The 120,930-nt window shown below is 38.2% G+C and overlaps 1 protein-coding gene and 1 long non-coding RNA gene across 2 annotated transcripts; one reads left to right on the top strand and one right to left on the bottom strand.

Annotated features, from left to right (window-relative positions):
* The first annotated feature begins 79,067 nt into the window (after positions 1-79,067).
* On the top strand, positions 79,068-104,498 carry CD200R1L (CD200 receptor 1 like). Its single transcript, XM_054680893.2, has 6 exons — positions 79,068-80,677; positions 89,223-89,288; positions 90,918-91,235; positions 91,361-91,609; positions 100,313-100,436; positions 104,234-104,498. The coding sequence occupies exons 2-6, from the start codon at positions 89,240-89,242 to the stop codon at positions 104,244-104,246; spliced, it is 753 nt and encodes a 250-aa protein (XP_054536868.1). The 5' UTR covers positions 79,068-80,677; positions 89,223-89,239; the 3' UTR covers positions 104,247-104,498.
* On the bottom strand, positions 99,955-117,752 carry LOC129143523 (uncharacterized). Its single transcript, XR_008547063.2, has 3 exons — positions 117,583-117,752; positions 105,481-105,545; positions 99,955-100,450 (listed from the first exon to the last, which is right to left on the bottom strand). It is a non-coding gene; the product is annotated as an uncharacterized LOC129143523 (long non-coding RNA).
* Positions 117,753-120,930: the final 3,178 nt, after the last annotated feature.

Raw genomic sequence — 120,930 nt, 5'->3', positions numbered from 1 at the left:
GGCCATTTTCATGCTATTGATTCTTCCTATCCATGAGCGTGGAATCTTTTTCCATATGTTTGTGTCCTCTCTTATTTCCTTGAGCAGTCGTTTATAGTTCTCCTTGAAGAGGTCCTTCACATCCCTTGTAAGTTGTATTCCTAGGTATTTTATTCTCTTTGTAGCAATTGTGAATAGGAGTTCACTCATGATTTGGCTCTGTGTTTGTCTATTATTGATGTATAGGAATGCTTGTGATTTTTGCACATTGATTTTGTATCCTAAGACTTTGCTGAAGTTGCTTATCAGCTTAAGGAGATTTTCGGCTGGGACGATGGGAGTTTTCTAAATAGACAATCATGTCATCTGCAAATGGAGACAATTAGACTTCCTCTCTTCCTATTTGAATACGGTTTATTTCTTTCTCTTGCCTGATTGTCCTGGCCCGAACTTCCAATACTATGTTGAATAGGAGTGATGAGAGAGGGCATCCTTGTCTTGTGCTGGTTTTCAAAGGGAATGCTCCCAGCTTTTTCCCATTCAGTATGATATTGGCTGTGGGTTTGTCATAAATAGCTTTTATTATTTTGAGATACGTTCCATTAATACCTAGTTTATTGAGAGTTTTTAGCATGAAGGGGTATTGAATTTTATCAAAGGCCTTTTCTGCATCTATTGAGATAATCATGTGGTTTTTGTCATTGGTTCTGTTTATGTGATGGATTACGTTTATTGATTTGCTTATGTTGAACCAACCTTGCATCCCAGGGATGAAGCTAACTTGATCGTGGTGGATAAGCTTTTTGATGTGCTGCTGCTGGATTCAGTTTGCCAGTATTTTATTGAGGATATTTAGCACCGATGTTAATCAGGGATATTGGCCTGGAATTTTCATTTTTGTTGTGTCTCTGCCAGGTTTCGGTGTCAGGATGATGCTGGCCTCATAAAATGAGTTAGGGAGGAGTTGCTCTTTTTTTTATTATTTGGAATAGTTTCAGAAGGAATGGTTCCAGCTCCTCTTTGTGCCTTTGGTAGAATTTGGCTGTGAATCTGGCTGGTCCTGGGCATGTTTTGGTTGGTAGGATATTAATTACTGCCTCAATTTCAGAACTTGTTATTGGTTTATTCAGGGATTTGACTTCTTTCTGGTTTAGTCTTGGGAGGGTCTATGTGTCCAGGAATTTATCTATTTCTTCTAGATATTCTAGTTTATTTGTGTGGAGGTGTTTATAGTATTCTCTGACGGTAGTTTGTATTTCTGTGGAATCAATGGTGATATCCCCTTTATCATTTTTTTTTTTGTGTGTATGTATTTGAGTCTTCTCTCTTTTATTCTTTATTTTGTTAATCTTTTCAAAAAACCAGCTCCTGGATTCTTTTTTCTTTTTTTTTTTTTTGACAGTCTCACTCTCTCGCCAGGCTGGAATGCAGTGGCATGATATTGGCTCACTGCAACCTCCACCTCCTGGGTTACAGTGATTCTCCTGTCTCAGCCTCCTGAGTAGCTGGGACTACAGGCACACACCACCATGCCCAGTTAATTTTTGTATTTTTAGTAGAGACAGGGTTTCACCATATTGGCCAGGATGGTCTCGATCTCTTGACCTCATGATCTACCTACCTTGGCCTCCCAAAGTGCTGAGATTACAGGGATGAGCCAGTGTGCCTGGCCTGGATTCATTGATTTTCTGAAGGGTTTTTTGTGTCTCTATGTCCTTCAGTTCTGCTCTGATCTTAGTTATTTCTTGTCTTCTGCTAGCTCTTGAATTTGTTTGCTCTTGCTTCTCTAGTTATTTAATTGTGGTGTTAGGGAGTTGATTTTAGACCTTTCCTGCTTTCCTCCTGTGGACATTTAGTGCTATTAATTTCCCTCTTAACATTGCTTTAGCTGTGTCCCAGAGATACTAATATGTTGTGTCTTTACAATTTGGTATGTTTTTGCAGTGGCTGGTCCCAGTTTTTTCTTTCCATATTTAGTGCTTCCTTCAGGAACTCTTGTAAGGCAGGCCTGGTGGTGATAAAATCTCTCAGCATTTGCTTGTCTGTAAAGGATTTTATTTCTCCTTCACTTATGAAGCATAGTTTGACTGGACATGAAATTCTGAGTTGAAAATTCTTTTCTTTAAGAATGTTAAATATTGACCCTGAATCTCGTCTGGCTTTTAGGATTTCTGCCAAAAGAGCCACTGTTAGTCTGATGGGCTTCCATTTGTGGGTAACCTGACCTTTCTCTCTGGTTGCCCTTAACATTTTTTCCTTCATTTCAACCTTGGTGAATCTGATGATTATGTGTCTTGAGGCTTGAGGTTGCTCTTCTTGAGAAGTATCTTTGTGGTATTCTCTGTATTTCCTGAATTTGAATGTTGGCCTGTCTTGCTAGGTTGGAGAAGTTGTCTTGTGTTTATGTCTGTCTCCAAATTCCCTCTTTATATAAGGATTCCAGTCATACTGGACTACGGCCCACCCTAGTGACTTCATTTTAACTTGATTTTCCCTGAAGTGACCCTGTCTGAAGTATTAGGGGCTAAGACTTCAACATGTAAATTTTAGGGGAACACAATTCAATCCATAACAAATGTATTGCCTTTCCATTTCTTTTAATTCGTTATAGCAGCTAACACTTTTCTCCCAGATATAAATTTACCATCACAGATCCCGTTTTATGTAAAGAGTTTATCACTATGACTATTGGTTTGGAGCAAATATTACTAAAAGTCACAATTCATGCATTTGAGGGTGGAGGAGGTATGCTGATTTTGTATCCTGCAACTTTATTGTATTCATTTATTAGCTCTAACAGGTTTTTTTTTTTGGTACGTGTGTAATCTCTAGAGTTTTTTTAAATATATAAAATCATGTCATCTGCAAACAGGTACAATTTTACTTCTTCCTTTCTGATTCATATGTCTTTTATTTCTTTTTCTTGCCTAATTACTCAGGCTAGGACTTCTAGTATTACACTGTATAGAAGCAATGAGTGTGGACATTCTCGTCTTGTTCCTGATCTTAGTGGAAAAGACTTCAGTTAATCACTGTTAAGTATGATGTTAGCTCAGGACTTTTCTTTATGATCTTTATTATGTTGAGGTACATTCCTTCTATACCTAATTTGTTGAGAGATTTTTAAAATTTTTTTATTTTTTATTTTATTATTATTATACTTTAAGTTTTAGGGTGCATGTTCACAATGTGCAGGTTTGTTACATATGTATATATGTGCCATATTGGTGTGCTGCACCCATTAGCTCATCATTTAGCATTAGGTATATCTCCTAATGCTATCCCTCCGCCCTCCCGCCACCCCACAACAGTCCCCGGTGTGTGATGTTCCCCTTCCTGTGTCCATGTGTTCTCATTGTTCAATTCCCACCTATGAGTGAGAACATGCAGTGCTTGGTTTTTTTGTCCTTGCAATAGTTTGCTGAGAATGATGGTTTCCAGCTTCATCCATGCCCCTACAAAGGACATGAACTCATCATTTTTTATGGCTGCATAGTATTCCATGGTGTATATGTGCCACATTTTCTTAATCCAGTCTATCCTTGTTGGACATTTGAGTTGGTTCCAAGTCTTTGCTATTGTGAATAGTGCCACAATAAACATACATGTGCATGTGTCTTTATAGCAGCATGATTTATAATCCTTTGGGTATATACCCAGTAACGGGATGGCTGGGTCAAATGGTATTTCTAGTTCTAGATCCCTGAGGAATCGCCACACCAATTTCCACAATGGCAGAACTAGTTTACAGTCCCACCAACATTGTAAAAGTATTCCTATTTCTCCACATCCTCTCCAGCACCTGTTGTTTCCTGACTTTTTAATGATCGCCATTCTAACTGGTGTGAGATGGTACCTCATTGTGGTTTTGATTTGCATTTCTTTTATGATCAGTGATGATGAGCATTTTTTCATGTGTTTTTTGGCTGCATAAATGTCTTCTTTTGAGAAGTGTCTGTTCATATCCTTCATCCACTTTTTGATGGGGTTGTTTGTTTTTTTCTTGTAAATTTGTTTGAGTTCATTGTAGATTCTGGATATTAGCCCTTTGTCAGTTGAGTAGGTTGCAAAGATTTTCTCCCATTCTGTAGGTTGCCTGTTCACTCTGATTGTAGTTTCTTTTGCTGTGCAGAAGCTCTTTAGTTGAATTAGATCCCATTTGTCATTTTTGGCTTTTGTTGCCATTGCTGTTGGTGTTTTAGACATGAAGTCCTTGCCCATGCCTATGTCCTGAATGGTATTGCCTAGGTTTTCTTCTAGGGTTTTTATGGTTTTAGGTCTAACATTGAAGTCTTTAATCCATCTTGAATTAATTTTTGTATAAGGTGTAAGGAAGGGATCCAGTTTCAGCTTTCTACATATGGCTAGCCAGTTTTCCCAGCACCATTTATTAAATAGGGAATCCTTTTCCCATTGCTTGTTTTTGTCAGGTTTGTCAAGGATCAGATAGTTGTAGATATGCGGCATTATTTCTGCAGGCTCTGTTCTGTTCCATTGGTCTATATCTCTGTTTTGGTACCAGTACCATGCTGTTTTGGTTACTGTAGCCTTGTAGTATAGTTTGAAGTCAGGTAGTGTGATGCCTCCAGCTTTGTTCTTTTGGCTTAGGATTGACTTGGCAATGTGGGCTCTTTTTTGGTTCCATATGAACTTTAAAGTAGTTTTTTCCAATTCTGTGAAGAAAGTCATTGGTAGCTTGATGGGGATGGCATTGAATTTCTAAATTACCTTGCGCAGTATGGCCATTTTCACAATATTGATTCTTCCTATCCAAGAGCATGGAATGTTCTTCCATTTGTTTGTATCCTCTTTTATTTCATTGAGCAGAGGTTTGTAGTTCTCCTTGAAGAGGTCCTTCACATCCCTTGTAGTTGGATTCCTAGGTATTTTATTCTCTTTGAAGCAATTGTGAATGGGAGTTCACTCATGATTTGGCTCTCTGTTTGTCTGTTATTGGTGTATAAGAATGCTTGTGATTTTTGCACATTGATTTTGTATCCTGAGACTTTGCTGAAGTTGCTTATCAGCTTAAGGAGATTTTGAGCTGAGACGATGGGGTTTTCTAGATATATAATCATGTCATCTACAAACAGGGACAATTTGACTTCCTCTTTTCCTAATTGAATGCCCTTTATTTCCTTCTCCTGCCTGATTGCCCTGGCCAGGACTTCCAACACTATGTTGAATAGGAGTGGTGAGAGAGGGCATCCCTATCTTGTGCCAGTTTTCAAAGGGAATGCTTCCAGTTTTTGCCCATTCAGTATGATATTGGCTGTGGGTTTGTCATAGATAGCTCTTATTATTTTGAGATATGTCCCATCAATACCTAATTTATTGAGAGTTTTTAGCATAAAGCGTTGTTGAATTTTGTGAAAGGCCTTTTCTGCATCTATTGAGATAATCATGTGATTTTTGTTTTTGGTTCTGTTTATATGCTGGATTATGTTTATTGATTTTTGTATGTTGAACCAGCCTTGCATCCCATGGATGAAGCCCACTTGATCATGGTGGATAAGCTTTTTCATGTGCTGCTGGATTCAGTTTGCCAGTATTTTATTGAGGATTTTTGCATCAATGTTCATCAAGGATATTGGTCTAAAATTCTCTTTTTTGGTTGTGTCTCTGCCCGGCTTTGGTATCAGGATGATGCTGGCCTCATAAAAAGAGGATTCCCTCTTTTTCTATTGATTGGAATAGTTTCAGAAGGAATGGTACCAGTTCCTCCTTGTACCTCTGGTAGAATTCGGCTGTGAATCCATCTGGTCCTGGACTCTTTTTGGTTGGTAAGCTATTGATTATTGCCTCAATTTCAGCGCCTGCTATTGGTCTATTCAGAGATTCAAATTCTTCCTGGTTTAGTCTTGGGAGGGTGTATGTGTTGAGGAATTTATCCATTTCTTCTAGATTTTCTAGTTTATTTCCTTAGAGGTGTTTACAGTATTCTCTGAGGGTAGTTTGTATTTCTGTGGGATCGGTGGTGATATCCCCTTTATCATTTTTTATTGCATCTATTTGATTCTTCTCTCTTTTCTTCTTTATTATTCTTGCTAGCAGTCTATCAATTTTGTTGATCTTTTCAAAAAACCAGCTCCTGGATTCATTGATTTTTTGAAGGGTTTTTTGTGTCTCTATTTCCTTCAGTTCTGCTCTGATCTTAGTTATTTCTTGCCTTCTGCTAGCTTTTGAATGTGTTTGCTCTCACTTCTCTAGTTCTTTTAATTGTGATGTGAGGGTGTCAATTTTAGATCTTTCCTGCTTTCTCTTGTGGGCATTTAGTGCTATAAATTTCCCTCTACACACTGCTTTGAGTGTGTCCCAGAGATTCTGGTATGTTGTGTCTTTCTTCTCGTTGGTTTCAAAGAACATCTTTATTTCTGCCTTCATTTCGTTACGTACCCAGTAGTCATTCAAGAGCAGGTTGTTCAGTTTCCGTGTAGTTGAGCGGTTTTGAGTGAGTTTCTTAATCCTGAGTTCTAGTTTGATTGCACTGTGGTCTGAGAGACAGTTTGTTATAATTTCTGTTCTTTTACATTTGCTGAGGAGAGCTTTACTTCCAACTATGTGGTCAATTTTGGAATAGGTGTGGTGTGGTGCTGAGAAGAATGTATATTCTGTTGATTTGGGGTGGAGAGTTCTGTAGATGTCTATTCGGTCTGCTTGGTGCAGAGCTGAGTTCAATTCCTGGATATCCTTGTTAACTTTCTGTCTTGTTGATCTGTCTAATGTTGACGGTGGGGTGTTAATTTCTCCCATTATTATTGTCTGGGAGTCTAAGTCTCTTTGTAGGTCACTCAGGACTTGCTTTATGAATCTGGGTGCTGCTGTATTGGGTGCACATATATTTAGGATAGTTAGTTCTTCTTGTTGAATTGATCCCTTTACCATTATGTAATGGCCCTCTTTGTCTCTTTTGATCTTTGTTGGTTTAACGTCTGTTTTATCCGAGACTAGGATTGCAACCCCTGCCTTTTTTTTGTTTTCCATTTGCTTGGTAGATCTTCCTCCATCCCTTTATTTTGAGCCTATGTGTGTCTCTGCACGTGAGATGTGTTTCCTGAATACAGCACACTGATGGGTCTTGACTCTTTATCCAATTTGCCAGTCTGTGCCTTTTAATTGGAGCATTTAGCCCATTTACATTTAAGGTTAGTATTGTTATGTGTGAATTTGGTCCTGTCATTATGATGTTAGCTGGTTATTTTGCTTGTTAGTTGATGCAGTTTCTTCCTAGCCTTGATGGTCTTTACAATTTGGCCTGTTTTTACAGTGGCTGGTACTGGTTGTTCTTTCCATGTTTAGTGCTTCCTTCAGGAGCTCTTTTAAGGCAGGCCTGGTGGTGACAAAATCTTGAGAGCTTTTTATTGTGAAAGAGCATGGAATTTCATCAAATAATTTTGTTTGCCTCCATTGAGATAATCATGAGATTTTTTTTTTACCCTTCATACTGTTAATTTGGTATATTACATTGGTTTTTGTATGTTGAACCATCCTTGCACCACAGGGTTAAATCCCAAATGGTTATGGTATATGATTCTTTTAATGTGCTGTTGAATCCAGTTTGTTAGTATTTTATTGAAGATTTTTGCATCTATCTTTATCAAGGATATTGGCTTATAGTTTTGTTTTCTTGTGGTGTCTTGTTCTGGTTTTGATATCAAGGTAATGCTTGCCTCATAAAATGAGTTTGAAAGTGTTCCTTCCTATTGAGTATTTTGAAAGAATTTGAGAGCAATTGGTACAAATTATTTATTAGATGTTAGGTAAATCTTTCTAGTGAAGGCATCAGGTCCTGGGCCTTTCTTTGTTGGGAGTTTTCTGATTCTGGTTTCAATCTTATTGTTAGTTATGTCTTTCTATTTCTTCATGACTGAGTCTTGGTAGGTGATATGTTTCTAAGAATGTATCCATTTCTTATAAGTTATCTAACTTGTTGGCATAAAATTGTTCACAGTAGTCTCCTGTAACCTTTTTATTTCTGTGGCAACAGTTGGAATGTTTCCCCTTTAATTTCTGATTTTATTTATTTATTTGTCTTTTCTCCTTTTTTTCTTAGTCTAGCTAAAGGTTTGTCAATTTTATCTTTCAAAAAGCCAACCTGAGTTTCATTGATGTTTTTCTATTGTTATTCTATTCTCTATCTTGTTTCCTTCTGCTGTAATCTGTATTATTTCCTTCTTCTGATAACTGTGGGTTTAATTTGTTTTTATTATTCTAGTTCCTTGTGGTATAGAGTTAGGTTTTTTATTTGTGGTTTTTCTTCTTTTTAATGTAGGCATTCATTGCTATAAACTTCCCTTTTACCACTATTTTTGCTGTATCTCAGGAGTTTTGGTATGCTGTACTTTCATTGTTGTTTGTGTCAGGTGTTTTTTATATCCCCTTTTGATTTTTTTTTGACCCACTTGTTCGAAAATGTATTATTTAATTTCCACATATTTATGAATTTTCATCAACATACAAAAATCAGTTGCATTTCTATATACTAATAAACTATCTGTAAAGGAAATGAGGAAAACAATCCTATTTACATTAGCATCAAAAAATACTTGTGAATAAGCTTAACTAAGCAAGTGAAATACTGTTCACTGAAAATTACAAAACATTGATGAAAGAAATTAATGAAGACACAAACAAATGGAAAGACATTCTGTGTTCATGGATTGGAAGACTTAATATTGTTACAATGTTTATACTACCTGTTATGGTTTTCATGTTTGTGTTCCCTCCAAAATTCTTGTTGAAACTTAATGCTCAATGCAACAGCATTAAGAGGGGGGCCCCTCGGAAGTGATTAAGCTATAAAGGCTTCACCCTCATGAATGAACTACTGACTTAATAAAGAGGCAGACAGGGACCCCCTTTGTCCCTTCTGTCATGTGAAGATACAACATACTTACTCTGCAGAGGATTTAGCAAGAAGGCATCGTCTTTGAAGCAAATAGCACTCATAAGACACTGAGTCTACTGGTGCCTTGATCTTGAAGTTCTCAGCCTTCAGAGCTGTGAGAAATAAATTTCTTTTGTTTGCAAATTACTCAGTGTGTGGTATTTTGTCATAGCAGCAAAATAGGCTAAGACACTACAAAGATCTACAGATTCAATTCAATTCTTATCAAAATTCCATGACATTTTTACAGAAATAGAAAATCAATTATAAAATTCATATGAAACCATAAAAGACCTTAAACAGCCAAGAATAAACTTGGAGGCATTACACTTCCTTATATCAAAATATACTACCAGGCTACAGTAATTAAAACAGTATGCTACTGGCATAAAGACATCTATAGACCAGCATAACAGAATAGAGATCCCAGAAATAAATTCATGCATATATAGTCAACTGATCTTCAACTAGGATTCCAAAAATACACAATGGGGACAGAACAGTCTCTTTGACAATTGATATTGGGGAAACTGAATAACCCTAGGCAAAAGAATAAAATTGGGCCCTATCTTATAGCCTACACAAAAATCAACTCAAAATAGAGGGTGGGCAAGAAATAGAGGATAGAATTTCTTTGTTATTTCACTAAAAATCCCAAATTCACCTTCAAATGTGTTGAGGAATTATCTATCTGGAGACAAGAATCTGATCCTGGTGATAACTCTGTAGTATAGAAAGTTAACAAATGTGCACAATTATATCCATCTTTTTCATACAAAGTTATCACTAACCATTCTTTTTGTCTAGCCAAACTGAAACCAGTATGAACCACTGGAAGTGGGTGGGGAGAACGCACAGGAAAATCCAAGGGCAGGATTATTGTGTGGTCAGGAAGATGTAAGGAGAATTTATGGGCAGAAACTTCAGCCTACTGGTCAGCACTCTTTATCTTTACCTTTGCAACCCATGTAGCAACCCTGAGTTTGCAGAAGGAAAGAGCATATCCTAAATTGCTTTAGCCAAAAAACAAACTGAACAGAGATGAAAAGAGATATTAAGTAAATATTATGAAGTAGAAGAGGCTAATACAATAATTTAGGTGAAGAATTATTTGTATTATGATCTTTTTGAGCATGTTACTTTTAAATACTTTCTGCCTCAGTGATTTCTATGTTAAAGTGCATATCCCTGGAAGGAGAGATTGTGTGTAACTCCTCTCATAAGCCACACAACAAAATACCAAAAAATATACACAGACACACATACAAAATGCAGTAGAAGATAAGGAAAATTACTTATGAAAAGGTCTTTCTTTCTATACTGGTTATTCTTCTACTGTATTATTAATTGACTTAGGATAAGTTTCTTAACCTTTTCGAATCTCTACTTCCTTATCTATAAAAATAAATATAACTATACATGCCTCATAAGAATCATTCTGACAGTATCTGGGACATAGCTCAATCAATTACAATTGGATCTGAATCATGGGTCAAATATACATGCTTCTCTTGAAATAAGTAAATGTATAAAAGCACAAACCAGAAAATTCAGTCATTATCACCTCAACTGTGCAAACAGGAAATGCTTCTATTTAAGTTGCTCATGAGCCAAAAATACAACCATCTAAGAGAGCAGGGGATTTCTCACCAGTGCTAATGGAGCAGAGCAAGAGAAGTAAAATACCATAACTAGGCCTATTATACAGTGGAAGAAAACATAGAGGCAAAGATAAGAAAAAAAAAAAATAGAAATAACTCCCTTTGGAAGATGGCTTCAGCTTTTGGGATACTGTTCACATTTTTTTTCATAGCTGGTGAGTCTGTTGGCCAAGTTGCGGGGATGCTGAGGGGTGTTGGGCGAAGTAGAGAGGAAACCATAATTAGAAAAATACATTAGAATATTTTTCCACTAGAGCTTTTCCACTAGTCCTTTAAAGTGCTCAGTTTAAAATAGCTCAAAGAGTGAAAATGCTACTCTTATTTTAATCACTATGTTTTAAAAAAGAAAGATAATGTCTTAATTACTTATATTTCTGCCAAAATTATCTTTGAAAAAACATTTCTTAATAAAAAAATAAATAAATGCCACAGGATTTTAAATAAAAATGGAGATTTCTAGTTTGACATGGTGAATTGAATAGATGTATCATGTCTATTGTCTCCTGAATGCCTATTAATATGACAATAATAATATTTAAAACATATAGGCCTAAAAGAATCAAAATGTCAGGAGAGAAGACACAGGGGGTTAGGAAACATTAACGTATTTTGGAGGATGGAAAGCTTGATCACCCAGGAGAATAGAGGAAGCTGAACGTGTTTCTTCAGGAGGAAACAGAACCAAGCTGCAAAGGCTCAAGAATTGGGTTTTGCAGAAAGTGAGTGCAAAGCCCAGGTCTGGAATTAAGAGAATTGTTTGAAATTCCGTGTAAGAGGTGGTTAGACCCTGAAAAGTCTCAACATTCCCTTCCAAATTCTCAGATTTTAGATTTATTCCCTATAGAACATGAATCACAAAGAATTTAGTCTTACAGACAATGGGAACAGAAAGATTCAAGAGGAGATATGGGCTGAAAATAGGTGGATTAAGTGGAATCTATATATTTACCAGAGAAATACACCCCCAATCCCTGCCAGCCCTCATTCCCTGTCCAGGTCCCCAAATACCCCAGATAGGCACACATACCTCTTGGGACAAGATTTTGAGCAACTTTCAAGGCAGAAACTGAATGACCCTTGAGAATATGCTACAGATTCAAAGAAAATTTCAGGCATGTAAACTCTCAAATAGGGAGAAAACCAGTAAAGAAGCTAGGATTCTGGAAACATGGGCTTCAATAGAGAAGACAGCTGAGGAGATTTCCCAGGTAAATATCAAAAGAAAGTGCCAGAATAAGAAATCATAAAATGGAAATAGGAAGCAACCAGTCAGGATTGGAGCAGGAGAGTAAAGATTTCTGGAAATAAATTTAAAGTGGAACTCAGACCAACTTAGTTGGTCACAGATGACTTTTTATTATTCCCCTGAATATCATTTTCTTCCACTATGCCTCTTCATAATCAGCTTGTTATATCAGTTCAAATGCAACATTGCTATGCCTCTGTTAGTATCATCTCTTCATAAATCCTTCAATTTCTCCAAGATTACATTTCTCAGGAAATTCACTTTAGTTGTCATAAATTCTGTACATAGTTCCATTTGTGGAGAACGCAGTGACTGTAGCAAAGCTGTCAGAGTAAAAACAAGACCATGATTAGCTTACTAATTCTTGTACCTGTAACTCCCAGAATTTTATAGTGAATTTCTTTTAAAATCCTCCACTTGAATACCTGCCTTCATCTCTGAAGTTGTCTGCATCTAGTACAGGAAGCAAAGAAAGGAGAAAGGATAGATAACATTGTGTTAATTAAGATGTATCATATTGGGCTGGGTACATTGGCTCACATCTGTAATCTCAACATTTTGGAAGGCCAGGACCAATGGATTGCTTGAGGCCAGGTGTTTGAGACCAGCCTGGGCAACATAACAAGACCCCATCTTTATAAAAAATAAAAATAAAAGAATTAAAATAAAAAAATAAAAATAAAAGAATTAGCTGAGCATAATGGCTACCATACCTGTAGCCTAGTTACTTGGGAGGCTGAGGTGAGAGGAATGCTTGAAACCAGGAGTTGAAGGTTACATGAGCTATGATTGTGCCACTCCACTAAAGCCTAGATGACATAGTGAGACCTTGTTTCTTAAAAAAGGTACCATGTTGATATAAAAATAAGGTAATGATAAATAGTTGATGTATAATAGAAATAATTAATATTTAAAAAATTAAACACAGAAACAAGTAACCAAAAGAATTTCCCACACACCAACAGCTAGTATAGTGGTACTTTGGCAATATTTCTATTATTTTAGAGAGATAGATTGTCTCTATATACTATTTACATAGACAAAATTTCAGGTTTTAGATACCAAACAATTGTTGCTATTTCGTTTTTTCACTGAATCAACTCTTGGTGATATATAAACATCATTAAATTTGCTCCACTTTTCATACTTTTTTAGTTTAGTTTCATGCATAGTGGGCTTAAATTAGCTGTGTATATATGCTCATTCCTATAAAGCAATTGATACTGAAAAATTAAAATTTTACTCAATCATTGATTGACTTATAACCGTTCTTTTATTATGTACCTTATGGCAAAGCTGTCCTTGAACAAAGTGGCTGCTCAATATATATTTAATTGATTTTTAAAAATTTGTTTAGGGATGTTAGTACATAGAAAATGGTAAACTACAGGGAAAATTATACAAGCTAGTTGTACATATAACATGTAAGAATAATTTTTCAAAGAATGACTTCTTTTTTCTGGGTAGATACACAGTAGTGAGATTCCTGGATCAAATCATAGTTCTACTTTTAGTTCTTTAAGGAATCTTCACACTGCAATTGCAAAAATATGGAACCAGTCTAAACGCACATCAATCAATGATTGGATAAGGAAACTGTGATATATATATACACACACACCATGGAATACTACTCAGCCATAAAAAGGAATGAATTAATGGCATTTGCAGTAATCTGGATGAAACTGGAGACTATTATCCTAAATGAAGTAACTCAGGATTGGAAAACAAACATCGTATATTCTCACTCATAAGTGGGAGCTAATTTATCAGGATGCAAAGGCATAAGAATGATACAATGGACTTTGGGGACTTGGGAGAAAGTGTGGGAAGGGGGGTGAGGAATAAAAGACTACAAATTGGGTTCAGTGTATACTGTTCAGGTGATGGGTGCACTGAAATCCCACAAGTCACCACCAAAGAAAGAACTTACTCATGTAACCAAATACCACCTGTTTTTTCAGAAACCTATGAAAATAAAAAATTTTAAAAAGAAAAAATAAAATGCTCAATTTTATCCTTCTCTTTCTTGTTTTCGTGGCTAAGAAGTTTAGAATAGTCATTGGGTGGGGGCCTAGTGTTCTGCATTTCTAACAAGCTTCCACGTGATGCTGTTGCTGCTACTGATGATCTGCCAAGCACACTTGAAATAGCAAGACTTTAAGGAAGTCTTGTTATTTGAAAAGAGAGTCTTGTGACTTTGTGATAATTCTTAGAGCGAATTAAGAATTCGCTCCACTGAATTCGCTCCACTGCACCACTGAAAAAAGAACGTTGGCTTCATTCCCAGGATGCGAGGCTGGTTCAACATATGCAAATCAATAAATGTAATTCATCACCTAAACAGAACTAAAGACAAAAACCACATGATTATCTCAAAAGATGCAGAAAAGACCTTCAATAAAATTCAACATCTCTTTATGTCAAAAACTCTCAATAAACTAGGTATTGAAGGAACATACCTCAAAATAAAAAGAGCCATTTATGACAAACCCATAGCCAATATCATACTGAATGGGCAAAAGGTGGAAGCGTTCCCCTTAACTGGCACAAGACAAGGGTGCCCTCTCTCACCACTCTTATTCAACATAATATTGGAAGTTCTGGCCAGAGCAATCAGGCAAGAGAGAAAAATAAAGCGTATTCAAATAGTAAGAGAGGAAGTCAAATTATCTTTGTTTGCAGATGACATGATCCTATATCTAGAAAACCCCACTGACTCAGCCCAAAAGCTTCTTAAACTTATAAGGAACTTCAGCAAAATTTCAGTATACAAAATCAATGTGCAGGAGTCATAAACATTCCTACATACCAACAACAGACAAGCAGAGAGCCAAATTATGAATGAACTCTCATTCACAATTGCCACAAAAATAATAAAATACCTAGGAATATAGCTAACAAGGAAGTGAAGGGCCTCTTCAAGGAGAACTACTCAAGGAAATCAGAGAGGGCACAAGTAGATGGAAAAACAGTCCATGCTCATGGATAGAAAGAATCAACATTGTGAAAATGGCCATACTGCCCCAAAGCAATTTATACATTCAATGCCATTCCCATTAAACTACCATTGACATTCTTCAAGAATTAGAAAAGACTATTTTAAAATTCATATGGAACCTAAAAAAAGCTCATATAGCCAGGACAATCCTAAACAAAAAGAATAAAGCTGGTGGCATCACGCTACCCAACTTGAAACTATACTACAAAGCTACAGTAACCAAAACAACATGGTACTGGTACAAAAACAGGCACGGAGACCAATGGAACAAAATAGAGAACTCAGAGATAAAACCACACATCTACAACCATCTGATCTTCAACAAACCTGACAAAAACAAGCAATGGGGAAAGGATTCTGTATTTAACAAATGGGGCTGGAACTACTGGCTAACCATATACAAAAATTAACTCAAGATAGATTAAAGACTTAAATGTAACCCCAAAAACTATAAGAACCCTAGAAGAAAATCTAGGCAATACCATTCAGGACATAGGCATGGGCAAACTTTTGTGATGAAATTGCACAAAGCAGTTGCAACAAGAGCCAAAATTGACAAATGGGATATAATTATACTAAAGAGCTTCTGCACAGCAAAAGAAACTATCATCAGAGCAATCAGAAAACCTACAGAATGAGAGAAAAGTTTTGCGATCTATCCATTTGACAAAGTTCTAATATCCAGAATCTACAAAGAACTTGAGAAAACTTACAAGAAAAAGCAAACAATCCCATTAAAAAGTGGGCAAAGGAAATGAACAGATGCTTCTCAAAAAAGGCATACATGTAGCCAACAAACATACGAAAAAAAGCTCAACATCACTGATCATTAAAAAAATGCTTATCAAAATTGCAATGAGATACCATCTCATGCCAGTCAGAATGGTGATTATTAAAAAGTCCAGAAACAAAAGATGCTGATGAGGTTGCAGAGAAATAGGAACACTTTTACACTGTTGGTGGGAGTGTAAATTAGTTCAGCCATTGTGGAAGACAGTGTGGCTATTCCTCAAAGATTTAGAACTGAAATACCATCTGACCCAGCAATCCCCTTACTGGGTATATACTCAAAGGAATATAAATCATTCTATTATGAAGATACATACACACATATGTTCATTGCAGCGCTATTCACAATAGCAAAGACATGGAATCAACCCCAATGTCCATCAATGATAGACCACATAAAGAAAATGTGGTACATATATGCCATGGAATACCATGCAGCCATAAAAAGGAACGAGATTGGTGTAGATGCTGCTGATCTGGAACAATTCTGAGAACCACTGATTTAGTCCATCCCTTCAGGTAGAGTTTTCTAGATAAGAAAATAAAGGGAAGATGGCCGACTAGAAACAGCGATGATCTGAGCCTCCCATCAAAAAAAACAGTAATAAGCATGTGAATCCTTCACTGGCAACCAAGATATCCAGGTTCTCTCAGCAGAACTGACTAGGAGGCTGGCGTGATCTACAGCAGGAAAGAAGAGCAGTGTGGTTTGTCGGCCCACTCGAGAGCCATATGGGGGAGGGAAGCCCTCACCCCCCAGCCAAGGGAGGCAGTGAGTGAGCATGCTACCCAGCTGGGGAAACCGTGCTTTTTCCATGGAACTGTGCAACCCACAGATCAGAAGATTCCACTCGCGAACCCACGCCACTGGGTCCTACTTCCTTTTATGGTGGATGAGGATTCTACATTATCTTCTTTCCTTCCCTCATCCTTCTTTCCTTCCCTCATCCTTCATGTGCTATGATACAGCAATTTTTCATTACACAAGATAGCCTGTCTCCCCATTATTTTGAATAAATAAATATTTGAAATACCTTTTACTTGATACTTATAAGTATTATTAAGTACTGAATCAATAAATAAATTCATACTTTCTTTTTTGAATAACCTCTTACTTTTTTGATTTTATAATTGCTTCATTTCTTTTTTCCTTAAAAACGAATGTACCTATTGTGAATTATCACTAAGCTCATTGACAAAACTAGAGAACCCCTTACTATTTTTTTCTTCAACTTTTAAGTTCTGGGGTACTTAAAAGTACCACATGTGCAGGATGTGCAGGTTTGTTACATAAGTAAACATGTGCCATGGTGGTTTGCTGCACAGATCAACACATCACCTAGGAATTAAACCCAGTATCCATTAGCTATTCTTCCTGATGCTCTCCCTATCCCACTACCACCCCCGACAGGCCCCAGTGCACTTTGTTCCCCACAATGTGTCCATGTGTTTTCATCATTTACATACAAGCTCCCACTTACAAGTAAAAATATGTGGTGCTTGGTTTTCTGTACCTGGATTAGTTTGCTGAGGATAATGATTTCCAGCTCCATCCATGTCCCTGCAAATGACATGTTCTTGTTCCTTTTTATGGCTGCATAGTATCCCATGGTGTGTATGTACCACATTTTCTTTATCCAGTCTATCACTGATGGGCATTTGGGTTGATTCCATGTCTTTGCTGTTGTGAATAGTGCTGCAATGAACATACGCATGTATGTATCTTTATAATAGAATAATTTATATTTCTCTGGGTATATACCCAGTAATGGGATTGCTGCTTTGAATCGTAATTCTGTTTTTAGCTTTTTGATGAATCACCACACTGCTTTCTGTAATGATTGAACTAATTTACAATCTCATCAACAGTGTATAAGCATTCCCTTTTCTCTGCAACCTCACCAGATTCTGTTACTTTTTTATTTTTTGATAATAGCTATTCTGACTGGCATGAGATGGTATCTCATTGTGGTTTTGATTTGCTTTTCTCTAATGATCAGTGATGTTGAGCTTTTTTTTTTTCATGTATTTGTTGGCTGCATGTATATCTTTTGAGACATGTCTGTTCATGTCTCTTACCCACTTTTGAATGGAGAACCCCTTAGTATTATTTTTCACATGGTCAGATTTGTTATATAATCTATGAGTTCCATTTTTTTAAGACATCACTTCTTGCACTTTTTCATGCTTTTGTCTAATCTGTCCTGGTTGGTCACTATACTTGCTACATAGTATTGTCATGGACCTTCTCTTTGCCTTGATCCTTTGCTTGATTCTGTGCTTGTTTAATCTGACTTTCATCTGCTTTCCAGACATTTGTTTATTTTAGTCTCTTTCTTGGATATGTAAGAGTTTTATTAATTCTTTGATAATTCCTGGGTATGAATTTATTTTATTTTATTTTATTTTATTTTATATTTTACCATGAAACTGCCTTAAACCACATACTGTGAAAATGCTTTAAGATGCAACAGCATGTGATGTGAAGACACGAAGAACAGAAAGTGCACACACAGTGAGAAATAGCTATCACAGAAAACACTGTGAGTGAATAAAGAGTTCAGATCCCTTCCGCCCTTTACCCAGTAACAGAAGGCATATTAACACTCCTGCTGTTCTATGGATTCATTTTAAAGTGAGCACTAGTGAACTTATTAGAAGCTCTACTTGCTGAAGATGGAGGTTTTCAACTAGTTAGCTTCAATATAGTGAAAAGGAGCTAAATGATTTTTTATAATTGGGAATTTGTCATGTATCTAAAGGCCTGTTCCCTGGGAATGTTTAGGGTCTGCAGCAAATAACTCACCAGTCTCTTGCCTTGGAGAGATAAGCCTGATCACCAGTGTTCTGGGAAGGGAAAGAGGAGTGTGTGTATGTGTGTAAGTGTGCCACTGTTGAGAACTGAGAGTTTCCTTTAGTACCTCTCTTCAGTGTAGCACTTTATTCCCACCCTGCATGATGTCTGGATCCTTGACTCTAGCATCTCTCCAGAAATCTTTCCTAGACCAATCTGCCAATAATTTTTTTCTGCTGGCTGGGGAAGCTGTGCTGCACAGGGTGGAGGGGGAGACTTGGCAAACTATCTGTTTTCAAGACAGACTTTCAAGGAAGCTCCCAACTTTTACCCCTACACTTCAGCCCTCCACATACTCCTTTTTCTATAGATACTTCCCACTCTAGAGTCTTCCTGGAGTTTTGTGGGCACTAAGATTTTTAGTTATTCTAGTTTATAAATCATTTGCCATTCTACAGTTCATTTTTCACCCCAAAGAAGTTTAAAAGTCTTTCATCTGTTCTCGTCTTCATCTCTATTCTCTTTATCTTTGCAGGCTTATACTTTAAAACATTTCTTTACTAACATTTTAGTAAGTTTTAAGAAAGAAGAGAAAATCTCATATTTTGAAACCACCGTTTCCAACAGATTTTTCAATATCCATTCTTAAAGTGATATTGTTTTTTGAAAACAAGAGTTAAGCAGTATTTACTAAAAATAATAATTGTGCTTGATTATGTATGAAATCTCACCATCTGGTATTACAATATGTCTTATTTACAGCATCTAGAACTGAGGGGATCTTCTCATCCAAATTCCCATTAGTGCAGGGATCTCCTCTGTGTCTTCCTTGCACAGTGAACCTTCAGCCTCTGCCAGTACAGGTCCAGTGCAAGAGAGCTCATTGGTTTGACAGGGAGAGTTTTGAAAAAACTTTTTTTAAAGAAAAAACACAAATTTTTATTTTTCAAGCAAACATATGGAGAAATCCAATATTTAAAAACATCAACTGTGGGAGGATAGTGTAAGGACCAGACGCTAGTCTGCTCAGTCTCTATAGTACCTCCTTCTGCTTCCCCTGAGCCATATGTATGCAAGACCAGGAGCACATTTGTAAACTGTTGCCCCTTACAGCTGGAAATTACTTTGCTGATTTGCACAGTTATCAGATAGAGCTTTATATTGCTCCAGCAGCTAATAAATAAGGATGCTGCTATGCATTCATTTTAGTTTCAGTGCCTTGGAAGAAAGGTTATTTTGGAATTAGGATTACTTTTCCAACAACCTTCCTTATAATTACTCATATACTTGTGAGTGTTGGAGGTCAGAAACACTCTGCTGTAATAGAGAGATCTAAGTTTCACATCTCTTGTATAGGAATTCACCGCTCATGAATGCTTAAAGCAATGAAATCTTGACGTAACGTAATGTCTTGCTGAAAACTCTCAAGTCTGGATAAAGCTTTAGAGTTTCTGGATAAAGCAATTTTATTTTAAGAATTCTCAAACTATTAATGGGTCAGAATTGTTTAAAGTAAAATTATAGAAATGAATTTTATATATATACATATATATATAACTTTTAATTTTTAATAGATTTTATGTTTTAAAGCAGTTTTAGGTTCATGGCAAAATTAAGTGCAAAGCACAGAAAGTTTCCACATAAACCCTGCCTGTGCCCAAGTACAACCTCTCCCACTTGCGTATCCTGCAACACAGTGTTAAATTAGTTAATACTGATGAACCTTCATTGACACATCATCATCAGCCAAAGGCCATAATTTACTTTAGGATTCACTCTGGTGTTAGACATTCTATGAGTTTTCACACGTGTATAATGACATGCATGTGCAATGATAGTATCCCACAGAATAGAATCACTGCCCTAAAAATCCTCTATGCTCTATTCATCCTTCCCTCCCTCTTTCTCAGTTGGCAACCACCGATCTTTTTACTGTCTCCCTAGTTTTGCCTTTTTCATAACATCATATAGTTGGCATCACACAGTATGTAGCCTCTTCAGATTGGCTTCTTTCACTTAGTAGTACGCATTTAAGTTTCCTTCATGTCCTTTCACAGCTTGATAGTTCAGACATTTTATTTTAGCACCAAATAATATTTCATTGTTGGAATACACCACATTTGAAACATATATTTTTGTTTATAATTACAGGTACCAAAACATCAGTAAAACTATGTATTCACTCTATTATTTTTATGATTTTTATTTTGATCATTGTGGGATTGCTTTGGGTTTTGAAAATCAGTGGCTGCAGGTATTGACTGATGAATGTTTTTTCTTCTTTAGCTTTATTGCACTAGAAAAGGGCCAGAAATATGGAATTGACTGACAAATTAGAATTCTAACATCAAATCTCTCATAATCACAGAATATCCTGAAGATGTTGGATTTGAACTACCTTGACAGATGTGAGTGATTTTCCTAGGTTGCTTTGGCATGCAAGCATGGCGAATTAGGCCATTTAGGGCAGGATCTTGGGAGGGATAGTGCATGCTGATTTTTTAATTTGGATAGATAATTACAATTCTTTTCTTGTACCAAAGAGGAGGTGTTACATATGTTCAATTGCATCAAGCTCCTATTGCATAATTTCACTTCCTTTTTCAAAATCTAGACTTTTCTTCTACGAGTGTATTAGCTACAAGCAGTATTCTTCACTCATTTCTGGTAGTTTCTTTCTGATTTATTATGGCTTCTATCAAAATGAACCACAATTGTCAATAGTACACTTCTTTCAATTTTCAATCTAAATAATATTACCTCCACTTACTCCAGCTTTTTTTTTTCCTCTCTCTTTTTTGAGGCGGAGTCTCGCTCTGTCACCCAGGCTGGAGTGCAGTGGTGTCATCTCAGGTCACTGCAACCTCCACCTCCTGGGTTCAAGCAATTCGCCTGCCTCAGCCTCCCGAGTGGCTGGGACTACAGGCACATGCTACCATGCCCGGCTAATTTTTTGTAATTTTAGTAAGACTGGGTTTCACCGTGTTGCCCAGGCTGGTCACGAACTCCTGAGCTAAGGCAATCTGCCCGCCTTGGCCTCCCAGAGTGCTGGGATTACAGGCATGAGCCACAGCGCCCAGCAACTCCAGCTTATTTTATTTTTATAGAAAATATAAATTGAATAAAACAGAAGCTACTCTAGTTGTTGAGGAGGTAAGATAAGATTAAAAAGAATATTTACAAACTTTTAAGTCAATAGTGTGAAAATATAGTAACATAATTTGTAATGTGTAGCAATATTAGTGTTTTAGTTGAAAAACAAACAATTCTGATTTACAATGCAAATAGATGCAATTATTTTGTTAATTACCTATCAAGTACTATGTATAGACCACCCAGATCCACATTTTCATTTCATGAACCATGTCCTAATACACATGATGTTTATCTCTTTTGAACTGTAATCTTTGGAGAAACTGAATTGGCATTTCCATTCACAGGAAAGCATCTCTGAACCTTGACTTCTATTTTTCAATACTATCATCGTTTTCCTCTTACCCTAGCTTAAAACATATCCTGCCCTGGAATCTCTTATGCCAGTAGCTTATTATGTCTTTGGCTCTCTCCTTTGGAATACTTCTCATACCACTTCATTCATCTCTATTCCTACTTTCATGCAACCATCATCTCTCACAGAGACTTAAGTAATTAGCAAATATTAGAACAAAGCCTTGCTCTTATATTCACGTGAGCCCAGAAACACAAATATAAGCACTCTTGGTAGATACCAAAAGCTGTGGACACCTATTATAAAAAAACAGGTAGTTTCCATAATGATTTCTGCCCTTTTTGAACTGATTTTGACTTTGATTTTTTTCTTAGCATGAAATGCAACCCTACACCAGCTACACAGAGAAGAACAGTACACTATGATACTAGAAACAAGGTGAAGATGTCTCAGGCGTTATAAAGTGAAGTTGATAGCACAGACCTCCATATTGTATAAGTTATTGTAATCTAACACCAGGAGAAATGAATCAGGATACATTACAATTATTACTTTGATTTTCTTACATTTATAGAATGAAAGACTCATATTGAATTTAGTTTTTTAAAGGTTCTTAGAAGCCAAAAACATCCTAATGGATTTTCATTCAGATTCTTGCATAATTGAAATTTTAGATTCTTAGCCACTACCATCTAGTTCTCTGAAGAACTGATATTATTAAAACAAAGAAAATACATGCTCATGATCAAGTACTTAAATTGTGCAGTATGATATATAATGTAAAGAATTTCCTCAAGAAATAACTCTGCAGAAGGAACAATCAACAGTTTCTTATGTTTCTTTACAGAAAAATTATATTTATATTGACATGTCTATATGCCTATGGTATATGTGTGCATTTATATGTCTATCTATCTATCTGTCTATCTATCTACCTATCTATCCATGATGTATATGCCATGATACCAATGGGAGCATCCTGTAATGCTGTTCAGTCCTTATAAAAAGCTAATAATATAATAGATATTTTCATCTTATGATAAGATATTAAAAATATATATATTTCATACCTAATTTTATACCTAATAACATAATAGATCTTTTTGTATCAACACAGCAGTGCTACATCATTCTTTTTAGTGGCTACTTAAAATTCTATTGTATATTTGTGTCATAATTTAATTAACACAACCCTAGTGATGGACATTTACAGTAAGTTTTGTTTGTGGTATAAAAAATACCACATAGAATGTTTCTTGTGGACATGTCTCTTGTATTTGTTTAAGTATATTTTTAGGATAATTTTCTTGAGAGGAATTGCCAGGTTTGATAATATTATGACATTATCATGATGTCTATGATAATATCACAGATACTATCATATCTATGATAATAAAGGCACAAAAATGCATTTGTGTATTATCTTAGATATGTCAAATTGTGTCAGTTTACATTCCCTCCAGCATTGCTTGAATGTGCCTTTCTCTGTACACTTATTTTAATATTTGTGCAATTCCCACTTCCATAGTTCCAGTTTTTCCTTTTTAATTAACCAGTTAGCTAGTATGACAGAAGATTAAAATAAAAATTATATTATTTGGCAGAAAGATGGCCCAATAGAAGCCTTTACTAATCATCCTCTCTGCAGGAACACCAAATGGAACAAATATTCACACAAAAAAGCATCTTCATAAGAATCAAAAATCAAATGAGTGATCACAGTACCTGGTTTTAACTTCATACCACTCAAAGAGGCACTCAAGAAAAAAGGATCTAGTTTCATTCTTCTACATATAGACATCCAGTTTTCCCAGCACCATTTATTTTGAAGAGACAATCCTTTCCTCATTGCGAGTTCTTGGCAACTTTGTAGCAAATGAGTTCACTGCAGATGTATGGTTTTGTTTCTGGGTCTCTATTTGGTTCCATTGGTTTATGTGTCTGTTTTTATGCTAGTACCACTGCACTATACACCAACAGTGAACAACTGAAAAAGAAATCAACAAACTGAAAAAAGAAATAACAGAAACTGTTATGCCATATACAATCACTATAGATAAAATTTGTAGGAATTAATTTATCCAAAGAAGTGAAAGGTCTCTATGATGAAAATTATAAAACACTGATGAAAGAAATGGAACGAGAATACAAAAAAATGAAAAGCTATTCCATGTTCATAGATTAGAATAATTAATATTATTAAAATGTTCATATTATCTAAAGCAATCTACAGATTCAAAGCAATCCGTATCAAAATACCAATGACAGTCTTCACAGACGTAGAAAAAAAGATCCTGAAATTTATATGGAACCATGAAAGACTCAGAATAGCCAAAGCTAACCTGAGCAAAAAGAACAAAACTGGAAGAATCACATTACCAGACTTCAAATTATACTATTGAGCTTGAGGTGAATGCTGCCAGACCTGGAACTCTCCCTTCAGGAGCGGATGGTTTCCCTTCTGGCCTAGGGCAGGTCTAGAAATGCTGTCCAAGTGCCAAGGCCAGGAAATGGGGACCCCAAGAGTCTGCTTGGTACTCTAACCTACTTCGGCCAAGCTGGTACCTAAACTGCAAAACAAAATCCCCGTCACTCTTCCTCTCCTTTTCTCAAGCAGGAGTCTCTCCTTGTAGCCACCACAGCTGGGAATGTGCTGAGTCACACCTGAAGCCAGCGCTTCTCAGTCTCACCCAAGCCCCACAGCAAGTACTGCCTGGCTACCACCGTGAATTATTCAGGGCCCAAGAGCTGTTTAGTCAGCAGGCGATGAATCTTGCTAGGACTGGGTCCTTTTCTTCAAGACAGCAGTATAATTATCTTGAGATACATTCACACATGAATACTTCATTCGATTTATTGCTAAATAGTATTTAATTGTATAGATAAACCAGTTTGTTTATTCGTTCACCTGTTAATGTACATTTGAGTTGTTTCCAGTTTGCTTTTATTAGGAAGAAAAAGATGCTATACACATTCTTGTGTAAGTGTTTTTTGACATATGCTTCTGTCAATCCTGATGAGCGAATTGGCTGGATCATACGGTAAGTGGATGTTTAACTTTTAAAGAAATTGCCTAACTGTTTTTCTCTGTGGTTGTACAATTTTACATTCTCCCCACCAGTTTATGAGACTTCTAGCTCTTTCATATTATTATCAACCCTTGATATAGTCAGTCTTTTTAATTTTAGACATTTTGATAAACATATGTTACTATCTCATTGTGGTTTTAATGTGTATGTCCCAAAAGACTAATGATGTGGACCATCTTGCCATACAAATTAAAATTTAACTGTCAATTAAAGAATTGTTTAGTTTATTTCTCAATTGACTTTTGAGAATTCTTCATATATTCTGAATACAAGTTCCTTTCATTCAAGATAGAGTGTCTTTTGAAGAAGAGATGTTTTTGATTTTGATAAAGAGCAATTTATCCTTTTGTTTCCCTTTTTTTGGACTGTGCTTTTAGTATAACATCTGAGAAATGTTTCCCTAACCCAAGATCACGAATGTAATCTTATGTTTTTATTATAGAAGTTTTATAGTTTTAGGTTATACACTTTGGTCTACGATCCATTTTGAAGTAATCTTTATACATGGCATGAAATATGGATTTAACGGTTTTTTGCATACAAATATCAATATGGATATCCCAACACCACTAAATTACCTTTTAATCTTTGTTGAAAATCACATGTACCTCTATTTATAGGTCTATTTGTGGACTTTCTGCTTTGTCTTATTGAACAATTTGTTTGTTTTTATGCCAATGTCACACCATTTTGTAGCTTTATATGTCTTAAAATTAGATAGTGTTAACCCTTCAACTTTATACTTTTTCAAAATAGTTTAGGCTATACTGGCTTTGCATTTCCACATGAATCCTAGAATCAGTTTGTCAATGTCTGCAAGAATGTCTACTCGTATTTTGACTGAAGTGTCTTGAAGCATATATCAATTTGAGGGGAATTGATATCTTAGCGATATTGAGTTTTCTAATCCATGAGCATAGTAGATCTCCCATTTACTTAGGTCTTTAATTTCTCTCTGTAATATTATTTTATACCTTTTTATGTACAGCTCTTGCACATCTTTTGTCAGATTTATCCCTAAATATTATATTTCATATTCTTTGATGTTATTGTACATTGTATCATTTTGTTTGTTTTTTGAGACAGAGTCTCACTCTATCACTGAGGCTGGAGTGCAGCAGCACGATATTGGCTCACTGCAACCTCTGCCTCCCGGGTTCAAGTGATTCTCATGCCTCAGCCTCCCAAATAGCTGGGATTGCAGGCTCCCACCACCATGCCTGGCAAATTTTTGTATTTTTTGTAGAGATGGGGTTTCACCATGTTGGCCTGGCTGGCCTCAAACCCTTGACCACAAGTGATCCTCCTACCTCAGCCTCTCAAAGTGCTAGGATTACAGGCGTGAGCCACTGTGTCTGGTCTCATTTCTTAAAATTTCAATTTCTAATTTTTCCTTGATATTATATAAAACTACAATTGCATTTTACATATTGACCTTATATCCTGCAACTTTGTTGAACATATTAACTGATTCTAATCATTTTTTTGAAGACTCTCTCAGATTCTCTACATAGACGATCATAACCTCTGTGAATGAAGACAGTTTTAGTTTTTCCTTTCCAATTTGGATGACTGTTATTTGTTTTACTTACTTATTGCATTGGCTAAAACCTCTAGTATATGGGTGATTAGAACTAGCGAAAATGGACATCCTTGTCTTACTCCTGGTCTTAGGAGGAAAACATTCAGACTTTCACCATTAATATGATGTTAGCTGTTTTTTGTTGGTTTGTTTGTAGGTGCCCTTCACTGGGTTGCTGAGGTCTCTTTTTAGTCTAAATTTTTTAGGGTTTTTAAGAGGAATGGATGTTAGATTTTGTCAAAGCTCATTCTGTATCTACTGAGATAATCTTTTTATTGTTAGTTTTTAAATATGATTACATTTTAATGTTCTCTTTTTTCTGTTTCTTTTTTTGGATAGTTTCTACTTTATCAAGTTCTATATATGTTTTCTTCTGAAATGTATAATCTGATGTTAATTTCATTTAGTGCATTTTTCACCTCATTTTCTGCAGGTTTTCATCTTTAGAAATTTGATTTGGGTCTTATTTTCTGTCTTCCATGTCTTGACTATATTATAATGATTGTTCAAGGTTCTTGCCTGCTAATTCTTGCATTTGTGTCAATTCTAGGTTTGTTTTGATTGATTGGTTTTCCCCTGCATTATGGATTTTATTTTCTGGTTTCTTTGATTGTTTAGTAATTACAAATTTTATTGCATAAATATATGTAACATACAATTGATCATTTTAACAAATTTTGAGCATACAGTTAGTGGCATTAAGTGCATCTTCATTGTTTTGTAACCGTTACCATCTATCTCAAGAAATTTTTATCTTCTTGAACTGAAACTCTGTACCCATTAAACAATAACATCTCTGTTTTATCAGAGAAGTCCTTGTAGCATAATGACTCAGAGTCACCCCAAATTGTCATGAAGTCTGGATTATTTCGTTTAGCATAATATCCCCTACGTTCATCCACATTTTCTCAAATGGCAGGATTTTCTTCTTTTCAAAGCTGAATAATATTTCACACACCACATTCATTTTCTTTATCTCTTTATCCATTCATTCATCAAGAGATATATAGGTTGTTTCTATAGCTTCTCTATTTTGAATAATGCTGCAGTGCACATACGAGTGCAGACATTTCTTTGAGTCACTGATTTCATTTTTTTTGGTTATATAACCAGAAGTGGCATAGCTGAATCATATGGTAATAATTCAGACTCAGAGAGGCAAATACGACATGATCTCATTTATATGTGGAATCTAAAATAGTCAGTCTCATAGAAGCAGAATAGAATGGTGGTTGCCAGGGACTGCAGGGAGAGGGAAGTGGGAAGATCTTGGCTAAATGGTACAAAGTTTCAGTTAGACAGGATGAATACATTTTGGAGATCTAATGTACAATATGGTGACTATAGCTAACAATACTATATTTTATACTTGAAATTTGTTAAGAGAGTAGATTGTAAGGGTTCTCACCAGAAATTAAAAATAAAGGTAACTATATGATGTAATAGATATGTTAATTAGCTTGATTGTGGTTTTCATTTCACAATGTATATCAAAACATCAAGTTGTACAGCTTACATATATACAATTTTTATTTGTCAATTATACTCAATAAAACTGGAAAAAAGTGAAAAAATTCCCATAAAGAAGGTGTCCGGTTTCAAGAGTTTTATTTTTTGCTCTTCGATTATTTTAAATAGCAGTTCCTTTAAGGGCAGACCAGAAGAAGTAAAATGAAATTGGTAATCAATGAATATTGAATCACAAAATTCTAGAGTGGGAAAGGGCATCAAAGGATGTCTAATTCAGCCTCTTACATAATTGTCTCCATCCAAATTCCATGAATATCATCCCTATTTGGGTCACAAGTATATGTGGTGTAATATTTAAAAAATTATCATGAAAACTCATTCAAACCCACAAGTTTTGATCATCTCTTCCAGGTGGGGCTGAGCTTGCTTGAGCTGCCAGTTTTCTCTAAAAACATATGTAAACAGATTATTTCTTAATGATGCCACCCTATGCAAAATTACATTACTATTTACAAAGATCTGATCCAAACATGGAGATATGCTAGTAGATTAATAAGAAAAAAATAGCAGATACAAAATGTTATATATTAAGTAATTAAAAATGAATAAAAACACACAGAAAAAATTAGAATTTGGCAAAATTACAGCACCTTTGTTATACGTGGGGTGGGGTGCAATAATTGGAATTGGGTTGATTTTTGCAGGAGGTCTTCAAAGTTGCTTTTATTTTCATAGTAATACTAAGATGTGATATGCTTTTTGCATTTACATTCTCTCATGAGTGCACAATGGAGTTTTCTAGATGCTACATTGCAGATGTTTATATTATTGCTTTGATGGTTTGTGGAATGAGTACTTGTGTAGTTCTGTGTTTTCTAGATTTTTCTGAAGTACATTCTTTGGAATCATCAATACATTTGAACAGTATAAAAGATCCTTAGACCAAAAAAATCTGAGAATTGCTGTTCTAGCTGATGAGAAACACATGTTAGGGATTGGCATCATCATGGCGGATGGGAGGCAAGACTAGATTGCAGCACCAGACAGAGCAGTATGCAGAGGCTCGCATTGTGAATTTCAGCTCCAGATCAACTGCAAGAACAAACCAGCAATAAATACCGAGAGGACCCATAGACACTCTGAAGGAAGCGGACTGCTTCTGTAGGACTCCGGAGACAAGCCAAATACTGTGAGTGCCCCAACTGTGGAAGTGGGAGAGACCCTCCTCTCCCAAACACACACCCCCACTGGAGAAACTGAAGGTCTGTTTCCGGGAGAAGTTTCCGACTTTACCTGGAGCTGAGTCAATTTAGAGAGCCAAGTGAAACACAGGGGTAGAGAAGCAATGAAAAAGGCCCTGGGAGCTCACTGGGTCCCCCAGCAGCACATTCCTGCCTAGCACCACAGGGATCCACTGGGAGGGCGGCCAGAGGAGCAGGGGGTAAAACTTCACAGGGAGAAGGAAATCTCTAGCTGAACTTTGTAATAATTTGAATGGAGTGAGAAGCTTCCTGGCCAGAACTCGGGGGAGGGCACTAATCTGGTGTGCAGACTCCATAAAAAGGAATGAATTAACAGCATTTGCAGTGACCTGAGTGAGATTGAAGACTATTATTCTAAGTGAAGTAACTCAGGAATGGAAAACCAAACTTCATATGTTCTCACTGATTTGTGGGAGCTAAGCTATGAGGATGCAAAGGCATGAGAATGATACAATGGACTTTGGGAACTTGGGCGGGAAGAGCAGGAGGTGGGCGAGGGATAAAAGACTACAAATATGGCGCAGTGTATACTGTTCGGGTAATGGGTGCACCAAAATCTCAAAAATCACCACTAAGGAACTTACTCATGTAACCAAAAACCACCTGTACCCCACTAACATAATGGAAAAAAAAAGAAAAACATGTTAGGATTACTAAGGATTGAATTCGTTTTCACTTTGGGAAACATTAAACATTTTATAAAGTTGCAATATATTGTTATATGTGAAAAGATTAATAAAAATTTATAAATTGTGTCTTTGGTTTACCCTAATTGGCTATAAAGTTCCTGCCTGTGGGTCTCTGTTTTTAGAGTTATAAAAAGGTTCATGCAAATTCTGGTGGTGAAGCCTCAGCCTCATTCCTTGGCTGCAGAGTATGCTTTCTTTTGTTCTGTTTTTGTCTTATTTTATAAAGTAATGTGGGGACTTAAAAAAAAAAATTAATACAACAAAACGTTTGGTTTTTGTTGGTTATTAACTCACACACCTTCCAACATTCACTATCTGCCTTTTGGACAAACACCATGTACATAATCCACCCAGTCTCTGGTATTTTGTTATGGCAGCTGCAAAAGACTAGTACAAGATGAAGTTTTGTCTAACCTACTTTAAATATGGGTCATAGTTGATGGATATACTTTACTAATTTTGGCTTAAGTAAACAATTGAAACAATTAAATTATTCCACTTATCCCACTCTTGTGCTCTCAATTTTGCATGCTTAGGATTCTTTTAGGATTTGTCAAGACTCTTACTGGTTTCCAAGCTATCTTTCTAAGATGATTATGCCAAATGTTATAAATCAGAATTAACATTTACTGTGAAAATATTTATTAGTGATCCCTTAGACATGTATTTTTCTTCTAAGTTTTTGAAAAAACTATGACAATTTATTTTGATAAAAATGAAACATATTTATTTTAAGAAGTTCAGGCAATACAGGATAACATAAATGGTTAAAATTCCACCACCCAGAAACAACCATTGTTAGGATTAGCTAAAAACTCTTCTATGAATATATATAAAAATAAGTAAAGATAGAAGGCATTTCTGGTGTCTCTACTAAAAATACAAAAAAAAATTAGCCAGGCGTAGTGGCGGGCACCTGTAGTCCCAGCTACTCGGGAGGCTGAGGCAGGAAAATGGTGTGAACTCGGGAGGCGGAGCTTGCAATGAGCTGAGATCGTGCCACTGCACTCCAGCCTGGGTGACAAAGCGAGACTCCGTCTCAAAAAAAAAAAAAAAAAAAAAAAAGATAGAAGACATTTCACAAAAATGCTTTTATATAAACATGTTACTTTAAATAAAAATATTACATTATTGTTACTTGATTTAAATTAGAGAAAGAAACTGAAACAATTACTGAACTTGAGATAAAAATGTCTTCACCATATACAACACCAAGAGTGAAATCAAATGTAAATTATAGACTTTGAATGACAATCATGTGTCAGTGTAGGTTCATTGATTATAGCAAATGTACCATGCTGGTGGAGAACATTGATGGTGGGGGAGGCTGTGCATGTGTGTGGGGAGGGGGTATATGAGAATGCTTTCTACTTTCTACTCTATTTTGCTGTGAAGCTAAAGCTTATCTAAAAAGAAAAGACTGTACAGTTGACACTTGAACAACGCAGGTTTGAATAGTGTCCCTTATATGTGAATTTTCTCCTGTCTCTGCCAGCCTTGAGACAGCGGGACCAATCTTTCCTTTTCTTCCTCCTCCTCAGCCTATTCAATGCAAAGACAACAAGAATGAAGAACTTCATGATGATCCACTTCCACTTAATGAATAGTGAATATATTTTCTTTCCCTTATTATTTTCTCAATAACATTTTCTTTTCTCTAGCTTACTTTAAGAATAAAACATATAATACAAATTCAAAATATATATTAATCAACTATGTTATCAGTAAGGCTTCTGGTTAATAGTGGTAGACTATTAGTAAAGTTTTGGAGGAATAGAAAGTTATACATACATTTTTAGCTGAGCAGGGTTTCAGTGCCCCTAACCACCACATGTTCAAGGGTCAACTGTCTATATTAAAAAATGAGCTCCTGTTCAGCTGCATTTTCTGGCTTTCCATAAAAATGTCAACTTAAAAAAACAAGCCAAAGAGGAAAAGAAAATCTGCATAAGTGTCTATTCCAATGGGTTTGGACTATTGCCCCCTACACATAGGAAAAAAAGATGTCCTTATCAGTTGAGATACTAACCTCTAAAAGAGTCTTCTAAGTAAAAAACCAAAAGATTGTGAGCAATATTAACAGAATAATGTAACTGTACATTTTAGATACAATATTTTCACTGTAACACAGTACATGTTGACTCTATGTCATGAAAGATAAGAGATCGTAATGATTTTATATTTCTCCAAACCTCCTTTCTTATCACTTTCTGATTTTAATTATATATTATTTTCACATCTTGAAAGTTTAAAGCATTTACATTCTGTTCTTTAGTAATAATTCCTTCACATGTTTAGTCTTAACTATATATTTAAATGTCCAATCATAGTTTCTTATTTTATCTCTTGGTTGATGGAATATCACTATCTAGTACTTTGACATTTGTTTTACAACTAGAGAAATATAAGAGGGATGATAAAGTGTTAAAAAAAAAACAAGGGTTTATATCTGTGTTTTAATTATCTCTTGTCTTCTTTGCTACAGATCTACAGGTAAGATGAAATACAACCCATTTTAGCTCACTCTAGTCCAGAATGTCTATTTCTCTCTGTGAATTGAATATGTAGTAGGATTTATCTGACAATATAAATACGAGTTATTTAGCAGGACAGTTTTTCATTCTGAGAGATAAAAAAAAAAAGCCTCAGGAGCAAAGCAAAACAAATTCTAACTTATTATTAAAGTTATTTGGGAGAGGAGCCAAGATGGTTGACTAGATGCAGCCAGGAAGAGCTTCTCTTACTGACAGACAAAACCATCAAGAAGACCAGCACACTTTGAGCAGATCTCTGGAAGGAAGGCTTTGAGAGTGGATGGAGGGAGGATGCAGACCCTGGGCTAAGAAGAGAGGAAGCTGGGAACTCTACACAGGGTTGTTGAGCACTGGGACTCATTCCTGGGCCCAAGTGGTTCGTAAGGAAGGGGTGACTTAAGTAGCTATGGAGTGGCCCACTCTCACCATGGACCTCCAGAATCCTAGATGCAGGACACCCCATGACCCTCATGAACATTTGAGCTGGCAGGAAGAGCTGCTTGGAGAATTGGCAGGGACTAGAACTCCAGTGCCGAGACCAGCTCAGTCGTGGAGACCCTAACCCAGTGGCACTAGAAGAATTAAAGACACACACACACAAATATGGAGTGCAGAGTGGGAATCAAGGGGCTGACAGCCTTCAGAGCTGAGAGCCATGAACAGAGTTTTACCCACATATTTATTGACAGCAAGCCAGTGATAAGCATTGTTTCTATAGATTATAGATTAAAACGGGAAACAAAGGGATGGACTCTGACTAGTTATCCGCAGCAGGAACATGTCCTTAAGGCACAGATCACTCATCTATTGTCTGTGGTTCAGGAACACCTTAAGTGGTTTTCCGCCCTGGGTGGGCCAGGTGTTCCTTACCCTCTTTCCTGTAAACCAACAACCTTCAGCGTGGGCATCATAGCTATCACGAGCATGTCACAGTGCTGCAGAGATTTAGTTTATGGCCAGTTTGGGGGCCTGTTTATGGCCAGATTTGGGGGCCTGTTCCCAACACTGCAGCCTGTGTGAAGCCCAGAGGGTTTGGCATGGGAATGGCTGCAGTGGAACACAGCAAGGGACATCCATCCCTCAAAGCTTACCATGTTCCCTTAGCTGGCTTTGGCTTTTGTTGATTGCTAGATCTAGACAGACCAGAACTATCTTGCCTGTGGGATGGGGCCATTCAGATCTGAGTGCCTCGCTGTCTTCCATCTTCTCCCAGGATCCTTTCCTGCCTGCACCCACAGGCAGTGCATCCTCAGATGCCCAACTAGGGCGTTACCCAGTGGCCACCTCCATAGCTCTTTCACTGGCAGACCCTGCCTAGCCATCAGAGAGTTTTTTGCAGAGGGCCACTGCCAGCACACACCTGCCTGCAACCACCCCCGACCACTTTGCTGGTGCATGCATGCATGGAGCTCATGTTGCCCCCAACCCCACCAGCCTCTGTGTGAGTGCAGACCTTGCTGCCCTGCTGCTGCCAGCATGTGCATGCAAGTGTGGACCCCACCACCCTGATTAAGTACTTTTGCCAGGACACCACATAAGAGTGTTGCTGTCAATGGACTGAGAATACCTCAGTCCCTTTAGTGCACCAGGTGCTTAACCTCAAGGAGCCAGAGAGAAAAGTCATGGGCCTGAAGGGGATCCCCAGGGTTACAGCATGTAGCCCAAGAGTGCTAAGCTTAGGTTTGGCCCCCTGAAATCATCCAGAAACAAAGTCAGTTGACTAAACACAACTTATGCCACAGCGAAACCCTCAAGGGCATCAAAGAATATAAAAGGAAAAAGACCCATCCAAAGAACAGCAACTTCAAAGATGAAAGAAACATCAAGTCACACAGATGAGAAAAAGCCATTGCAAGGACTCCAATAACTCTAAAAGACAGGGTGTCTTCTCACCTACAAATGACTGCACTAGATTCCCAGCAATGGTTCTTAACCAGACTAAAAGAGCTGAAATGACTGACATAGAATTCAGAATCTGGATAGCAATGCAGATCACTGAGATTCAGGAGAAAGTTGAACCCAGTCTAAGGAATCTAAGGAATCCAGTAAAATTATTCAAGAACTGAAAGATGAAATAGCCATTTTAAGAAAGAACCAAAGTGATCTGATAGTGCTGAAAAACTCACTACAAAAACTTCATAATACTATTGGACATATTACTAGCAGGATAGGCCAAGCTTAAGAAAGAATCTCTGAGCTGGAATACCAGTTCTTTGAATCAACTCAATCAGACAAAGTTAATGAAAAAAGAATTTAAAAAAATGAACCAAACTTCTGAGAAATATGGGACTATGTAAAGAGCCAAATCTATGACCCATTGGCATCCCTGAAAGACAGGGAGAGAGAACAAGCTTGAAAAACAAAGTTGAGGATATTGTCCATGAAATTTTTCCCAGCCTTGCTAGAGAGATCAATATTCAAACTTAGGAAATGCAGAGGAACCCTGTGAGATGCTATATGAGATTACCATCCCCAAGAACAAAAAGCCATCAGATTCTCAAAGGTCAATGTGAAAGAAAAAATATTAAAGGCAGCTATAGAGAAGAGGCAGATCACCTACAAATGGAACCATGTCAGGATAACAGCAGACGTTTCAGCATAAACCCTACAAGCCAGAAGAGGTTGAGGGCCTATGTTCAGCATGTTTACATAATAAATTCCAACCAATAATTTCATATCCAGCCAAACTAAGCTTCATGAGCAGAGGAGAAATAAAATCCTTTTCAGACAAGCAAATGTTAAGGGAAGTTATTACCACCTTCCTTAAAAGAGTTCCTTAATGGAGTGCTAAACATGGAAACAAAAGACCACTACTGACCACCACAAAAACACACATAAGTACATAGACCATTGACACCATAAAGCAATTACACAATCAAGTCTACATAACAACCAGCTAACAACACAATGGCAGGATGAAATCCTTAAATATCAATATTAATACTGAATGTAAAATGGGCTAAATGCCCCACTTAAAAGGCACAGAATGGCAAGTTGGATAAAGAAGAAAGACCTAACTCTATGCTGCCTTCAAGAGAGCCATCTCACATGCAATGACAGTTATAGTCTTAAAATAAAGGAATGGAGAAAAATCTATAAAGCATCAGAAAACAAAAAAGAATAGGAGTTGTTGTACTAATTTCAAACAAAAAAGAGTTTAAACCAACAATGATTAAAAAGGACAAAGAAGGGCACTACATAATGATTAAGGGTTCAATTAAACAAGAAGTCTTAACTATTCTAAATATATATGCACCCAACACTGGAGCACCCAGATTCATAAAACAAGTTCTTAGAGACCTACAAAGAGATGTAGATAACCACACAACAATAGTGGGATACTTCAACACCCCACTGACAATATTAGACAGATCATCAAAGCACAAAACTAACAAAGATATTTTGGAACTAAACTCAATGCTTGACCAAATGGACTTGAAAGACATCAACAGAGCACTTTAGCCAACAACAGAATATGCATTTTTCTCATTTTCATATGGCACATACACTAAAATTGACTGCATGCTCAGCCATAAAGCAATTCATAATAAATTTAAAAGCAATAAAATCATATCCACCACACTGTCAAAACATAGTGCAATAAAAATAGAAATCAATACCAAGAAGATCCTTCAAAACCATACAATTACATGGAAATTAAACAATCTGCTTCTGAATGACTTTTGGGTAAACAATGAAATTAAAGCAAAAAACAAGGAAGTATTTGAAACTAATAAAAACACAGATACAACATATCAGAAACTCTGGAACACAGCTAAATCAGTGTTAGGAGGAAAGTTTGTAGCACTAAATACCCACAACAAAGGTTATAATTACAAATTAACAATCTAGGCTGGGTGCAGTGGCTCATACCCGTAATCCCAGCACTTTGGGAGGCCAAGGCGGGTGGATCATCTGAGATCAGGAATTCGAGACCAGTCTGGCCAACATGGTGAAACCTTGTCCTACCAAAAATACAAAAATTAGCTGGGTGTAGTGGTGGGTCCCTGTAGTCCCAGCTACTCAGGAGGCTGAGGCACAAGAACTGCTCGAACCTGGGAGGCAGAGGTTGCAGTGAGCCAAGATTGCACCACTGCACTCCAGCCTGGGTGACAGAGTGAGACTCTGTCTGGAAAAAAAACAATAAACAAAAAAAAACCACAATTTAACATTACAGCTAGAGGAGTTAAAAAAAACAAGAGCAAATCACCCACAAAACCAGCAGTAGAAAAGAAATAACCAAAATCAGATGTGAATAGAATGAAATTAGATGCAAAAATTCGTACAATGGATCAATGAAACCAGAAGTTTGTTTTTGGAAAGAAAAAATAAGATTGACAGACTGCTAGCCAGACTAATAAAGGAAAAGAGAGATGCAAATAAAGACAGTCAGAAATGACAAAGGGGACATTACCGTCAAACTCACGGAAATACCAAAAATCCCTGAGACTATTATGAACACCTCTAGGCACACAAATTAGAATACCTAGAAAAGATGAATAAATTCCTGGAAAAATAAAACCGTCTAGGATTAAACTAGGAAGAAATCGAAACCCTGAACAGACCAATAGCAAGCACTGAAATTGAATCAGTATTAAGAAGCCTACTAACCAGAAAAAGCTCTGGACCAGAAGATTCACAGCTTATTTCTACCAGACATATAAAGAAGAGCTGGTACCAATCCTATTGAAACTATTCCAAAAAATTGAGGAAAAGGGGCTACTCCCTAACTCATTCTATGAGACCAGCATCATTCTGATACAAAAACCTGGCAGAGATAAAATAAGAAAAGAAAAGTTCAGGCCAGTATCCTTGATGAACATAAAAGCAAAATTCCTGGACAAAATACTAGCAAACCAAATTTAGCACATAAAACATCTGACTTACCATAATCAAGTGGGCTTTATTCCTAGGATGCAAGGTTGGTTCAACATACATAAATCGGTAAGTGTGATTTATCACTGAAACAGAACTAAAAACAAAAAGTACATGATCATCCCAATAGATGCAAAAAAGACTTTCAATACAATTCAACACCACTTCATGTTAAAAACCCAAAGGAAACTGGGCATCAAAGGAACATATCTCAAAATAATAAGAGCCATCTATGAAAAACTTAAAACAAACATCGTACTGGATGGGCAAAGGCTTGAAACATTCCCTTTGAGAACTGGAACAACACAAAGATGCTCACTCTCACCACTCCTGTTCAACATATTACTGGAAGTGCTAGGCAGAGCAATCAGGAAAGAGAAACATATAAAAGGTATTCAAATTGGAAGAGAAGTCAAACTATTTTTCTTCACAGATTCAGTTGATTCTATACCTAGAAAACACCATAGTCTCTGCCCAAAGGCTCCTAGAACTGATAAACAGCTTCAGTAAAGTTTCAGGATGCAAAATAATTTTACAAAAATCAGGAGCGTTTCTATACACCAACATGTCCAAGTTGAGAGTCAAACCAAGAATGCAATCCCATTCAGAATACCCACAAAGAGAATAAAATACCTAGGAATACAGCTACTCAGGGAGGTGAAAAATCTCTACAAGGAGAATTACAAAAAAACTGCTGAAAGAAATGAGAGATGACACAAACAAATGGAGAAACATTTATGGATTCAATTTTATTTTTATCAAACTACCAATGCAATTCTTCATAGAATTAGAAAAAAGCTGTTTTAAAATTCATATGGAACAACAACAACAACTAAAGAGCCTGAATAGCCAAATCAATCCTAAGCAAAAAGAGCAAAGCTGGAGGCATCACACTGCACCACTTTAAACTATACTACAAGATTACAGTACACAAAACAGCACTGTGCTGGCACAAAAACAGACACATAAACCAATGGAACAGATTAGAGAACCCAGAAATTAAGCTGAACACCTACAACCACCTGATCTTTCACAAAGTCAACAATTACAGGCAACTGTGAAAGGACCCCCTATTAAATAAGCAGTGCTGGGATCACTGGCTAGCCATATGCAGAAGATTAAAACTAGATCCCTTCCTTACACCATATATAAACATTATCTCAAGGTGAATTAATGACTTATATGTAAGCTCTCAAACTATAAAACTTAGAAAGTGCCATTCTGGACTTAAGAACTGGCATATTTCCTGATGAAGATGCCAAAAGCAATGGCAGCAACATCAAAAATTGACAAGTGAGACCTAATTAAACTAAAGAGCTTCTGCACACACACACACACACACAAACAAAACAAAAAAACAAACAAATAAAACTATCAACAGAGTAAACAGACAACCTACAGATGGGTAGAAAATATTTGCAAGCTATGCATCTGACAAAGGTCTAATATACAAGTCTATAAGGAACTTTAAAAAATCAACAACCACAAAACCAAACAATCCCGTTTAAAAATGGGCAAAGAGCATGAACAATCACTTCTCAAAAGAAAACATACATCTGGCTGCAAGCATATGAAAAAAAATGGTCAATACCACTAATCATTAGGGAAATGCGAATGAAAACCACAATGAGGTACCATTTCATACCAATTAGAATGGCTATTAATAGAAAAAGACAAAAAAGAACACTGGTGAGGCTGTGAAGAAAAGGGAATGCTTATACACCATTGGTGGGAATGTAAGTTAGTTCAGCAACTCTAGAAAGCAGTTTGGAGATTTCTCAAAGAACTTAGAACCACCATTCAACCCAGCAATTCCATTACTGGCTATACGCCCAAAGGAATGAAATCGTTTTACCAAAAATTTACATGTATGTTCGTCACAGCACTATTGACTATAGCAAAGACATGGAATGAGCAGAGGTGCCCATCAACGGTGGACTGGATAAAGAAAATGTGGCACATATACATCATGAAATACTATGCAGCCATAAAACAGAAGGAAATCATTTTCTTTGCAGCAACATGGATGGAGCTTAGGAGGCCATTATCTTAAGTAAATTAATGCAGGCACAGAAAGTCAAATACTTAAATGTTCTCACTTATAAATGCGACCTAAGCATTGCATACATGTGGACACAAAGAAGGGAACAGTAAATACTGAGGCCTACTTGAGGATGAAAAGTGAGAGGAGGGTGAGACTGGATAAACAACCTATTAGTTGTTATGCTGTCTACATGGGTGATGAAATAATTTGCACACTAAACTCCAGCAACATGCAATTTACCAATGTAACAAACTTGTGTATGTACCCTCTGAACCTAAAATAGAAGATGGAAGGAAAAAAATAAATCTATTTGGAGACCAATGATGTAACAATATATTTCTAAAATGTTAGAGCAAGTATAAAAGCTGTAGCATTCAAACCACCTTGCCTGTGGTTAGATGAGACATAAACAAAAGACAGTGTATTCTAAGCTATGATGCTTAAAACAACCGCAATTGACCACATTGTGAGAACCTAATATCGGTTTGTGTGTATTGGCTATATTTGCATTTGTTCAATTAAAGCTATTAAATAAAATATTTGTATTATGGTTGAAATGTCTGTGATAACATCAGTCTGAACAGGTAATTTTTTTTGGGTAGTCATTTCAGTGTTAAATATTCATTTTTGAGAGGTAGATGGAGGAGAAGTGGGAAAATGGCTACCCGGAGCACTTGGGGATGGTGAAGCAAACTAGTTGTAGATGGTGTTCTGTACACCCCAACATGTTCAAGCAGAAGCAGATGAAGCTATATTCAGTGAAAGCCTGTAAGATCTCTAAGAGTGGCCATACAAGTAAACACATTTTGGCATACAGGAACTAGGCTATCTCTAATGAAAATGAAAATGTATAACTTTTGAGAACAAGGTTCCAAGTTTTCAGAAACTGCAAAAAGTAATTATAAACTGTCACATAGAAATGGTCAGACACCATTTAAAAGCAAATATATTTAGTGACACCAATGAAAAATGAGAGAGTAGTGCACTCCAAAGCTCTGTTCTTCCACTAAAGCAAGAACTAATCTGGCATAAAGTGTCAGAATAAACTTTTTTGGAGCTCTGAAATCAAATTTTAAAAATTCATGACACCAAGGGAATGCTTATGAAGAGAAAAACTGCTAAACTTCAGCAGGAGAGTAACACAGCATTTTTAAAAAATATACTTTAAGTTCTGGGGTACATGTGCAGAACGTGCAGGTTTGTTATGTAGGTATACATGTGCCATGGTGGTTTGCTGCACCCATCAACCAGTCATCTACATTAGGTATTTCTCCTAATGCTATCCCTTCCCTAGCCCCCTACCCTCCAACAGGCCCTGGTGGTGCATGATGTTCCCCTCCCTGTGTCCATCTGTTGTCATTGTTCAACTCCCACTTATAAGTGAGAACATGTGATGTTTGGTTTTTCTGTTCTTGTGTTAGTTTGCTGAGAATGATGGTTTCCAGCTTCTTCCATGTCCCTGCAAAGGACATGAACTCATCCTTTTTTATGGCTGCATAGTATTCCATGGTATATATGTGCCACATTTTCTTTATCCAGTCTATCATTGATGGGCATTTGGGTTGGTTCCAAGTCTTTCCTATTGTGAACAGTGCTGCAATAAACATACGAGTGCATGTGTCTTTATAGTAGAATGATTTATAATCCTTTGGGTATATACCCAGTAATGGGACTGCTGGGTCAAATGATATTTCTGGTTCTAGATCCTTGAGGAATCACCACACTGTCTTCCACAATGGTTGAACTAATTTACACTCCCACCAACATTGTAAAAGCGTTCCTATTTCTCCACATCCTCTCCAGCATCTGTTGTTTCCTGACTTTAATGATGGCCATTCTAACTGGCATGAGATGGTATCTCATTGTATTTTGATTTGCATTTCTCTAATGACCAGTGATGATTAGCTTTTTTTCATATGTTTGTTGGCCGCATAAATGTCTTCTTTTGAGAAGTGTCTGTTATATCCTTTGCCCACTTTTTGATGGGGTTGTTTGTTTTTTCTTGTAAATTTGTTTAAGTTCCTTGTAGATTCTCGATATTGGCCCTTTGTCAGATGGATGTGAAGGAGCTCTTCAAGGAGAACTACAAACTACAGCTCAAGGAAATCAGAGAGGACACAAACAAATGGAAAAACATTCCATGTTCATGGATAGGAAGACTCAATATTGTGAAAATGGCCATACTGCCCTAAGTAATTTATAGATTCAATGCTATCCCCATCAAGCTACCATTGACTTTCTCATGGAATTAGGAAAAACTACTTTAAATTTCATATGGAACCAAAAAAGAGCCTGTACAGCCAAGACAATCCTAAGCAAAAAGAACAAAGCTGGAGCCATCGTGCTGCCTGACTTCAAACTATACTACAAGGCTACAGTAACCAAAACAGATGGTACTGGTACCAAAACAGATATGTAGACCAATGGAACAGAACAGAGGCCTCAGAAATAATGCCATCTCAGAAATAATACATCTACAACATCTGATCTTTGACAAATCTGACAAAAGCAACCAATGGGGAAAGGATTCCCTATTTAATAAATGGTGTTGGGAAAACTGGCTAGCCATATGCAGAAAACTGAAACTGGACCCCTTCTTTACACGTTATACAAAAATTAACTCAAGATGGATTAAAGACTTAAATGTAACACCTAAAACCACAAAAACCCTAGAAGAAAACCTAGGCAATACCATTCAGGACACAGGCATGGGTAAAGACTTTGTGATTAAAACACCAAAAGCAATGGCAACAAAAGCCACAATTGACAAATGGGATCTAATTCAACTAAAGAGCTTCTGCACAGCAAAAGAAACTATCATCAGAGTGAACAGGCAACCTACAGAATGGGAGAAAAATTTTGCAATCTATTGACCATATGTTAACATACCTGGCTACCAACCCCCACACCCCAGCTCAAAAGCTAAGGAAAACCATGTGGAAAGAACTAAAGAAAACCCAAACACAATCTTACCAAATAAAGAATACCAACAGAGATTAAAATGTAAGAAAGAAACTGAGTGGAAATTATGGAGCTGAGAAATACAAAAACTGAAATAAAACATTTACTACAGGGTTTCAACAGGAGATTTGAACAGTAAGAAGAAGAAAAAAAGCTACCTTGAGATAGATCAATGAGATTATCCAGTCTGAAGACCAGAAAGAAAAAAGAATAAAGTAAAATGAATAGAGAGGCTTATGAAACACTATCAAGTATACTACTATGTATAATGAGAGTCCAAGGAGGAGAGGAGAGGGAGAAAGCAGAAAGAATATTTGAAGAAATAATGGTTGAAAAATCCCTAAGTTAGGCCAGGCGTAGTGGCTCACACCTGTAATCCCAGCACTTTGGAAGCCCAAGGCAGGTGGATCACGAGGTCAGGAGTTTGAGACCAGCCTGGCCAGCATGGTGAAATCCCATCTCTACTAAAAATACAAAAAATTAGCTGGGCATGGTGGCACGTGCCTGTAATCCCAGCTACTCGGGGGGCTGAGGCAGGAGAATTGCTTGAACCTGGGAGGTGAAGGTTGCAATGAGCCGAGATTGCGCCACTGCACTCCAGCCTGGGTGACACAGCGAGTCCATCTCAAAGACAGCAAAGAAAAAAAAAAAAAAGAAAAATCCCTAAGTTGGACGAAAGGCATTAATCTACACACCCAAGAGTTGAATGAACTTCAAGTAGGATAAACTCAAAGAGATCCACACATTACAATCAAACTGTCAAAAGACAAAGCCAAAGATAATTTTGAGAGCAGCAAGAAGTGACTCATCATATACATGGGCTCCTTAATAAGAGTATTGGCCAATTACTCGTCAGAAGCCTTAGAGCCCAGAAGGTAGTGGGATGACATATTTAGAGTGCTGAAAAAAATTGTAAACAATAATCTCCACTCTGACAAAAGTATCCTTCAAAAAGGAAGAAGAAATCAAGACATTTCCAAATAAACAAAAGCTGAGGGAGTTTATTCTCTGTAGACCTGCCCTATAAGATATGTTGAAGGAAATCCTTTAGACTGAAATAAAAGAACACTAGACAGTAACTCATAGCCATATGAAGAAACAAGGAATGCCAGTAAAGGTAGCTACATAGGTAAATATAAAAGCCAGTATTATTTTATTTTAGTTTGTAGTTTTTCCCTATATGATTTAAAAGACAAATTCATAAGACAACAACTATGAATCTGTGTTAAATAGGTGCACATATTTAAAGATGTAATTTGTGACAATAGCAATTAAAGAGAAAAGCACCAAAGGCTCAAATCGTACAAGGGTAGAGTTTCTTTTTAACTAGGTGGTTATAAATTTATAGATTGAATTATAATCTCTAATATAACCACAAAGAAGATAACCAAAATATATACAAAACAGAAATGAGAGAGAAACCAAATGTTATACTAGAAAAATCAAATAAAAAAGAAGGCACTAATAAGGAACTGAGGAACAGAAAGATGAATGACATAGAGAAAACAAATGGTAAAATGTTTAGTCCTTCTTTATTGTGTTATATGGAAATGGATTAAACTTTCAATTAAAAGGCAAAGATTAGCAGAAAGGGGGAAACACAAACATGATTCATCAATATACTGCCTATGAGAGACTAACTTTAGATCTAAAGACACATAGGTTGAAAGTAAAAGGATGGGAAGTGATATTCATGTAAATAGAAACCAAAAGAGCACAAAGTTGGCTACACCAATATCAGACAAAATAAACTTTAAGTAAAAATTATTATAAAATACAAAAGTGCATTACATATTGATAAAGAGTCAATCTGGAGGATATAACAGATGATATAATGATAATATACACAACTAACTACAGAGCATCAAAATATATGAAGCAAAAATTGCCAGAAATGAAAGTAGAAATCAACAGTTCTACGGTAATAGTTAGAGACTTCAATGTCCCACTTTCTTTTTTTCTTTTTTTTTCTTTTTGAGATGGAATCTCATTCTGTCGCCCAGGCTGGAGTGCAGTAGTGCAATCTTGGCTGACTGTAACCTTCGCCTCCCCAGTTTAAGTGATTCTCCTGCTTCAGCTGCCCGAGTAGCTGGGATTACAGGCATGTGCCACCATACCTGGCTGATTTTTGTATTTTTGGTAGAGTCGGGGTTTTCACTATGGACTCGATCTCCTGACTTCAGGTGATCCGCCCGCCTCGGCCTCTGAAAGTGCTGGGATTACAGGCATGAGCCAGCACACCTGGCCTAATGTCCCACTTCCAATAATGAGGTGGAACAACTAGACAGATAATCTATCTATCTATATACAAAAGACTCGAATAACATTATAAACCAACTAGACCTAACAGATGCATGCAGAACCCTTCACCCCAAAACAGCAGGATACACATTATTCTTAAGTGCACATGGTACATTCTCCAGAATAGACTAAACAAGTCCCTATATGTTTAAAAAGATTAAAATTGTAAGAAACATCTTCTGTAATCATAATGGAATAAAACTAAAAATCAGCAACAGAAGGAAAGTTGAGAAGTTCACAAATACATGGACATTAAATAACTAATGGGTCAAAGAAAAAATCACAAGGAAATTAGAAAATACATTGAGATAAATGAAAATGAAAACAAACATACCAAAACTTATGGGATATAGTAAAAGCAGTGCTCAGAAGGACATTTATAGCAGCTAGTGCCTACATTAAAAAGATCAAAGTCTCAAATTAATAACCTAAGTTAAGGAACTAAAAAAGAAGAGGAAATGAAACCCGAGAGAGCTTGAATTACTAAACTAAAATCAGAAATGAAAGTGGGGACATTACTGACCTTATAGAAATAAAAAGCATTATAAAAGAACACTATGAGCATTTGTACACTAATAAACTAGATAACCTAGATAAAATGGAAAAGTTCCTAAAACACACAAAGTACCAAAACTGACCCAAGAAGAAACAGAAAATCTGAAGAGGTGTATAACTAGTAAAGAGTTTGAATCTGTAATAAAAAAATCTAACAAAAAAGAGCCCAGGACCAGATGACTTTATTGGTGAATACAATGTATTAAACATTTAAACAAGGGTTAACACTGATTCTTCTCAAGTTTCTTCAATAAATAGAAGAAAAAGGAACACTTCCTAACTCATTCTATGAGACCAGCATTATCCTGATGCCAAACCCAGACAAAGAAATCACAAGAAAAGAAAACTACAGACCAATATTCCTTTTGAATATAGATGCAAAAATCCTCAACAAAATACCAGCAAACTAAATCCAGTAGCATATTAAAAGGATTAGACATCATGTAAAAGTGGGATTTATCCTAAGAATGCAAAATTGGTTCCACATATGAAAATCAATCTATGTAATAAACCACATTAATAGAATGAAGAAAAAAGTCACATGATCTCAATTGATGGAGAAAAAGCATTTGACAAAAATCTTACATTCTGTCATGATAAAAATTCTCAAAAAAACTAGGAACGGAAGGGAACTTCCTCAACACAAGAAAGGGAATTTATTAAAAAACTCAAAGCTGAGAGCATGCTAATTTTTGGAAGACTGGAAGCTCCCCTCTATTAGCACAACAAGGCAAGAATGCCCACTTTCACCACTTCTATTCACCATTATACTGGAAGTTTTACCCAGGATAATTAGTCAAGGAAAATAAAAATAAATAAAAAATATCCGAACTGGAAAGAAAGAAGTAAAATGATCTCTATTCACATATGATGTACATCCTAAACATACCACAACAAGATCCCAAACTCCTTAGGGCTAATAAACAAATTCAGCAAAGTTACAGGATACAAAAACATGCAAAAATGAGTTGTATTTCTATACATCAGCAATGAACAATCTTAAAAGGAAATTGAGGAAACAATTACATTTATAATAGCATCAAAAATAATAAAATACTTAGGAATAAATTCAAGTAAGGAGCAAGACCTCTACACTGAAAACTACAAAATGGTACTAAAAGAAATTGAAGAAAGTATAAATAAATGGAAAGACATTCTCTGTGCATGGAATAGAGACTTAATATTCTCAAGATGGTAATACTCCTCAAAGAGATCTACATATTCAATGCAATCCTTATTAAAATCCCAATGGCCTTTTCTGCAGAAATGGGAAATCCTCAATTGCATGTGGAATTGCAAGAGACTTCAAATAGTTAAAACAATATTGAAAAAGAAGGACAGGAGATGATCTTCAATGGCTAGGTAGAGGCACCTGACACTTTTCCTCCACTAAGAAGAACCAAAGCAGCAAGTAGATAATCACACTTCAAGTAGAGAATCTAAGAGAGATCACTGAAACTTAGGAGGGAAGTAATAGAAATAAGGCATGAAAAAAGAGAGAAATGAAGCAGCCAGCCTGGCTGGGATAGTCAGGGATCCCAGAAAGACTCCTTGTGCAGAAAAAGGTAACAGAGAGATCCCCAGTAGTATCCCCAGCTACTTGGGTCTCACCAGAGAGGCTGCCTCCAGGACAAAGGGAATGGAAGGGCATACGCTCCAGAGCCTGAAAGCTGCCTGCCTGGGATAGCGGCCACTAAACAGAAACTCTCCTTAACAGCAGGGCCTCAGCACACTCACATGCTCCTGAGAACAGGCTCTCCCCAACCAATGCTGACACTGCTGCTGCCACTTGAGCATGCCAAAGGGGTCATGGGGATTCCTCTGATCCACCCACTACAGCCTGCATCTGTGCAGGCCTAAGGACAGGCAGGTTCTGCCTGGTGCTGTCCCTCCTAGTGCTTGAGCGCATTGCCTGGGGGCCTGGGGATTGTGCTGTGTTGTCTGCTGCACATCATCCACTACTTCTGGCATCCATGCAGTTCTGGGGGCCTGAGGATGAGCCTTCCCAGCCTGTCACCATCACCACCATTGGCATTCACCTGCATGTTCCACCTGGGTATCTGGGGATGGGCCTCCCCAGCCCCTTGTTACCGCCACTAACACCAGAAGGAGTTTCCTGGGAGCCAGAGGGTTTTCCTACGATGAATACTATCGTTGCCCATGTCACACATGTTGACGAAGGGCCTGCCTACCTACCCATCCCATGTTGCCACTGCTAGATGCTGGAGCAAGCCACTTGGAGCCCTGTGAATTGGCCTGCCTGGACCCACTAACATTGGTGTCCATGTAATACTGGCTGCCTGGGGGCCCAAGGACAAGCACACTCAGCCAGCTGCTGCCACCAGTGAGGCCTGAGAACTGGCCCACCTGGCATCTTTATGCCAAGCACAGCCTCCATAACAAACATAGCCTAAGCCACTGAGGAAATCACAGACACCACTGAGACCATTTACAACCAGAGAAATCATATGAAGACTACATTACTGCACACACTCAGAATAAAAGCTTACATGCCAACAGACACCATAGATACAATTACAGGAAAAAGTCTTCCCCTACAAAAGCCAATCCAAAATATTGGAAGAAGGAACTAGTATATCAGAGGCATAGATATCAATGCAAGGACACAAGAAACATAAAAAAGGAAAGAAATGTGACACCTCCAAAGGAAAAAATAATTCTCTAGCAATAGATTCCAGTGAAGAAAAAATTATAAAATGCTTGAAAAAAATTAAAAATAATAGTAAAGAAGCTCAGTGAGTGATACAATTGGATATGTACCCCCTCTAAATCTCATGTTTAATTGAAATCCCCAGTGTTGGAGATCGGGCCACATGGGTGGTGATTAAATCACAGGGACAGATTTCTCGTGGATGATTTAGCATCATCGCCTTGGTGCTGTCCTTGTGACAATGAGTGAGTTCTTGTGAGATCTGGTTGTTACAAAGTGTGTGGCACTTCATAACTGCTCTCCTTTCACCTTCCATCACGAGTAAAAGCTCCCTGAGGCTTCCCCAGAAGCTGAGCAGATGTCAGCACCATGCTTTCTGTACAGCCTGAAGAACCAGGAGCCAATTAAGTTTCTTTTTTATAAATTATCCAGCCTCAGGTATTTCTTTATAGCAACGCATGAACAACCTAATACCGTGAGATACAAGAAAGCACAAATAAGCAACCCAAAGAAATCAGAAAAACAATTCAGGATATGAATGAGAAGTTCAGCAAACTGATAGATACAAAAACAGAAATCTTGGAACTGAAGAATTCAATGAATGAAATAAACAATCAAGAGCTTCAACAATAGATTATATCAAGCAGAAGAAAGAATTTCAGAACTTGAAAACAGGTCTTTTGGAATAACTCAGTCAGACAAAAAAAAAAAAAAAAGAAAAAAAAATGAAGGAAGCCTTTGTGGTATATGGGACACCATAAAAACAATTTGAATTGTGGATGTTCCAGAAGAAGAGAAAGGCAAAGTTATAGAAAACCCACTTAACAAAATAATAGGAGAAAACTTCCCAAGTCTTGCAAGATTTAGACATCCAGATACAGTAGGCTCTTAGATTCCCAAATAAATACAACCCAAAAAGTTTTCCTCCAAGGCACCTTATACTCAAACTATCAAAAGTCAAAGAGAAAGAGAATTGTAAAAACAGCAAGAAAAAGGTGTCAAGTCACATATAATGTAATCCACATTAGACCAATGGTGAATTTCTCAGTAGAACCTTACAGGCCAGGTGAGACTGGACTGATATATTCAAAGGGCTTAAAGAAAAAAAACCTGCCAATTAAGAACATTATACCCAGCAGTTATCCTTTAGAAATGAAGAAATAATAAAGTTTTTCCCAGACACACAAAAAACTGAGAAAATGTATTACCACTAGATCAGCTCTACAATAAATGTTTAAGGCAGTTTTACACCTGGAAGCAAAATAATGATTTTTACCAACATGAAGACATGTGAAAGTAGAAAACTCACTGGTAGAGCACACACATAAATAAGAAAGAGAACTCCAATGTTACCACTATAGAAGACCACCAAACCACAATAATAAACAACACAAGAGAAAGATAGGGACAAAGGATATACAAAAGAACCAGAAAACAATTAAGAAAATGACAGGAATAAGTCCTCATATATGAATAGTAATCTTGAATGTAAATGGATTAAATACTTAAAATATATAGACTGACTGAATTAAAAAAAAAAACAAATCTATGCTGCTTATAAAAAAATCACTTCACCTGAAAAGATACAGAATGAATGAATAGAGCATGATGTTCCAGGCAAATGGAAACCAAAAGTGAGTGGGAATAACTATTCTTATATCAGATAAAGCAGACTTCAAGCCAAAAATAATAAAAAGAGACAAAGATGTCATTATATAATTATAGATAAAGGAGTCAATTCAGCAAGAGCATATAACAATTCTAAATATATATGCACCCAAAACTAGAGCACCCAGATATATAAGGCAAATATTATTAGACCTAAAGAGAGAGATAAACTACAATACAAAAAGATTTGGGACTTCAAACCCCACTCTCAGACTTAGACAGATTATTTACACAAAAAATCAACAAATAAACATTGGATCTAAACTATATCACAGACCAAATGGACTTAAAAGACATTTACAGAACATTTTATCCAACAACTTCAGAATGCACATTTTTCTTATCAGCACATGGAGTCTTCTCCAGAATAGATCATGTGTTAGGTCACAAAACAAGTCTGAACAAATTTTAAAAATCAAAATCATATTAACTAACTTCTGAAACCACAATGGTATAAAACTAGAAATCAATAATGAGGAAATTTGCAAAGGTTCGAATACATGAAAATGAAACAACACATTCCTGCGTGGCCATTCCATCAATGAAGGCATTAAGAAGGAAATAAAAAATTTCTTTAAACAAATGAAAATGAAAACCTGACCTACCAAAACTTCTGAGAAACATCAAAAGCTGTGCTAAGAGAGAAGTTTATAGCAATAAAGACTACATTAACAAAGTAAAAAGACTTCAAATGAACAACCTAACAATGAACCTCAAGGAACAAAAAAAAAAGCAAGAACAAACCAAATCCAAAATTTGTAGAAGAAAAGAATAAAGATGAGAGCATAACTAAATAAAATAGTGACTAAAAATATACAAAAGATTAATGAAATGAAAACTTGGTGTTTGAAAGATAAAATTAGCAAGTCTTTAGCTAGGCTAAATAAGAGAGAACAAATAGAAAACTTCAACAAGCCAATAATGAGTAATGAGATCAAAACTGTAACAAAAACCCTTTTATCAAAGGAAAGCCCAGGCCTTGATGGCTTCGATGCTGAATTCTATCAAACTTATGAAGAAGAATGAACTCCAATTCTAATCAAACTATTCCAAAAACTTGAAGGCGAGGAAATCCTTCCTAACCCATTTTATGAGGCCAGCATTACCCTGATACCAAACCACGTAAAGATGTAACACAAAAAAGAAAACTATTGGCTAACATCACTGACGAGCACAGATGCAAAAATCCTCAACAAAATATTACTGGATTCAGCACCACATTAAAAAGATCAGTCACCGTGATCAAGTAAGATTCATCCTAGGGAAGCAGGGATGGTTCAACGTACACAAATCAATAAATGTGATACATCGCCTTAACAGAACCAAGGAAAAAAAATAGGACTATTTCAATAGATGTTGAGAAGGCACTTGATAAAATTCAACATCCCTTTATGATAAATACCCCCATCAAAATAGGTACAGAAGAAACATACCTCAAAGTAATAAAAGCTATATATGACAAAACCACAGCTAACATTGTACCGAATGGGGAAAAAAATGAAGGCTTTTTCTCTCGAGTGGACCAAGACAAGGATGCCCATTTTCAACATTTTTATTTGCCGTAACACTAGAAGTCCTGTAGAAAGCAATTAGGAAAGAAAAAGAAATAACATAGAGATAGGAAAGGAAGTAGTCAAATTAGCTTTGTTTGCAGACAACATGATCTTATAACTAGAAAAAACTAAAGACTCTACCAAGAAACTGTTGGAACTGACAAATAAATCGAGTAAAGTTGCAGGATACAAAATCAACACAGAAAAATCAGTAGCATTTGCCAACAGTGAACAACAGTGAACAATCTGAAAAAGAAATGAAGAGAGCAATTCCATTTATAAGAGCTACAAAAAATCTAAAATATGCTGCTATCAATGTAATCAAAGAAGTGAAAATTCTATGTAAGGAAAACTAGAAAACCCTGATAAAAGAAATTGAGAGGACACACACAGAAATACAAAAAGATTTTATGTTCGTGGATTGGAAGAATCAAAATGTCCATACCACCAAAAGCAATTAAAAGATTCAATATGATCCCTATCAAAATCCAATGACACTCTTCACATAAATAGAAAAATATTCTAAAATTTATATAAAACCTCAAAAGACCCTGAATAGCCAAAGCAATACTGAACAAAAGGAACAAAGCTGGAGGCATCACACAATCTGACTTCAAAATTTACTACAGAGCTATAGTAACCAAAACAGCATGGTACTGGCATAAAAGCAGACACATAGACCAATGGAACAGAACAGAGAATGCGGAAAGAAATCTAAACATATACAGTGAACTCATTTTCCACAAAGGTGCCAAAAACATACACCGAAGAAAAGACAGCCTCTTCACTAAATGGTGCTGGAAACCTGGATATCCATATATAGAAGAATGAAACTAGATCCCTATCTCTCACCACATACAAAAATCAAATCAAAATGGATTAAATACTTTAAGACCTTAAAATATAAAACTACTAAAACACTGGAGAAACTCTCCAGGACATTGGATTGGGCAATGATTTCTTGAGTAATACCTCATAAGCACAGGCAACCAAAGCAAAAATGGACAAATGGTATCATATCTAGTTAAAAACCTTCTGCACAGCAAAAGAAACAGTGAAAAATGTGAAAAGACACCTAACAGAATGGGAGAAAATATTAACAAACTATTCATCTAACAAAGGATTAATAACTGGAAAACATAAGGAGCTCAAACAATTCTAAAGGAAAAATCTAATATTTCAATTCAAAAATAGGCAAAAGATCTGAATAGATATTTTTCAAAAGAAGGCATACATATGGCAAATAGGTATATGAAAATGTGCTCAACATCATTGATCATCAGACAAATGCAAATAAAAACTACAATGAGGTATCATCTCACCCCAGTCAAAATGGCTTTTATCCAAAAAAAAAGGCAAATGCTGGCAAGGATGTGGAGCAAATAGAATCTTCATACACTGTTGGTGGGAACGTCAATTTGTATATATGGAGAATGGTTCGGAGGATCTTCAAAAAACTAAAAATAGAGCTACCATATGATCAGCCATCCCACTGCTAGGTATATACCCTAAAAAAGGGAAGTCAGTATATCAAGGAGATATCCGCACTCCCATGTTTATTGAAGCACTGTTTACAATAGTCAAGATTTGGAAAGCAACCAAGCATCTGTCAACAGATAATGAATAAAGAAAATGTGGAATGTATAAACAATGGAATACTATTCAGCCACCAAAAATGATATCCTGTCATTTGCAACAACATGAATGGAACTGGAGGTCATTATGTTAAGTGAAATAAGACAGGCACAAAAAGACAAACTTTTCATGTTCTCACTTATTTGTTGGAGCTAAAAATTAAAATAACTGAACTCAAGATGATAGAGAGTAGAATAATGGTTACTACAGGCTGGCAAGGGTAGTGTGGGGGGAGGTGGAAGGGAAGTGGGGATAGTTAATGGGTACAAAAATATAGTTAAAAAGAATGAATAAGATGTAGTAATTGATAGCATAACAGGGTGACCATTGTCACCCGTTGTGCATTTAAAGGTAACTACAAGAGTATAATTAGATTGTTTGTAACACACAGAATAATTCTTGAGATGATGGATACCCCACTTACCCCAATGTGATGGTTACACATTGTATGCCTATATCAAAATATCCCTTATACCCCGTAAACATATACACCTCATATGTGCTCACAAAAATTAAAAATTAAAAACATGGTAAAGATGATAAAATTAATATGTGTATTTTACCTCAATAAAAACCCCGAAATTTAAAAAACAGAAAGATTTCAAATAAGCAACTTAATGATACACCTCAAGGAACTAGAAAAGCAATAATAAGCCACAGCCAAAATTAGTAGAAGAAAGGAAATAATAAAGATCAAAGCAGAGCTGAATGAAATGGAGACTCAAAAAATATAGATGATGAATGAAATGAAAAGTTGTTTCTTAAATAGAGAAATAAAGCTGATAAGCTGCTAGTTATATTAACCACGAAAGAAAAGAGAGAAGACCCAAATAAACAAAATTAAGAACAGAAAATGAGATGTTATAACTGATACCACAGAAATACAAAACATCATCAGAGACTATTATGAACAACTATATGCTAACAAACTTGGTTACCTAGAGGAAATAAATGAATTCTTGAACACACACATCCTACCAAGATTGGATCAGAAAAAAATATAAAACCTGAAGTGACCAATAATGAGTAATGAGATTGAATCAGTAATAAAAAGTTTCATAGGAAAAAAAAAGCCCAGGACTATATGGCTTTATTGCTGAATGTTACCAAACTTATAAGGAATAACGAACACCAGTTCTTACCAAACTATTTCAAAAAATTGAAGGTGAAGGAATTATTCCTAACTGATTTTATGATGCCAGAACTGCCCTAATACCAAAACTACACAAGGACAAACCAAAAAGAGAAAACTACAGGCCAATATCACTGATCAACATAGACACAAAAATTCTCAACAAAATACTAGCAAACTAAATCCAACAATACAAAGATAATACACTATGATCAGGTGGGATTTATCTAGTGGGATTTATCCCAGGAATACATGAATGGTTCAATATATGCAAATCAATAACTGTAATACATACATCAACAGAATGAAGGACTAAAACTTCATGATCATTTCAATAGATGCAGAAAAATCATTTGATAAAATTCAGCATCTCTTCATGATAAACACTCAATAAACTAGGCAAAGAAAGAACATACTGAATGTAATAAATGCCATAGATGACAAACCTCCAGCTAATATCATACTGAATGGGAAAAAGCTGAAAGCCTTTTCTCGAAGAGTTGAAATAAGATAAGAATGCCCATTTTCACCACTCTTATTCAGTCTAGTATTAGAAGTCCTAGCCAGAGCAGTCAGGCAACAGAAAGAAATGAAAGGTACCCAAATTGATAAAGAGGAATTTAAATTGTCCCTCTTTGCAGAGGACGTGAAGTTATATCTAGAAAAACCTGAAGACTCCACCAAAAGCCTCTTAGATCTGATAAATTCAGTAGAGTGGCAAGATACAAAATCAACATACAAAAATTAGTAGCATTTCTATATACCAATAACAAACTAGCTAAAAAGGAAACCAATAAAGCAATCTCATTTAAAATCTGTACATAGAAAAAACCCTAAGAATAAATTTAGCCAAGGAGGTAAAAGACCCTTACGAGAAAAAGTACAAAACACTGATGAAAAAAATTGAAGAGGGAACAAATAAAAAGACATTGTATGCTCGTAGACTGAAATATTTAATGTTGTTAAAATGACCATATTACCCCCCAAAATCCACAGATTCAACACAATCTCTCTCAAAATACCAATGACATTTTTCACAGAAATAGAAACAAACTTAATATTGTATGGACCAAAAGAAGAGCCTGAAGAGTCAAGGCAAACCTGAGTAAAAAGAACACAGCTGAAGGCATCACTCTACCTGACTTGAAAATCTATTACAAGGCTATAATAACAAAAGCAGCATGTTATTGGTATGAAAACAGACATATATACCAATTGGAACAGAATAAGGCACCCAGATATAAATACACATATTTACAGCCAACTGACAAAGGTGTCAAGAACATACACTGGGGAAAAGACATTCTCTTTAATCAGCTAGGAAAACTGGATACAGAGGAGTGAAACTAGGTTCCTAACTCTCATCATTTAAAAATATCAACTCAAAATAGATTGAAATTAAAGTTGTACATAAGACCTGAAACTATAAAATTACTAGAAGAAAACATAGAGGAAGCACTCCAGGGTATTGGTCTAGGCAAAGATTTTATGGCTAAGACATCAAAAGCACAAGTAACAAAAACAAAAGTAGAAAAATGGGACTATATTAAACTAAAAAGCTTCTGCATAGCAAAAGGAAACAATCAACAGAATGAAGACAACCTATGGAATGGGAGAAAATATTTGCAAAATATCCATTTGACAAGGGACTAATATGCAGAATATACAAGGAACTCAGATAAGAGCAAAAAAAGCAAAGAATCCCATTAAATAGTGGGTAAAGCATCTGAATACTTATATCTGAAAACAAGACATACAAATGGCCAATAGGCATATAAAAAATGTTCAACATCACTAATCATTGGGGAAATGCCAGTCAAAATCACAGAGACGTATTATCTTACCCAAGTTAGAATGGCTGTTATCAAAAAGACAAAAAATAACTGATGTTGGTGAAGATGAGGAGAAAGCGAAACTCTTTTTTTTTTTTTTGAGATGGAGTCTCGCTCTGTTGCCCAGGCTGGAGTACAGTGGTATGATCTTGGTTCACTGCAACCTCCGCCTCCTGGGTTCAAGCAATTCTCCTGCCTCAGCCTCCCAAGTAGCTGGGATTACAGGTGCCTGCCACTACACTTGGCTAATTTTTGTATTTTTAGTAGAGATGGGGTGTCACTATGTTGACCAGGCTAGTCTCGAACTCCTGACCTCAAGTGATCCATATGCCTTGGCCTCCCAAAGCACTGGGAGTACAGGCGTGAGCCACCATGCCCAGCCAAAAGTGAAGCTCTTATACACTGCTGGTGGGAATGTAAATTAATACAGCTATTATGGACAACAGTACAGAGATTTCTCAAAAAACTAAAAATAGGACTATATGCTCCAGCAATGCCACTACTAGGTATTTATACACAGGAAATGATATCAGTGTATCAAAGGGATACCTGCACCCCCCCCATGTTTATTGCAGCGCTAGTCACAATAACCTAATCAACCTAAACGTCAATCAGCGAATGAATGGATAAAAATAATATGATATATATGCACAATGGAATACTGTTCAGCCATAAAATAATAAAATACTGTCATTTTCAGCAACATGGATGGAAATGGAGGATATTATGTTAAGTAAAATAAGCCAGGCATAGTAAAACAAAAATAACACATGTTCTCAATCAAATGTGAGAGCTAAAAACAATTGTTCTCATGGAGGTAGAGAGTAGAATGATAATTACCAGAGGCTGGGAAGTGTATGTGTCTGTGTGTGGTGGGGGAATGGCGGGGAGGTGGGGGTGGCGGTGGAGGATAATGGTATAAACATACAGTTAGACAGAAGGAGTAAGTTCTAATTGTTGACAGCACAGTAGGGTGACTATAGTTAACAACAATATATTATATATTTCAAAATAGCTATGAGAGGATTTGAAATATTCCTAACATGTAGGAATGATAAATGTTTGAGATAATAAATATTTTTAATACTCTGACTTGATCATTCATTACACATTCTATGCATGTAACAAAATATCACATATACCCCATAAATATGTACAAGTATTATGGTATCAATTAAGAAAAAAGAACACAGTTGGAAGACTCATTCCTGATTTCAAAATTTCCTACAAAGCTACAGTAATCAAAACAGTTTGATACTGGCAAAATAATAGGCACACGGACAAATGGGATAAAATCGAGAGTTCAGCAATAAGCCTATATACGTATGGCCCATTCATTTCCTAAAAATATGCCAAGACCATTCAATGGGGGAAGAACAGTCTCTTCAACAAGTGGTGCTGGTACAAATGGATCACCATATGTGAAGGAAGGAAGTTAGATTCTTACCTCACACCATATACAAAAATTAATGTAAAATGGACTAAAGACTTAAGTATGAGAACTAAAACTGTAAAACTCTTAGAAGGAAACATCTACTCTTTTCTGGATTTGGCAGTGATTTTTAAATGACACCCAAAGCACATGCATCCAAAGAAAACATAAAGAAATGGGCTTATCAAAATTAAACCACTTGTGCATCAAAGTATTAGGCCATTCTTGCTTTGCTATGCAGAAATACCTGAGACTGGGTAATTTATAAATAAAAAAGGTTTAATTGACTCATGGCTCTGCAGGCTGTAAAGGTGGTGTGGTGCTGGCATCTGCTCAGCTTCTGGGGAGGCCCCAGGGAGATTTTATTATGGCAGAAGGTGAAGCAGGAGCAGACACACTTCACATGGCGAAAGCAGAAGCAAGCAAGAGAGAGTGGAGGGGGAGGTGCCACACACTTTTAAATGACCAGATCTCATGTGAACTCAGAGTGAGAGATCACTTATCATCAAGCAGATGGCCCAAGGCATTCATAAGGGATCTGCTCCTATGATCCAAACACCTCCCACCAGGCCCCACTTCCAACACTGGGGATTACATTTCAACATGAAATGTGAGCAGGGACAAGTATCCAAACTATATCACACCGAAAGAAAACATAAAGAAATAGACTTTATCAAAATTAAAGCATTTGTACATCAAAGTGTGCCCACCAAGAGAGTGTAAGACAACACATTTAATGTGAAAATAGATTTGCAAATTATATATCCAATAATATTCTAGTGTCCAGAATATATGAAGAACTCATACTATTCAAAACCAAACAATCCAGTTAAAATATAGGTAAAAGATTTGAATAGACATTTCTCCAAAGAAGACATAGAAATGGCCAACAAGTATAAGATGGTCATTGTGATTAGTCATTAGGGAAATGCAAAAAAACCACAAAGAAATACAACTTCACACCAACCAGGGTTGCCATAATAATACTTTTTTTTTTTTTGAGACAAAGTTTCACTCTTGTTGCCCAGGCTGGAGTGCAATGGCGCCATCTTGGCTCATTGCAACCTCCGCCTCCTGGGTTCAAGCGATTCTCCTGCCTCAGCCTTCCAAGTAGCTGGGATTACAGGCATGTGCCACCACGCCGAGCTAATTTTGTATTTTTAGTAGATACGGGATTTCTCCATGTTGGTCAGGCTGGTCTCAAACTCCCAACCTTAGGTGATCCACCTGCCTTGGCCTCCCAAAGTGCTGGGATTACAGGCATGAGCCACTGCGCCCATCCAATAATAATAATTTTTAAATTGAAAAATAAAAAGTATTGGCAAGGATGTGGAGAAATTGGAAACCTCATATATTGCTGGTGGGAATGTACAATGATGAAGCCACTGTGAATCACAGTTTCAATAAATTAAATATGGAATTACAACGTGGTATAGCCAGTTCACTATATAGTCAAAATAATTGAAAATATGCACACTAATGTTCATAGCAGCACTATTTACAACAGCCAAAGTCAGAAACAACCCCCAAATCCATCAGGTGATATGTGTATAAACAAAATGTGATATATTCACACAATTGAATATTATTCAAACATGAAGAGGGATGAAATACTGATACTCACTACGACATGGATGAACCTTTAAAACATTATGCCATGTGAAAGAAACCAGACAGAAAAGCTAAGTGGTATATGATTCCACTTGTGTGAAATACCCAGAATAGGAAAATCCACAGTGATAGAAAGCAGATTCCTGTCTACAAAGGCCTGGGTTAGGAGGAATGGGAAGTGACTATCTAATGGGTACAAGTTTTCTTTTCAGGGTGATGAAAATCTTCTAGAACTTGATAGTGGTGATGGTTGTACAGCATTGTGAATGTATGAAATGTCAGTGAATCGTACTATTTAAAATGAGTAAAATAGTAAAGTTTCTGTTACATGTATTTTCTGTAATAAAAAATACACCTTAGTTATTTGTAATATCTAGGGTGGAAAAATAATCTTATTATTTTTTAAGAGACAGGGCCTCGCTCTGTTGCTCAGGCTAGTGTACAGTGGTGTGATGATAGCTCACTGCAGCCTTAAACTTCTGGGCTCAGGGGATCTTCCCACCTTAGTCTCCTGAGTAGCTGGGAATACAGGCATACACCACCATGCCTAGTTAATTTTTTGTTGTTGGAAAAAGAATCTTTATGAACACTTACAAGTGACAGCTAATGGAATTTGTTTTTAACTTTAATTTTTCAAATTAAACTTTTTATTTTGAGATGATTGTAGAGTCACAGGTAATTGTAAGAAGTAATATAGAGTGATTCTATGTATCCTTCACTCAGTTTCCTCCAGTGCTAACATTTTGCAAAACTTTAGAACAATAACACAATCAAGATACTGACATTGATACAGTTAAGATAGAAAACATTTCTGTTAGAGTAGGCAGATAGCAGGAGGGGGAGCCTGTGAGAAAGGGAGATCTAGGAAGCCTCACCCATCCAGGGATCACCACAAATCTGCATACTAATAACATCTCTAATGCTGGAGTGGGTGGGCAATTAGTCAAATGTGAGTAGAAAGGAAGAGAGGTACCTATGCAGAAAGAAACACCCCTTAAGACACCCAGTAATTGCTCATTCTGCTGTTAAACTGTCAGAATATAGCTAGCTCCATGCTAATAAGAAGAAAAAAAGCACAAAGGGGAAATTCCTGAGAGATATGCAGATGCAGTAAGTTCAGATTTAACCACACTACAACCTTCCTGGAGTGGCAGTCATGAGCAATGCACCATTAGGTAGGATTTGTATTGATTATCAGTCCTGCACATATGCATCCACTGACTGTAAGGGGGAATCTCACAAACCTGGGGTAGGATCTCAGCATTGAGGGGTGGGGGGAAGGTGGAGACTTAACACAGAAGTGGAAAACTGGATATAGACAAAAGTGGAGACTTGAGACAGAGGAGGAACTTTAAGCGAGTCCAACATAATAAAAACCACAATGCAGAAGTCTGGGGGCTGATGACTCAATTCTCTTTCAGCAGCCTGCTCTGCCTCATATTTGAGGGTGTACTGCCTCTTTAAATAAACTCTGTTACTGCTTAAACTTTGCTGCTACTGCTGCTGTTTTCCAGCCAGACCAGCCCAATTTTTCCTTGGAGTGTACTTTATTTACCTTCAGTAAACTCTCTGCTCTCTTTGCTAAATTGTCTCTTGGCTGAATTCTTTCTCTGAAGTAAAACAAGAATGGAGCACCCCCACACTTCCTGGTAACATTTCCATCATGTAATCTCCAAGTAGGAACAGTTTTATTTCTTTTTTTCTCACTGGTATGTCTCTTATTTCCTTTTCTTACTTTATTGCACTGGCTAGAATCTTCAATACTTCATTGAATAAGAGTTGTGAGAGCTGACATTCTTGCCCTGTTCACTATTTAAGGGAAAAGCATTCAATTTTTCACCATTAAGTACAATGTCATCTATAGGTTTTTACGGGTGCTCTTTATCAAGTTGGAGATGTTCCCTTTCTATTCCTATTTTTCTGTGGGTTTTCGTTATGAATTGGTGTTATGGACTGAATTGTGTCCTCTTAAAATCCATATGTTAAAGCTTGAATCCCAAACATTACCATTTTGGGAGATAAAGCTTTTAAGGAAGTAATTAAGATTAAATGAGGTTATAAAGGTGAAACTCTAATTCTGTAGGACTGGTTTTCTTATAAGAGAAGGAAGAGGCATTAGAGATCACCTTCTCTATGCATAAGCCAAGAAGGGAAACCTCACCAGAAACCACCCCTGGTGGAACCTTGATATTGATCTTCTGGCCTGTAGAACTGTGAGAATTCAATTTCTGTTGTTTATAAACTACACAGTTTGTGGTATTTTATGGCAGCCTGGGCAGAATAAGAAAATTGGTGTTGAATTTTGTCAAATGATTTTTCTATGCAGTTGATAAATGCATTTTAGTGACTTGTAACATTTAAGAGAGAAAAAAAAGAATAATCATTAGGGAAACTGACAAATCACATAATAAAATTTTCATCTTTTGTTTTCCATGTTGTTATCAAAGTTATGGTGTAGCAGCTTATTTAAACTCTACTGGAAAATTTGAGTAAATAATACAGAAGAATGAGAAACTTGTGTATAGTTTGATGGCTGTGTTGTAAGTTGTATATCATTTAAAATTAAATGATGAAAAATAATTTAGAATAACCTTTGGTAATATTCTCAAGGTCTGAGAAAGGATTAAACTCTTTATCTTTTGAAAAATATATATTATCAGAAAATTTTAGAGCATCATAATGACCATACAAATGAACTATGCTCTATTAATGGAATGGTGGTGACTAACATGTTAGCACTAATCACAAGGGCTGTTGACTGCTTAAAATAAGGATAATCATAACTGCAGTCAGAAATTTGGAGAACTGGGGTGGGAGATGTGGTGACAGTGTGGTAAAACCTGCCCTCTGCAACTAATGGGTATGAAAAATGGCATTGCTAGTTTGGAAGTGTATTAGTTTGCTAGGGCCACTGTAATAAAGAGTACTACCAAACTAAATGGCTTAAGCAACAGAAATGTGTTGTTTCACTGTTCTGGAAGCTAGAAGTCTAAGATCAAGGCATCAGCAGGGCTAGTTCATTCTGAGAACTGTTAATATAGTTGTTATTGCTGTTTTTAATGCTTTCTTGATTCAGTTTAGAGGTCCTGGTTGGCTACATGCCAGAAAGTTCCCCTTCTTGAGCACCCAAATGAGGCCAAACCTCAACCACTTCCTTTATCTGGGCTGTCATATCCATGGCCATTATCTCCCCAGACAGTCTGTTTAATTGACAGACATAATGATTTCCTTAAACAACTTTTTAAAAGTCCTTTCTGGCAAATAAACCCCTAAATGGGTCTGTCTTGCCTCAGTCTTTAATCTTCCTTAATTCAAGTCTCCTTAGCCAATTTATACCTCATACCAATTTTTAAAAAGTTTTCAATCACCCTTTCCTATATTTAATGGGGCTATGTCTCATATCCTAGTATGTGATGACTCATTATATCTGAGACCCTTTAATAATGTCTTCCCCGCCTCTGTCTTTAGGGATTTTTGATCCTGTCCACATCCCATAAGGGCTGGAAGCCAGATGGAAGACATATACTCTCCTGGGGCCTATTAATCATAGATTGCCCCAAGGGTCAGGTACCTATGCATCTGATAGGGGACCCATTTATGCCTGAACTTCCATCACCCAAAAAACCTTCCTTAATATTTGGGTCATAAGAGGTAATTAATCTGGGCTGTTTGTCTCTTTCCCTTCAGGAAACTGATACTAGTTTCCTAGGTCATTCTGACAGTGTGCATTGCCAAGAAGGGAGATAGAAAACTCTAGTTAGTAAATAAAAATCACATCTGGAGATAGTAATAAAATTAACCATATCCTATAATTATAAAACCAGACAACCCCTCCTTCATGATAAAACATGCTGAAAAAGTTAAAATCAGACAACAAAAGACTTTCAAGGGCAGCTGCACACCATTCTGTTGACTGTTGGTCTGTTAATACTGGTTTGGTGCTTTTGGTAATGAAAAGACCTAAACCCTTCAAGTAAGCTATTGTTTCAACCAAACATGACAAATACTGAGGCCTACATGCCACTGAGTTTGGCTAATGCAAACCCTGTAGCCCCAAAACCTCACCGGCTTGCCCATCACCAACCAAACTGAAAACTGAGGCAAAGGGCCCACAGTAACTGGCTAAATGGAAGGGTGTCACTACAGTCTGGAGCTCCAATCTCAGGCACCGATACTTTAATTAGCAAACAACCTGTCCTCTATTAAAAACGTGCACACAAATCAGAGCATATGATTGAAAATCTTTCTTTTTAACTTTTATTTTAGGCTAAAGAGTATGTGTGCAGGTTTGTTATATATGAAAACTCATGCAATGGGGGTGTGTTGTACAGATTATTTCATTATCCAGATACTAAGCTTAATATTTAATAGTTATTTTTACTGCTCTTCTTCCTCCTCCCATCCTTAACTCTCAGGTCAGTCTCAGTGTCTGTTGTTCCCCTGTTTGTGTCCATGTGCTCTCATCATTTAGCTCCCACTTACAGGCGAGAACATGCAGTATTTGCTTTTCCATTTCTGTATTAGTTTGCTAAGGATAATGGCCTCTAGCTCCATTCATGTTCCTGCAAAGGACATAATCTCATTCTTCTTTATGGCTGCATAGTATTCCATGGTGTATATGTACCATATTTTCTTTATCCAGTCTATCATTGATGGCCATTTAGGCTGATTTCATGTCTTTGCTATAGTAAATAGAGCTACAATGAAAATACGTGTGCATGGGTCTTTATGATGAATATGTTATATTTACTTTATGTTCCTTTTGGTATATACCCAGTAATGGGATTGCTGGGTTGAATGGTAATGATGATTTTAGCTTTGTAGTGAGTCACCACACTGCTTTCCATAATGGTTGAACTAATTTATAGTCCCACCAACAGTGCATAAACATTCCCTTTTCTCTGCAACCTCATGAGAATCTGTTATTTTTTGACTTTTTAATAGTCATTCTGACTGGTGTGAGATGGTATCTCATTGTGGTTTTGATTTGCATTTCTCTAATGATCAGTGGTATTAAGCTTTTTTTCAAATGCTTGTTGGCTGCACGTATGCCTTCTCTCTGTTCACGTCCTCTGCCCACGTTTTAATGAGGTTGTTTGTTTTTTGCTTGTTGATTGAAGTACCTTATAGATGCTGGATATTAGACCTTTGTCGAATGCTAGTTTGAAAATATTTTCTTCCATTCTGTGGGTCATCTGTTTACTCTGTTGATAGTTTCTTTTGCTGTGCAGAAGCTCTTAAGTTTAAATAGATCCCATCTGTCAATTTTTGGTTTTGTTGCAATTGCTGTTGGTGTGTTTGTCATGAAATCGTTGCCAGTTCCTATGTCCAGAATGGTATTACCTAGGTTGTCTTCCAAGGTTTTTTATGGTTTCGGTTTTTACATTTAAGTCTTTATTCCATCTTGAGTTGATTTTTGTATATGGTGTAAGGAAGAGGTCCACTTTCAATCTTTTGCTTATGGCTAGTCAGTTATCTCAGCACCGTTTATTGAGTAGAGTCCTTTCCCCATTGCTTGTTTTTGGCAGCTTTGTCAAAGATCAGATGGTTATAGATGAGTGGTCTTATTTCTGGGTTCTCTATTTTGTTCCATTGGTCTATGTGTCTGTTTTTATACCAGTACCATGCTGCTTTCATTACTGTAGTCTTGTGGTATAGTTTGAAGTCAGGTAGCATGATGTCTACCGTATTGTTCTTTTTTCTTAGGATTGCCTTGTGTATTTGTGTTCTGTTTTGGTTCCATATGAATTTCAAAATAGTTTTTTCTAGTACAGTGAAGAATGTCATTGGTAATTTTATAGAAAGATCATTTACTCTATAAATTGCTTTGGCCATATAGTCATTATAATAATACTGATTATTATCCATGCTCTTGTCCATGAGCATGGAATGTTTTTCCATTTGTTTGTGTCATCTCCAGTTTCTTTGAGTGGTATTTTGGAACTCTCATTGCAGAGATCTTTCACCTCCCTGGGTAGCTGCATTCCTAGGTATTTTATTCTTTTGTGGCATTTGTGAATGGGATCACATTTCTGATATGGCTCTTCGATTGGCTGTTGTTACTATATAGAAATACTAGTAATTTTCATATCCTGAAACTTTGCTGTTTATCAGTTGTTTATCAGCTTAAGAGTCTTTTGGGCTGAGACTGGGGGGTTTTCTAAATATAGAATAATGCCATCTACAAATAGGGATAGATTAACTTCCTCTCTTCCTATTTGGATGTCTTTTTTTTTTTTTTGAGATGGAGTCTCGCTCTGTTGCCCAGCCTGGAGTGCAGTGGCATGATCTCGGCTCACTGCAAGCTCCGCCTCCTGGGTTCACGCCCTTCTCCTGCCTCAGCCTCCCAAGTAGCTGGGACTGCAGGCACCTGCCACCATGCCCAGCTAATTTTTTTTGCATTTTTAGTAGAGACGGGGTTTCACCATGTTAGCCAGGATGGTCTCGATCTCCTGACCTCGTGATCTGCCCGCCTCGGCCTCCCAAAGTGCTGGGATTACAAGCGTGAGCCACTGTGCCCAGCCTATTTCTTTCTCTTGCCTGATTGCTTTGGCCAGGACTTCCAGTGTTATGTTGAATAGGAGTGGTAAGAGAGGGCATCCTTATTTTATGCCGGTTTTCAAGGGAAATGCTACCAGCTTTTGCCCATTTGGTATGATGTTGGCTGTGGGTTAGTCATAGATGACTCTTATTATTTTGAGTATGTTCCTTCAATACCTAATTTCTTCAGAGTTTTTTAACATAAAGCAATGTTGAATTTTATCAAAAGCCTTTTCTGTATCTATTGAGATGATCATGTGGCTTTTGTAATTAGTTCTGCTTATGTAATGAATCGTGTTTATTGTTTACTGTATGTTAAACACACCTTGCATCCCAGGGATAAAGCCTACTTGATCATGGTGGATTAGCTTTTTATTGTGCTGCTGTATTTGGTATACTAGTATTTTGTTGGAGATTTTTGCATTTATGTTCATCAAGGATATTGGCCTGAAGTTTTCTTTTTCTGTTTTTCCATTCTATCTGCCAGATTTTGGTATCAGGATGATGCTGGCCTCATAGAATAAGCTAGAGAGGAGTCCCTCCCCCTCAATGTTTTAGAATAATTTCAGTAGGAATGGTACCAGCTCTGTTGTGTTACATGGGGTAGAATTTGGCTTTGAATTCATCTGGTCCAGGGCTTTTCCTGTTTTGTAGGCTACTTATTACTGATTTAATTTCAAAGCTTGTCATTGGTCTGTTTGGGAATTCCTTTTCTTCCTGGTTCAGTCTGGGGTGGGTGTATGTGTCCAGGAATTTATCCATTTCTTCTAGATTTTCTAGTTTGTGTGCGTAGAGGTGTTCATAGTCATCTCTGATGGTTATTTGTATTTCTATGGGGTCAGTGGTAATATTCCTTTTGTCCTTTTTGATTGTAATTTTTTGTGTCTCCAAGGCTATTTTCAGTTCAGCTCTGGTTTTGGTTATTTCTTGTCTTATGCTAGCTTTGGGGTTGGTTTGCTCCTGCTCCTCTAGTTCTTTTAGTTGTAATGTTCATTTTTTAAATTGAGATCTTTCTAACTTTGTGATGTGGGCATTTAGTGCTATAAATTTCCCTCTTAACACTGCCTTAGCTGTGTCCCAGAGATTCTAGTATGTTGTAGTTTTGTTCTCATTAGTTTCAAAGAACATCTTGATTTCCACTGTAATTTCATTATTTACCCTAATATCATTCAGGTGCAAGTTGTTTAATTTCCACGTAATTGTATGGTGGTGATTGATTTTCTTAGTATTGAATTATATTTTTATTGTGCTGTGGTCTGAGAGTGGTTGGTATGATTTTGGTTCTTTTGCATTTGCTGAGGAATGTCTTATATCCAATTGTGTGGTTGATTTTAGAGTATGTGCCAACTGGTGATGGGCAGAATATATATTCTGTTGTTTTTTGGGGAAGCATTCTGTAGATGTCTGTCAGGATCATTTGGTTCAATATTGAGCTCAGGTCCTGAATATCTTTGTTAATTTTCTGCCTTGAGGATCTGTCGATTACTGTTAGTGGGTACTGAAGTCTCCCACTACTATTATTTGGGAGTCTAAGTCTCTTTGAAGGTCTTTAAGAACTTGCTTTATGAATCTGGGTTCTCTTGTGTTGAGTGCATGTATATTTAATATAGTTAGGTTAGTTAAGTCTTCTTGTTGAATTGAACCCTTTACCATTATGTAATGCCCTTCTTTGCCTTTTTAAATCTTTGGTGGTTTAAAGTCTGTTTTGTCTGAAATTAAGATCACAACCCCTGCTTCTTTTCTGTTTTCTGTTTGCTTGGTAGATTTTCCTCCACTCCTTTATTTTGGGCCTATGGATGTCATTGCATGTGAGATGGATCTCTTGAAGACAGCACATCATTGGGTCTTACTTCTTTATCCAGGTTTCCACTCCATACCTTTTAATTAGGACATTTAACCCATTTACATTCAAGGTTAGTATTGATATATGTGGCTTTAATGCTGTCATTGTGTTATTAGGTTGTTATTATGCTGGTTTGTTTGTGTGGTTGCTTTATAGTGTCACTGGTCTGTGTACTTAAGTGTGTTTTTGTAGCGGCTGATAAGCAGTCTTTTCTTTCCATACGTAGTGTTTCTTTTAGGGGCTCTTGTAAGCCAGGTCTTGTGGTACCAGATTCTCTCTGTATTTACTTGTCTAAAAAGGATCTTATTTCTCCTTTGCTTATGAAGGTTAGTTTGGCTGGATATGAAATTATTGGTTGGAATTTCTAAGAATGTTGAATATAGGCCCCCAATATTTTCTGGCTTGTAGATTTTCTGCTGAGAGGTCTGCTGTTATTCTGATGGGCTTCCCTTTGTAGGTGACCAGTCCTTTCTCTCTAGCTGCCTTTAACATTTTTCTCTTTCATTTTGACCTTGGAGATTCTGATGATTTTGTGTCTTGAGGATGATCTTTATGTGAAGTGTTTTGTGGGAGTTCTCTGTATTCCTGAATTTGAATGTTGGTCTCTCTAGCTAGATTTGGTAAATTTTAATAGATGATATCCTGAAAAATGTTTTCCAAGTTGCTTCTATTCTCCCCATCTCTTTCAGGGATGTCAATGAGTTGTAGGTTTGGCCTCTCTACATAATCCCATGTTTCTTGGAGATTTGTTTATTCCTTTTCATTTTCTCTATTTTTATTCTTGTCTGTCTTACTTTAAAAAGCCAGTCTTCAAGCTCTGAGTTTCTTTCCTCAGCTTTTTGTATTCTGCTCTTCATACTTATGAATGCATTATTAAATTATTTTAGTGTGGTTTCAGATCTATTAGGTTGGTTACATTCTTTTCTATACTGGCTATTTTGTCTGTCAGCTCCCGTACCATTTTATTGCGATCCTTAGTTTCCTTAGTTTGAGTTTCAACATTCTCCTGAATCTCAACAATCTTTGTTGTTATCCATATTCTGAATTCTTTTTCTGTCATTTGAGCCATCTCAGCTGAGTTAAGAACTCTTCTTGAAGAACTAGTGTGATCATATGGAGGAAAGAAGATGCTCTGGCTTTCGTAGTTGTCAGAGTTCTTGTGCTGCTTTTTTCTCATCTTTGTGGACCAATGTTCCTTCGATCTTTGAAGCTGCTGTCCTTTGGATGGGCTTTCTTTTTCTTTTATCCTATTTGATGATATTAGGGGTTTGTTTGTGGTATAAGGTAGGTTCAATCAACTGGCTTCATTTCTAGAATGTTTTAGAGGTCCAAGGCTCAGCTCAGGACCCCTGGACTTCATGCTCTAACTCTGGGGTTCTATTATTGGGTCCTGGTTTTGTTCTTTGGCTTCTTGAGGTTAGGAAGGAACCTGCTGCACTGGAGGGGCCATGGTGCTCCAAGCTGGTCACAACACTCTAATGGTTACAACACTCTAATGGGTGGTGCCAGGCAAACCACTCCATAGGGCAGTAGCAGCGGGATCCATCCTGGTTCACATGTACCAGCAACAGTGACAGTGGCAGCATGTCAGGGTGCACACTCATGGACTTTACCAGGGTGCTAGTTGGTGCCAGGCTGCCAGCCTCCATGTGGTTGTTTGCAGCAGTATGGTGGGATCATAGCTCAGGGGTGCAGGGCCCCTGCCAGTGTCTGTGCACTCATTTGTGCCATTCATGGTGTTAGCATGGGGACAGGTTACTGGCAGATGCAGGACTGTGTGTGCCCTCTGCAAGAGTTCACACAGGCAGCCTTGGCTGCTCAGGACAGGGGTGGTTCTGCTTTTCTCCCTCCATAGTTTCTCTCTGGTGGCAGTGTCAGAACAGGGTAGTTGCAGGTGGGGGCAGGTCTAGTGTGCTCTGTGCCTGCCAATGCTCCAGTGACAATGGCTGTTCAGCAAAGGGTAGGGGCGGGGTGCACTCACATTTGCAGCAGTGACAGGGCAGGGTGCATGTGCACACACATGGTAGTGTGTAAGGGAAGGGAAGGTCCCCTGGTGCACATGTGCACCAGCAAAGTAATGTTGGCGGGGGAGGGCTGGCAGCAAAGTGACACAAGTGAGCCTATGGATGGGGGAGGGTGCAGGCGAGCTGGTGTGTGTCTGCAGGGTCTGCTCTGCTGGAGCACTCTGCCAGTCAGGCATGGTCCACCAGTGCCAGTCAGTGCAGAAGTTATGATCTGAGCCGCCAAGAGGTACCTGGTACTTGGAGCTCTGGGAGAGGCCAGTAGACTGAGGGGTGCTCAGGTCAAACCAGCCCCATCTCATGGGCAAGACCACCCTGCAGAGTTAAGGTCCAACAGTTACCCTAGGGCCAAAGTCTCCTGTGGCAGCAAGTTGAGCCTAGGGGTATGGGTAACCCTGGCTGTGCTTCACTACAGATGCTCTAGAACCCAACTCTCTGGGCTTCACACCAGCAGGAGCTCTTCTTCTATCACTTCTCTAAGCAGGTCTTTCTATCAGTTCAAGTGTCCATGGTGGTCCAGGGGTCTTCTCCTGCTGGGATTCCAGAGGCCCATGGTGAAACTGGGTTGCTCCTTGCCTGTTTAACCCATCATCACCTTGCAGGAGTCACTGGGAGCCAGGAATGAGTTCTAGTGTTCCATAGCTCCATGCAGCGTTTCCATCTTCCTCCCCCTTCAGCCCAGCATCTGCTTCTTCCCTCCATCTGCTCTCAGTGCCTTCCCTCTGAAGAAGGGCTAGAAGTGTGCCAGCCTTTCCAATGTCCGGGTGTCTCAGTGGAAGATATTCCTCCTGGCTGTTTCTAGTTGGCCATCTTGGAAGAGAAATCCCTGATTGAAGATCTGTTTGCAGCACAACCTATTTCATAACTCAAAACCTTGGGCTGTTGGGAATTTTAAATTCAGCCACACTTAATTGAGGCTTTAATTATGCCATTCAGTTCTAGTGCTTTATACATAACAGCAGTATCATGGATACTGACCTCACCTTTGCTAACTGTGCACCTCAAAGCTCCTTGACTTAAATGATATTTGCATATCAAGCCCCTAGGCCTAACATTGCCTTCATATTCCACATGTGGTTCAGCCTCGTTATAGTACCACAGAGCCACAAAAATAAGACCCACATCAACTCAAGTTTGTGATCATTTGAAAAGGATGTCCCACATCACAGTTCCAGTTTCAGTTTCACATTATAGATGATATTACTTCAGCCCAAGACTTTGACCTTGAAGATGAATTTGCCCTTTTCCCCAGAAACGACTTCACCCTAGACACTGAGACCACCACCCCAGCAACATCCATAGGCTGGCTTTCCTAAGGAGCTAAAAAATTGGACACAGGACATTTATCATTTTACTTCCTTTGATATAAGACATTCTGTTTCATTTCCTGAGTTCACCATTTGCTTAAACTCTTGTTCTTTGCCTTAATGTACCTCTTTATACTTCCATGCCTAAAGGAAAATCTGGTAGAGTGTATTACTCTTTGAGCCATTCTAATAATTAATGAGATTATTGCTTTCCCCAGGAAGCAACTGCCTCATATGGGTTCATCCCTTAACCCCCTGGAGAGAGGACCTCCCATTGCCCATTACCTCCTCCGACACTTTCCATTCCAGTTTGCCACCACAACATCCTGCCCTGCATCCATGACCCACAGCTGCTACCTCTTCCTCTAGGTTACAAACGTCATTAATCTTTACATATACCTTACTTAACTAACTTCATACTCTCCAAAAATGTAATTGTTGGACCTGCCACCTTGAACCCTGGCATGTACCAAGAGATTACTATCACACACACAAAAATATACCTCATGTTTTAACATACTTTAAGTCAATCAGGATATTGTTAGAGATCTTGGAAATCCCAGATCTGTTTTCTTGGCTAAGGCCATACAATGTGAAACTTGGTTATGAACCAGCCTACAAGGACTCTTTATACTCCTACTTGTTTTCCTCCTTTTTAAGGAGAAAATAATAAAATTTGTGTGTGTGTGTGCTATTTAGGGCAATGTATGCACCACTTACTAAAACTCTGCTCTACAACTTAGGCCACTCAAATAATTCAAGTAATCAAGCTTAACACTAATGTGGCGATCAAGAAGTCAATTTTAATATAGTTTTCATGTTAAAAAAATGCCTTCTAGTCCCAGTTTTGAGCCCCTAACAGTTAGCTCCCCTTCTTGAATATCTGATTTAAGTCCCCCCAACCTCTTCCCTTATCTGGATCTCACACTGTATGTCACTATATACCTGCCCTAATTGCCCAGGGCCAAGTACCAGACAACTACAAACAGCCCCATGGACAGCTATGTCCCAGAGCTTGTGAAGTTATTCAAATTAGCTAAGGCACAGGGTTCTCAGGAAACCTAATTCTACTCCAATTACCATATATAAGGTACTCTCTACAGCTCCAGTGTGTTGTTACCCTGTCCCTGTGTGCAACCACTGTGTGGCCCTACATGGAATTCTTCTCTTGTTTGGAGCTATAAGTAACAAAGAGGTTTGCCTTTCACCTATCCAAGAGTCTTCATGTTGTGTCCTGTCATCAAAAGAATCTTTAATCTTATAAAACAGAAGGGTAGAATCTTTGCTTCGGTCTTAGTTTCCAGTGGTTTCCTGGCAACCTTTGGTTTTCCTTGGCTTGTAGAAGAAACACCACTCATCTTACTTTATCTTCACATGGTGTTCCTGTGTATGCGCCAGTTTTCCTCTTTTTATAAGGACACCATAAGAAGCTAAGAAGTGCAAAAGAAGAAAAAAAGAATAAACCAAAGACGCCAGTCATATTGGATTAGGGACCAATCTATTTCAGCATGGCCACATCTTAACTAATTATATCTCCAATGACCCTATTTCCAAATAAGGTCATCTTCTGAGGTACTGGGGATTAGAATTTCAACAAATAAATGTTGGGCGGGGGTTGCACTATTCAACCATGACTGAAAGTATTTATTAAAGACACACATATGACTATCTTATAACCCAACAATTTAATTCCTAGGTGTATATCCAAGAAAATGAATGTACACATAGACCAAAAATTATGTACAAAACAAGAATGTTCTTAGAAGCTTTATGTTAGCCCTAAACTGGGATAATGTAAATCTACAGAGAAATTGATGAATAAATTGTGATATAGTTATTGAAAATTTACTATACAGCATTAAAAATTGAACTTTGCAAAGAATTTCATGCTTGTGAAGTTCAAAAACTGTCAGAATGAATTAAAGCTATTAGAAGTCTGAGTAGTGTTTACTCAACTTCTCTGGAGGAGAGGATATTAGCAGAGAAGGAACAAAGGACACTTTGGAACAAAGGACACTTTGAATAATAATTATCAACATCTTGGTTTTGGAAGTAATTAGATAAGTGCATATATAGGTAGAAATTCATCAAACCGTACACTCAAGATTTCTTCATTTTAGCATATGTAATTTATACTCTCAAAATGCTACTTTTTAAATGAGTTGTTATATAGTTTATCTTGCTACTTCAATATTGTGGGAGAAGCAATGAGTTGTAAGCACTGGCTTTTTTGCTTTATTACTGCTTTATTACTCAGCAAAACTCACTGACATTTCCCATCAGTGGTTAATCAGTCAAAAACATATAGAATGACAACAAAAATTAAAGATAAGCAAGATAATGAAGAAATATGTTTTGCAATCCTGTTGAAGAGAGAATAAGCAAAAGCGACCAAGAGAAACAGATTCACCGAGTCTGTTGACTGATTTAAAGTGGATTTATGTTTAAGTAGAAAACCACTCCAAAAGCATACTTTAGGGAAGATGTCAGCTCCAAGATTACTGATTTCCATAATTATCATGGTGCCTGGTAAGTCTGATACTGTGACATTTTCAGCTGAAAATAAAGCTTTCTTTCAATGATTATGAGGATACTCTTGATCTACTTACTTATAAGGTGTTTCTTGACTTGTCCTAGCAGCAGTGATAAATGTGTACATTATCCAGAAAAACTCCTTCTGAGTTACCTTATCCCAGTGGTGTACTGACTAGGTGACTGGCTGAATTCAGAGTAATTGGGGGCTGGGATTGAAGTGAAACTAAAATTTTGTGACCTAAAAGTGGTCCTGGGCTGCTTTTGTTGGTAGATTTTTTAAATTACTGATTCAGTTTGAGAACTTGTTATTAGTTTGCTTAGGGTTTCAATTTCTCCTGATTCAATCTTGGGAGGTTGTGTATTTTCAGGAATTCATCAATCTCTTCTAGATTTTTCTAGTGTGTGTGCATAGAGGTGTTTATAATAGTCTCCGAGGACCTTTTGTATTTCTGTGAGATCAATTGTAATGTCACCTGTGTAATATCTGATTGTACTTATTTGAACCTCCTCTTTTTTTTTCTTTGTTAATCCAGCTAGTACTCTATTGACCTTGTTTGTCTTTTCAAGGAGTCACCTTTTGGTTTTGTTGATCCTTTGTATAGATTTTTGGATCTCAATTTCATTCAGTTCTGCTCTGATTTTAGTCATTTATTTTCTTCTGCTGGCTTTGGGGTTAGTTTATTCTTGTTTTTCTAGTTCTTCTTCATCTTCTTCTTCTTTTTATTTATTTATTTACTTATTTATTTTTGAGACGGAGTTTAGCTCTTATTGCCCAGGCTGGAGTGCAGTGGTGCCATCTTGGCTCACTGCAACCTCTGCCTCCTGGGTTCAAGAGATTCTCCTGCCTCAGCCTCCTGAGTAGCTGGGATTACAGGCACCCGCCACCACACCTGGCTAATTTTTATATTATTAGTAGAGTCAGGGTTTTATCATACTGGCCAGGCTGGTCTTGAACTCCTGACCTTGTGATCCACCCCCCTCAGCCTCCCAAAGTGCTGGGATTACAGGCGTGAGCCACCGCGCCCGGCCTTTTCTAGTTCTTCTAAGTGTAATGTTAGATTGTTAATTTGAGATCTTTCTAACTACTTGATGTAGGTGTTTAGCACTATAAACTTTTAATACTGTTTTTGCTGGATCTCAGGGATTTTTATATGTCATGCCTCTGTTTTAATTAATTTTAAACATTTTTTGATTTCTTCCTTAATTTTATTGTCTACCCAAAACTTATTGAGGATCAAGTTGTTTAATTTCCATGTAATTGTATAGTTTTCAGAGACATGCTTGATATTGATTTCTATTTTTATTCCACTGTGGTGTGAGAGTACAGTTGGTATGATTTTGACATTTTTTAATTTATTGATACTTGTTTTGTGGTTGAGCATGTGGCTGACCTCAGAGCATGTTCCACATGTAGATGAGAAAAATGGATATTCTGTGGTTGTTGAGTGGAGTTGTCTGTAGTTGTCTGTTAGGCCCAATTGATCAAATATTATATTTAAGACCAGAATTCCTTTCTTAGTTTTCTGCCTTGATGATCTAACACTGTCTGTGGGATGTTGAAGTCTCTGACTATTATTAAGTGGCTAAGTCTTTCCATAGGATTAGAAATACTTTTTTGTTTTTATTCTGAGTGCTCCAATGTCAGGCATGTATATATTTAGGATAGTTAATTCTTTTTTTGATTTGAACCCTTTATCATTATGTAATGCTCTTCTTTGTCCCTTTTTTTATTGTTGTTCATTTAAATTCTGTTTTGTCTGATATAAGAATAGTGACCCCTGCTCTTTTTTGTTTTCCATTTGTGTGATAGATCTTTTTCCACCCCTTTACTTTCAGCCTGTGTGTGTTGTTAGGTCTGTGTGAGATAGGTCTCTGGAAGACAGCAGATGGTTATGTCTTGTTCTTTTATCCAACTTGCCACTCTGTGCCTTTTAAGTGGCACATTTAGGTTGTTTAATTCCATATTAATATTGATATGTGAAGTCTTGACTCTGTTGTGATGTCATTAGCTGGTTGCTTTATAGTCTTGATTGTGTAGTTTCTTTATAGGGCTATGTCTTAAGAGTGTCTTTGTAGTAACAGACATTGTTCTTAAATTTCCACATTTAGAACTCCCTTAAGGATCTCTGGTAAGGTTGGCCTAGTGGCAATGAATTCTCTTAGTGTTTGCTTGCTTAGGAAAGATTGTATTTCTCTTTGCTTATGAAGCTTAGTTTGGAGAGTATGAAATCCTTGGTTGGAATTTCTTTTCTCTAAAGATACTGAAAATAGACCCCAATCTCTTCTGGCTTATAAGCGTCCTGCTGAGATGTCTGCTCTTAATCTGATGGGGTTTCTTTGTAAGTGAGCTGGCCCTTTTCTCCAGCTGCTTTTAAGATTTTTTTATTTCACATCAACCTTGGAAAGTCTAATGACTATGTGTCTTGGAGATGGTCATCTTGTGTAGTATCTTGCGGTTGACTGAATTTCTCAAATTTGCACGTTGACCTCTTTAGTGAGATTGGGCAAATTTTTGTTGACTATATCCTCAAATATGTTTTCTAAGTTGCTTACTCTGTCTTCCTGTCTAGGGCAAAGTTTAGGTTACCAGGAGGCCCACAACTCCTTGGAGACCCGCTGGTCCTCTGAGCTTGGCAGACTCAGAGAAGGTTTAACAAAGATCACATGCTTCTGAGGGAACAGGACAAAAGGCAAAAGCAGAACTACTGATAAGGGTCCAACAAAGATCACAAGGCAAAGGGCAAAAGCAGAACTATGGATAAGGGTCTATGTTCAGCGGTGCATGTATTGTCTTGATAAACATCTTAAACAACAGAAAACAGAGTTCGAGAGCAGAGAACCGGTCTGACCACAAATTTACCAGGGCGGAGTTTTTCCCCACCCTAGTAAGCCTGAGGGTACTGCAGGAGACCAGGCGCATCTCAGTCCTTATCTCAACCACATAAGACAGACATTCCTGGAGCAGCCGTTTATAGACCTTCCCCCAGGAATGCATTCCTTTCCCAGAGTATTAATATTAATATTCCTTGCTAGGAAAAGAATTTAGTGATATCTCTCCTACTTTCACACCCATTTATAGGCTCTCTGCAGGAAGAAAAATATGGCTCTTTTTGCCCGACCCCGCAGGCAGTCAGACTTTACTTGTGGTTGTCTTCCCTTGTTCCCTAAAAATTACTGTTATTCTGTTCTTTTTCAAGGTGCACTGATTTCATATTGTTCAAACACACATGTTTTACAGTCAATTTGTACAGTTAACACAATTATCACAGTGGTTCTGAGGTGATGTAAATCCTCAGCTTACGAAGATAATAGGATTAAGAGATTAAAGACAGGCATAAGAAATTATAAAAGTATTATTTGAGAACTGATAAATGTACATGAAATCTTCACAGTTTATGTTCCTCTGCCACGGCTCCAGCTGGTCCCTCCATTCAGGGTCCCTGACTTCCCGCAACACTGGTGCGGTGCCTGTAGCCTGGGATTCTTTTCCCAGAACATGGTGGTGAAGACCACCCAGCTTGTGTGCTCTCCTGACCAGTTTTCCCTCTGATGTTGGTCCCAGGAGCAGGCCCAACCAGCTAGTTTTGTCCCAAGCCTTCTGTGTCTAGATCACTGAGGTGTTCCAGATGTTGTGGGCCGTGGAGATCCCTTGGGCAGAAGCTGCAGCTGGCCAACAGGCTAAACCCTTACTCGATCAGTCTCACAGATAAAGGGATGCCCAACTACTATGCCAAAACACAAACCTACTCCTTACTCTTCTCAGTGTTCTGAGAGTGGGGGCTCCTCTCTGGCTTGAACTTAGGCCACAGATCTCATCTTGATACCTCTGGGTGGTGTGCTTGAACCCTGGACTTTGGGATTGAGTGCATGGTTTTATCCTCTGACACCTCAGGATTGAGCACCAGGTGTTCCAGGGGGGCCAAACTGCTCCCAGACCACTGCAAAACACCCAGGTGGAGAAATGGAGGCTGTGCTGTGTGCACCCTATTTCAGGAGTGGCAAGGCATGGGCCTTGGGTGGGGCTGGTGGACAAGGGTAGATTAGATACACCCTAGTCCTGTGGGAAAGGCAGCCTTTCCTTCTGCCAGCCTGGCAGTCAGCAAGGGCTAGAATCACTCAGAAAAAGATGGCAAACCTTGGCGATGACTGCATATGGTTGTGTTTTGCTGCACCTGCCCCACATGAGAAATCTTCTAGGCTCCATACAGGTTTGAGCTGTGCCTCTGCCTATTCTTTGGGCATTAAGTAACCATGTATTAGTTCATTCTCACATTGCTATAAAGAACTACCCAAGAATGGGTAATTTGTAAAGAAAAGAGGTTTAATTGGCTCACTGTTCCACAGGCTGTACAGGAAGCATGGCTGAGGAGGCCTCAAAAAACTTACAATCATGGTGGAAATGTGAAGGGGAAGCAAGCATGTCTTCAAATGGCCAGCAGAAGGTGAGGAGGTGCTACACACTTTTAAACAAGCAGATCTTGTGAGAACTCTATCATGAGACAGCACTAGGGGGAGGGTGCTAAACCATTAGAAACCACCCCATGATCCAGTCACCCCCGACCAGGCCCCACTCAGGATCACAATTTACAATGAGATTGGGTGGGGAGCCAAACCATATCAAACCATCAATATATTTTTCCTCTTTTCTCTTGCTATCACTAATATACATTCCGTATCCCTGATTGGGATTAAGGAGCAGATCTGTGGTTATGAAATAGCTTTGGACTGTGTGATGCTAATAGCTCCTAAGAATCAAAACAACCACAATTACTTTTAAATAATAATGACAATAATAAATATAAAATATGTATATAATTTATTTAATAATCACAGTCACAATCAGCATATTTTTTCCAGGAAGAAATAACATTGTTCATGTATTAACACCCAGCAAACAATTTCAGTTTTTCTAGCTAGAATTCTAGCAAGAAGTGGGGAGAGTTTATATGCAGATTCTGGTACTTTTTTCCTCTGGCACTCTCATTTTTCCATATACTGAAGCAGTTCTGATATTTTATTTTTATTTAGTGTTGACCACAATTTGGTCCATGTTTAAGGTCACTAAACAAATGAATAGTGATACAGTTTGGGTCTGTGTCCTCACTAAATCTCACGTCTAATTGTAATCCCCAGTATGGGAGGTGGGGTCTCGTGGGAGGTGATTGGATCATGGAGGTGACATTCTTATGAATGTGTTAGCACCATTACCTCAGTGCTGTTTGCATGATAGTGAGTGAGTGAGTTATGAGATCTGGTTGTTTAAAAGTGTGTAGCATCTCCCACCCATACCCCCTTCCTCCTGCTCTGGCCATGTGAACATGCCTGTTCTGGCTTTGCCTTCTGCCATGAGTAAAAGCTCCCTGAGGCCTTCCCAGAAGCAGATGCCACCATGCATCCCATACAGCCTGAAGAACCATGAGCCAACTAAACCTCTTTTCTTTATAAATTACCCAGTCTCAGGTATTTCTTGATAGCAGTGCAAGAACTGACCAACACACACAGAGCCCTTTCTAATGCCTGGAGCTACAGCACTGAATCTAGAATCTCTGCCTAAGTGGATTCATATCAATAATTTGGCCTCATTCAGCTTTGTCTTTTTCATTATTCCACATCCTTAATATTCATTCCTATACATATTGTCCAGATTTATAACTGTATATATTGGAAAAATCATATAGATATTTTGGTGTGTGGTGTAACTTCTTGTGGGTCACACTCTACCTCACTTTTTGGGCCCTGCAGGGACTCAAGTCTAGTTATAAGTCTGGAAGCAAAGAGGAGTGAGGGGCAAGATCCTGAGGAGAATAGAAAGTGTCTTTTAAGGCAACTAGTTGAAGAAAAATCATTACAGTTTTTTCAGGCAAAGCAGGGGATTAACCACTTCAAACAGGGGTGGGAGGGCTGCTTCTATGGGCAAAGACTTAGGAGACTTTAGAAATTTTATGTGCTCAGTTTCCTCAGCTTTTGCCTATATGTTCACATTCCAATTTTCAGGACCCCTTTCCTTTTCAATCAAGAACCTCACTCCAGCAGAGGATACTCTGACAGGTTAGGAATTCAATTTGTGTTGTCATTCAGCCTCTTACGGGATAAGTTTTGGTATCTGGAAACTTCAGCCTTGCTGAGAAGATAGGGGGTTCTTTCACGGCAGACATAGAAACTTCCAGTTCATTCACATAGTTTAAGTTGAGAATTTGAAGCCCTGAACTCATCTTTTTCTTTATCCATTTGGGCAGCAAATTAGGAGAAACCAGCCAATCTTGTTATATGTAAATGTTCTAAAGTATCAAATACATGATCACTCAGACCTTGCCTTTTATAAGTATTTGAGTAGGATTATCCAGTTGTGACATTTTCGCATATCTCTATTGTTACTTCATGCCATGGACTATCAGTGTGCCCTCTAGCACTAGAAATATAGTCATTAGTGCTTTTAAATCTAACTAGATTAGATGACCAATTCCAGAAAACCCCGAAACAATTCTGAAAATTTATCCTTAAGCTTCTGTTTCTTGAGGACCACTTATGGTACCAAATCTGTATCAGTCAGGGTTCCACCAGAGAAACGTAATGAGTAGAAAGTATGGAAAGTATGTATATTTATGTGTGTATGTACGTGTGTGTGTGTTATTTCAAGGAATTGATTATTGCAATTGTGGAAGCTGTTAAGTTTGAAATTTTTAGGGTGGACTTGTAGTCTGCAAACTCTTGGGCAGAAACTAATGCAACTAATGCTGCAGCCTTAAAGAGAATTTTTTTTCTTACTCCGGAAATCCTCACTTTTTCTCTTAAGGCCTTTCAGCCGATTGAGTGAGGCCCATCTTCTTTATTGAGAATAATCTCCTTTATTTAAAATCAACTGATTGTAGTTATTAATCACATACAAAATACCTTCACAGCAATGTTTAAATTAGTGTTTGATTGAATGATTGAATACTATACTCTAGCCAACTTGACACATAAAACTAGCTATCACAGGAGGATACACATTTTTTTAGGTGAACACAGAATATTTATCAAGGTAGACCATTAAATGAGCTGTAAAATAAATCACAATAAATTTAAATTTATCTAAGTAATTATTTTTAAAAGGCTTTCTGTTATTGAGACCAGCAAATGATCTCATGGTTTCCTGTTTCTTTGTCATTTTTTACCTTGAGAGGTTTCCCTTACCGTTTTTTGTTTTTTGTTTTTTTGTTTTTTGCAAATTCAGCCATGCATTTGAAACAGGAATTGTTCTAGTTCATCCAGTACTTCTAAGTTTTTTATTTGAAGTGGGGGAGGTTGTCTATCATTTCTATAATAGTTCTGGAAATGGAACTTTACTCCTGGGCCCTGCATTGAACTCTTCCACTGATTAGAAGTGGATGTGGCTGGCAAAAGACTGGTACAGACTGATCTGTTACAATAACATTGAATGAATCATTTATTCATAACTACAAAAGAAATGTCAAAATCCTGACATACGTGCATTTATCTAGTTATGGTCTCACTGCTGATTTCTTTTATGTAGAGGTTTTTTTGGTGTGATTATTAATTAATTTAAGGAATTGAAATGTTGTTTTCTGTGATCATCTTATATGAAATCAGTGGATTCTAGTCCATTTCAGTAAACAAAAGTTCTTAATTTTCTCCATATTTCTTCTTTAAATATTTTCTAGCCTCAGATAATAATTCCTGTCTGATGACACAACTGGAAATACAAAGTTAGAGAATACGTCTTAATGAAGGTAAAATGCTCACTTACTTAATAACCAGTTTGATGGGAGGGTTGGATCATCAGCAGAAACATTTACATGATCATTTGTCCTGTGTGCAATTTTAACAGATACCTCTCTGCACACTATTGCTTGAAGACCAAGCAAGGACCGACTTATTCAATTTAATTCAACAACAAAAAGCAAACATGTAGATTTCTTAGTAGCACACAAAAATAGAAGCTAAAAAGAAGAAAACTTACAGCACCTTCAAGTAGTCTACATATTCTGGTCTTGGAATTAGACAAGGATACAGAATTATATTACAAGGTAGAATGAGAGGAGCACTACAATACAAAACCAGTGTATTACAGAGAGTGGCTTTTGCACAGGCTCTAGAAGGATTTCAGAAGGCATAAATTATTGGAAAAAAGAGGCCAGGGGATCATTGTGGACTAAAGTACAGGGTAGAAAGGCACGTAAAATGTTCAGCCAATAGAAGCAGTCTGGGGTGGGAGGAGTTTAGTGTGCATGCTGGATAGCAGTGAGAGCAGAGCCTGGAAAGTCAAGTTGTACTCAAATAGCGGAAGGAAGTAGGAAAGGTAGTAATAAAGTCAAAAGAAGAACAGCATGAATTAAGAAGTGGAAAGCTAGAATTTATAAATAATTCCAAGAACTGATTTTTTTAATGGGATAAAGACTATTCTAAATGGGAAGTAAATTTAAAAAAATACACAAAATGTGGGGAGAAAATCAACAATTAACAACAAATATCAAGAAACCAAAGAAATATAAAAGAATATTTTGTACAATTTCTCCTATTAAATTAGAAAACTTCCATGAAATAAATGTTCTAGTGGAAAAGTAAATTAGCAACTGGCTCAAGATGAGATAGAAAACATGAATAGATAGAGAACCATAGAAGAAATTGAGAATTACTGCCAAAAAATGTGTGGCCTTAGATTGCTATGTAAGAGAAATAGTTTACATCACTTTAAGCCTTTAAGGAACAGATAATTTTTATGTCATTTAGTTTTCCCATAGAATAGAGAAAGGAGAAATGTTTTCTAAATTTTACAAGTATAACTCAGATATCAAATCCTGACAAAGTTAGTATACAAAAAACTTTCTAAGCTAATTTCACTTGTAAATGTAGAGGCAAAGATTCCACATATCAGCATATCAAATCAGTAGTGCACTAAAAGAATTAAACCAACAACAAGGTAACATTTTTAGGAATGTAAAATAGTTGATATTAAATAATCTACTAATATACTTTACCTAATTTTAGATTAAAGAGAAAAAAGAATCTCACAAACTGTTCAGTATATGTCAAAAAGGTGTTTGGTAAATTCGTCACTGTTGACTTACAAAACATCCTAGTGAAATTAGGATCAAGGATACATCCACAGCAAGATTGAGTCTTAAGCATAGACCCCTGAGTGGTCTGAGGCCTGGTTGCCAGGCCCTTAAAAGACCTTCCTGATTTATGCATATTTAATGATTTACAATTAAAGCTGGTTATGAGAGTACAAAAGGCATATTTCTCCCTACTCCCATTATATAAAAACAGTCCTATTGATGCAGTGGCGGGCTGTCTGGAGTGGCCACTGCCATCAGTAGGACTTCTGCCTATTGATGTCCTATTCTGCAGTCCTATTCTGCCTATTCTGCAGTGGCCTTCTGCCAGCTGCAGAAGGGAGGTGCAGGTGGTGGCAGCAGGAGTGGCTGTGAGAGCAGCAGTGGCGGTGATGGGACCTCTGTGCTCCGTGTCTGCGAGGCAGCTGACCGCACTACCCCCACTCTCGCATGGCCAGGCAGGACCCACTACCAGGCACTGAGCCTTTACTATGGCCTCAACCTCACTCCCTGCTTCATCCTGGGAGCCCACAAGCACCTGGCTGAAGGCACAGTCAAGACACACTGCTGTCCCTGGTCGCATTGGGTTCATTTGTGCAGGGTTGGCTGGGGCCACCATGCCACCTGCTCTTTGCCTACTGTGGCTGTGGGGAAAACACAGAGAGGGGGTGCAACCAGAGCTGTGCATTCCATGAAGCCAACAGGAGCTGGGAACAAGTGGGAGCCCTGCCGCTTCTAAGTTGGCAGGGAAGGAGCTGCCCAAGCTGCGGCTGCAACCTGGGCACCCCTGTGCTCTTGGGAGCTGGGAACAGGCAGAAGCCCTGCCACCTTGGCCCCCTCCAGACTTTGGGCACCAATAAGCATGGGAGGAAGGCCGAGGGGGGTTGCTGAGGGCAGCTTGATGCTGGCCTGCAGGTGCCCCTGGACATGAACAGCATGGACACCATGAAGAGCAGCAGGAGGTAGAGAGGCTCCAGGGTAGAAAGGCACAGGTCCCTGGTGAAGCCCCACCTTCAAGCTGGGAAGGCCTGAAGCCTTGGTGCTGGGCTACTGGTCCCGCAAACTGAAATTGGAACTTGTAGTGCTTTTTCTGAGCCCACCTATGGGCACCCATGGACCAACTGGCATGCACTTTCTCCCCTCTGGGGCCATAATGGGCCAACCAGCTGCAGAGAGGGGCTACCTTCCCTGCTGAGAGCTGAGTAGATAATGGGACAACCTGCCTGTAGAGAGCACCTGCCCACTATAGGGTTTCCTCTCTGCTAGGAGCTGAACACTCAATGGGATGAACTGCCTGCAGAGAGGAGCTACCCACTCTAGGGTTTCTTCTCTACTAGGAACCAAACACTCATCAGGACACCCTGGCTGCAGAAAGGAGCTACCCACTCGGGTCTCCTCTGAGCTGTTCTATCACTCAATAAAGCTCCTCTTAACCTTGCTCGCCCTCCACTTGTCTGCATACCTCATTCTTCCTGGTCACAGGACAAAAACTCAGGACCTGCCAAATGATAGGGTTAAAAGAGCTATAACACAAACAGGGCTGAAACACGCCCCTTGCTTGCCACATTGTGGGTGACAAGGAGAGAAGAGAGAAGGAGAGAAGAGCTGTGGCTCTTTGGGGAGCCCAGACCTAGGAGCTCCCTGAGCCAGGGCTGTGACACCCTTTTAGGGCTCTGCAGTTCCTGGTGTCTCCAAGCTTCTGGGCACCACCACATTCCCCAGAAGCTGTTTATGGTATGCCTGTCAAGCTGCAGCCTTGCAGGGAGCTGGCACCCATGCCAGCACTTGGAGCTGCCCACTCCTCTGCAGGTAGTGTGCCTGGCTGTGTGCAGTGGTTGGATCCCATGCTCACTCACACATCCCTCATTGGTTTGTGCCTGGCTCGTCCTTGGCAGATGTGGGATCCAGGCCAATAGCACCAGCCAAGTGCTGCCTGCCAGGCCAAACAGGCAGAATGAGCCCAGTGGATCACAGCAAAATTTGGGCAAAGGTGCCATTGGCCACAGAGGTTTCCAGCTGGCAAAGTGACATCCCAAAGATCTCATAGCACTATTGTCTCATGATGATCAGGCTTAAATTATCCCTGCCAAAAGGCAACTCCATTTTGTGCCTACTGGTATACTAGGGGACAGCTATAGCTTAGCTATAGCTTAGAGGAATTCTTAGTGTGTCTCCTGGTAGAAGTATCTCCCCTATGAAACTCAAGATCCTAGACTCACAAACCTAAAATTACTGGGATTTGGAAGCACAAATTCTCTAAACGAGTCAATAAGAATGACAGTGAAGGGAGGTGGAGGTTGCAGTGAGCCGAGGTCATGCCACTGAACTACAGCCTGGACAACAGAGTGAGACTCGGTCTCAAAAAAAAAAAAAAAAAGAATGATGGTGAGTGAGACTACCCCACTTCTACTCCTTGTCTCTCAGATCCAGTTTATTCTATGAACTGGGGAGCTAGGGACACAGCACCCTCCTAAAGGGTGGTGTCCCATCCTCATAAGATATCATTTCCAAACGTTAGTTGTGACTTCCAGAGGCTGTGCCAGTGCTCCATGAAGCTGGCAATTTCTGAATGCATCCATATGCCTCTACCCCACACCTTCTTGTCCTCTATCTTCCAATTTTGACTCTTCCAGGTCTCTGACCAAACAAGCCAAACCATTTGCCACTGCTTATGAGTTTATCTCTTTTATTACTGAGTATTACATTTCTTACTTGAGTATTTTTCATCATCACTGTCTTTCAAGGCCAGACCAGAGTGGGGCTACAGTGCCACAACAGTCCACTTTTGGCTTATATCAGAGACTGAGGCAACCCATCCATAACCCATCCAAAGCTAAGCTTTGGGTTTTGGTCCTAGGGAACACACAGGGAGGGCTTAGATGTGAACTGAGGGAGAGATGACAGTATAACAGTGGTATATGAAGTGGGGGCCTGGACCATTTGTTCACTAAAATGACTGGTGTTCTCCTGAGTCTGGAGCCTGAGCCCCATTGTAGCCATTTCTGTTTTACAATGGAGTGCTACTGGGCCCACTTTACTTTATGATTTGTTGGGTCTAATAGTATGCAGCTTATAATGGGTTGTTTTAGGAGCCTGATCATTTCATATCCCATGATTAGATGCTCAGTCTTCACCAGGGTCCTGTAGCATGCCATGAGCTATTTTTTAAAAGGCAACTAGTTATCTGCTTCAGATGACATAGATTTACCCCCAGAACCCTAGGCCTGTACTGTGACTGTCCTACTGGACTTGTCTGAGGCTCCACATTTCATCTTTATCACAGAATCTTCTTGTATCACAGATCTGCCTGATTTTATGAACTTATTTTCAGGGCTGGTATACTGTGGCATGGACCAGTTACAGATTCCTTTCTTGGTCTGGAGCACACTTGGACTAGCATCCTATTAGAGGGTCAGAGCAGTAATCGCAAATATGCAGCAGGCTGCCTCCAAAACCAAGTGTTGTGCTACTCAATGGTAGGAAGTAAGGTTAAATAATTTGTCCTTTTTTCGAGAGGGGATATATGGTAGGGTCCAGACCACTGGCCTACTAGAAACTTCACTAATGTGTCAGGCCCTGAATATTTGTAGAATTGACTTCTCACCTCTGGAATGCATGTGATTAACTAAGGTATTCATAATAACTCTCACTTTTTGCTCAGAAGATCTAATTGATATGATGTCATCAATATAGTAGACCAATATGATGGTCTTTGCAGAATGCCCAGATAGCCTAGATCTTTTTAGATTACATTGTACATGAAAGTAGAAATTAAGGCAAGACCATATTTATATACTCTCTACTGTCCTGTGGAATACAAACTTATTTTTGATGTTCTTTCCTGATGAATGTTGAAAATAATGCATTTACCAGATCAATAACCACATACTGCAACTGGAGTATCTCTAGTAAAGATAGCTTATCTGGCAGAGTAGCTGCAGTTGGGGCTGATACTTTGGTAATTTTGCATTGATCTACTATAATTCACCATCTAGTGTTTTGCAGGGATCTAACTGGTAAATTAAGTAGGAGACATGATGGGGACCACGATTTTAGTATACTTTAAGTCTCTGAGAGGAGACTCATACTTAGGTCTTCAGTATTAATATTTATTTACTATCTTCGCCAAGGGGGGTGGTTTGGGGGATTTATCTTGGTCTTTCCTATTATAATAGCACTTACTTTACAGATCAAGGAATCAACAAGATGGTCTGCAAGCTGCTAAGCATGTTCATTCTAATTAAATATTCAGCAACTGAAAAATCACCACTGTATAAGGTGATTTGAAGGTCCACTGTGATATGAACCAGGCCCAGGATTTCTTTTATCATCTGACTCCGATATGTTTCTACTCTAACAGGAGGCCCTTAATATTCTTTGTGTTCTTGGGTATCAGGATCAATTCAGATTAGTATTCAAATAACCTTCAAAAGATCCTTGTATTCCTTTTTCCCCAGTTATGGTTACCTAAACACATGGTCATAGGTTCTTTGGTGAAGGACTAGGGGAATAACTATTGCAACAGTTCTCAAAGTGTGGTTTTCAGATGGCTGGGATAACCAAGACCCTTTCAGTGGGTCACCTCGGTAAAAATGAGTTACAATAATAATAATAATGATAATACAGTGATGTTATTTGCCTTTCTACTGATATTTTCACTGATAGTGCAATTGAACTGTTGTTTAAAATTACTGGTGCCTTAGCATGAATGAAGTGCAGAGCACTGTATTAGTTTGCTAGGGCTGTTGTAACAAAGAACCATGGAGTGAGAAGTGGAGGCAATGGAAATCTATTGTGTTACAGTTCTAGAAACTAAAACTCCGAGATCAAGGTGTTGGCAGGGCAATTCTCCCTCTGAAGGCACTACAAAAGGATCTGTTTCAAGCCCTTCTCCCAGCTTCTGGTATTTCCTGGCTTGTGCAGCATACCTCCAATTTTTACATGGTGCTTTCCCTGTGTCCATATCTGTGTCCAATTTGCTCTTTTTATGAAAACACCAATTGTATTGTGTTAGGGGCTCATGCCGCTCAAGTATGACTTTACCTTAGCTAGTTATACTTGTAATGATTTTATTTTCAAATAAGATCACATCTCTGAGGGTTAGGACTTCAACATGTAAATTTTCAGATATACAATTCAACCTATAAGAGGCACCAAGCTGTACCAATAGTCATTGTATTCTTCACTCACTCATGCACACACGTACACATTGCCTAAGAATGTCTTTGATGATTCAGTAAAAATAATTAATGTATTAAATCTGAAGCCTTATATACAGTATCTTTTAAGTATTCTACATGATGGAATTGGAAATACATTTAACACATTTTTGTTGCATACCAAATCATGGTGATTATCCTGAGGAAATGCATTTATATCAAATGTTTGAGTTGCAAGCTGAAGACAATTAGTTAACCATAACTAAAATTATACAAAAATCATTGTAAAACAGAAATTAAAAGTTATGCCATCATTAGAGGAAAAAACATGTTAACATCTTAAAAATTATACTTATAAGCAACTAATAGTGATTTCTCATTCATGAGACGCTTTGTTTAGTCAACTAGTTTGTATGAGGTAACCATGCCTCCCCCCTATTCCTCCTTCCCCAACCAAGGAGATGGGTCCATGTGGGCATCTCACATGAGCTGGTCCAATTATACTCCTTTCTCCAAATGCTGGAGACAGCAACTTTAAATGAAATTTCTCTGCACGTTTTTTTTTTTTTCCTTTTTAACCTAACTCCTCTAAAAGAGTGAAAGAAATGAACACAAAAATATCTCTCCTCTCTCCTCTCCAACCACTTTTTTACATCCAGGGTGGGTAAAATACTTATTAAGAAAAAGAAGGGTTTTATGGGACTTTAAATGAGACCCAATGGAAGAAATTGGCATGTAGAAATTTTTATCATTTTCGTTTTCTTGTTGTGTCCAGTTAGCACTTCACTGTCTTTACTGATGGATACAAAGGCTATGCTCTGTTGCCATCCCATCCTATTGACAAGTGTGATGGTAACAGCATGGGAAATACTCATCAGAAACAATTCTTCCTGCATCAAAGCCTACAGGAAAGAGAAATGAGACAATGCAAAAAAAAAAACAAAACTGCAATGACAAGAGTATAACGTAGGCCTCCAGTCCTGACTGGAATCTTTCCCTTTGGGTTGATCCCATTGTCCTCACTCATTATGGGTATTACAGGTGAATAATGGTAACACCTAATGGGAATTTCCATCATGGATATCACCCATGATGATGTCCACTGAAAGGGTCTTGGCTATCCCTAGCCATCTGAAAACCACGCTTTGAGAATTACTGCAACATTCATTCCCCTAGGCCATCACTGAAGTACCTAATCCTAACCATACCAAGTGTTAGGAAAGGAACATCATATATTGTAGCATTGCACATCATCAGATTTGGACTGAAACAAATGTCTCTCTAAATTTCATACTCTTTATGTTAAGATTGAAGCACTTTTTCCTTACCTCTCTGCAGTTCCCCCGAAGTGACCCTGTTTCTAAGCAGGCATAGAACTGTGGTGTGTAAGACAGTTGCAGCAAAGCCAGCTGCACAGATCTCCTGGACCCCGCAGGGGGATTGTGTCACCAAGCAAGAATATTGGGGCAATGGCACAGTGACTGTTGGGAGTTCATGTCACTGGGAGGGCCACAATGTGTCTACCATGACCTTATGATAGGCACATTTGAGTAGCAACAAGAGTGTCTATAGAGCTACTTCCTGGTTAGTAATTATTCCAGTTTTGTGTTCATTTCTTTCACTCTTTTAGAGGAGTTAGGTTAAAAAGGAAAAAAAATGTGCAGAGAAATTTCATTTAAAGATGCTCTCTCCAGCATTTGGAGAAAGGAGTATAATTGGACCAGCTCATGTGAGATGCCCACATGGACCCATCTCCTTGGTTGGGGAAGGAGGAATAGGGGGGAGGCATGGTTACCTCATACAAACTAGTTGACTAAACAAAGCATCTCATGAATGAGAAATCATTATTAATTGCTTATAAGTATAATTTTCAAGATGTTAACATGTTTTTTCCTCTAATGATGGCATAACTTCTAATTTCTGTTTTACAATGATTTTTGTATAATTTTAGTTATGGTTAACTAATTGTCTTCATGTTGAGTAAGACTGTGGGGAAACACTTGTTTCCATTCTGAGTACATAAAATTGATTTCGCTTATTCTTCTCTAAATGTTTTCTAGCTTCAAGTAGTTCATGTATGGGTGGAAAGCAGATGACACAGAACTATTCAACAATTTTTGCAGAAGGTAATATGCTTCCTTAGTAGTGGCCAGCACTGAGGGATGGAAAGTTGAACTTCAGTAGAATCATTAGCTGATGGCCTGGCTGGAGGCCAGCCTTGTGACTACTTGAAGAACATGTTGATCTGAGTGCTGTGGTACGAGGGACCCTGAATGTCCCAGTCTCTAGTTCTCCAAACGAGCCATGTTCTTGCTTACCTCTGAACCTTTGCTAAGGTGGAGTGCTGGAAGGAGCGTGGATTTAATGACCTTTCAGGTCTGCGTTAAAGTCCTACTTCTTTCTGCATCTGGTTATGTGATCGTTATTTGACTGTCAAATATGAGGGTTAAAGTACCACATAAGAGACAGGTGACACCAAAACAGGAGAGGAGAGATATTAATTGCAGGGTGTAGCAAAAACAAACTTCATCCACATAAAGGTTTGCCCCTCTGCAACTGATTCTGCTTATGCTATAGTGATGAGATCTCTGACACTCACCTTTGTTACAGGTGAGTAGTGACACATACTTCGGCAGAATAAGTACCTCTTAGTAAACCCTGATCAGTTGTGGAAACATTGTGTTGGCTTATGAGATGCGTGAGAATCTATGTTGGCAGATGCTTGTAGGATGCAGGGCTTAATTTTTACTTTAAAAGATGGACAGAAAGGAGTCGACTTCTACATTTTCACCTGATAATTGGATTGAATATACAGAAATAAAATCTATGAGGAAAGTTTACCACTGAACTCTCTGGGGTTGTATGTGTGACTAAACAGGAAGGAAGGAAAATATCCAAAGGCTATGTTTGACAGTGTCACAAATTTGCAATAAAACTTTTTCATGATAAATGTCCAAAGGAAAATAAAGCTTTTTAAAAATTATATGCCACACTACTTTTTAAACTAGAAATAAATATTTCTAAACATCTTATCACTAGGCATTTTTTTTTACTTACATGGGATGGCTCAACTGGCAAAATTATAGATTTTTTAAAGATCTGTGGATCTCACTGACTGTAATTCTCTAAATAAAACATGTAATCATCTAAATAAAACATGTCCAGCTAGCTCCACTTGAATGCCACATTAGTTACCTTTAATGAAAGAACCACAAACTTTCCACATTTATGTTTGTCTGAAATAACAACCTTAGAGACGGGTATTTAACTTTGATGTTACTGATTTTTCTTGTGCTCACCAAAACGAAGGAGGAGACAATCACATCACTAGTTATTCCATTTTCTTTTCCAAGGCACATGAATTGTATGATAAATACAGTAGTCTCTACCACCTAAAGATTAGATTTAGAACATTGCCTTTGTTGTTTAAATTATAATTCTGTTTTCTGTTTCTAGATATTAAAACTCCTGAACTAAAATCAGAATACTTTATTGTATTTCAGAATACAATGTTATGTATATTGTTTTTCTAATAATACATAATACTGGAGAAAGTTTGTTAATCTTTAGATTGGGTTCAATATATTATTTATATTTTGTGAATGTTATGTTCTTACCTAAGTCTAATATTTCTGGAATAAGATCAGCAAATTTATGTTCTAATAAAACTTCATGTAATATACTGTGGATAAACGTAACACATGAAGTTCCTTATCAAGGTTTTCGATATCATTATCCTTTGTGTGTGTGTCCAGGTAACATCTCACAGCCTGTACTGATGGATACAAATGCTGTGCTTTGTTGCACTCCTATCGCATTAAGAAATTTGATCATAATAACATGGGAAATAATCCTGAGAGGCCAGCCTTCCTGCACAAAAGCCTACAAGAAAGAAACAAATGAGACCAAGGAAACCAACTGTACTGCTGAGAGAATAACCTGGGTCTCTAGACCTGATCAGAATTCGGACCTTCAGATTCGTCCGGTGGACACCACTCATGACGGGTATTACAGAGGCATAGTGGTAACACCTGATGGGAATTTCCATCGTGGATATCACCTCCAAGTGTTAGGTAAGGAGCATCACATACTGAGGTATTTCACATCACCAGATTTGTGACTGAAACAAATGTCTCTCTGAATTCCATATGCTTTATGTGAAAACTGAAGCATTTTTCCCCCTCTTTCCTCTCTGCAGTTACACCCGAAGTGACCCTATTTCAAAGCTGGAATAGAACTGCAGTATGCAAGGCAGTTACAGGGAAGCCAGCTGCCCAGATCTCCTGGATCCCAGAGGGATCTATTCTTGCCACTAAGCAAGAATACTGGGGCAATGGCACAGTGACGGTTAAGAGTACATGCCCCTGGGAGGGCCACAAGTCTACTGTGACCTGCCATGTCTCCCATTTGACTGGCAACAAGAGTCTGTCCGTAAAGGTGAATTCAGGTAAGCGCCTGTTTCTTGTAGAAGAGTAAACTTGATGCTCAACTTTTTCTTCCATAGAAAATAACGAATAACCAAACAGCAGGTAAGAAAATTTGAGCTCCTAGCTTGAAAATATTCTCTCAAACTGAGAAATGCATTACAATGCTAGAATCTGTCTTTTAGTAGAACAGCCATAAAAATAGATTTTGTTAACTTAGTGATCTATAGGCCCTTACTTTGAGATTAATTCTTGATATGAAATATCAAGAGTTTTATGTAGTTTTAACAATCCTTGTTCAGTAGATAGCCCAGAATGACAGCTATTTTCTTCCTGATTTTATTTCTTGTAGTAGTTATTACTTTGTTACCTTGAATAAGAGACAAGTAATTCTTCCTGTCTCATCATCCAAAAGCAATATATTAATTAATTCTCCAAATATTTATTGAATGCTATTTATAAGTTTGAAGCTGGTGATGCAAAGATGAAAAGCTAAGGTCCACATCTTTATATTGTTTTGGGCAGGATAATCTGGTGTTTAGGAGCAAAGCCTTTCACATAGCATGGCTTTTTGTTCACCAGCTATATGAACTTGAACAGTATTTAATATCTCTGTCTCATGGTTTCTTTGTCTGTTAAATGAGGATAATAGGATCTACCTAATAGGATTATTGGGTTAATTAAATAAAATTACATATATATGAAAACATGTTGTACATATAATTGTATTAATATACCTGCTACATAATTGACACTCAGCAAATGTTAGCCACTAGATTTCCTTATATTAATAAATGTTGGTTATTATATATATCGTATTAATAAAAATTAGCTATTGTGATAATTATTACAACTAATATTAAATATAATCATATTAATTACTCCTCATAATATCTTTCATGTTTGTTCTTTTCTTTTTTGCATCAGCTTTATTGACATCTAATTTATATACCATACATTTCACCCATTTAAAGCATGCAATTCAATGCTTGTGTGACCATTGCTACAATCAATTTTAGAACATATTTATCACCCCCAAAAGGAAATCATGTATTCGTTAGCTGTGTTTTCCATGATCAATTTCCCATCAAGTCTAGCCTCTTACTTCATACGTCTTATCTATAGATCAGTCCATTTATCTTCAGTATTACCTGATCTTCCCTTCTGTAGTACCAACATTCAACCCAAATTCTAAATCTTTTTTCCCTTTTATCTCCTTAGGAGCTTTTCTTCATTCTCCTCTCGCTTTTGTTTAGTTTTTTTGTTCCTTAAATTATTTTCCTAAAGCTGCTCATAAAACACGCCTATTTTTCTTCTGTATCCAAAAACTTGGTGTTATGACTTCCTCAAACATTAACTCTTGGCTTCTACTCATATCCAAGAATTTTTTTAAAAGAGGAGCCTACACTTACTGTCTCTTCTATATCACCTCACATCTATTCCTTAACTCATTTGTGTCTCCCTGCGCAGAAAATGCTCTGACAAAAAGCATCTCCCAAGTGCCAAATAAAATATAAATGTTTCATTCTTTGTTCACTTAATTAGCTTCTTTGTAATATTTATTATAATTATTAATTTTAAATATCTAATAATATATAATTTTATACAATATTTACTAATTTTAAATATTTTATTAGCTTTTTAATAATACATTTTATGATCCTGTACCCCATGCATGTGGGCCTCTTTGGGCTCTTCAAAAGTGTTAAGTGCTTGTATTCCTCTGTTCCCTTTTACATGCAATTTCTTTTTTTTTTTTTTTTAATCTTTGTTTTTTGAGACAGAGTCTCGCTCTGTCGCCCAGGCTGGAGTGCAGTGGTGCAATCTCGGCTCACTGCAAGCTCCGCCTCCCGGGTTCATGCCATCCTCCTGCCTCAGCCTCCCGAGTAGCTGGGACTACAGGCGCCTGCCACCACGCCCGGCTAATTTTTTTGTATTTTTTAGTAGAGACGGGGTTTCACCGTGTTAGCCAGGATGGTCTCGATCTCCTAATCTAGTGATCCGCCCACCTGGGCCTCCCAAAGTGCTGGAATTACAGGCGTGAGCCACCGCGCCCGGCCTTACACGCAATTTCTACCTCTCCATAAGGTACTTCTTTCCCTATACTTTCTTCTTCCATTGCATTTGATCAATTCCTGTTGAAGTTTTAAGACTTAGTTTGACATTGATCCTCTGGGATGATATTCTCTTGCCTTGAATTTTGGTTAGCTATTCCTCCTCTGTGCTCACAGAATGCTTCATGCATGCCTCTGTCAGAGCACCTCCACAGCCCTGTAATTGACTGCTTGGCACTGTTTTCATTCACAATGCTTCTGACACAATGCTCCTTTCTGATGCGTTTTCCTCGTATTCTCACTTGGTTCTTTTCTTAACTTTCAGTCAACTTTTTTGTTTTCTTAAGTAGATTTATTTCTTCTATTCATCTCATGAATGGACACATTTCTATGTATTCCATCTTTGTCCATCTTCTTATTCTACCTTTGTACTTGAGTAACCTCATCCATACCTGTGGCTTCAACCGCTGTCTAATTTTTGACTCTCGAGTCTATAGTTCTGCTCAGATTTCTCTCCTTGGCTACACAGTGACCAAAACCAACTTCCAACTGGACAGCTTCACCTGCATGCATCAAGGGCACCTCTACTTACATATTTTTGAAACCATTCTGCTCTACTCCTTCTTGAGCCCTATATCTGTATTTTATATCTTGATAAATGACTCAAGCTAGAAACTTTAGAATATTCTACAACATTTCTCTTTCTTATTCCCCATATTCAATGCCAGTCATGATGTTTTGTTGATTTTACCTTAATTTTTTTCTTACATCTGAGTCTTTTTCTTTCTCCCTACTGTCTTAGTTGGTCAAATAGTATCTCAGGATACTATTTGTATCTGATTTGTATCCAAATCAGTAATCAGGATTATTGCAATGTCCTTGTAACAAATCTTCCTGGCCCCAGCTTAACTTCCTCCAATTTATCTCCTCTACTGTTTCTGGAGGGAACTTTCTAAAATGCCACTCTTCTACTTACATAACCCCAGTGGCTTCTCTTATACTTCGTATTGAGCTAAACACTTTGACAAATCACAACCTGCTTCTCTCTTTAGCCTTGCGCTTCACTATTCTCCATCCTGTACCCCATGCATGTGGGCCTCTTTGGGCTCTTCAAAAGTGTTAAGTGCTTGTATTCCTCTGTTCCCTTTTACATGCAATTTCTACCTCTCCATAAGGTACTTCTTTCCCTGCACTTTCTTCTTCCATTGCATTTGATCAGTTCCTGTTGAAGTTTTAAGACTTAGTTTGACATTGATCCTCTGGGATGATTTTCTCTTGCCTTGAAGTTCGGTTAGCTATTCCTCCTCTGTGCTCACAGAATGCTTCATGCATGCCTCTGTCATAGCACCTCCACAGCCCTGTAATTGACTGCTTGGCACTGTTTTCATTCACAATGCTTCTGACACCAAATGTGTGTGAGTTTTTTTCCCTACACCAACTAATTCTCCAACTCTCTGGACACCACCTAGGTGTCCTACAATTCAATTCAGACACTAACTACCTGGAGTTAGCACAGACCCCATAGGTTAAAGGCTTAGTCTCATAAGACCTTCCTCACTTCAGACACCAGTCACAAGTCCCAGATTGCCACCTGAACTTCTAATCAACTGGCTATAAATTCAGAGAGTTCCCATGATTCCCTTGTCAGGTTTAATAATTTGCTAGAATGGCTCACAGAACTCATGTCAACCTGAAATAATCAAAAGGATCAGAATCCAGTTTAAAAGAGTTTATTTAAGCAAAAGTCTGAGAACAGCCATTTGGGTAACACAGACTCCAAAGGAATGGGGTCAGTGCTTCAAACTTCTAACTTAAGGTCTTGCTTATATAGGCAGAAAACAAATTCAGTAGGATTATACCTTTTTTACATACAAAGCTGGTTTATGAGTTATAATGATTTAATTAAAGTTACAGTTTGTTTTCTTTTCTGTACAGTTTGTTTTCATTTCCTTTCCAATTTTAAGAGTACAGTTGCCCTCTCCCTCTCCCTCTCCCCACGGTCTCCCTCTCCCTCTCCCTCTCACCACTGTCTCCCTCTCCCTCTCTTTCCACGGTCTCCCTCTGATGCCGAGCCTAAGTTGGACTGTACTGCCGCCATCTCTGCTCACTGCAACCTCCCTGCCTGATTCTCCTGCCTCAGCCTGCGAAGCTCGAGCCACCACGCCTGACTGGTTTTCGTGTTTTTTTGGTGGAGACGGGGTTTCGCTGTGTTGGCCGGGCTGGTCTCCAGCTCCTAACTGCGAGTGATCTGCCAGCCTCGGCCTCCCGAGTTGCCAGGATTGCAGATGGAGTCTCCTTCACTCAGTGCTCAATGTTGCCCAGGCTGGAGTGCAGCGGCATGATCTCAGCTTGCTACAACCTCCACCTCCCAGCCGCCTGCCTTGGCCTCCCAAAGTGCCGAGATTGCAGCCTCTGCCCAGCCGCCACCCCGTCTGGGAAGTGAGGAGCATCTCTGCCTGGCCGCCCATCGTCTGGGATGTGAGGAGCCCCTCTGCCCAGCTGCCCAGTCTGGGAAGTGAGGAGCGCCTCTTCCCGGCCGCCATCCCATCTAGGAAGTGAGGAGTGTCTCTGCCCCGCAGCCCCGTCTGGGATGTGAGGAGCGCCTCTGCCCGGTCGCTACCCCATCTGGGAGGTGAGGAGCGTCTCTGCCCGGCCGCCCCATCTGAGAGGTGAGGAGCCCCTCCGCCCGGCAGCCGCCCCGTCTGAGAAGTGAGGAGCCCCTCCGCCTGGCAGCCGCCCCGTCTGAGAGGTGACGAGCCCCTCCGCCCGGCAGCCGCCCCGTCTGGGAAGTGAGGAGCGTCTCCGCCCGGCAGCCGCCCCGTCTGAGAGGTGACGAGCCCCTCCGCCCGGCAGCCGCCCCGTCTGGGAAGTGAGGAGCGTCTCCGCCCGGCAGCCGCCCCCTCTGGGAGGGAGGTGGGGGGTCAGCCCCCGCCCGGCCAGCCGCCCCGTCCGGGAGGGAGGTGGGGGGCGCCTCTGCCCAGCCGCCCCTTCTGGGAAGTGAGGAGCCCCTCTGCCCGGCCACCACCCCATCTGGGAGGTTTACCCAACAGCTCATTGAGAACGGGCCATGATGACAATGGCGGTTTTGTGGAATAGAAAAGGGGGAACGGTGGGGAAAAGATTGAGAAATCGGATGGTTGCTGTGTCTGTGTAGAAAGAAGTAGACATGGGAGACTTTTCATTTTGTTCTGTACTAAGAAAAATTCTTCTGCCTTGGGATCCTGTTGATCTATGACCTTACCCCCAACCCTGTGCTCTCTGAAACATGTGCTGTGTCCACTCAGGGTTAAATGGATTAAGGGCAGTGCAAGATGTGCTTTGTTAAACAGATGCTTGAAGGCAGCAGGCTCGTTAAGAGTCATCACCACTCCCTAATCTCAAGTACCCAGGGACACAAACACCGCGGAGGGCCGCAGGGTCCTCTGCCTAGGAAAACCAGAGACCTTTGTTCACTTATCTGCTGACCTTCCCTCCACTATTGTCCTGTGACCCTGCCAAATCCCCCTCTGCGAGAAACACCCAAGAATGATCAATAAAATAAATAAATAAATAAATAAAAAGAGTACAGTTAACATTTCATGTTAGGCAATGTGGTAGTCATTGTATGAGAGAAGAAAGAAGGAAGTTAATCAATAATGAAGATCAACAGTTTAGAGGGAAGACGTCTTCTCTGGCACCCTTTAATCATTTACGGGAGTTTACAAAACAATGTAGGCAAGGAAAAAGGCTAATGTACAATCAGGTAAACAAAAATTTTGGCTGCCTAGGTCATAGCTGCTTGTTTACATAACTCAGGTCTCATAATCACATTCCGTTAAGGCTCAACATATTTTAAAGTTCCAACAGCTTAGATTTTTAAATTTCACACTCAGGAATGCATTTATTTACTATTACTAATTTACTGTAAAGTGTCCAACTCAGGAACAGACAAAAAAAATAAAAAGAGATGCATAGGGCAAGGTATGGAGGAAGGAGCTTCCGTGATGTCTCTGGGAGTGCCAACCTCCCAGGCCCTCAGTGTGTTCACCAGCTCAGAAAATCTCCCAACCCAGAAGCTCTCCAGACTCTGTCATGTAGAGTTTTTGTGGAGGCTCTATTACATAGGTATGATTGATTAAATTATTGGGCATTGGTTTTTAGCTTAATCTCTAACCCCTCTCCCCTCCCAGGAGGTCAATGGAAGAGGAGAGCGGTGGTGTGGGGCTGAAAGTTTCAACCCTCTAACCATGTCTTGGTCTTTCTAATTACCAGCCCCATCCTGAAGCGTCTTCAGGCTCCCAGCCACCACTCATCTCATTAGCATACAAAAGATGGATCACTGTGGAACTTCCAAGAAGTTTAGGAAAAATCCTTGGAAGTGTGCCAGGAACTGGAGGACAAAGACCAAATACATACATATTGCTTATCATATTACAACCACTTACTTCTGTGACTCTCAGCACAGTGTAAGATCCTTGAGAGTTGGAACCACTACTTTTATTTTTGTATTCCTAAAGTCTGGCACAGTTGCTGACACATACAAGTCACTGCAGAATTAGGTTCAAATCATTGCAGATTCATCTCTACATATTCCATTCTATGCTCCAAATATGACTTAGGTAAACTCATCTTTAAAACTTTTCTCAAATTATTTCTTTATCTTGAAAAGTCTTTCTTTTAACCTATTCAATCCTGCAGACCAGCAAGGTCCAGTTCAAGTCCTGCTTCTCCCTGACCTCTGTGTTAGAGTTGATTAAACGTTCTGAATTCCTTAGATGATTTATAATCTGTAATGTTCATCCAGCACTGTTTTCTCTCTTGTACATTTAACTAAAAAGTATTGGAGACAGGTCTCAATTTAGAAGTTAATTTTGCCAAGGTTTAGAACAATTTGCACAGATCAAAACAGAACAAAACAAAACAAAACAAAAAAACACCACAGAATCTGAGAAACAGTCGGTGATCTGTGCCTTTCTCCAAAGATGACTTTGAGGGCTTCAATATTTAAAGGGTAAAAGTGCGCTGGAGGGGAAAGAGGAAGGGTGTGGTAATTCACAAGTTGCAAGAGAAAAGGAGCAATTAGGGGAATAGTCAATTATGATAAGGTGAACACAGAGTAGCTACCTGTGGAGAAATTTATGTTTTATCTGTAGCTATCTGCTTAGGAATAAAAGGAAAGGCAGTTGCTTGTATGACTCAGCTTTCAGCTTAATTTTTCCCATTTGGCATAGTGAATTGGGGTCTTGAGCTTTTATTTTTCTTTCATATAAGTTGTCTTCTCATTTGTATGAGTCTGACTTCTCCAGTTGGATTACAAGATATTTTGAGGACTGTAACCATGTCATTTTTCTTATTTCCTCACAATGCCTGGGATTGTCTGACATTTTTCTAGTTTAGTGTTTGAGCAGGTTATTTAATGGGATAGAATGACCTCTTGGAGCCAGGAGTCAGACTTGTATTTAGAGTTCACACATTCTTTAGGTGGCCAATTTCTTTTTCTCTTTTTTACTTTACTTTTTTTTTTTTTTTTTGAGACAGAGTCTCAATCTGTCACCCAGGCTGGAGTGCAGTGGTGCGATCTCAGCTCACTGCAACCTCTGCCTCCTGGGTTCAAGAGATTTTCCTGCCTCCGCCCCCCCGAGTAGCTGAGATTATAGGCCCATGCCACCATGCCCGGCTAATTTTTGCATTTTAGTAGAAACATGGTTTCACCATGTTGGTCGGGCTGGTCTCGAATTCCTGACCTCAGGTGATCCACCCACCTTGGCATCCCAAAGTGCTGGGATTACAGGTGTGAGCCACCACACCCTGCCTAGGTGGTCAATTTCATAGGACAAGAGACTTCAGAATTATGCTTCTGGCTGGGCATGGTGGCTCACGCCGGTAATCCCAGCACTTTGGGAGGCTGAGGTGGGCGGATCACCTGAGGTCAGGAGTTTGAGACCAGCCTGGCCAACATGACAAAACCCCATCTCTCCTAAAAATACAAAAATTAGCCAGGCGTGGTGGTGCATGCCTATAATCCTAGCTACTCCGGAGGCTGAGGTAGGAGAATCACTTGAACCCAGGAGGCGGAGGTTGCAGTGAGCTGAGATCGCGCCGCTGCACTAGAGCCTGAGAGACAATGCAAGACTCCCTCTCAAAAAATAAAAATAAAAAAAGAATGATGTTCCTAATTAGTTTGATTTATCTTTTCAATAATTCCTAGGGCCATTTCACAGGTAAATAAAAATGAAAGTAGGAAGATATAAAACACCTTGCTAAAGAGGTTACATCAACTTAGTAAGAAAATCACTTCACTGTGTGGAAAGTGTTATCAGCTCAAACCCCAAATACTAAGAGTAATGTTCTTTCAAACGCTAATATTTGCATGGGAAGTTGGAATATACAGGGGAAAGCTTGACATATTGCTTTTCTTATAAAATTGGAAAGTATTAGCAATGCGTAATGTGCATTTATTTGTTCAGAAAATTTGTCAGAAACCTACGATGTACAAAACACAAACATGGTTCCTAAACTCTGTCATGAAAGAATGATATATTAGTAACATTTGAGTGATAATTTAGAAGGTTTTATGATTATGACAGTCCGTGAACTCTTAAGAGTATTTTAAAATGTTCTTTAAAATGATTGACTCTAATTTGTAATTAGAAGAATGCTTGAAATGATTTTCACCCCTGTCTGTATTTAAAGGTCTCAGAACCTCAGGATCTCCAGCGTTGTCCTTACTAATCATTCTTTATGTGAAACTCTCTCTTTTTGTGGTCATTCTGGTCACCACAGGATTTGTTTTCTTCCAGAGGATAAATCATGTCAGGTAGGAACTGAAGACTGAAAAGCATAAGACACAGTAGAAAAAAAAAGTATCATTGTAACATTTTGAGTTTACAATGTACTGGGAAAAGCTTGACACTTTTTTGGTATGTTGTATTCTCCCTCCAGCCCCTTCTTTAATGTGAAGGCATCATTAACAACTGAGAGCCCAGGCAGATCTGCCTGCAGCACGGGGGCAAGAACTTCATTGTGAAAGTGCTTCATTGTGGTTTTAGTCTAGGAGAGAAGTGGCCTAGTCCACATCTTCAGAATTTGGTGGGAGAAAGTTTCTGGGGCTTCTCAAGTGTTTACTTTCAAATTTCTTTGTAAAGGGCTTGTGTTCATTCCTGCTTAATTATATATTTTATGGGTTTTTTTCCTAAAGAATGAAAATCGAAAGAGCTGGATGTCAATTTATATTTGATGAGACATCACAAAAAAAGCAGCCATTTGCAATAAGCCTTCGGGTTCAAAGTCTAGCTTAACTTCTTTTGTGACTTGATGTGATAGTTACTAATATGGTTTGGTGCTGTGTCCCCACCCAAATTTCATCTCAAATTGTAATCCCCACATGTTGAGGGAGGGACTTGGTGTAGGTGATTGGATCATGGGAGTGGTTTCCCCCATGATGTTCTTGTGATAGTTAGGGAGTACTCACAAGAGCTGATGGTTTTATAAGTGGCAGTTTCCCCTGCTCACTCTCCAGTCTGCTGCCATGTAAGACATGCCTTGCTTCCCCTTCGCCTTCTGCCATGATTGTAAGTTTCTTGAGGCCTCCTAAGCCATGTGGAACTGTGAGTCAGTTAAAAGTCTTTTCTTCGTAAATTACCCGGTCTCGGTCTCTGGGAATTCTTTACAGCAGTGTGAAGACAGACTAATACAGTTACCAAGACCTGTTTCAGACTCTTAGCATACAGTGTAAGTACACATGCAAAAGCTTCGTGCCTGCCATCATAAATGCCTAGGATACTTTATCTACTTTCCCATTTTCCCTGGTAAATTTTTATTTGCAAATGTGAAACAACTGCTTTTCAAAATAAAGAGGAAGATAGCTCAGCAAAAGGCAAATTATGATGCTGGGCAGTTTTTATACACCCTTTGGGTGCTTTAAATGGTGCTTTCCTCGCAGCTTCCTGGCTCCTGTACACACCCAAATTGTTAATCAATGCTGCAATGGCAGGAGCTACTGGAAGCACTGTCTGCAAGTCAGCTAGTAGCTGACCTTCCATCCATTACTTGCTTGCTAGCAATTAGTGGGGCAGTAGTATTGCATGTTTGGACTGATTATTGAGTAAATGGCTGAGTCATTTTTAGCAGTATTTGCATTTTAGCAGAAATTGTAAGTTGATCTCAACTAAGGAAATGTCAGTGTCATTGAAGATGACTCTGAAGTTCCCCTTACCTTTTAGAGTTCTAATGTCTCAATTCCCTTTCTTGTTTACACTTTAGGTTGTAGCCATTGGATGGATTAATGATGCTAAGAGTAAGACACTGGTGAAATCCTTATATCTTCTAGGGCCACTGTAAACTGAGATCCTATATTCACTTGATACAGAAGGTAATCCTTTAGTAAAAAGTGATTTTTTATTTAAAAGAAGACATTTCTTATTTAAAGTAGCAAGTTGATATGTTTTGGCTGTGTCCCCACAAAAATCTCAACTTGAATTGTATCTCCCAGAATTCTCACGTGTTGTGGGAGGGAGCCAGAGGGAAGTAATTGAATCATGAGGGCTGGTCTTTCCCGTGCTATTCTCATGATAGCGACAGGTTTATCTCAAGATCTGATAGGTTTATCAAGGGTTTCCGCTTTTGCCTCTTCCCCATTTTCTCTTGCTGCCACCATGTAAAAAGTGACTTTCACTTACCCCCATGATTCTGGGGCCTCCCCAGCCATGTGGAACTGTAAGTCCAATTAAACCTCTTTTTGTTCCAAGTTTTGGGTATGTCTTTATCAGCAGCATGAAAACAAACTGGTGATTTGGCCTATTACTTTTATTTTTAGCAAAGCCCTAAGGGAAAAAATGAATGCATAAATTGGATGATATTATACGCATATGGTTATTTAACTGCTGAAACAAACAGGCCCTACATCTCAGTGTATTCACACCACAAAAATTTAATTCTTGCTTACATCACACTCTAGTGCAGTTAGTGGGGCTGAGGCAGGGCAGAGAAGAGAGGTGTTGCTTTAAGCTGTCACTTTATCTTATGGCTCTGCCCTTCTCAGAATATTTTCTAGTTCAGCTGGTGAATAGGAAACAGGGAGAGAGAATAGAGGATGTTATGTGGGAGGTGTTTATGGGCCAGGCCTGGAGTAGTAATCACTTCTGCTCACATTCCATTGGTTAGTTCTTAGTAGCATAGCTATATTAACATCCACAGAGGTTGGAAAATGTAGTCTAGCTGCCTTGGAAGAAAAGGAATCAGGTTCACTGCAACATCTAGCCCAGTCTCTGCCCATAATAAAGAATAGAACAAATACTAAGATTAACACTTACGCTTTTTGTAATTGAACATAAGTAAAAAATAACTAAATTAGTAAATTATATATCTACTATATATAATATGATGTAAGCTCTTGTGTGCCTTTCTTTTTTATTATAATTCCCTTATGTTTAAGACAGGGCATAGAATGGGAATCAGTCCATTAATACAATTTTATAACAGACTAAAAAAATACCATACTGCGGCAGAGATTGCTTGTTACCTGGTTGTATTAGTCTGTTCTTATGCTGCTAATAAAGTCATATCCAAGACTGGGTAATTTATAAAGGAAAAGGTTTAATTGACTCACAGTTCCACATGGCTGGGGAGGCCTCATAATCATGGTGTAAGGCAAGGAGAAGTAAAGCTACGTCCTACATGGTGACAGGCAAAGAGAGAGTGCGTGCAAGGGAACTCCTGCTTATAAAACCATCAGAACTCATGACACTTATTCACTACCATGAGAACAGCATGGGAAAGACCTGCTCCCATGATTCAATTACCGCTCACCAGGTCCCTCCCATATGGGAGCTACAATTGGAATTGATTTCCATTGATTATGGAATTGATTATGGGAGCTACAATATGGAATTGATTTCCATAACACATGGGAATTATGGGAGCTACAATTCAAGATGAAATTTGGGTGAGGACACAGCCAAGCCATATCACTGGTCCAATGCTCATCCTCCCCTTTCTCCTTGTGGCAGATGAGTATATCCATGACTCTGAATCTTCATTTCTCCGTCTATCCATGTAATTTTTCAGTTGACTTTAGAGTTCTTTCCATACAGAGAGTACATATTTATCCATCCTATGCAGTTTGTTTTGGCCAACAAAATGAGGTGGAAGTGTTAATGTATCTGTTTTGAGCACAGGTCTCAAGAAGTTCTGTTCTACTCGTTACTCCATGAGAACATGCCTGGCCCATCCAGATGGAGGATGAGAACCATGTAGATCAGAGCTGTGTCCCCTCAGTCCCATCCCTACCTCTCTGTTGAGGCCAACCTAGAAGATGCAATAGTCAGCCATCCCCTAAACATATGAGGAAGCTCAGTCAAGATGAGAAGACCTGACCTCCACTTGATCCCAGGCATATAAGCAATTGTTGCCACAGAGGTTTTATGGTTGTTTGTTATACAGCATTCCTGGTGTCTTAGGTAATTGACACATTGATTAATAGCATAACTCCAATTTAATTTATTATTGGAATGTACTTAGCTAAAAGGCATTTCTCAGTTTCCTTTGCTGAGTATGCCCACTTGCATAAGCTCTGGAAAATGAGATATAAATACAAATCTTGTGTAATACTTTCAGAAAAGTTCTTTAAAGAAGAAGGAAGGGTCTTCTTTTGCTTCTCCTCCTTGTCTCTGGACTGCAACATTGGTGAGATGAGTGATGGTCCAGCAGTGAACTTGGGCCATGGATGATGTTAAGGATAGAAGCCACTCAGTAGGATAGAAGAAAAGAAAGATGGAAGAAGGATCCTGGGCTTGATGACCATGAAGTTTCCCTATAAACCCTCAACCACCTATTCATTGACTTCTTTTGTGTTAGAGTGAATAAAATTTTGTTCATGCCAGTGTTATTTTTGGTTTTACTCTACACGCAGCTAAACTTAATACTAATTGATACAAATACCTAGTTTGTTAATCTGAAGGTTTGTGTCAATCTTGCTACAAATTATTTTCTACTCATATCCATTTTCATGTCCAATTTTTGTTCTTCCCCTAGTGACAATGAAACAGATGTTCCTACTCATGTGCAGTTGTTATGGTCTATTTTCATTCTGCCCATAGAGGTAATAAAAAGATGTAACTTCAGAAGATAGGAATCATAGATATGAGTGTTATCTCTATGACAGTTCAAGAAAAACTGTTGGTTATATAAATGCAAGGGATGCTCTGGGCTTGTTGTGGGAAGGGGCTTGAGAACTTGGAGATACATAAAAATGATCTAATAGCCAATCCCTAGATGTGTGAGAACATGTCTACATTATGGGATTCAGAAGGAAGATAAAGATACTGTTATGGGCTTTTAGAGAGAATGTGAGTAGGAGAAACAGGAGAACTGAAATCTATGAAATTTTATTTGTATTAAATTTGTATTAATTCTTTTTTCCACTGGATGAACTTTATTGTTTCTAGAAGAGATTTATGTGAATTCACGTTATTTCTTTATCCCATTCTCACTGCCATGATTAGATTGAAAGGGTAAAAAGCTACAGCTACTACCCCCATCCTCCCACTGCTATATAAAGATAAAAAAAACTCCACTTTTTTTTTCTGAACCCTCATATGTGTTCATATAGAGCTGACCTTTGAACAACATGGGGGTTAAGGGTGCTAACTCCCCATGCAGTGGAAAACTTGCATATAACTTTTGACTCCCCCAAAACGTAACTAGTAATAGCCTACTGTTGACCAGAAGCCTTACTGATAACATAAACAGTGATTTATATATAGTTTGTATGTTATATGTATTGTTTACTGTATTCTTACAATAAAGAAAGCTAGAGAAAAGAAAATATTAAGAAAATCATAAGGAAGAGAAAATATATGTACTATTTATTAAGCGGAAGGAAATCATCATAAAGGTCTTCATCCTTGTTGTCTTCACATTGAGTAGACTGAAGAGGAGGAGGAAGTAGAGAGGTTGGTTTTGCTGTCTCAGGGGATGCAGAAGTGGAAGAAATCCACATATAAGTAGATCTGTGCACTTTCAACTTGCTGTTCCAGGGTCAATGATATACATGCCCAACAAATTAACTGTGGTCCTAAATACAGGGAGACTGGGAGCAACTTTTAGCAGAACACAATTGAGAGCCACTAGATGGTGCTTCAACTTAAGTCTCTTAACATTTCGAAGCAAGCTAAGATCTACTAACCTTAAGCAATGTAATCCTGCATTAAAAAAATTTTTTTTCCATACTTCTCCATTTACAAATTCTTTAGGTCTTCTTGGGTGGTTTTGGAACAATTACAGAAGGAGAATAAAATGGTTTAACTTGAAATTAAGGGGAAAAAATCTTTTTGGTTCCTAAACTTGAATTGTACTACCGTTTTCATTTAATGTTAGTAAAAAACATTTTGTTTACCAAACAAGATAAAGGGATATTAATAGATTCACTTCGGGGAATGGGGAAATGTGAGGATATTTTAGTGGTTAAACCAAGATTAGTACTTGTTTCTTAAACTAGAGAGTTGAGATCACCCAATCATAAAATGCAAATAGCTGCTTGCTCATGTTCATAGCAGCAGATGGTTAGAGCTACAGATGAAATTAAGTGGCCTTCTTCACTTCCTAGATCCTCCTCCATATCTCCTCCCCCATCATCTTTTAGAGGCATGTGTGGTATTCTAAAGTTAAAAGGAAGCTACAGATAATTGAGGTCAACTTCCTCATTTTGAAAAAGAGGAAACTGAGACTCTCAGAGTTAAGTGACCATGGAGTGTTACTAAGAAGCCAGCTGGCCTACTTGGCTTGTTGCTGAGAGGAAGGCAGCCACCCTAAGGCCACAGTCAGACATGGCACAACTAGGGCAAGAGGGCTGACCATCTCTTTCTTGGTCCCCATCTTACTAATGAGGACTGAGAGCCCTTCACATGCTTTCCCTCCTGTCTGATTGGCCAAGACTGTATGACAATTCTTTAGCCAATCCCTGGCAAAGGGACTGAGATTTTGCTTATGTTGATTAGTCCTTTCATGCAGATGGGACTAAGATCAACACCTTTCACCAGACACACATCTTGTGGGAGAGGAGTGAGTGGGACTTGAACAAAATTGGGGCTTTGTTAAGAAGGAGAAATGAAGTATGTGTGTGAAGCCTTGATGAGGGGGATGATAGTAGTCAAACTTAATTTTAGAAGGCACATAAGAACATTGAAGGTGGACGCAGGCAGGGAAGAAAGGCATGCCGGGAAGAGAGGACAGCATGGATGAAGGCAAAGTGGTGTAACAGGGTGTGTCTCTTTCAGGGCAATGGGGAAATTGTCCATATCATCTCCTCACACAAACTCTACATTTCATGAGGTCATCTGAGGACAGAAGACTGCTATTAAGAATGCCAGGAGAGTTTTGCAGGACAAGCAAATCTTGATCAATTTACAATGTTTTCTGAACAGAATGTCCAAATATTCTGACTGATTCACCCAACATTGATTTTAAGATTAAATAAGGAGCCAAGAACATTGGTTTATACAAAGTAGAGAACCAAAGAGAGGCTGGGGAGAGGCAGTGAGTCTGACAGATGATGTCTCTAATCTCAGAAGGGTGGGACTTGGTTTCTGAGCTGGGTAAAGCTGGCAGAGTAGAGACAATTCTCCTTATTCTGGTTTTTCTTGATAAAACATGAAAATTATTCTTGCTCTTAACCCAGTTGAGGAGAGGGCTTGGGGAATAATCTTTATACATTTCTAAATGTCCTTGTGAAAAGTGTCATAGAAGCACAAAGTCTTATTATCCATCCTACCTGTTTCCAAATGCTCCTCATGCACACATTGGTGAGTTCCTCCCTAGAATGTCTCTTCTCCCAAAGACATGGGGGGCCAACGCACAGAGAAAACATTTTTAGTTGTGACTTCTTCAGTTTGAAGCTCCCACATGTTGAGGAGGGAGCTCTTCAGAGTATAATAGTCACCAGGGAGGAAAGAAAGAAGCATCTCTGCACAGGGGAAGGAGGTCATGGGGCTAATCAAGAGAATTTGTAAATATGACAGGAGGGTGACAAAAAACATTCACAGGCTCACATTCAGAAAAAGTAAATTTAACAAGATAACACTAAAACAAGAGAAATCGTGAAGTTCAACCAAATGTTATGACTTTTAAGGGAAAACAATATGAATATCTTTCCAAATCACTGTCATGATTTGCCTGTTCCTAAGCATGCCATCCTCCTGGGAAACAGGTTGTATGTGATTATGAGACTAATCGTTTACTCTTGTTTCTTAACATAATAAAAATGCCTGACTACATCAAAACTTTTCAGTTTCTCCTTAATGTTATCTTTCTGAAAACAGACAGCAAGAGACCTGCTGAGGAGGGCAGTCTGCGGCTGAGAGTTTACTGTACTTCTGAAGGACATTTTATCTACCATGCTTCTTCCTGGGTGCTGTGAGGCCACAGAACCTGGAGAGGAAGCAGGTCTCCTCTGTTGTGGGCACTGCGTGGTCAGGTCATGCTGTTGAGAAGATTAATCTCAGATGTTACTGCCGAGCCTTGGAATGGACATAAACACTTCCGTGGACCTGAGTGAAGCCATGTGGGAGACAGGAGCCAGACCAGGTCTTTTGTGTGTGTGTCTCACTGCAGAGCTTACAGTTTATTTGCAATTCCTGCACTCCCAACTTTAAGGCTTTTTGCTGAGGACACCATCTGCGACATAACACCTTCAAAAAAACTCTCCCACAAACTTTCCCATATTCCATGTAATGGAAAATTGCAACACAATTTACAAGACATTGAAAACCAAGGAGTGGCCCAAGATGTCAGCTCCAAGAAGCTACAGTAAATGTCTTGGGACCAGAAAGAATGATTAAGCAACTGGCATTCCAGCAAGAAGCATCTGTCTTTTGTCACTCTCCCCAAAGCAACATATAAATGTGCAGAGGAAGGCTGCTATTTCAGTAGGGGCAAAGGAGGTCAGCTGTTTGTAACATTTTCCATCATTCTCTCACAACTAAAACCCAAATCCCATTACTTTCCAACTGCCTATCAGGAGAGGGTGTTTGCTGATGCGGCCCAAGGGTGCCTAATCGCTATCCCCAGTAACCCATGGCAGCCCTTGCATCCTGGAGGATGATTAAATGGCAGATCCTAGGGAGGAGTTGGATGTGAAACCTTAGCCCTATGCCAAACTGGGCTTAGGTTTTTACTTTTTTTTTTTTTTTTTTTTTTTTTTTGCTTTTTTTAAGATTTCTATCCAAAACATGCTTTCCTTGGCAGCCTCCCCAGAGGACTGTGAAGTCATAGGGCATAAATTATCCAACTCTCACCTCTGCAGGATGGTAAAACAGATTTAAGAAGACTTGCAAATTGCAGCTGTCCTTGGGCAAGGGCTCTGGCCAGGTCGAAACCAGCAGATCCACCGGTAGTGCACACACATACACACAGGCTGTGTGACAATCCATCTTCAGCTGCCATCGAACACTAGAGCAAGGCTATCTGTGTTCACCCAATCACTCCAGCTTTGTGCTTAACTTCTCACAGTTAATTGTTCTTTTCTTTAATGACTACTTTTCAAAAAGACTAGGAAGTGTGGAATTTATCAGTATTTCTTATTAATGGGTAAAAGATTAAATAGTTGCATCCTACCTTTTCAGTCTGTTCTCTGCCACACTCCTTTTATTCCTAACCACACACCCACTGTCCAGCTTTCTTAGAAATTTCTCTCTATCCTTTCCTTACTGCATATTCTGCCTTGGCTTGTGCTGTTTCATCTAAGATGAAGGTCTTTACTCTCACCCGTATCTTACACAAGGCTGTTTTCTCTTCAGAGCTACTGCATCTGTGAAAAATTCCTCGGTGCCTGGTTCTGACTTAGGCATTGCTCTACCATAGCAATTCTTTTTATGGTATTTTCTGGATGATCAAGGCCCTAGGCTTTACAGGTATTTGTTTTCATGTGTCTCCACCACTAAGTTGTGAGATTCATGAGGGCAGACAACATATCTCATTTACTTTGATGTCTTTCAAACTGCCTTGCACGATGTCTTATATATAGGGAATACTTAACATACACTGAATTTGAATTTAAAAACTCAAGAACTGAGAAATATATGACCACTAAAGGGATACATGGATACATTCGGCACATGAATAAATAAAGTTCTATATGACAAAGAATTAGATACAATATTTGCAACATATGTAAGACAAATTGAATACATGAATGCCAACAAATCCAAAGAAAAAGACAGAAAATCCCATAAACACATGGGCAAAGGAAATAAAATGTCATTTTACAAGATAGGAAAAATGAATGTTTAATAAACATATGAAGTGATATTCAAACTAAAGAGTAATAAGAGAAGTGCTAATTAAAAATAGCTGAGATATCATTTTTTCATATATCACATTGGTAAAATTAATAATTTTGATAGTATTAACTATTAAAAGAGGTGTAGGGAACATGCAGTTTCTGATGGGAGTGCAAGTTAACACATTCATTTCAGAGAGCAGTTTGCCAATATGACCTAGTAATTCCACTTTTCAGTGTCTACTCAAAGTACTACTATTTGTGTGCACGAGGAGGTAAATATTACAATATGACTTGTAATAGCCAAAAAAAAAATGGGAAATAAACCTCGCTATCCTTTTTTAGGGAAATGTGATGCTATGAAACAGTGAAAAGCAATGATTTTGCCTCAGCAGAGTGGCCTTCTCTGACTGAAATGCCACTCCTGCCTATATCCTTTCACCCACTTTCTTTGTCTTCATAGCACATATCACTTCATGTTATTATATTAGTTATGCACATGCTTATTTGGCTATTATCTTTCTCCCTCTCTAAAACATAAGACTGATGAGAATAGAGATGTAGCCCGTTTCTCCAGTGGCATATAGGGAGCCCCCAGTAGATATTGCCTGGTGTACTATAGGGACTCAATAAATTGTTATTGAATGAATAATGTTGAACTACATATAACAACATAGAAAACTCACCAAGGCATATTGATAAGAAGAAAAAGAAATTTACAGAATAATTCATATAGGATGATATAATTCATGTAGAATAAGTACAAAATGATTTCTTTTTGTAATATTATCCTAATAATTTCACTGTCTCCTCGTTCCCTCCTGTTTCTAACGTGGCTATTCTAGACGCATTACCTCAGCAGAAAGATGTAAGTGGACAAAAGGTGGAAATATCACCTACATGTCTCTTCCTACCTCTGCTTTTTAAAAGCATCCAAGCTTTAGGGGAACAGAGGGAATTCTGAGTCTTCTCTCCCATCCTACCCCCGAGCCTAAAAAGCAAAACAAAACAAAACAAAAATTCTTTGAACTGAGAGGACAGGACAAATGGAGCAAGCAATGGGACTGTGGATTCCTTTGAGTGAAGCTGTCTCTCCCAGGCAGTACCCAGAAAGTGAAAGACCCCAAAGGGAGTTTTAGCAGCTAAGAACCTGGATGGCACTGCAGGAATTCTCTTGCTATAATAGCACTACAGATAGAAGACTGATTTTTACTCTTCCAGCCTTAATGTGGCAAAGGTAGTCTCCAGTTCTAAACAGCTGAAAAGATGGGAACAAGAGTTTTCTTCCTAAATGCCTATGGCGCAGATGATTTAGAGGACCAGATACTTTTCCAACCATTACCAAGTTTAGATGCAACCATGATGGAAGGGAGAATAGAAGGGGTTGATGGACTGGGAGTAATTTTTTCATGAAGCTAGAATACATCCTCTAAATATTAATAATTTTTCTTACAAATCAGAGTTGAGGCCAGGCTTTTACACCTGTATGTATATAGTTTAATATGAACCTGGAAAAATGTCTGGAAGGTTGCAAGCATTGACAGTGGGTGGTGGTGAAGAGGGGCTTGCTCTGTAATGTTTGAATTTTGTACCAAGAATGTATTCATGCATTTTGTGTTATTAAGTATTTCCAAAAAATGAAAAGTAAAACAATCCAACATACTTTCTTGCCAAAAGGTAGAGTAAGAGTTGCAGGGGTTGCTAAGGCCATGGAGAGGGACTGAGGTTAGAGCTGACAGGCTATTAAGAGTAGATCCAAATGAGGCTGGGATGCAGCTGGCCAAATACTGTTTGCAAAAAGCTGTGATTCTGCACTTTTGTTTCTTCTTCCTGTAGTATTTCTCTGGCCTGCCTACAGATCTGTTTAGCAGCCTAAATATCAAAATTTATGAGAATTTTGTAACTCAAAAATTAATCAAAGGCATATGAGGAGAAAGATGAAACATTAAATTCAAGTTCTGTCATGGCTATTCCTTCTTAATTATTTGGGAAAACAATATAAAAATCTGATATTTATGACCATCTCAGACTTTTATAGCTGGTTTCAATTCCAAGCATGTTAAATTGTGTGCAAGTTAAATTTTATTTTCTAAGTGTCATTGCTCTAACTAGTATTCACTTAAAATTAATTTGGTTTTTCATATCTTGATACCTGCTGTTCTTGAAGCTCATAAAAGGTTTGAAATTATTTTTGGTAAATTAATACAAATTTAAATGTAAAGCTACTGAAGGAAAATAACTTGGACTTTGTAAAACATTTCATTCTTAAATCACCAGTGCATGAGGATCTCAGACTCTAGGTGTACTGATGCTTATCTCTAATGGTTTCTCTTAGAGATGGTGCCTTTTAACCTTTATTTTTCCATATTGTGATTCAGTTTCTTCCTGTCAATTAACTTGTGCTTTTGAAGATAGATTCAATTGGCCAGAATGAGGTCATCCTCTCTCTTAGGTAGTTACTGTTGACAACAGTCGTTTGATGTGTTTGATTCTTCTATTGTGACTTCGATTGCACCCATCATGATGTAGTATGCACACAGAAGATGCTGATTTAAGCACAAAACACATTTATTAAGGAATATAAGGTAGCTCATGGAATCTCCGTGGTTGTAGCTTACTCTACTGTCACTATGGCCACTGGGCATTGGACACTGCTCCACCTCTCATTGTACACCTGTTTGCATCACTAGCTCTTGCTTGATTCAAGATCCTAGGCTGGCAAGTGCACATCTTGCCTTTTCTGGGTCCAGGATGAAAGAAAATGCTCAGCCTCTCACCAAGACCCAGAAGGTAGAGAATTCATAAACAGTGAAGGGGAGTTCAAAGGCCAAGAGGGTCTTAAAAACTCACTATTGTCTATCACAATGATTAAAGTGGAATCTTTTTGCACCTACAGACCCTGAGAGGCTTATAAAACACTGGCTCGCTTAATATTGGGTTTTAAATTTCTACCTAAATGTATTAGTTTTATATTGCTGCATAACAAATTAACTAAAAATTTAGCAGCTTAAAATAAAAGTACGCATTATTTCACACAGGTTCTATGGGTCAGGAATTCAGTGACAGCTTAGCTGTATGGTTCTGGTTCGAGCTCTCATGACACGGCAGTCAAAATGTCAGCTGGGGCTGCAGTCATCTGAAAGCTCGATTTGGGTTTCAGGATTCACTTCAAAGACGGCTTATTCATGTGCTGACAGTTGATGACTAGGGTTGGCAGAAACTTCTGTTCCTTGCCACATAGACCTCTCCATAGGGCTGTTTGAATGCTCTCATGGGGCTCTCATGATGTGGAAGCTGTCAGTGATCCAAGAGAGAGGAAAGTAGAAGCTGCAATATTTTTTTAAATGACATTTCAACCAGGTGCAGTGGCTTATGCCTATAATCCCAGCACTTTGGGAGGCTGAGCCAGGAGGATTGCTTGAGCCCAAGAGTTTGAGACCAGCCTGGGCAATATAGTGAGATCTCATCTCTATAAAAATTAAAAAAGAAAAATTATCCGGGCATGGTGGTGCATGCCTATAGGCCTGGCTACTCAGGAGGCTGAGGTGGGAAGATCGCTTGAGCCCAGGAGGCAGAGGCTGCAGTGAGCCGAGATTGTGCCACTGCACTCCAGCCTGGGTGACAAAGTGAGACACTATCTCAAAAAAAACCAACCAAACAACAACAAAAAAAACACGCCATTTCTATTTCTGTACAGTATTCTACTGGTAACACAAGTCATTCCTAATCAGTGTAGAAAAGAATTACATTGGGGCATGAACACCAGGAGGAGAGGATCACTGGAAGCTGGCAGACTTAAGCCAAAGCAAAAGAGAAATTTGTGAATTACCTAGTTCATTTCACAAAGGTAGTGGATTCAAATGGATCCACTACCCATGTGACTCTGGGATATATAGACACAAAGGAGGTTATCATAATCACTTGATTTGAAGCCCAAAAGCTTTGTTGAATCCATTAAATTATAATGATTAAACAAAACCCAGAAATTCAAATGTGTCACAAAAAGAGTCAAGAATTTTTTTAAACTAAGGCCAATTTGGAATTTCTTTATTGAAAGATACTTTCTGATCCTCTTCCAAAAATTGTCAGCATAAAATGAGAAATTAGAAAATTAAGAAGATGTGCTCTTTTTGAGCATCATTTGGCTGTTTGGAAAGTTTTTAAAGTATTTTAAAGTATTAGATTCTTTTCATCTAGAATTGTGTTTCATCATGCAGTTTTAGACAATGATGCTTAAAAGATAAAGATCATTGTTTTGCATGCTTTAGGACAAGTCTTAGACTTTTTCTTGTTTAATCTCATGAGTTTAACTCAGTTTCTTCTCATTCTGCTGCTGCTCTCACAAGATCAACTGAGAAATGGAGAGAAATTTGACAGGGTTATCTTTCTTGGCTGTAAGTAAAATTATTTGTATATATGCCTGTCTTAGTCTGTTTGGGCTGCTATAACTGCTATAACAGAATACCATAAACTGTGTGGCTATAAACAACAGAAACTTATTTCTCACAGTTCTGAGGGCTGGGAAGCCCAAGAGCAAGAATCCAGCAGGTTCAGTGTCTGAGGGCTTGCTTCCTGGTTCATGAGCAGCCATCTTCTTGCTGTGTCCTCTCCAGGAGAAGGGGCAATGGGACTCTACAGAGTCGCTTTTATAAGAGACTCTGCTTTCATAACCTAGTCACCTCCCAAAGGCACTACCTCCTAATACTATCACAATGGAGGTTAGGATTTTAACACATGAATTTTAGGGGGACACAAAGAGCCTACAGCATGTGTCTCTTTGGGTTTAAATAAATAACATCACATTTAAGATGAAAAGAAGAAAAGAAAGAAAATCCGTTCCAATGACTAAATTCTTGGGGGCAGAGACAATGGTTTACCATCTGATGTGAGAGGCGTTCTAGTCCAGGAAAAGCTGAGGAATTTGCTGAGTTCAATCGTATATCAATCATTTCAGCACTGCAAATGGGCTACAAACTAAGGGTGGAGGCAAGACATAGTAGAAGGTCCTGTGAAATTTGATAGTTACAGAGTTATAAGGAGATCCCTTTGAAACAAGAGGAACATTTAGCTGGAACCTGTGCCAGCTGTATGCTGGAGCTAGCTCTTGATAGGTTGAAAGATTTATTATTAAATATTCAGGATATTTGTAAGCTGATCATTAAACCACTGGTAGCTGGAAGTAGCACATAGTAAGAATACTTACACCACACTGCAAATCAGGGTTCCCTTTTTACCTATCACAATAAAGAAGCAACTAATCAACATATCACAGGACCTGTAGGAGGTATATGATGGGGATGTCTTAGAAGATGGTCCTATGATCTACAGTTTACAACAACCTAGTGGTGCGAGTAGTGGTGGGGAAAGCTGAACATCACTGGAGACAAAGCTGGCTTGGCCAACTGAAGGCAATGCTCACAGGACAGAGAAAATTAGTCCAGGGAGAAATTCAGGGATTAAAGCCAAGAACACTTTTTTTAAAAGTAAGAAAGATCACCACAGACTGGAGTTGGATGGTATATAGCATAAAAGAGCAATTTGGGATTTAAAAAGGAGACTGGAGCCAATACTTATAGAGGCATCTGCTTCATATACCTTAATCATTTCATCAATCTGCTGAGGCAGGTAGGTGTTAACGTTTAATCTATTTTACAGTCAAGAACATTGAAACTCCAATTATTAAGTGGTGGAGTCAAGATCCTAACTCAGGATTGTTCCACAACATCATTACCTCTTAGATCTTATTTTTGTAGAAAGTAGAAAAGGGGAAGAAAGAACAAGAGGGAGAAAGAAAAGAAGAAGAAGAAGAAGGTGGAGGAGAAGAAGAATAAGAAGAAGAAGAAGAAAAAGAAGAAGAAGATGGAGGAGGAGGAGGAGTAGCAGGAGGAGGAGGAGGAGGAGGAGAAGAAGAAGAAGAAGAAGAAGAAGAAGAAGAAGAAGAAGAAGAAGAAGAAGAAGAAGAAGACATAGTAGTGAAGTTGTTCTAGGACCAGAAATCTCCAGAAGGAGCAGGAAAGTGTCTGCAAAATTAGTGAAGAATGACATAAAATTCACTGGAGGAATATCTGAGAAGAAGGAAACTTCTTCACCCAAAGAGGAAGACAGAGTGACCTAAGAAATGGGTCTCGTAACTAAGTTTCTGCTGCAGAGTCAGGAAAGTGTGTGTGCAGATAGGAGAACTGCAGTCTCAGAGGGAACAAAGGAACATTTTTATAAATTAGACCAAAGCTCTCATGTATAGTTGAGAGGTCCATACAGCTATTCTACATTCCTGCTGAAGGGCCTGAAGAAAATTGGTAGGGATTTTTCACTGGCTTGAGACTGACTGAAGGGAAAGTGTGCTCCCCTTCAACTTCACCTTACTCCTATTACCTTTTTTGGGATCTCCAGTTCTTCAATCTGGTACTCTTTGAGCATGAAGAAGGAGCATTGAGGAATGATATTACGTACTCCTGGAGGGCAGGAGGTTGGCCTTCTTATCTGGTATGTTTCTTAACAGCATGACATATTGGATGAACAAAAATTACGTTTAAAATAAATATGTTGAACAGACAACTGAAGTCTCTTCTAAAAATAAAATTGGCTTCAGGTTCTATAGTTCTACCTCTGTGGTCTCATTGCACAAACATATGTTTTAGATCTTAGGCTATTAAAGACATCTGTCCTGACCTATTATTTATAACCAATGGAAATGAAAAATGCAACTCAAAAGCTTAAAGAATTTGCCTGAGGACTATAAATGGAGCACATGCAAGCTGTTAGATGGCCAAGCTGAGGACCCAGAAATAAGCACCAATTATTCAATCAGACAATGTGGTTCATGACCCCATAGGGGACTCTCTCCTTCCTGCTGTGTAACTCAAAGGATCTGAGACTGTGGGCCCAGACTAAGTCAGAACTTCAAGTGTTGTTTTCTTCTTTTTTTTCATTCTGGCTCAAAATCCAGAGGATGTTGAAGCATGGGCAGCCTCCTATCTCTCTCTTTCCAGGAGTAGCTACAACTCTTTTGAAGTTTGTGATGCAGGTTAAACTGTTCTTTTCCTTTGCCTAGGCAAAGAAAAGTACTATCAGGTGAAATGAGATAGCTGTTGAAATTCAGTATTCACATGTTTCCTAGCTCAGAATGCTGAAAAACAAAGTATGAAAGATTCCAATCAAAGGAAGAGATTGAATCACCTTCTGTTCCAGATGGGGCCTCACAATAGTTACAACTGCTTGTTCTGGACACGTTTGTCCATCCTCGCTTACAGATGCAGCACCATCCATGAAATGCTTGAGACATCCAGGAGGTGGGCAGTGGATAAACAGAATATATTCATTATTGTAACTGAGAATGCTTTTATTCCCCCTGTCTCTCCCACAGAGTTGGTATAAACATATAAAAGACTCTTGAGTTTGAACTCGTATGTGCCCAGTCTCAACTTTAACAATTTATTTCCCTTTATTTCATAATTAAAAAACTGAAAAAAAACTAAAGGTCTGACAATGGTTCTAAATTTTTTTCCTCTTTCAGGACAGTGATAGGGAAAAAAACCCACTAGAATTTGTTTATGAAATACTGCCATTATAGAAACCCAACCAACCAAAAACCAGAAGATCTGTGTTCTAATGCTAGGTTTTAGGTACTTAGCTTTCCCACACCTTAATTTACTCATCTGTAAAAGGAGGAGTTTAGATTAGATAATCTTACCTAAGTTACTTCTCCTCTAAGATCCTATGTTTCTGTGGCATCTGGTATAACTGCAGAACTTTAGAAGAAAAGTCTGGACCCAAAGGTAGGGGTTTTAGATCTGACTTTGTACATTTTGTGGTTTTATTTCCTCATTTCTAAGAAATGGAGATTAGTGTCTATCATTTGGTGACAAGTGTAATGTGAGATTAGATATTTCCTTGTGTAAGTAATTTGCAAGGAAAATGGTCTACACAAATGGAAAAAAGTCCCCTTCCCAAGATATTAAAGCATATTAAAAAGCTAGAGTAATTAAGCAAATGTGGCATCTATGCAGGAAAATGCAAATAGATTCAAAGAATAAAGTCTAGAGAAGACTTATGTATATATTGACAGGTAGTTTATTGAAGAAAAATACACATAAGCAATACACTCGTGAAAAGGTAATATATATTTCTACTAATCTAATAAATACAAATAAAAGCCACAATAAGATAAGATTTTGTTCTCATTAAGCAAAAATGAAATATTTGCTATCAAATCTTGGTGAAAGTACAGGGAAATGGGTTCCATGATGCACTGCTGATGAGGGAATAAACTGGGACAGGCATGTGGAAAGGTAACTTTTCAGGGTTATAGCTTTTAATGTGTATATCCTAAGATCAGTAATTACTTTTTTCATATCTATACATGTACCTAAGAAGGTATGAACAAATATATTCATTGCAACAGTATCTATAAGAGCAATATATTTGAAATGACTCACTTGTAACTCAGGAGGAAGGTGGTTAAACAAAAGGTAGCACATTCCAGCCTGACCAACATGATGAAACCCATCTCTACTAAAAATACAAAAATTAGCCGGGCTGTGGTGGCATGGTGTCTATAATCCTAGCTACTGGGGAGGCTGAGGCAGAAGAATTGCTTGAACTCAGGAGGCGGAGGTTGCAGTGAGCCTAGGTTGCGCCACTGCACTCCAGCCTGGGTGACAGAGGGAGACCTTGTCTTAAAAAAAAAAAAAAAAGTAGCACATTCATGCTACAGAGTGGTATACAACAGTTAAAAAGAATGAGGTGGCTATCTGCAAACTGGCATGGAATTCCCCCTTAATACACACTGTAGAGTAAAAAGCTAGTCATAGAATAATTTGTATTATTTATGTACAAATACACACTTGTGAAACTATATATTTCTATAGCACACATATGTGCTAAGAAATTCAGAGAAAAGAGTTCTGGAAGGATGTACAATGAACTGGTAATAGTAGTCACCTTTAAGAAGGGGAGTAGTGATTAAGGAGACATAAACTTTATCCATAGAACTTATTTTTTTAGTGAGATTGTATTCATGTATAATGTAAACATTAAAGAAATTTTTTTGTTTGTTTTTTAAAGGGAGATAAGACAATAAAGTTGGATATTTCCCATTCAGCCAAACTAAAATCTAACAAGAATTATTTTCCTCCAAGCCACATTATGTAAATTTCCATGCATACCCCATGTGCTAGAATACCACCCAACTCACTGAGTGTGAACCCTTCAAGAACTCAGGCTATTACAGGCCTTATCTTTTGATTTACCCAACAATGCAGCCAAGTGGCTATAACATTTGATTTCTAGAGTATTCAGAAACTGTTACTCAGATTCTGAGTAAAGGTAGTTCTGGGATTTAAACTATTATGGAATTATTTCATCTGATTGAACTTGCAAGCATAAAGTCACAGAAGATGGTGGTGTTTCTCCAGAGATAAATAATTATCCTAATCATTACTGTTACTAGTGTTCTGTTGTGGAGTTGCTGTTTGCCTTTACATATAAAGTGCTCTCTTAGAGAAGACTAGAATTCCAAAGCCCAGCTAGAATTCTTCCACTGAATTTTTAAAAGACTATCTATTCCATCAGAAGTTAGTAATTTGAGAAAACACAAATACATGCTTAACAATGGTAATTACTTTTAGGGACAGAAAGCATGCAGAATGTGAAGGTTGGGGATACACAAAGATGAAATTTGTTAGCCTTCAACAATCCTAGAAAGTAGAGAGAGAAGATACTATGATGCCCCATTTTGTACCTTAGGAAAATAAGACTCATTATGTCACATTGCAAGAATTCTATCAAAACATCTCATGTATCCCATAAATATATACAGCTACTATGTACCTACAAAAAAATAAATAAGACTCAGAAAAGTTGAGAAATTTGTTCAGAGCCACCCAGCCAGTAGCAAGTTCAATTTCTTTTTTTCCTTGGCTGAAAATCTAAAACTTTTTTCTATTCCATTATGTCCCCCACCATCTTGAAATCTGGATATAAAATTTGAAGACACATGTCCAAGTTCATCTACTGTCAGCTGATATTTTACCTAACATCTTTGAGTGCTTCCTAGGCATCTGGCTCCATTCCAGAGTCATTCATAATATTCCCTTAAATCTTATCAGAACTCTGTGAGTTACAGTATTATAATCCCTGCTTCACAAATGAAGAAATGGAGGCCTAGAAACTAAACAGTTTACTCATGCCACCTCACCAGGAAGTAGTGGAGTAAATATGCAAACCTACAACTTCTGGCTCAACGAAGTGCTTTTCCTTCTAACATTGGTATTTTAATATTCTCAAGGAAGAGCTCTCATCAGCAGACAATACAAACCTTGAATAAGGTTTATCCCCAAATAGACACATGCCCTTCAGTCTAGGTTAACTGCATTTTGTAGGACACTTGTCAAGCGAATCAGTGTAGCTTGGAGTGTTTTTATATGTGGCTGGGAGCCATCTGGTCATATTAGAAAAACAAACCATTTCTAAATAATGTCATGTGTGAGCCAACAAGAGATCCATTCTTTCGCTTCTTCTCAGGGGGCCTCCTAACCTCCTCTACTGGAATGAGTGTTAAGGCTCTCCTTATACTGACCCAGAGTAATTTGTTTTAGTAATGTCTGAGCACTCTGAGGTAATGGTCTTAATGACCTCCACTAGTGCTTTTAAGGGAGTAAGAACCATGAATAAGTAAAACATTTTAATATTTTTCTTTTTTTCTACGTTTAAAAATAACTAGCAAATTGACCGTCTAACAGTGAATTAGGATGCATGTCACCATAAACCTCAGGAAAGGGAATTTGAAAGAATATAGTTACAGGGCAAATTTGAAAATGGCAGACATCTTAGAGAAAAAAAGAGCAAGAAAGAGAATAATAACAGACTACTTTCCTAGACTGCTAACTTGTATGAATGATGAAAACATTGTTTATGGGTGTTTACGTATACCAGGCATTTTATAGGAAGTAACTAATTCCATCCTCATAAAAACCCAGTGAAGTAGGTTTGTCTTATTAGTTCCATATTATAAATGAAGAAGCCGAAGCTAGAAAGTGGC

Source organism: Pan troglodytes, chromosome 2 (genome assembly GCF_028858775.2).
Source record: "Pan troglodytes isolate AG18354 chromosome 2, NHGRI_mPanTro3-v2.0_pri, whole genome shotgun sequence".
Taxonomy (NCBI): Eukaryota; Metazoa; Chordata; class Mammalia; order Primates; family Hominidae; genus Pan; species Pan troglodytes.
The sequence above is the reverse complement of the archived record's forward strand: the minus strand, read 5'-3'. Positions and strand labels throughout refer to the sequence as shown.

Bases quoted from the DNA above. Each gene is read 5' to 3' on its own strand.
- CD200R1L (XM_054680893.2), top strand. From the start codon at position 89,240: ATGGGTGGAAAGCAGATGACACAGAACTATTCAACAATTTTTGCAGAA. The intron at 89,289-90,917 runs GTAATATGCTTC...GTGTGTGTCCAG, and splicing joins TTCAACAATTTTTGCAGAAG to GTAACATCTCACAGCCTGTA. The intron at 91,236-91,360 runs GTAAGGAGCATC...TCCTCTCTGCAG, and splicing joins ATATCACCTCCAAGTGTTAG to TTACACCCGAAGTGACCCTA.